General features: G+C 44.5%; 2 protein-coding genes across 4 annotated transcripts; both read left to right on the top strand.

Annotated features, from left to right (window-relative positions):
• The first annotated feature begins 12,571 nt into the window (after positions 1 to 12,571).
• KLHL36 (kelch like family member 36) lies at positions 12,572 to 23,477 on the top strand. 2 transcript variants are annotated; one of them, XR_012850621.1, is made up of 5 exons: positions 12,572 to 12,651; positions 15,111 to 16,184; positions 16,612 to 16,769; positions 20,549 to 21,574; positions 21,619 to 23,477. XR_012850621.1 is itself a non-coding variant. In XM_075838281.1 (4 exons), the coding sequence occupies exons 1-4, from the start codon at positions 12,592 to 12,594 to the stop codon at positions 21,102 to 21,104; spliced, it is 1,848 nt and encodes a 615-aa protein (XP_075694396.1). In that variant the 5' UTR covers positions 12,572 to 12,591; the 3' UTR covers positions 21,105 to 23,477. The 2 variants fall into 2 exon arrangements, 1 of the variants encoding a protein (XP_075694396.1); XM_075838281.1 differs by having other exon boundaries at positions 20,549 to 23,477.
• A 12,466-nt stretch (positions 23,478 to 35,943) lies between these two features.
• USP10 (ubiquitin specific peptidase 10) lies at positions 35,944 to 91,002 on the top strand. Of its 2 annotated transcripts, none has more exons than XM_075838283.1 (14): positions 35,944 to 36,073; positions 56,036 to 56,104; positions 58,497 to 58,557; positions 58,806 to 59,804; positions 65,490 to 65,581; positions 66,403 to 66,512; positions 67,166 to 67,221; positions 68,645 to 68,754; positions 70,216 to 70,315; positions 72,022 to 72,205; positions 74,887 to 75,052; positions 87,753 to 87,897; positions 88,484 to 88,549; positions 89,510 to 91,002. In XM_075838283.1, the coding sequence occupies exons 1-14, from the start codon at positions 36,053 to 36,055 to the stop codon at positions 89,695 to 89,697; spliced, it is 2,367 nt and encodes a 788-aa protein (XP_075694398.1). In that variant the 5' UTR covers positions 35,944 to 36,052; the 3' UTR covers positions 89,698 to 91,002. The 2 variants fall into 2 exon arrangements, with proteins under 2 accessions (XP_075694398.1, XP_075694397.1); XM_075838282.1 differs by having other exon boundaries at positions 35,945 to 36,073; positions 68,639 to 68,754.
• Positions 91,003 to 114,324: the final 23,322 nt, after the last annotated feature.

The following is a 114,324-nucleotide window of genomic DNA, read 5'->3' on the forward strand; positions in this document are numbered from 1 at the left end:
AGCATGCTCCATATCACTATATACAAGAAGATGTATAACTTATACCAGCTGTACATATATAATTATATACAGAAGATACCCAGGTTATACCAGCATGATCCATATCACTGTATACAAGAAGATGTATAACTAATGCCAGCTGTACATATATAATTATATACAGAAGATACCCAGGTTATACCAGCATGCCCCATATCACTATATACAAGAAGATGTATAACTTATACCAGCTGTACATATATAATTATATACAGAAGATACCCAGGTTATACCAGCATGCTCCATATCACTATATACAAGAAGATGTATAACTTATACCAGCTGTACATATATAATTATATACAGAAGATACCCAGGTTATACCAGCATGATCCATATCACTGTATACAAGAAGATGTATAACTAATGCCAGCTGTACATATATAATTATATACAGAAGATACCCAGGTTATACCAGCATGCTCCATATCACTATATACAAGAAGATGTATAACTTATACCAGCTGTACATATATAATTATATACAGAAGATACCCAGGTTATACCAGCATGCTCCATATCACTATATACAAGAAGATGTATAACTTATACCAGCTGTACATATATAATTATATACAGAAGATACCCAGGTTATACCAGCATGCTCCATATCTCTATATACAAGAAGATGTATAACTTATACCAGCTGTACATATATAATTATATACAGAAGATACCCAGGTTATACCAGCATGCTCCATATCACTATATACAAGAAGATGTATAACTTATACCAGCTGTACATATATAATTATATACAGAAGATACCCAGGTTATACCAGCATGCTCCATATCACTATATACAAGAAGATATATAACTTATACCAGCTGTACATATATAATTATATACAGAAGATACCCAGGTTATACCAGCATGCTCGATATCACTATATACAAGAAGATGTATATCTTATACCAGCTGTACATATATAATTATATACAGAAGATACCCAGGTTATACCAGCATGCTCCATATCACTATATACAGGAAGATGTATAACTTATACCAGCTGTACATATATAATTATATACAGAAGATACCCAGGTTATACCAGCATGCTCCATATCACTATATACAGGAAGATGTATAACTTATACCAGATGTACATATATAATTATACACAGAAGATACCCAGGTTATACCAGCATGCTCCATATCACTATATACAAGATGTATAACTTATACCAGCTGTACATATATAATTATATACAGAAGATACCCAGGTTATACCAGCATGCTCCATATCACTATATACAGAAGATGTATAACTTATACCAGCCGTACATATATAATTATATACAGAAGATACCCAGGTTATACCAGCATGCTCCATATCACTATATACAGGAAGATGTATAACTTATACCAGCTGTACATATATAATTATATACAGAAGATACCCAGGTTATACCAGCATGCTCCATATCACTATATACAGGAAGATGTATAACTTATACCAGCTGTACATATATAATTATATATAGAAGATACCCAGGTTATACCAGCATGCTCAATATCACTATATACAAGAAGATGTATAACTTATACCAGCTGTACATATATAATTATATACAGAAGATACCCAGGTTATATCAGCATGCTCCATATCACTATATACAAGAAGATGTATAACTTATACCAGCTGCACATATATAATTATATACAGAAGATACCCAGGTTATACCGGCATGTTCCATATCACTGTATACAGGAAGATGTATAACTTATACCAGCTGTACATATATAATTATATACAGAAGATACCCAGGTTATACCGGCATGTTCCATATCACTGTATACAGGAAGATGTATAACTTATACCAGCTGTACATATATAATTATATACAGAAGATACCCGGGTTATACCAGCATGCTCTATATCACTATATACAAGAAGATGTATATCTTATACCAGCTGTACATATATAATTATATACAGAAGATACCCAGGTTATACCAGCATGCTCCATATCACTATATACAGGAAGATGTATAACTTATACCAGCTGTACATATATAATTATATACAGAAGATACCCAGGTTATACCAGCATGCTCCATATCACTATATACAGGAAGATGTATAACTTATACCAGATGTACATATATAATTATACACAGAAGATACCCAGGTTATACCAGCATGCTCCATATCACTATATACAAGATGTATAACTTATACCAGCTGTACATATATAATTATATACAGAAGATACCCAGGTTATACCAGCATGCTCCATATCACTATATACAGAAGATGTATAACTTATACCAGCCGTACATATATAATTATATACAGAAGATACCCAGGTTATACCAGCATGCTCCATATCACTATATACAGGAAGATGTATAACTTATACCAGCTGTACATATATAATTATATACAGAAGATACCCAGGTTATACCAGCATGCTCCATATCACTATATACAGGAAGATGTATAACTTATACCAGCTGTACATATATAATTATATATAGAAGATACCCAGGTTATACCAGCATGCTCAATATCACTATATACAAGAAGATGTATAACTTATACCAGCTGTACATATATAATTATATACAGAAGATACCCAGGTTATATCAGCATGCTCCATATCACTATATACAAGAAGATGTATAACTTATACCAGCTGCACATATATAATTATATACAGAAGATACCCAGGTTATACCGGCATGTTCCATATCACTGTATACAGGAAGATGTATAACTTATACCAGCTGTACATATATAATTATATACAGAAGATACCCAGGTTATACCGGCATGTTCCATATCACTGTATACAGGAAGATGTATAACTTATACCAGCTGTACATATATAATTATATACAGAAGATACCCAGGTTATACCGGCATGTTCCATATCACTGTATACAGGAAGATGTATAACTTATACCAGCTGTACATATATAATTATATACAGAAGATACCCGGGTTATACCAGCATGCTCTATATCACTATATACAAGAAGATGTATAACTTATACCAGCTGCACATATATAATTATATACAGAAGATACCCAGGTTATACCGGCATGTTCCATATCACTGTATACAGGAAGATGTATAACTTATACCAGCTGTACATATATAATTATATACAGAAGATACCCAGGTTATATCAGCATGCTCCATATCACTATATACAAGAAGATGTATAACTTATACCAGCTGCACATATATAATTATATACAGAAGATACCCAGGTTATACCGGCATGTTCCATATCACTGTATACAGGAAGATGTATAACTTATACCAGCTGTACATATATAATTATATACAGAAGATACCCAGGTTATACCGGCATGTTCCATATCACTGTATACAGGAAGATGTATAACTTATACCAGCTGTACATATATAATTATATACAGAAGATACCCGGGTTATACCAGCATGCTCTATATCACTATATACAAGAAGATGTATATCTTATACCAGCTGTACATATATAATTATATACAGAAGATACCCAGGTTATACCAGCATGCTCCATATCACTATATACAGGAAGATGTATAACTTATACCAGCTGTACATATATAATTATATACAGAAGATACCCAGGTTATACCAGCATGCTCCATATCACTATATACAGGAAGATGTATAACTTATACCAGATGTACATATATAATTATACACAGAAGATACCCAGGTTATACCAGCATGCTCCATATCACTATATACAAGATGTATAACTTATACCAGCTGTACATATATAATTATATACAGAAGATACCCAGGTTATACCAGCATGCTCCATATCACTATATACAGAAGATGTATAACTTATACCAGCCGTACATATATAATTATATACAGAAGATACCCAGGTTATACCAGCATGCTCCATATCACTATATACAGGAAGATGTATAACTTATACCAGCTGTACATATATAATTATATACAGAAGATACCCAGGTTATACCAGCATGCTCCATATCACTATATACAGGAAGATGTATAACTTATACCAGCTGTACATATATAATTATATATAGAAGATACCCAGGTTATACCAGCATGCTCAATATCACTATATACAAGAAGATGTATAACTTATACCAGCTGTACATATATAATTATATACAGAAGATACCCAGGTTATATCAGCATGCTCCATATCACTATATACAAGAAGATGTATAACTTATACCAGCTGCACATATATAATTATATACAGAAGATACCCAGGTTATACCGGCATGTTCCATATCACTGTATACAGGAAGATGTATAACTTATACCAGCTGTACATATATAATTATATACAGAAGATACCCAGGTTATACCGGCATGTTCCATATCACTGTATACAGGAAGATGTATAACTTATACCAGCTGTACATATATAATTATATACAGAAGATACCCGGGTTATACCAGCATGCTCTATATCACTATATACAAGAAGATGTATAACTTATACCAGCTGTACATATATAATTATATACAGAAGATACCCAGGTTATACCAGCATGCTCCATATCACCATATATAAGAAGATGTATAACTTATACCAGCTGTACATATATAATTATATACAGAAGATACCCAGGTTATACCAACATGGTCTATATCACTATATACAAGAAGATGTATAACTTATACCAGCTGTACATATATAATTATATACAGAAGATACCCAGGTTATACCAGCATGCTCCATATCACTATATATAAGAAGATGTATAACTTATACCAGCTGTACATATATAATTATATACAGAAGATACCCAGGTTATACCAACATGGTCTATATCACTATATACAGGAAGATGTATAACTTATACCAGCTGTACATATATAATTATATACAGAGGATGCCCAGGTTATACCAGCATGCTCCATATCACTATACACAAGAAGATGTATAACTTATACCAGCTGTGTATATATAATTATATACAGAAGATACCCAGGTTATACCAGCATGCTCCATATCACTATATACAGGAAGATTTATAACTTATACCAGCTGTACATATATAATTATATACAGAAGATACCCAGGTTATACCAGCATGCTCCATATCACTATATACAAGAAGATGTATAACTTATACCAGCTGTACATATATAATTATATACAGAAGATACCCAGGTTATACCAGCATGCTCCATATCACTATATACAGGAAGATTTATAACTTATACCAGCTGTACATATATAATTATATACAGAAGATACCCAGGTTATACCAGCATGCTCCATATCACTATATACAGGAAGATGTATAACTTATACCAGCTGTACATATATAATCATATACAGGAGATACCCAGGTTATACCAGCATGCTCCATATCACTATATACAAGAAGATGTATAACTTATTCCAGCTGTACATATATAATTATATACAGGAGATACCCAGGTTATACCAGCATGCTCCATATTACTATATACAAGAAGATGTATAACTTATACCAGCTGTACATATATAATTATATACAGAGGATACCCAGGTTATACCAGCATGCCTCATATCACTATATACAAGAAGATGTATAACTTATACCAGCTGTACATATATAATTATATACAGGAGATACCCAGGTTATACCAGCATGCTCCATATTACTATATACAAGAAGATGTATAACTTATACCAGCTGTACATATATAATTATATACAGAAGATACCCAGGTTATACCAGCATGCTCCATATCACTATATACAAGAAGATGTATAACTTATACCAGCGGTACATATATAATTATATACAGAAGATACCCAGGTTATACCAGCATGCTCCATATCACTATATACAAGAAGATGTATAACTTATACCAGCTGTACATATATAATTATATACAGAAGATACCCAGGTTATACCAGCATGCTCCATATCACTATATACAAGAAGATGTATAACTTATACCAGCTGTACATATATAATTATATACAGAAGATACCCAGGTTATACCAGCATGCTCCATATCACTATATACAAGAAGATGTATAACTTATACCAGCTGTACATATATAATTATATACAGGAGATACCCAGGTTATACCAGCATGCTCCATATCACTATATACAGGAAGATGTATAACTTATACCAGCTGTACATATATAATTATATACAGAAGATACCTAGGTTATACCAGCATGCTCCATATCACTATATACAGGAAGATGTATAACTTATACCAGCTGTACATATATAATTATATACAGAAGATACCTAGGTTATACCAGCATGCTCCATATCACTATATACAAGAAGATGTGTAACTTATACCAGCTGTACATATATAATTATATACAGAAGATACCCAGGTTATACCAGCATGCTCCATATCACTATATACAAGAAGATGTATAACTTATACCAGCTGTACATATATAATTATATACAGAAGATACCCAGGTTATACCAGCGTACTCCATATCACTATATACAAGATGTATAACTTATACCAGCTGTACATATATAATTATATACAGAAGATACCCAGGTTATACCAGCATGCTCCATATCACTATATACAAGAAGATGTATAACTTATACCAGCTGTACATATATAATTATATACAGAAGATACCCAGGTTATACCAGTATGCTCCATATCACTATATACAAGAAGATGTATAACTTATACCAGCTGTACATATAGAATTATATACAGAAGATACCCAGGTTATACCAGCATGCTCCATATCACTATATACAAGAAGATGTATAACTTATACCAGCCGTACATATATAATTATATACAGAAGATACCCAGGTTATACCAGCATGCTCCATATCACTATATACAAGAAGATGTATAACTTATACCAGCTGTACATATATAATTATATACAGAAGATACCCAGGTTATACCAGCATGCTCCATATCACTATATACAAGAAGATGTATAACTTATACCAGCTGTACATATATAATTATATACAGAAGATACCCAGGTTATACCAGCATGCTCCATATCACTCTATACAGGAAGATGTATAACTTATACCAGCTGTACATATATAATTATATACAGAAGATACCCAGGTTATACCAGCATGCTCCATATCACTATATACAAGAAGATGTATAACTTATACCAGCTGTACATATATAATTATATACAGAATATACCCAGGTTATACCAGCATGCTCCATATCACTATATACAGGAAGATGTATAACTTATACCAGCTGTACATATATAATTATATACAGAAGATACCCAGGTTATACCAGCATGCTCCATATCACTATATACAGGAAGATGTGTAACTTATACCAGCTGCACATATATAATTATATACAGAAGATACCCAGGTTATACCAGCATGCTCCATATCACTATATACAGGAAGATGTATAACTTATACCAGCTGTACATATATAATTATATACAGGAGATACCCAGGTTATACCAGCATGCTCCATATCACTATATACAGGAAGATGTATAACTTATACCACCTGTACATATATAATTATATACAGAAGATACCCAGGTTATACCAGCATGCTCCATATCACTATATACAAGAAGATGTATAACTTATACCAGCTGTGTATATATATAATTATATACAGAGGATACCCAGGTTATACCAGCATTCTCCATATCACTATATACAGGAAGATGTATAACTTATACCAGCTGTACATATATAATTATATACAGAAGATACCCAGGTTATACCAGCATGCTCCATATCACTATATACAAGAAGATGTATAACTTATACCAGCTGTACATATATAATTATATACAGAAGATACCCAGGTTATACCAGCATGCTCCATATCACTATATGCAAGAAGATGTATAACTTATACCAGCTGTACATATATAATTATATACAGAAGATACCCAGGTTATACCAGCATGCTCCATATCACTATATACAAGAAGATGTATAACTTATACCAGCTGTACATATATAATTATATACAGAAGATACCCAGGTTATACCAGCATGCTCCATATCACTATATACAGGAAGATGTGTAACTTATACCAGCTGCACATATATAATTATATACAGAAGATACCCAGGTTATACCAGCATGCTCCATATCACTATATACAGGAAGATGTGTAACTTATACCAGCTGTACATATATAATTATATACAGAAGATACCCAGGTTATACCAGCATGCTCCATATCACTATATACAGGAAGATGTGTAACTTATACCAGCTGCACATATATAATTATATACAGAAGATACCCAGGTTATACCAGCATGCTCCATATCACTATATACAGGAAGATGTATAACTTATACCAGCTGTACATATATAATTATATACAGGAGATACCCAGGTTATACCAGCATGCTCCATATCACTATATACAGGAAGATGTATAACTTATACCAGCTGTACATATATAATTATATACAGAAGATACCCAGGTTATACCAGCGTACTCCATATCACTATATACAAGATGTATAACTTATACCAGCTGTACATATATAATTATATACAGAAGATACCCAGGTTATACCAGCATGCTCCATATCACTATATACAAGAAGATGTATAACTTATACCAGCTGTACATATATAATTATATACAGAAGATACCCAGGTTATACCAGTATGCTCCATATCACTATATACAAGAAGATGTATAACTTATACCAGCTGTACATATAGAATTATATACAGAAGATACCCAGGTTATACCAGCATGCTCCATATCACTATATACAAGAAGATGTATAACTTATACCAGCCGTACATATATAATTATATACAGAAGATACCCAGGTTATACCAGCATGCTCCATATCACTATATACAAGAAGATGTATAACTTATACCAGCTGTACATATATAATTATATACAGAAGATACCCAGGTTATACCAGCATGCTCCATATCACTATATACAAGAAGATGTATAACTTATACCAGCTGTACATATATAATTATATACAGAAGATACCCAGGTTATACCAGCATGCTCCATATCACTCTATACAGGAAGATGTATAACTTATACCAGCTGTACATATATAATTATATACAGGAGATACCCAGGTTATACCAGCATGCTCCATATCACTATATACAGGAAGATGTATAACTTATACCACCTGTACATATATAATTATATACAGAAGATACCCAGGTTATACCAGCATGCTCCATATCACTATATACAAGAAGATGTATAACTTATACCAGCTGTGTATATATATAATTATATACAGAGGATACCCAGGTTATACCAGCATTCTCCATATCACTATATACAGGAAGATGTATAACTTATACCAGCTGTACATATATAATTATATACAGAAGATACCCAGGTTATACCAGCATGCTCCATATCACTATATACAAGAAGATGTATAACTTATACCAGCTGTACATATATAATTATATACAGAAGATACCCAGGTTATACCAGCATGCTCCATATCACTATATGCAAGAAGATGTATAACTTATACCAGCTGTACATATATAATTATATACAGAAGATACCCAGGTTATACCAGCATGCTCCATATCACTATATACAAGAAGATGTATAACTTATACCAGCTGTACATATATAATTATATACAGAAGATACCCAGGTTATACCAGCATGCTCCATATCACTATATACAGGAAGATGTGTAACTTATACCAGCTGCACATATATAATTATATACAGAAGATACCCAGGTTATACCAGCATGCTCCATATCACTATATACAGGAAGATGTATAACTTATACCAGCTGCACATATATAATTATATACAGAAGATACCCAGGTTATACCAGCATGCTCCATATCACTATATACAAGAAGATGTATAACTTATACCAGCTGTACATATATAATTATATACAGAAGATACCCAGGTTATACCAGCATGCTCCATATCACTATATACAGGAAGATGTGTAACTTATACCAGCTGTACATATATAATTATATACAGAAGATACCCAGGTTATACCAGCATGCTCCATATCACTATATACAAGAAGATGTATAACTTATACCAGCTGTGTATATATATAATTATATACAGAGGATACCCAGGTTATACCAGCATTCTCCATATCACTATATACAGGAAGATGTATAACTTATACCAGCTGTACATATATAATTATATACAGAAGATACCCAGGTTATACCAGCATGCTCCATATCACTATATACACGAAGATGTATAACTTATACCAGCTGTACATATATAATTATATACAGAAGATACCCAGGTTATACCAGCATGCTCCATATCACTATATACAAGAAGATGTATAACTTATACCAGCTGTACATATATAATTATATACAGAAGATACCCAGGTTATACCAGCATGCTCCATATCACTATATACAGGAAGATGTATAACTTATACCAGCTGTACATATATAATTATATACAGAGGATGCCCAGGTTATACCAGCATGCCCCATATCACTATATACAAGAAGATGTATAACTTATACCAGCTGTACATATATAATTATATACAGAAGATACCCAGGTTATACCAGCATGCTCCATATCACTATATACAGGAAGATGTATAACTTATACCAGCTGTACATATATAATTATATACAGAGGATGCCCAGGTTATACCAGCATGCTCCATATAACTATATACAAGAAGATGTATAACTTATACCAGCTGTACATATATAATTATATACAGAAGATACCCAGGTTATACCAGCATGCTCCATATCACTATATACAAGAAGATGTATAACTTATACCAGCTGTACATATATAATTATATACAGAAGATACCCAGGTTATACCAGCATGCTCCATATCACTATATACAAGAAGATGTATAACTTATACCAGCTGTACATATATAATTATATACAGAAGATACCCAGGTTATACCAGATGTACATATTTGATAGTGATCCTATGTCTATATTCAGCATAACAGTTACCGCAGAGGTTTGTGTGATAAATCTGCCTCATCAGGATAAGAGGCAACGCTCACCTTCTACCTGAATGAAATAATACCAGCATTATCTATGCGGTGTAATAATGATTTGCTGCCTAATGGTATGTCGCCACCATGTGTAGAGTTTAATGTACTACAAGACTTCAAAGACAAATCTGCAAGCTATTCATAATACTGATCATACTTATTAACCCTAAGTAACATTTATGGACGATTGGATATGTCATAAATGTTTGATAAATGGGGGTCCGACCGACAATCCCACATAGAGTTTTCCTCTGCAAATAGGGTCCTATATTCTCTGAATCAGTAATTGAAGCAGTGGTGAGCACAGACAGCAGAGACCACCGTTCAAGAACAGTACAGAGTACTGATCCTAAGTTACAGCTTATATGTACACTGTCACTCTACTGGCAGAATAGTGAGTGCAGCTCTGGAGTATAATACAGGATGTAACTCAGGATCAGTACAGGATAAGTAATGTAATGTATGTACACAGTGACTCCACCAGCAGCAGAATAGTGAGTGCAGCTCTGGAGTATAATACAGGATATAACTCAGGATCAGTACAGGATAAGTAATGTAATGTATGTACACAGTGACTTCACCAGCAGAATAGTGAGTGCAGCTCTGGAGTATAATACAGAATGTAACTCAGGATCAGTACAGGATAAGTAATGTAATGTATGTACACAGTGACTCCACCAGCAGAATAGTGAGTGCAGCTCTGGAGTATAATACAGGATGTAACTCAGGATCAGTACAGGATAAGTAATGTAATGTATGTACACAGTGACTCCACCAGCAGAATAGTGAGCGCAGCTCTGGAGTATAATACAGGATGTATCTCAGGATCACTATAGGATAAGTAATGTTATGTATGTACACAGTGACTCCACCAGCAGAATAGTGAGTGCAGCTCTGGAGTATAATACAGGATGTAACTCAGGATCAGTACAGGATAAGTAATGTATTGTATGTACACAGTGACTCCACCAGCAGAATAGTGAGTGCAGCTCTGGAGTATAATACAGAATATAACTCAGGATCAGTACAGGATAAGTAATGTAATGTATGTACACAGTGACTCCACCAGCAGAATAGTGAGTGCAGCTCTGGAGTATAATACAGGGTGTAACTCAGGATCAGTACAGGATAAGTAATGTAATGTATGTACACAGTGACCCCACCAGCAGAATAGTGAGTGCAGCTCTGGAGTATAATACAGGATGTAACTCAGGGGATCAGTAAAAATGTGTTGTTTTCATTCTGTAATCCACCGTGGTAATAATGCAGTGAAATTAAGCTCAGTCACTACAAGATGATACAGAACTCGTTTGTTACTGTTTATTGCTCATTCTGGCTTTTTATACCCCGAAAACATACCAATAGGGAATTTAGATTGTGAGCCCCAATGGGGACAGTTAAAGAGGACCTCTGTACAGTGACTCAGATACAGTATGTTGCTATCCTCCCTGCTCAGCATTTGTTGTAAATTTCATAAAGAACAGGTTTTTTTTGTATTTTTTTACTTTTATAACTGAACTCCTTATATTACCTGGAGACTCTACTGACTTTGCCTTATTCTCCTTAAAGGAAACCATCTAAGTAGAAATGGAAGGCTCAAAGCAAACCAGAGTTTCTCGGCCACACAAGATCAGCGAGTCTTCAAAGGTACGGATAATTATACAGCAGGTCATCAGCCAGTATCTGTGTATGACAGATATAATGTGCATTAGGGTGCAAGGTATGTGGGGGGTACTGCTGAATGTAGGGGTCAGGTTCTGATGGAGGGTTAAAGGAAAGGAATCAGATTAGGGAATGTTATAGGCCGGTCTAAAAAGATTTGTTTTCGAGGTACTTTTATAACTGTGGATGTTGGGAATTATTCTGATTGTCTGGGGTAGCGCATTCCAGAGGACGGTGCAGCACGAGAAAAGTTTTAGAGACGGGAGTGGGAGGTTCGGATTATGGAGGATGTTAATCTTAGATCATTGGCAGAACATAGAGCACGGGTCGGGTAATAGACAGAGATGATTGAGGAGATGTAAGGAGGTGCAGCACTGGGGAGAGCGTCGTGGGTGAGATCAATAAGTGTAATATGTATTCTAAAGCGGATGGCACCCAGTGTAGTGACTGGCACAGGGTAGAGGCATTGGTGTAGTGGTCCTGTGTAGTGACTGGCACAGGGTAGAGGCATTGGTGTAGTGGTCCTGTGTAGTGACTGGCACAGGGTAGAGGCATTGGTGTAGTGGTCCTGTGTAGTGACTGGCACAGGGTAGAGGCATTGGTGTAGCGGTCCAGTGTAGTGACTAGCACAGGGTAGAGGCATTGGTGTAGTGGTCCTGTGTAGTGACTGGCACAGTGTAGAGGCATTGGTGTAGTGGTCCTGTGTGGTGACTGGCACAGGGTAGAGGCATTGGTGTAGCGGTCCAGTGTAGTGACTAGCACAGGGTAAAAGCATTGGTGTAGCGGTCCAGTGTAGTGACTAGCACAGGGTAGAGGCATTGGTGTAGCGGTCCAGTGTAGTGACTAGCACAGGGTAGAGGCATTGGTGTAGTGGTCCTGTGTAGTGACTGGCACAGGGTAAAAGCATTGGTGTAGCGGTCCAGTGTAGTGACTAGCACAGGGTAGAGGCATTGGTGTAGTGGTCCTGTGTAGTGACTGGCACAGGGTAGAGGCATTGGTGTAGTGGTCCTGTGTGGTGACTGGCACAGGGTAGAGGCATTGGTGTAGTGACTGGCATAGGGTAGAGGCATTGATGAAGTGGTGTAGTGACTGGCACAGGGTAGAGGCATTGGTGTAGTGGTGTGGTGACTGGCACAGGGTAGAGGCTTTGGTGTAGTGGTTCAGTGTAGTGACTGGCACAGGGTAGAGGCATTAGTGTAGTGGTGCAGTGACTGGCACAGGGTAGAGGTGTAGTGACTGGCACAGTGTAGAGGCATTGGTGTAATGGTGCAGTGACTGGTACCAGGTAGAGGTATTGGTGTAGTGACTGGCACAGGGTAGAGGTGGTGGTGTAGCGGTGTAGTGACGGGCACAGAGTAGAGGTTTGAAATAGATTTGGTTGTGCTGCTGACTTCTCAAATTCTACCATTTGGCACATGGTGGAGGTATTGGTATAGTGACTGGTACCCGGTAGAGGCATTGGTGTAGTCACTACACCAGCGGGCATGCTACACTGTAGTGGTATAGTAACTGGCACAGGGGAACGACATTGATGTAATGTTGTAGTGGTGCAGCGTAGTGACTGGTACAGGGTAGAGGCAGTGGTGTAGTGGTTGGTCAGATAGATGAGCCTGGCTGCTATATTCAGGATAGATTGGAGAGGGGAGAGTTCAGTGAGGAGAAGACGATTAGTAATGAGTTACAAGAGACAAGACGAGAGAATCAGAGCGACAATGAGAGATTTGGCTGTTTCCACAGTAAGAAAATGGCGGATTCTGGAGATTTTTTTGAGGTGAAGGTGACAGGAGCGTGAAAGTGATTGTATGTGAGGAGTAAAGGAAAGATTAAACATAACCCCAAGACAGCGGGCATGCTGCCCAGGAGTGATGGTAGTGATAGACAGCGGGCATGCTGCCCAGGAGTGATGGTAGTGATAGACAGCGGGCATGCTGCCCAGGAGTGATGGTAGTGATAGACAGCGGGCATGCTGCCCAGGAGTGATGGTAGTGATAGACAGCGGGCGTGCTGCCCAGGAGTGATGGTAGTGATAGACAGCGGGCATGCTGCCCAGGAGTGATGGTAGTGATAGAGACAGCGGGCGTGCTGCCCAGGAGTGATGGTAGTGATAGAGACAGCGGGCGTGCTGCCCAGGAGTGATGGTAGTGATAGAGACAGCGGGCGTGCTGCCCAGGAGTGATGGTAGTGCCACACACTGACATTAAGACATTAGGTTTAGCGAGGTTAGTAGATGGTGGACAAGGAGCTCAGTGCTAGGAGGGAACTACTTAGAATAAAAAGGTTGCAGTGCTTAACTAGTATTCTAAGAATGGGTGGAAGTCCGGGCATTTTGATACATCCTCCCAGCTACATGCCATCACTTACTATAGTGGGAAAACTTCTTTAATATACATAAATGCTGGGATTGTCACCTCCTATAGATAGTAACGCTTCCTTTGCTCCCTCAGTTGTATCGATGGACCGAACTCTCTTGCCTTGTTGTTCAGGGACTCAACGAGCAGAGGCAGAAGGGGCATTTCTGTGATGTTATACTGGTGGCCGATGATCAGAGAGTGTCAGCTCATAGGAACTTCCTGTCGGCCTGCAGTGACTACTTCAACTCTATGTTCACCATCGGCATGAAAGAGGCGCACCAGAAGGAGGTGGAGCTGGTTGGTGCTTCGTTCATAGGCCTCAAGGCCGTTATCGACTTCCTGTACACCGGTGACCTGGCGCTGGACGGTGGAAATATTGATTACGTCCTGGAAACCGCCCACCTTCTACAGATCTGGAAAGTGGTGGACTTCTGCTGTGAGTATCTGGAGAATGAGGTCAACGAGGAGAATTATCTGTACCTTCAGGAATTGGCCTCTATCTTCAGCCTGGAACGTCTGGGCAGTTTCATTGACTCATTCATCCTGCACAGCTACAGCACCCTGTGCTTCACCAACACTTTCCTGCAGAATATTCCTCTGCAGAAACTCTGCCTGTATCTGATGAGCAGTAAAGTGCAGCACGTCAGCGAGCACGACCTCCTGCAATCCGCGCTACAATGGTTGACTCACTGTCCGCAGCGGGAGAGCCAGGCTTATCAGGTTCTGCAAAACATCCGGTTCCAGCTGATCTCAAAGAGCGACCTATTGCATCAGGTCAAGCCGGCCGTATGTTCTCTTCTCCCGAAAGAGTCGAACTGTGAGAGTCTGGTGGATGAAGCCATCTTTTACCACAGTAACATGGCGGTTCAGCCTCTGCTTCAGAACATCCGTAGCACTATACGTACAGGGGCAGAGCACCTTCTCTTCGTGGGCGGAGAGGTTTCTGGACAATGCCTGGAGTTGAGCGATGACGTTTACAGTTTGAACATTCAGAAGGAGCAGTGGACGTCGGAGACGCAGCTCCCCGCACGGAGGAGTCACCACTGTGTCACTTCTCTAGGAAACTTTATCTTTGTGGCCGGAGGAAGCTTCTCAAGGGACAATGGTGGGGATGCTGCGTCCAATCTGCTCTACAGGTACGATCCCCGCTGGAGTCAGTGGATCCAGGTGAGACGGCCTTGCAAAAAACAAATCGTGTCGATGTAGCAGAGCTGCGCCATGCTCTGCTGCTCACAATACGCATCACCCAGTGCAAGTAGTGGAATTTTTTTTCTTTTATATTCAATAAAGGTTTATTTTACAAGGCAGTTATTACGCAGGTTGGTAAAGCCCCAAGTAGCTTTGTGATAGTTGTGGGTTTCTATTATTTGGAATGGTAACAAACCCTCAGCTGTGAGAATGATTAGGTCTATACAGTTCTTTAGCCTCTGGATATAAATAAGGTATTTAAATCACTGACCGCAAGCAGAGGTTTTGATAATGGTGAGGAATTGCAGAGCTTTTCATTTTACATTGGTTAAGCTTTATCTACATAAGTCTGGACTGCGCCTTTATCTGAGCTGCTTTACCTGAATATTATATCTGCTGTTCGCAGGTGGCCTCCATGAATCAGCATCGTGTGGATTTTTATTTAGCGGCTGTGACTGATAAACTTGTCGCAGTTGGCGGGAGGAATGAAAATGGTGCCCTGTCTTTGGTGGAAGTCTACTGCCCTCAGCTCGATACTTGGACCTACGTATCTGAACTGCCAAGGTGAATCTGACGTTGATTTCTTTCAGAGTTTGGTGGCGCCTGGTCTCAGTGAAATACAGAAATGTAAGCAAAGCTTAAAGAGGCTCTGTCACCAGATTTTGCACCCCTATCTGCTATTGCCTGTGATCGGCGCTGCAATGTAGATTACAGTAACGTTTTTATTTTTAAAAAACGAGCATTTTTGGCCAAGTTATGACCATTTTTGTATTTATGCAAATGAGGTTTGCAAAAGTCCAAGTGGGCGTGTTTAAAAGTAAAAGTCCAAGTGGGCGTGTATTATGTGCGTACATCGGGGCGTGTATTATGTGCGTACATCGGGGCGTGTATTATGTGTGTACATCGGGGCGTGTATTATGTGTGTACATCGGGGCGTGTATTATGTGTGTACATCGGGGCGTGTATTGTGTGCGTACATCGGGGCGTGTATTATGTGCGTACATCGGCACCAGAGGCTACAGATGATTCTGCAGCAGCATCGGCGTTAGCAGGTAAGTAGCTACATCGACTGCAGAATCAACTGTAGCCTCTGGTGCCGATGTGTCCTCGCTCGTCTGACACGATGCAGGACCTGTGAGTGACGTCACAGCGTGATCTGCCAGAAGCTGGACGTTGTGAAGAGAAGTGGATGATACTTCTATACACAACGCCCAGCTAGTAAAAGTAGTAAAAACGCCCCGATGTGCGCACATAATACACGCCCCGATGTACACACATAATACACGCCCCGATGTACACACATAATACACGCCCCGATGTACGCACATAATACACGCCCCGATGTACACACATAATACACGCCCCGATGTACACACATAATACACGCCCCGATGTACACACATAAAACACGCCCCGATGTACGCACATAATACACGCCCAGATGTACACACATAATACACGCCCCGATGTACACACATAATACACGCCCCGATGTACACACATAATACACGCCCCGATGTACACACATAATACACGCCCCGATGTACACACATAATACACGCCCCGATGTACGCACATAATACACGCCCAGTTGTTCATTAAGAAACTTATTAGCATAAATCTAAAATAGGTCATAACTCCGTCAAAAATGATCGTTTTTCTAAATAAAAAACACTGCTGTTCTCTACATTACAGCGCCGATCATACTATGTAGAAGATATATAATGTGGTGACAGCCTCTTTAAGATCAGGCCTCGTGCACATTGTGCATTACATTCGTATTGTGCATCTTTTTTTAAGCTAAAGGGAGCAAATACAAAAAAAAAAAGATGTGTAAGTGTTTCCATTATATTTTTCCTGTGTTTAGGATCCACTTAGGCCTCCGGTTAATACAGCATGGGGGCAATTCTTACTTTATTTTATGTTCATTTCTGACACGTGTGCTGGGTGACCACCAATAATGGCCGCTGTTTTCCTTCCAGATTTGCGGTTGGAAAACGCGCAGGAATACAGTAGCAGGCAAGTGGGTGAGATTTTAACAAATCTCATCCACATGCAGCTGATATTTTCCTTTTTTTTTTTAAGTTTTAATTTCTATGTTTTTACAATGGAAGTCAATGGCACATTTATCCCTCTGTATAGGATTACAATATCATACGTCTGCAGTATACTTGCTACAAATTCTGCAACTTCCCAAAAGACATATCAAAACTGGTGCAAAGGAAAAGTGGAGTAGTCGCCAATGGCTACCAATCAGGTTGCAGCTTTCATTTTCCAAAAGGCCTCTGAAAAATGAGGTGGAATCTGATTGGTTGCCATCGGCAACCACTTCACCTTTCCTTTGCACTAGTTTTTATATAATTCCTCCATTGCGTTTCAATTCCCTGCCATTTTTAAGATATTGCTGCCAGTTAATTTAAACATTCTTGTTTATAATCCGAGGACGAAAACCCGTCTTGACCTAATACTGCTCACAGCTGGGAGTTTGTTACAGTGTATCCAGTCTAGGCAATCATAAACTAAACAGATCAGCAGCAGAAATCACTCTCCAGTCCTGACCGTTTACTACAATGTATCAGTGCAGGTAAAATGTATCAGTCTGAAGTCCAGATTATTTAGCTCACAGAGGATTATTTACATTGACACATTGTAGAAAACCCATTGTAACTAGGTCAGGGCAGGTTGTCAGCCTCTTAATGTAAACAATAATGTTTCCATTCACTGACAGCAGGAAGATATGTTGAAAATTTAGAGGAATTTAAACACAGTTTATTAGGAAGTTGCAGAACTTTTCATTTTAAAGGGATTAAAGGCTATCTAAACCTTTTGAAGCCATTTTTGTATGTGTTTTGTCATCCGAAAAGTTTTTCTAATATACATTCATTGAAAACTGTAATTGGTTTTATTGCTGCAGCTTTGTATCTGCTATACATAGAAGCTGCAAAATGCCGCTGTAAGCCAAATCCGTCAGTTAGCTGGACAGACGGCTCCGCAGACAGGGGCTCCCGTGTGTCTCTGACACAATATAATTCTACTATCGATCAAAAGATTTGCAGCTGCAGCACTAAAATGATATCATTTTTTATAGATGTGTATTAGAAAAGTGCTTAGGATGCCAAAACACACTAGAAAAATACATATGAAAAAAAGGTTTACATAGACTGTAAATGGGTATTCTTAGAATAGTCAATCACCTCTCCAAAGGACCCGAACCCCCGTTTCTCCTCACTGCAAGCGCTCGGCTGTTTCCGTCATTCTCATAGACATTGCATAGAATGTTCGACGCATGATCGACCGTCGCTCCATTCAAACTCCTCCTCCCGGGGGTTCGGGGATCGGTGATAAATGTCCATTCTGGGAATACCCCTTTTAGCTTTATTTATATAAAACAGGAAACCCCCTTTCCACATGTGAAGTGCCAGTTGTTTCATACCCAGCACTTTTATGATGCAAGAGACATGTAATATAAAGTGTTTACGCTGGCTCATTTATCATACTCCTGGGATCAGCAGTGAGGAGGCATCTTTAGCCTTTCTACACCCTGAACAGCCACAAGAATGATCATGGGTTAAAGATCGAGGGTGCCTTATATCGTGCCCCATTCTTATCTGAAAAGTTCTAAAGATAAACTGAATCCTACATAATACACAGTCCCTTTATTCTTTCATGTCTATTGGTGTATCTCTGGGTTCAGACTATGACAGCGGCCATAAAGCAGCTAATTACAAATCAGGCGGTGGTAAAAAATTATTCTGAGGATATTACCATCACAATACAAGGCAATCTGAGATTGTGGACTGACGGGCACAGTGGTGAGAAGTAGCACAGTCAGTCTAAGATTTGGATTGAGAATCACTGCGCCACCTTGAGGCCTTTATCAGAAGTAGCACTGCCAGTTTGAGGTGGTTGGCAGTCAGAATGCCATATTGATGCTGTTAGCAGATGTAGCAGAGCCTGTCTGTTTTTTGACTGACACTTAGGGTATGTTCACACGGCTTATTTTCGGCCGTTTTCAAGCAGTAACGGCCGGAAAATCAGAAGCAGAACATCTCCAAACATCTGCCCATTGATTTCAATGGGAAAAACAGCTCCGTATTTTCGGACTTTTTTGCTAAGCGTGTGAACATACCTTAACAGAGCAATGTAGTAACGTGTTTAATTTATACATTTCTAAGATAATTAAAAAGTATTTATAAAGTTACTCATAATGTGTCCAGGGGAGACAAAATACTCTAGACTTTAGTAGCCAATAGAAAACAACTGGAAAAGTAAGGCACCTGGAGAGGATTGAAAGGCAGGATCCTGGGATTTTTAGATATTATGATGCTGCTTCTGTGTTTCAGATTCACTTATGGACATGCTGGGTCCGTGCACAAAGACTATGTCTATATCTCTGGAGGACACGATTATCAGATCGGACCCTATCGGAAAAACCTGCTGTGCTATGACCCTCGAGCTGACGCCTGGGAGGAGAGGAGGCCCATGACCATTGCCCGAGGCTGGCACAGTATGTGTACTCTTGATGACAGTATATATGCTGTAGGAGGGAGCGATGACAACCTGGAGTCCATGGAACGATTTGATATCCTGGCCGTGGAGTGCTACAGCCCCCAGTGTGATCAGTGGACACAGGTCGCTCCATTACTTCAGCCTAACAGTGAATCTGGGGTGGCTGTTCTAGACAATAAGATTTATATCCTGGGCGGATACAGCTGGGAGAACACGGCCTTCTCAAGGACTGTACAAATATACGATAAAGAAAGGAAGAAGTGGATGAAAGGGACGGACTTGCCCAAGACAGTCGCTGGGGTGTCCGCCTGTGGGTGCGTGCTCAAATACCGGAGTTACGACAAAGCTAAAAAAACGAAAACAAAGAGACCGGCAGACCGAGGCCGATGATGGTCTGACCAAATGCAGAGCCCAAATGTAACACTGAATATCCCATGACACCTAACTGGTGCCTGAGGCTTTAAGGGGTTGTCCATCATTGCTGCCTCTGGACACACAGCGGAATTAAATGGTACTTCCTAAGATACATCCTATGCTGGTCCATAGGACAAACTGTGTATCCAAAAGCAGCAATAGTAAAGAACCAGGGGCAAAATATAGAAACGTGTCATAATGGAGGTCATAATGAAGGTCTCAAGCAAATTGAAAACAAGTTCTTGCACATAAAAAATGGAGCATATTTTTTTCTAGGGAACAAAACAAAATGACAAGTTATAAAATAGGCATATGTATCGCTAAAAATTACCCAAAACGTTGCAGTCTGGTGATTTTCCCCAACTTCTTCATTACGGGAATGAATTTCACCGAAGTTTAGAGGTGACATCACTGTGTGGTTCAGGTGACATCACTGTGTGGTTCAGGTGACATCACTGTGTGGTTCAGGTGACATCACTGCGTGGTTCAGGTGACATCACTGTGTGGTTCAGGTGACATCACTGTGTGGTTCTATGTTGGGGCTGACTCATCAGTGAAGCATAAAACCATCACGGCTACTATCAGGTTTTGCGCGCTCCTTATTCTGCTTATTTTTATTCCACTTCTGAACAGGATTTCGCGGGTTAAGTGTACTTGTAATGCGCTGTAAGTTTGTAGATCCTTTGCTTTAATGATCCTGAGCTACATCACAATGCACTGCTCTCTGGTGACAGGAAATATGAAGAATTGTGACTGCAGCTCTGGGTGTGATTGGAGTAAAATACAGGACTAGTACAAGATAAGTAAAGGATTTACACTGTGATTCAACACTCATTGACTTTCTAACCCCCCTCCAGGCATTCGAGATTACTGTTATATTTTAACGTTTGTTGCAACAAAGTTATAAGTGTTATATGTCGTGTACTGTTCTGTTAGGACTGGATCGCCGCTTGTCGTGCTTTAGGTCGGACCGATACCTGTGACCTCCAATGGGAATCTACAATGAATGCCACTTAATATGGCGTGTGCCCTGAATTTATTCAACAATACTTTTAAAAGAGAAGGTGAATAAGGAGCGTGGATAACCTGGAGCAATTGAAGTGCCAGATTGTAACCTCCATCTCCTGGTGCACCATATTGGGGAAGATCAACTACATTCTGACAAAACGACTGAAGCCCAAGGGAGCCACTTTTCTAGTGCCGCTGCTCCTTGTTCTAGTGATCACTGGGGTCCCACCAGTCAGACCACCGCCAATTATTAATAGCATATCCCAGTGAAATGCCATAACTTATATGGTATGGAGAGTAACTGGGCGTGCCCCGCCACATCTCTTCCTATTCTGGGGGCCAGGCACACACCACTATCCAGTTAATATGGTGTAATGGGATACAATGGTTTATAATGATTATTTGTTACATTTGGTCCAATGTTTTAACTTTTCCAAATTCCTGAAGGGTAAATCTCTTTTGTCACACCCTGTTCTCATATTGCTGCATATCTAGGCAGATAGGCCCTTCAGGCGTCTAGGAAAGCTGAGTGATGACAACTACTCTGGAAGCTGTAATGGCTCTGTTCATTGGCACCCAGCTTTCCTAGAGACAGATCTCTTCAGTCAAATAATTCACAATGTATTTTCAGCCAGTTAGAACGACTCCATGTATTATATGTATTGGGAAGTTTTGGGTTTTAGAAGTCAATTCTTGGAAATCCGTGTGAAGTCATCCTCCCATTGTTTCCAATCAGAAATCTGCATGGCTCTCCAAACAGCAAAGGAATTTTCAGACACATTTGAAATCCGCGTCAACAGGTGACATATCATTTATTGATGCGGAAAACTCTGGATTTACACATGCGGATTAGCCCTATTAAATGAGCCTAATCCAAGTGCAGATATGTGGCACGTAAATGTAAATCCGCATAAAAAAATCTGTGAGCAACGTGCCAGATTTACCTTTATATCTGCATCCGATTTTTTTCACCTCCTGAATCTGTCCTTCGAATTTTCTAAACTTTGCTAAGAGTTGCTTTCTGGTTGTAATGGGTGATGACGACCATTGAATCATTTGCCCATAGGTCATGTGAAAAGCTGAATTTTTTTTAGTGCTGGCCTCTGATTGGTTATCCATGTTTAGAAACCTGCACCGTACCGCCAGCTTGTAACCATATTATATTGGTGACTTCCAGTTACTTTTGCCTGGGGAGTGTCTGTTCGTGTGTTTATTTGTAGGCTTCCTACTTTTATTAGCAGATAAACACTGGATTTCATAATACAATGTTGTTGTTCTTTTAAATATTTTATGGTTAAGAGATAAAAACACTGAAACCCCGAAAAGGGTCACCGTCTGTTCTTGGCCATTTCTTGCAGATTCAGCTGTTATTTGGGAATGGGTTGGTGGTTGTGAATGGCTTTAAAAGCAGCTGCTCAATAGATTTACAGGATGGAGCATCTGATAATAAAACCAGGATTCATATCCCCTGCAGCCGTCAGCGGACACTGGATGTTTTATAATGTCTTCTCAGACTGAATAAGGACCACCACAAAACGACAGCCTGCACTCTGCTGATAGATTCATAGGGCAATGGCAGGACATTTGTGTTCCTGCATTCCCTGTGAAGTTATATTTGCGAACTCCTGCTTCTAAAACAAGCATTTTCTATAATAGCAAATTCATATTTATGCAATTTGTGAATACTTTACTGCAGTTGCATAAGATTACCATAACCGTGTTAAACTTTTTTTCATTAGTCCCCCTAGAGGACTTGAACCAGCGATTCTTGGATCGCTTGCACGATATACTGCAATACTAATGTATTGCAGTATATCAGGAGACTGGCTTAATTCTCCTATTAAACCCTGCCAGAGCTTAATAGGAGTACAAAGATGGCAGACCCCCGGGCTGCCATGCTAACCATCAGCACCGATGGAATGTTAGAGCGGGCCTCCCCCACGTTTCTAACCGCTTAGAAGCAGCGGTCGCTATTGACCGCGGAATCTAAGGGGTTAAATGAGCGGGATCCCGCTCATTACACTGAATTGTCGGCTGTCACATACAGCCAACACGCTCGTTCTATGGATCGAGCCCGCTCTATACTACCCTACCCGACAACCACCGTATATATATATAGACACAGCGGATGTCGGGAAAGGGTTAATGTCCCAGGACATATAGGGCCACCAGTAATAACGGGATACAAGATCAAATGAGAGAACAAAGTCCAGAAAGTTCCAAAAAAATAATAATTCTAGGCTTTATTCACCCATGGTACATGAAAAATTCAACGTTTCAACCCCACTATGCAGTCATTCTCAAGCTTGAGAATAACTCCATTGCGGGGTTGAAATGTTGCATTTTTCATGTACCATGGGTGAATAAAATTTAAAACCATTTTTTGGGATCTTTCTGGAGTTCCGCTTCCTTTTCTCGTTTCCATATTGAATTGGATTGGACTCAACCCTTGGAAGCTGAGCACCCAATTTGGGAGTATAACTACAGTTTCATTCACAGTGCTGCCTTACTTTTTGTTTGCAAGATCAAATGTTTTCCTGACTCCTGGATGTTCGGAGAACTTGGACAAATTACCCTAATAGAGAACTTGCCTTCATAGACTGAGGGGAACAAAATTCTTTCCAGAAGGAACGTTGATAGCTTCTGCAGGTGCCACAGACAAAATACGACTAGGATCGACGATTTAGGTTGGATTTGGACGATGTGCCAACTGCAAATACAAGTTCTTATGGGCCGTATAAATGGTGATGGGATGATGTGCTCCTTGCAGTAAATGTCTCCACTCCCCTAGAGCCAACAGTTTGCAGTCACCAATTCTATAATTTATTTTTGGGGGGCAAAAGATAAGGCCTTGGAGAAGAATCCGCAGGGCAAAGTATTCCCATTATCTGTTTTCTGGGATAAGGAATTGTGCCTACTCCTACAGACAAAGCATCCAATTCTAAGATAAATGGTTTACTTGGATCCGGTCTTTGTGAGTTTAAGAAATGCTGATTCAGCTTCCAGTGTCCACTTTTTTGCATTGACCCTGTTTTTGGTGAGGACAGAGATTGGTGCTACTAAGGAAGAGAAATGTGGTATGAACTGTCGTTAGTAGTTGGCAAATCCCAGAAAACGTTGAACAGCTTTGAGTCCCTGAGGACGTGGCCGCAACTTAACAGAATCCATTTGGATTCCCTGATCAAAGAATATGTATCCTAGCAAAGGCAGTCTGGACCTCTCGAAGAGGCATTTTTCAAGCTTGGCATAGAGGGGATTCTCTCTTAGGTGTCAGAACCAGACGTACTTGCTTGCGAAAGGTATAAAGATCTGGGAAAAACAGGTATATCATCCAGATAAACAACAACACAGCTGTATAAAAGGGTCATGAAAGATATTAACAAATTCTTGCAAGACCGCAGGAGCATTACTAAGGCCAAAGGCCGTAACCAGATACTCAAAATGACCATTTATTGTGTTGAATGGGGTTTTCTACTCATCATCCTCATGAATACGAAATCGGGTTGTATGCACCCTGTAAGTCTTACTTAGTAAAAAATTTAGCTCCTTGTAAAAAGGTCAAAGAGTTCTAAAATCAATGGCAGTGGATATTTTTTTTTACCGTGACTTCATTTAGGCCGCGATAATCAATACAAGGCCTTCGAGTCCCGTCTTTTTTTCTCAACAACGAAAAACTAAGCTCTAGTTGGTGAAGATTTGTGGATGAAACCCTTCTCCAGATTTCTCAAAGGGGTTTTCCAGCCACTAAAAATGTATGGTCTATCCTCAGGATAGGCCATCAATAGCTGATGGGCCAGGGTCCAACTTTCGGGACCCCCGCCGATCAGCTGCTTTGAAGGGGCCACAGCGCTTGTACGAATGCTGCTTCCCTTTCATTTCTTCTTGCTCACTGTGAATCGTCGACACACACTTAGCGGCGACTCACAGGTATTGCGGCCTTTTCTCCCATTCACTTCAATGGGAGAAAAGGCTGCAATACCTGTGAATCGCAGCTAAATGTGTGTTGACTATTCACAGTGAGCAAGAAGAAAAGAAGTGGAAGCAGCATTCGTACAAGCTGCGGCCCCTTCAAAGCAGCTGATTGGCGGGGGTCCCGAAATTTGGACCCCAACCCATCAGCTATTGATGGCCTATCCTGAGGATAGGCCATCAATTTTTAGTGGTTGGAAAACCCCTTTAATGTATTAAGACTCAGTTTTTTTCCTAGGAACAGACACGGGGTATACCCTTCCCCGAGGACGAGTAGAATTGGGTATAAATTCAATAGTACAGTCATATGATCTATGAGGGTCTCTGCTCGACGTTTGCAAAATACATCTTCGTAGCTGGCATAAGGTTTTGGTAACCCCTCTAAAAAGGTTTCATAACTCGAGGCGTTAAAGGATTAATGGCTGGCAGACATTGTGAATGACAGGAGACACCCCAACGGGTGATCTAAGCTGTAGTCCAATCAATAAGGAAAATGTTTTTGAAGCCAGGGTAGACTCCGGAGTAAAGGACTGCTAGAACGTTTGAGCACATAAAACTAAATCGTCTCACGGTGGAGTGCTCCTACTTGCATGACAATAGGTTCACTGAATTGGTGGACAACCTCAGATATTAACTTCCCATCCACCAAAGAGATAGAAAGTGGCCTGTCCAATTGAAATAGTGGTATCTTATAGCGAGAAACCAGGGATGGGAAGAGAGAATTTCCTGCAGAGCCAGAAATACTGGTACAGTGAACCAAATTCCAACAGTAGACAAACTGACAGGTATCGTCATCTTCTGAGAGCATTCAGACAAGACCAGATGTTCTGTAATAGCTGGTATAGCGGATCGTGGTGAACTCGTTGCCTGGAAACTTCCTGAGCCAGGTCTGAGACTTCTGGCAGGGTCACGTCAACAGGGGACCATGGCCAAAGTAAACTGTAACTTCAGCTCTAGGATAGGGCAGTAATTATGTCAGCAGGGGGCAGTGTGAACACTCCTTGTCACCAAGGGATTTGACTTGGGACTACTGTGGGGGGGGGGGGTGTCTAAGGGAACCCCCGGTCTTAAACCCTTTTAATCCCTGTACACGGATGTGGATTTGCTGCAGGGGAACCCCAGGTCGCTACCCCCGGAGTAGTCTCCCTAGGTTACGGCTGACATTGGAGAAGTCAGAGTGGTAAACGTAACCATAGGTCGCAGCCGACAGAGGTTCAACATGGTTACCGTAGCAATAGGTCTCGGCAGGCGGAAGAGGTTCAACACGATAGACGTAGCAATAGATCATGGCAGGCATGGATGGCCAACAACAGGCATAGGGTCGGTACACAGGGTTTCAGCAAATACAACAGCAGGATAACTATAAAATCTAAAAACCAAATTGCTCAAGCGATGTGCTCCAGAGCAGGAGCTTATATAGCAAAACAGGTGATCATTTTGAATGTGGCTGGAGCAGTCACAAAGACGCAGAACTGAGAATGAAGAGGACAGGGCTGGGAAGCGGTAAGCACAGACATCACATGTACAGTACTGTGCAAAAGTTTTAGGCAGTTGTAGAAAAACGCTGCAAAGTAAGGATGCTATCAAAAATAGAAGTGTTAATAGTTGTTTTTTTTTTATCAATTAACAAAATGTGAAGTGAATGAACATTAGAGAAATCTAAATAAAAATTTGGTGTGACCACCCTTTGCTTTCAAAACAGCATCATTTCTTCTAGGTACACTTGCACACAGTTTTTGAAGGAACTCAGCCGGGAGGTTGTTCCAAACATCTTGGAGAACTAATCTCAGAACTTCTATGGATGTCGCTTCCTCAAATCCTCCTGTCTCTTCATGCAATTCCAGACAGACTCCATGATGTTGGTCAGGGCATTGTGGGGGCCATATCATCACTTCCAGGGCTCCTTCTTTACGCTGAAGACCATACTTAATGACATTGGCTGTATGTTTGGGGTCCTCCTGCTGCAGAATAAATTTGGAGCCACTCAGACGCCTTCCTGATGGTATTGCAAGATGAAAAAGTATCTGCCTATATTTCTCAGCATTGAGGACACCATTCTGATCCTGATCAAATCCCATTTGATGAAATGCAGTCCCAAACTTGCAAGAACCCTCCACCATACTTCACTGCTGACACGCATTATTGTACTTCTCACCAGCCCTTCGGTGAACAAACTGCCTTTTGTCATAGCCAAATATTCACATTTTGACTGCTCAGTCCAGAGCACCTGCTATCATTTTTCTGCAGTTCCTATGTTTTCGGGCATAGTTGAGTCGCTTGGCCATGTTTCCACGTAGAATACACTGTATGGCTTTTTGGCCGCAATTCTTCCATGAAGGCCACTTCTGGCCAGACTTCTACAAACAGTAGATGGGTCCCACTGGTTTCTACCAGTTCTGAGCTGATGGCACTGCTGGACATCTTCCGATTTTGAAGGGAAACATGATATGTCTTTGATCTGCTGCAATAAGCTTCCTTAGCCGACCACTGCGTCTACGGTCCGTTTCTTTGCACTTTTTCACAAGAACTTGAACAGCACATCTTAAATCCCAAGTCTGCTTTAGGGAGAGACCTTGCTGATTCAACATAACTACCTTGTGCCTTGTTGCTGTGCTCCGTCTTGCCATGGTGGACCTGTGACATTAAACTGTCTTCCAAAACCTCATCTTTGTAGCAGAGTTTGAATGTTCCTCACCCAGTTTTAAGCCTCCTAAGCAGATATTTCTGTTAGTTAATGACTGTTTCAACCTACATATCAAAATGATGATCAGGTTTGGTATAACTGGTTAATCATACACCTGACTATAAGCCTACAAAATCCATTACTTTACGCAAGTGTATCTAGAAGAATTGATGATGTTTAGAGGCAAAGGGTGGTCACACCAAACATTGATTTAGATTTCTCTTCCGTTCATTCACTTTGTGTTACTTCTATTTTGGAAGCATTCTTACTTTGCAGCATTTTTCCACAACTGCCTCAAGTTTTTGCACTGTACTGTATGTTAAATGAATATTATAATGGCCTATGTGTGACGTATGCCTTAGTCTATGTTCACATCACGTTCCCTGACTACGTTTAGTGTATATATTGGGAGGGCAGGGCGACTACCCCAGCATCTCTTTGTGAGGACAGGTCAGGATTACAGTGGTATAACGAGATCTGATCGCTGGATTCTTACTGTGAAATATACCACAAGCCTGGCCGACATCAAACAGGTGACAACGAAAGCGAGATTTTAGGGAGTATAGACCAGTGCCTGTACAGACTATAGCGCTAAATAATTACAGTGTACTGGGACCAATCATAACCAAGATCCAACACAACCACACGGACATCTAGACTACATCTGGCCAGCTCTCCTATAACTTGCCCAAGAAGTTTTTTCTTTTATCCCATGGTGATTCTTGCTCTTTCCTCACCTCCAGTCTCTTGTGGCCTCCTGATTCTAACCGTCTTTATCTCTCCTCTGTCTCTTTCCTCTGTGTTTTCTGTCTCTTTCCTCTCAGGTTATCTCTGTCTCTTTCCTTAGGTTCTCTGTCTCTTTCCTCTGTGTTTTCTGTCTCTTTCCTCTCAGTTTCTCTGTCTCTTTCCTCTCAGGTTCTAGGTCTCTTTCCTCTGTATTCTGTCTCTTTCCTCCCAGGTTCTCGGTCTCTTTCCTCTCAGGTTCTCTTTTTCCTCTCAGGTTCTCTCTTTCCTCTGTATTCTGTCTCTTTCCTCTCAGGTTATCTATGTCTCTTTCCTTAGGTTCTCTGTCTCTTTCCTCTGTTTTCTGTCTCTTTCCTTAGATTCTCTGCCTCTTTCCTCACCGGTGTTCTCTTACTCTTTTCTCTTGTGTTCTTTGTCTCTTCCCTCAGGTCCTCTCTTTCCACTCGGGCTCTCTCTGTCTCTTTCCTCACCGGTTCTCTCTTACACTTTCTTCTTGGATTCTCAGTCTCTTCCCTCTGGTTTTCTGTCCCTTTCCTCTGTGTTCGGTCTCTTTCCTCTCAGGTTCTCTCTTTCCTCTGTGTTCGGTCTCTTTCCTCTCGGGTTCTAGGTCTTTCCTCTGTGTTCTGTCTCTTTCCTCTGTGTTGTCTCTTTCCTCTCAGGTTCTAGGTCTCTTTCCTCTCAGGTTCTAGGTCTCTTTCCTCTCAGGTTCTAGGTCTCTTTCCTCTCAGGTTCTCGCTCTCTTTCCTCTCAGGTTCTAGGTCTCTTTCCTCTCAGGTTCTCGCTCTCTTTCCTCTCAGGTTCTCTCTTTCCTTGGTCTCTTTCCTCTCAGGTTCTAGGTCTCTTTCCTCTGTATTCTGTCTCTTTCCTCCCAGGTTCTCAGTCTCTTTCCTCTCAGGTTCTCTCTTTCCTCTGTGTTCTGTCTCTTTCCTCCCAGGTTCTCTCTTTCCTCGGTCTCTTTCCTCTCAGGTTCTCTGTCTCTTTCCTCTCAGGTTCTCTGTCTCTTTCCTCTCAGGTTCTCGCTCTCTTTCCTCTCAGGTTCTCGCTCTCTTTCCTCTCAGGTTCTCGCTCTCTTTCCTCTCAGGTTCTCGCTCTCTTTCCTCTCAGGTTCTCTCTTTCCTTGGTCTCTTTCCTCTCAGGTTCTCTGTCTCTTTCCTCTCAGGTTCTAGGTCTCTTTCCTCTCAGGTTCTAGGTCTCTTTCCTCTGTATTCTGTCTCTTTCCTCCCAGGTTCTCAGTCTCTTTCCTCTCAGGTTCTCTCTTTCCTCTGTGTTCTGTCTCTTTCCTCCCAGGTTCTCTCTTTCCTCGGTCTCTTTCCTCTCAGGTTCTCTGTCTCTTTCCTCTCAGGTTCTAGGTCTCTTTCCGCTCAGGTTCTAGGTCTCTTTCCGCTCAGGTTCTAGGTCTCTTTCCGCCCAGGTTCTAGGTCTCTTTCCTCTCAGGTTCTAGGTCTCTTTCCTCTCAGGTTCTAGGTCTCTTTCCTCTCAGGTTCTAGGTCTCTTTCCTCACCGGTTCTCTCTTACACTTTCTTCTTGGATTCTCAGTCTCTTCCCTCTGGTTTTCTATCTCCTTTCCTCTCAGGTTCTCTCTTTCCTCTGTGTTCTGTCTCTTTCCTCTCAGGTTCTCTGTCTTTCCTCTATGTTCTGTCTCTTTCCTCTCAGGTTCTAGGTCTCTTTCCTCTCAGGTTCTAGGTCTCTTTCCTCTCAGGTTCTAGGTCTCTTTCCTCTCAGGTTCTCGCTCTCTTTCCTCTCAGGTTCTCTCTTTCCTTGGTCTCTTTCCTCTCACATTCTCTGTCTCTTTCCTCTCAGTTTCTCTGTCTCTTTCCTCTCAGGTTCTAGGTCTCTTTCCTCTGTATTCTGTCTCTTTCCTCCCAGGTTCTCGGTCTCTTTCCTCTCAGGTTCTCTCTTTCCTCTGTATTCTGTCTCTTTCCTCTCAGGTTATCTCTGTCTCTTTCCTTAGGTTCTCTGTCTCTTTCCTCTGTGTTTTCTGTCTCTTTCCTTAGATTCTCTGCCTCTTTCCTCACGGGTGTTCTCTTACTCTTTTCTCTTGTGTTCTTTGTCTCTTCCCTCAGGTCCTCTCTTTCCTCTATGGTCCTATCTTTCCACTTGGGCGCTCTCTGTCTCTTTCCTCACCGGTTCTCTCTTACACTTTCTTCTTGGATTCTCAGTCTCTTCCCTCTGGTTTTCTGTCCCTTTCCTCTGTGTTCGGTCTCTTTCCTCTCAGGTTCGGTCTCTTTCCTCTCGGGTTCTAGGTCTTTCCTCTGTGTTCTGTCTCTTTCCTCTCAGGTTCTCTCTTTCCTCTGTGTTCTGTCTCTTTCCTCTCAGGTTCGAGGTCTCTTTCCTCTCAGGTTCTAGGTCTCTTTCCTCTCAGGTTCTAGGTCTCTTTCCTCTCAGGTTCTCGCTCTCTTTCCTCTCAGGTTCTAGGTCTCTTTCCTCTCAGGTTTTCGCTCTCTTTCCTCTCAGGTTCTCGCTCTCTTTCCTCTCAGGTTCTTGCTCTCTTTCCTCTCAGGTTCTCGCTCTCTTTCCTCTCAGGTTCTCTCTTTCCTTGGTCTCTTTCCTCTCAGATTCTAGGTCTCTTTCCTCTGTATTCTGTCTCTTTCCTCCCAGGTTCTCAGTCTCTTTCCTCTCAGGTTCTCTCTTTCCTCTGTGTTCTGTCTCTTTCCTCTCAGGTTCTCTCTTTCCTCGGTCTCTTTCCTCTCAGGTTCTCTGTCTCTTTCCTCTAAGGTTCTAGGTCTCTTTCCTCTCAGGTTCTAGGTCTCTTTCCGCTCAGGTTCTAGGTCTCTTTCCGCTCAGGTTCTAGGTCTCTTTCCTCTCAGGTTCTAGGTCTCTTTCCTCACCGGTTCTCTCTTACACTTTCTTCTTGGATTCTCAGTCTCTTCCCTCTGGTTTTCTATCTCCTTTCCTCTCAGGTTCTCTCTTTCCTCTGTGTTCTGTCTCTTTCCTCTCAGGTTCTCTGTCTTTCCTCTATGTTCTGTCTCTTTCCTCTCAGGTTCTAGGTCTCTTTCCTCTCAGGTTCTAGGTCTCTTTCCTCTCAGGTTCTAGGTCTCTTTCCTCTCAGGTTCTAGGTCTCTTTCCGCTCAGGTTCTAGGTCTCTTTCCGCTCAGGTTCTAGGTCTCTTTCCGCTCAGGTTCTAGGTCTCTTTCCTCTCAGGTTCTAGGTCTCTTTCCTCTCAGGTTCTAGGTCTCTTTCCTCTCAGGTTCTAGGTCTCTTTCCTCACCGGTTCTCTCTTACACTTTCTTCTTGGATTCTCAGTCTCTTCCCTCTGGTTTTCTATCGCCTTTCCTCTCAGGTTCTCTCTTTCCTCTGTGTTCTGTCTCTTTCCTCTCAGGTTCTCTGTCTTTCCTCTATGTTCTGTCTCTTTCCTCTCAGGTTCTAGGTCTCTTTCCTCTCAGGTTCTAGGTCTCTTTCCTCTCAGGTTCTCTGTCTTTCCTCTCAGGTTCTCGCTCTCTTTCCTCTCAGGTTCTCGCTCTCTTTCCTCTCAGGTTCTCTCTTTCCTTGGTCTCTTTCCTCTCACGTTCTCTGTCTCTTTCCTCTCAGTTTCTCTGTCTCTTTCCTCTCAGGTTCTAGGTCTCTTTCCTCTGTATTCTGTCTCTTTCCTCCCAGGTTCTCGGTCTCTTTCCTCTCAGGTTCTCTCTTTCCTCTGTATTCTGTCTCTTTCCTCTCAGGTTATCTCTGTCTCTTTCCTTAGGTTCTCTGTCTCTTTCCTCTGTGTTTTCTGTCTCTTTCCTTAGATTCTCTGCCTCTTTCCTCACCGGTGTTCTCTTACTCTTTTCTCTTGTGTTCTTTGTCTCTTCCCTCAGGTCCTCTCTTTCCTCTATGGTCCTCTCTTTCCACTCGGGCTCTCTCTGTCTCTTTCCTCACCGGTTCTCTCTTACACTTTCTTCTTGGATTCTCAGTCTCTTCCCTCTGGTTTTCTGTCCCTTTCCTCTGTGTTTGGTCTCTTTCCTCTCAGGTTCTCTCTTTCCTCTGTGTTCGGTCTCTTTCCTCTCGGGTTCTAGGTCTTTCCTCTGTGTTCTGTCTCTTTCCTCTGTGTTGTCTCTTTCCTCTCAGGTTCTAGGTCTCTTTCCTCTCAGGTTCTAGGTCTCTTTCCTCTCAGGTTCTAGGTCTCTTTCCGCTCAGGTTCTAGGTCTCTTTCCGCTCAGGTTCTAGGTCTCTTTCCTCTCAGGTTCTAGGTCTCTTTCCTCTCAGGTTCTAGGTCTCTTTCCTCTCAGGTTCTAGGTCTCTTTCCTCTCAGGTTCTAGGTCTCTTTCCTCACCGGTTCTCTCTTACACTTTCTTCTTGGATTCTCAGTCTCTTCCCTCTGGTTTTCTATCTCCTTTCCTCTCAGGTTCTCTCTTTCCTCTGTGTTCTGTCTCTTTCCTCTCAGGTTCTCTGTCTTTCCTCTATGTTCTGTCTCTTTCCTCTCAGGTTCTAGGTCTCTTTCCTCTCAGGTTCTAGGTCTCTTTCCTCTCAGGTTCTAGGTCTCTTTCCTCTGTATTCTGCCTCTTTCCTCCCAGGTTCTCGGTCTCTTTCCTCTCAGGTTCTCTCTTTCCTCTCAGGTTCTCTCTTTCCTCTCAGGTTCTCTCTTTCCTCTGTATTCTGTCTCTTTCCTCTCAGGTTCTCGGTCTCTTTCCTCTCTGGTTCTCTGTCTCTTTCCTCTCAGGTTCTCGGTCTCTTTCCTCTCAGGTTCTCTCTTTCCTCTCAGGTTTTCTCTTTCCTCTCAGGTTTTCTCTTTCCTCTCAGGTTCTCTCTGTCCTCTCTGGTTCTCTCTTTCCTCTCTGGTTCTCTCTTTCCTCTCTGGTTCTCTGTCTCTTTCCTCTCAGGTTTTCTCTTTCCTCTCAGGTTTTCTTTTTCCTCTCAGGTTTTCTCTTTCCTCTCAGGTTTTCTCTTTCCTCTCAGGTTTTCTCTTTCCTCTGTGTTCGGTCTCTTTCCTCACAGGTTCTCCCTTTCCTCTGTGTTCGGTCTCTTTCCTCTCAGGTTCTCTCTTTCCTCTGTGTTCTGTCTCTTTCCTCTCAGGTTCTCTCTTTTCCATGTGTTCTGTCTCTTTCATCTCAGGTTCTCTCTTTTCCATGTGTTCTGTCTCTTTCCTCTCAGGTTCTCTCTTTTCCATGTGTTCTGTCTCTTTCATCTCAGGTTCTCTCTTTTCCATGTGTTCTGTCTCTTTCCTCTCAGGTTCTCTCTTTTCCATGTGTTCTGTCTCTTTCCTCTCAGGTTCTCTCTTTTCCATGTGTTCTGTCTCTTTCCTCTCAGGTTCGAGGTCTCTTTCCTCTCAGGTTCTAGGTCTCTTTCCTCTGTATTCTGTCTCTTTCCTCCCAGGTTCTCGGTCTCTTTCCTCTCAGGTTCTCTCTTTCCTCTCAGGTTCTCTCTTTCCTCTGTATTCTGTCTCTTTCATCTCAGGTTATCTCTGTCTCTTTCCTTAGGTTCTCTGTCTCTTTCCTCTGTTTTCTGTCTCTTTCCTTAGATTCTCTGCCTCTTTCCTTACCGGTGTTCTCTTACTCTTTTCTCTTGTGTTCTTTGTCTCTTCCCTCAGGTCCTCTCTTTCCTCTATGGTCCTCTCTTTCCACTCGGGCTCTCTCTGTCTCTTTCCTCACCGGTTCTCTCTTACACTTTCTTCTTGGATTCTCAGTCTCTTCCCTCTGGTTTTCTGTCCCTTTCCTCTGTGTTCGGTCTCTTTCCTCTCAGGTTCTCTCTTTCCTCTGTGTTTGTTTGGTCTCTTTCCTCTGTGTTCGGTCTCTTTCCTCTCAGGTTCTCTCTTTCCTCTCAGGTTTTCTCTTTCCTCTCAGGTTTTCTCTTAGGTTCTCCCTTTCCTCTCAGGTTCTCTCTTTCCTCTCAGGTTCTCTCTTTCCTCTCAGGTTCTCTCTTTCCTCTCAGGTTCTCTCTTTCCTCTGTATTCTGTCTCTTTCCTCTCAGGTTCTCGGTCTCTTTCCTCTCAGGTTCTCTCTTTCCTCTCAGGTTTTCTCTTTCCTCTCAGGTTCTCCCTTTCCTCTGTGTTCGGTCTCTTTCCTCTCAGGTTCTCTCTTTCCTCTGTGTTCTGTCTCTTTCCTCTCAGGTTCTCTCTTTCCTCTGTGTTCTGTCTCTTTCCTCTGTGTTCTGTCTCTTTCCTCTCAGGTTCTCGGTCTCTTTCCTCTCAGGTTCTCTCTTTTCCATGTGTTCTGTCTCTTTCCTCTCAGGTTCTCTCTTTTCCATGTGTTCTGTCTCTTTCCTCTCAGGTTCTCTCTTTTCCATGTGTTCTGTCTCTTTCCTCTCAGGTTCTCTCTTTTCCATGTGTTCTGTCTCTTTCCTCTCAGGTTCTCTGTTTCCTCCGTGTTCTGCCTTCTTCTATTCAGGCTGTGTCTGTAGTTTTCTCTCTATTTCGCCTCCCGCTCAGGAGTCACGTGGTAGACTCCGCCCCTCCCTTGCTAGGTACTGCCTTCAGCGGGGTAGCGGGAGGAGGAGAAGGGCGTGGTTGCGCCTGCGCACTCCTGCGGAGCTGGGTAGGCGCGCTGAGAGAAGATGGCGGCGGTGGCGGGGGAAGCGGCATGAGCGGCCTCACTCATTGAAAGTGTCCAGCATGGCCTCCCCGGGCGCGCAGGTACGAGAGGGGCAGCCAACGGCCCCAAAACAGTCTGGGAGTAGCCGGGGCCTCCGACACTGCTCGGCCGGAGGAGCAGGGTGGTTGTAGTGCTAGGCCTGGCCTTATTTCTGCAGCCTCATCGGGGCCCGGGGCTCCGGATCACACGTGGGGCCTGATACCGGAGGCCTAGCTATGGGGACCGTCCAGACCATGCCACTTACCGCCGGTAGTCACCATAGCCCCTGCGGAGGGTGTGATGGGTGTGTGAGGGGTGCTGTATGGAGGGTTATGGGGGTCGCTGTGGGGGAGGGGAGCAGGATGATTGGGGGTTCTGTGGTGCGTTATGGGGTGCAGATTTGGAATGATAAGACTGGGGGTGATGTCTGGAGTTCAGGGGTGCAGCATGTTTCAGCTTTATGGGGTGACTGGTTATTCTGGGGTCTCCGTGTCTTGTATGGGGCATGACCTTGTGGGGAATGTTTTGGGGTGAGCAGGGTACCCCGCTGAATGGGGTTCACATCTATAGGGCGGCATTGAGTGTTTCCTGTGACCACAACAGGTGCCCCCCGAAACATGAGCCCGGGGGTCCGGCACTTCTTGCATTGTGGCCTCAATGCTGAGGTTTCGGCGCGGGGGTCGTCGTCCTCACAGTTTGGGGGCTGCGCCCTTTTTGTTGACGTGACGTCCGCAGTTTACGCTGGATTATTTATACCGTTTTAGCTTAGTGACCGTGTGCTGTAAAGAGGCGCTGCATCAGCAATCTGTATATTCTCCACGTGCTACACCGTTCAAGCTGTTGTCAGGCCGGGGGGGAGGGGGCAGTTTATTGCTCTCTGTTATCAGCCGTGGCGGGGGGGGGGGTGACTGTATAAGGCTTCGTTCACATCAGTGTCTGGCTCCGTTCACGGGTTATGTCTGATCTTTCAGTCGGGGGATCCCGTGAACAGAACCGTGACTGAAAAACGGAAACCATGGGTTTTCCATTATTTGCACCACCGTTGATTTCATTGGTGACGGATCCGGTGCGATGGTTTCCATTTGTCTCCGTTGTGTACGGGTTCCTTCGTTTTGACCGAAGTCGACTGCGCTATTCATTCCATCAAAGTGACGGAGCCCGTACACAACGGAGACCAATGGAAACCATCGCACCGGATCGGTCACCAATGAAATCAAGGGTGATGCAAATGGAAACCCATGGTCTCCGTTTTTCAGTCAGGGTTCTGTTCACGGGATTCCCTGATGGAAAGATCAGATGGAACGTCTGCACAGATCCCCCGACGTGAACGAAGCCTGGACCTGTCCTACAGTTTACTGTTCTCTGTTATCAGACATGTCAGGCAGGATGACCGTAGGACAGGTGAATACACTCTTTTGCTCCCTGTTATCAGCCATGTCAGGATGGGCAGAATCTGACTAGTTTTCATGAATGGGTTGAGTAATGGGAAGTGTAGAAACCTCCCTGCCCCTATGACAACTACTATATGTCACATCTCCGGTGCTGAGAACCTCCAGGGACACTTACATCATGTGACTGATATCCTCCTGTTATAACGCTCCCGCACTATTAGGCTCTGTTCACACGCTTAACCAAAAACATCTGAAATTACGGAGCTGATTTCTGGCGAAAACAGCTCTTGATTTTCAGACGTTTTTTTTAACAACTCGCGTTTTTCGCTGCGTTTTTTACGGCCGTCTTTGGAGCTGTTTTTCAATGGAGTCAATGAGAAACGCCTCCAAAAACGTCCCAAGAAGTGACATGCACTTCTTTTGACGAGCTGTCATTTTACGCGCCGTCTTTTGACAGCGACGCGTAAAATAAAGGCTCGTGGAAACAGAACATCGTAAAACCCATTGCTGGCAGTGGGCAGATGTTTGTAGGCGTTTTTTCAGGTGTAATTCGAGGCGTAAAATACCCGAATTACGCATGAAAACACTGCGTGTGAACATACCCTTAGGCCCTGTTCACACTGAGTTTTTTTGCAGGAGGAAAATTCTGCCTCAAAATTCCGAGCGTTTTTCGTTCGCGCCCATTGAGTGCTATGGGCAGAAAACGCCGCAAAATACGCTTTCTCTGCCTTCCATTTCTGTCAATGAGAGGTGAGAGGCGTAAACGCCCGAAGAAAGGACATGCCGCTTCTTTTTACCGCGAACCGGTTTTTCCGCTCGCGGTAAAAAAAACGCCCCCGTCTCCCATTGAAATCAATGGGAGGCATTTTCAGCCGTTTTTTGGTTTCAACTGTGTTTTTATTGAAAATTTTTCAACAATATACATATAACTTAGAGCAGCATGAAGGGCCATGCAATTCACATAGTAAGACAGTAACTTTCAATAGACAGACAAAACATCTGGGAAAAAACACAGGGGTTTAAGGGGGTGAGGAGGGGGGGGATAGTCGGAGCTCCACCTACCACCTAATCTTGAGTTCCCTGTATCCAATACTTGTCCCACGGGTCCCACACCACTTTGAACCTGTCCAGTTCATTGTCAATAGAGGCCGTCATATGCTCCATTGTACGTATTTCCCTAATTCTAGTTACTAAGTCGATGTGGGAGGGAGGGGTTGTCTGTCTCCATTTCCATGCTATCAACGTCTTAGCGGCTGTAAGAAAGTGTCGAAAGAGTCGAGCTGGTGATTTCCCCAAAGACCTAGGGGGAACATTTAGGAGGTAATGAAGAGGGTCTAAGGGAATATCCTGCTGCAACACCGCCAATGCCAAGTTCTTAACTTCCAACCAATACTGTTGTACCAGTGAACAGCTCCAGAAAATATGGAACAGATCACCTCTCTGACCTCTACATCGCCAGCAATCCGACGGAATACCCGGATTGAAGCTATGCAGAAAGGCAGGGGTATGGTACCAAAACATAAGGATTTTATATTGGTTTTCCTTATATGCAGTGCAGATGGAGGTTTTAGCTGCTTGCGACCAAATAATCTGCCACAATGAGAGCGGGATGGATTTATTCAGTAAGGCCTCCCACTTCAACATGTATCTATGCCCAGGCGGAGGGGAACCCTCCGGGGATAGCAATAATGCATAAATGGCTGAGATAAGCCCCCTAGTGGTGGTAGCATACCGACATAACCTTTCGAAGCTTGTAGGTGCAGTAACCCGCGTGGATCTAAAAGTTTGCTGCATGTAATGTCTAACCTGAAGATAGTGAAAGAACGCAGCGGAGGGAATATTATGATGTTTTTGAAAGTATGAAAACGGGTGAAGCTCTTGCGTGTGGGGATCAACCATATCAGCCAGGTGAAATACCTCAATTCCCGTCCACAATCGGACTATTCGGGAGGTAGTGCCCCCCGGGATAGTGGGAGTGTAGAGTACCGAAGTCAAGGGCGGGCAACCCGATGCCAAATGGAAGCGGTTTTTACAGGTTTCCCACACCTCCCTTTGAAATCTCATGGGACCCAATAAAGATGCAGTCGGCATTACTAGTGGGTCACCCCATAACAGGGAGTTTGGGTGGACCGGGGCCATCCATAGCTTCTCTATTTCGGTCCATTTATTGTACGCCCTTAAAGACACCCAGCTGGGTATGCGACGGAGGTGTGCCGCCCAGTAGTACTTCACCACATCAGGGACCGATAGCCCACCCGCAGATCGACCCGATAATAAAACTGATTTCGGAATTCGATGTCTGCCGGAGTGCCATATGAACCTGAGGATAGAAGACTGCATAGCCCGCAATTCCTTCATAGGTACTGCTACCGGCAAAGTCTCAAAGTAGTACAGTAATTTAGGGAGCAAGGTCATTTTGACCGCTGCTATGCGCCCAAAAAATGACATGGGAAGAGGATCCCACCTGGCCATTAGCTGACGTAGCTCTACAAACAGAGAGGGGAAATTAGCCTTGTAAACCGACGTATAGGAGGGAGTGAGTTGAACTCCTAAATAAGTCAGGGAGGTTTCCTTCCAGTTGTAGGTGTAGTTGTGTTTGAGTAGCTGGAGCTCCTGGTGTGGAACATTAAGAGGGAGCGCTTCCGTTTTAGATGTATTAGTTTTATATCCTGACAGCCTCCCATACCTACGGAGAACTGTAGTAAGGTTAGGGAGGGAGGTATGAGGTTTAGTGATAGTCAAGAGGACGTCATCTGCAAACAGGGAAACCTTAAACTCTTTATCTTGTATCTGGACCCCCGCTATATCCCTGGATTTCCGTATTTGAGCTGCTAAAGGTTCTATGCATAGCACAAATAAAAGTGGGGATAGGGGACACCCCTGACGTGTACCATTCCAGATTTGAAACGGAGGGGAGGTGGAGTGTGGGAGTTTAATTGCCGCTGTTGGTTTGGAGTAGAGACCACGCAGTGCTGTCAAATAAGGGCCCGAAATCCCAAATGAATTTAGAGTTTCGAACATAAATGGCCATCCCAAGCGGTCAAACGCCTTCTCTGCATCTAGACTAAGAAGGATCGCCGATTCCTTTTGCTTTTGGAGGGCATCAATGAGGTCAAGGGCCCTTCGTGTGTTGTCTCCTCCTTGCCTAAGAGGCACAAAGCCCACTTGGTCTTTGTGAATCAAAGAAGGGAGCCAAACATTGAGTCTATTAGCTAGAAGACGGGTGAAAATTTTTAGATCCGAATTCAGAAGGGCTATGGGTCTGTAATTGGAGCACTCTGCGTGGTCTCTACCCGGTTTAGGGATCAGCGTGATATGAGAATGCAGGAATGTTTGAGGGATGGGAGAACCCTGTAGGAATTCATTAAATAACGAAGCCATCCGTGGAACCAAGATCTCTGCAAAGGTCTTATAATACCCATATGTAAAGCCATCTGGTCCAGGGGCCTTACCACTAGGGAGGTCCTTCAATATATCAAACAATTCCTCCGCAGAGATCGGGGCATTCAGGGATGAAAGCTCCTCATCTTTCAGTTTAGGGAGAGCACAGGAAGAGAGATATGCTTGCAGCGTTTCCCTCCGACGAGCCGGATCAGGTGGTAAGGTATTTGGCAGGTGGTATAAGGATTTATAATAGTCATGAAAAAGTGTGGCTATCGTGTCTGGGTGATGCTGGAGTATGCCCGCCTTATCCCGAACCGCCTGTGGAGTACGAACAGTCGCCTGATCCCGCAATAGTCTGGCCAGAAGCGAGTGCGCCTTATTACCTTTGTCGTAATATTTCCTTTTTGTGTATAGTAATGACTTTTCTACCCCCTTCATAGCTAAGTCCTTGAGTTGTGCTCTAGCCTCTATCAATTTCCGTAGTGTCGGGACCGCCGGTTTAATCCCCATTTCTCTCTCCAACTTAGTAATTGTCCGATGGAGAGCCACCCGCTTGGCCCGAGAGTCTCTTTTCAATCTAGATCCCATTACTATGCATTGCCCTCTCATCACCGCCTTATGCGCCTCCCAAAGAGTGGATACTGAAGGAACCGATCCCTCATTAAGTGCATAAAATTCCCGCATATGCCCGGCCAGGCTGTCCCTAAGAGAAGGGGACTTAATCAAAGTTTCGTTTAAGCGCCAATGACATACTCTCGTATTTGGTTTCCCTATCTGTAGGGACACAGAAACTGGTGCGTGATCTGACCAAGAGATGGGGTCTATATTCGCCCCCTGGAGCGCACGGAGGGCAGGGACATTACCAAAAAAGTAATCTAAGCGTGTATGAGTGCTGTGCGTATGGGAGAAGAAGGTATAGGACCTATCACCTGGGTGATCCACTCGCCACAAATCATAGAGCTGGTGCTCTCTAATTAGTTGCCTAAAACGTGTAGAAAGTCCTGTAAGGGTGGGCGTCGGAGTAGCGTGTGTAAGAGAGACCCTATCCATGGACGTGGAGAACGGGACATTAAAATCTCCTCCCACCAGCCATGCCCCCCTAGGAAGCTTCTGGAGTTTAGAAAGGAGTCTACGTAGGAATGGAATCTGTGCGGTATTAGGAGAGTAAACGTTACATAAAACGATGGGCTGTCCAAGCAAAGTCCCCTCTATTATAACATATCTGCCTTTCGGATCTAGATGTGAGGTGTGAACTTGTATGGGGCAGGAAGCTGCTATCAAAATGGCCACCCCCTCCCTTTTGCGACCTGACGAGGCAGAGTACACAGCAGGATACGCCCCTCGGGCAAATTGGAAAGTTCCGGATGAATCTAAGTGTGTTTCCTGCAGAAAAGCAACTTCCGCTCCAAGCGATTTCAACTCCCTGAGAAGCAAGCGTCTCTTCACATTGGAGTTGAGACCCTTGACATTAAGTGTGACAAATTTAACCATGGTCAAAGATGTATGAAAGAGCAAAGAATGATGTGGAAAGTGCGGATGTATACAGCTCACAGTTATGTCGGGGCCAGTCCCATGTCGGTTTCAAAGCAAGCAGTGTTCTACGGCGTCCTTCTACCTTGGAGGTTCTTGGAGGATTCACTGTCGTCTCAAGTGTTATTTCGGATGAAAGTAGGAGGGGAGGGAAAGACACTGGGGTAAAGACGTACCAGGGAGACAATACACATATCTGCAGTGAGAACAAAGAGAAATGCATGAGATCAATGAATTTCAAACACACTCAGAAAATACTACCAGGGAGAATACTATACCCTGGGGCGGGTGATATTAAAGCAAAAGAAAGCTGGTAATACAATATTACCCTTTGCAACTCTCTCTAAAAACAGAGGGAGAACTGCAAAACAAATTACCCCTATCAAAAAAGGAGGTCGGGTCTCAACAGTCGAGGAACCTAGTACAAAAGTACGTATAAATACGTACAGGCCGAGAAAAAACAAAAAGGGGGTGAAAGAGCCAAGTGTATCCCGGGCAATCGCGCCCTGCCACAATTTACGTTAACGAATTAAAGCGAAACAACATAAAATCAGAAATATAATCCTAAATGCATTTTTAGCCTAGGATAGTGCAACTGGCGAAGGGAGCAGCTGGTATGGGTGACCAGGCTCCTTCACATATATTACGGAGGTGCCGTGTATCTGCGCAGCGTCAATCAATTCAAATCAGGTCTTGGTGAACTTCGGGTAGACTGTCGTCTTGGAGAGGTCCTCCGCTTATTTCGGACCGACTGCCAGACTGGAGGTGGAGACGAAGGCGGCAAAGGAGTCTCCCAATTCTGCATCTTGGGCGTTGGTATACCAAGGGAGTCACAGAAATGAGGCAAATCCCCTGGGTACCTCAGGGTTGCAGAAACACCATCTCTTCGGGCTGTAAGGGAGAACGGAAACCCCCATCGATAAATAATATTGTGGTCCCGTAGGGCTGCGAGAAGTGGACGAAGCAGACGTCTTTTCTGTAACGTAATCCAGGAGAGATCCGGGAATAACTGAATCGGCACACCGGCATACTCCAGGTCTTTACGCTGACGGGCTTTAAGCATAATGTCCTCCTTAGTGCGGAAATCCTGGACACAGCAGATGATATCTCTGGGCTGAGATGTAATGGATTTTGGTTTCAGTGCTCTATGCGCTCTGTCAAGCGGTATCCGATTAGACGGGGGTGCACCCAAAAGGTCGTTAAAGATAGTCTCTAACACGATGGGAAGATCTTCAGACCCCGAGGGCTCCGGTATGCCCCTTATCCTTATATTATGACGGCGACCTCTGTTATCCAAATCCTCTAGATGCAGTTGCATATCTCTAATGGACGCCAGCTGGGAGGACACTGAAGACTGTATCACAGAAACATGGCGCCTAGTGGCATCGTGGTCATCTTCTAAAGCCTCCACCCTCGTAGCAATCTGCTGTATATGCTGCGACACCCCCGCCAATTCTGAACGAAAAGCTGCCTTCACTTCTTGTATCATACTCTTAAAGTCCTCTTTAGTGGGCAACTGTGAGAAACATTCCCTCCACATAGGGGGCACATCTGAAGGAAGTGAGGCTGAATCCTCCAGGTCAGAATCTGAGGCATATGCAGGGGCCTGGGCATAGGGGGTCAAAGATGGTGTATCCCCCAGATCGTCTCTCCTCCCCGGCTGCTGGATCGTGGGCCGTTGGGGTTTAGGTGCAGGCCAAATCTGTAGGGCCATTTGTGCTGAGGGCTGTGACATTGGTGGTTCAAGCAGGTGTACTGGGGCCTCTGACTGAGCTGATGCTCCTCGTGGCCTGGCCTTCAGCCGTTTTTTGGTGCAGTTTCCGCGTCAAGACTTGTAAAAAAAAAAACTGTGAACAGGGCCTTATACGCTCCGGACTATGAGGGTAGGTGGCCATACATATTAGATGAATTTTGGTAGGATCTGCAGATCATCATATGTGTATGGGGGCCTCTGAAGGCAGATGGGGAGAGCGGACAGTTGGATTTCAGCATGCCCGATCCTTTGTTCTCAGGGGAGATGAGCCACAACCAGAGCGATCTGTGATCGGCTTATTCCCCGCTCCCTTTCAGAATACATGCGTGCTCGGCTGGGCCCAGTGTTCTCGTGTATGGGGGGATCTGGAGGAATAGTTGTCAGCTGAGCGATCGTATGTGTGTGACCAGCCTTACCTCTACTCCGTGTCCTCTGCTCTGGCCGATCACGTGTCGATCTTCTCATGTCACGCGTGTGTCCCCGCAGTGTAAGGGATGGTCTTTGTATGTTGACCGCTCTGGTCTTATTCTTCAGGGGTCTAACGCCTGTGGCTCTCCAGGGGATGTGAAATACAACTCCCAGCTGTCAAAGCATGCTGGGAGTTGTAGGTATTGAGGGGTTTGTGGAAATACATGTCAGGCTGCTGATGTCTCAATACGTGATGTTTTTAAACCAGGCGCGGGTGTATATTGTGCGGATGTGACGCTGTAGTGAAGTCGAGACTATCAGAGCCGTTACATGACCTGCCGTCGTAGATTCTCTGACGTTTTTTACTTCAGGGAGAAATGTTGTCGTTTCATAGATCCGGTGCTTTACCACATATTTTCTCCATGCGCTGGTGGAGCAGCTTCCGGTGTATGAACCTGGTACACGAATAAATAAAAATGGCTGCTTTCTTCTAGAAATGTGGACCACAGGTTGTGTGTGATGGCCTCATGCCCTAAACCGGAGCTGAGCTGCAAGACCAGACACAATCCAGTCAAAATTAGGGAACCCCCTATAATCAATGGGTTTTGTCATGCGCCTTTGGTGTTTGTCATTTCACAAATCGATATGAACAGAACCTTTAAAAGAGTTATAAGGTGATGTAAAATTGTTTAATTCCACAGGATAGGCAATTAATATCTGATCGGTGGGGTCTGACTGACTCAGCGATCAGATATTGATTGCTTATCCTGAGGATAGGCCATCAACTTTACATTACCGAATAACCCCTTTAAATAACTTTCGATAGTGATGACGATCCTTTTATATGTCACCAATTTCTGATTGGTGGCAGTCTAATTCCTGGCATTCCCACCGATCAATTGATTGAAGGGGCCACGTTGACCCGGTGAGCTTTGTGTCCTCTTCATTGCTTACCCAACACAGCGCCGTGTATTCAGTAGTGGTTGCACCTGGTACTGCAGCTACTTGCAGCTCTGTTCCATTCAAGTGACTGGGTCTTCAATATTAAATTCCTGCAAAACCGCTTTAAGAAGGGAATGGGTTAAAGGGGTTGTCCGGGCTCGGGGCTGTTTTAAATACCGATGACTTATCCACAGGACCCGCGGATGACTCCGTGTGCTGGTAGCAGAAGGTACCCGCCATAGTATACGGCTGTCCTGGGTTACTGCAGCTCTGCTCCTATTCACGGCCGCTATACTGTGACTGGAGCCTTCTGCTTCCAGCACTGACCACAGCTGATCAGTGTGTGGTCCGGTTGTTGGACCCCCCATGATCATATACTGATGACCTATCCTATGGATAGGTAATCCGTATAAAAAAATAAAAACCGCTCCCCTGGTCTGGACAGCACCTTTAACTTCTCATCCAAATATAGTTTGTGCATAATTCAGGTTCCTTTAGTTCATTTTAACACCTCAATAATGTCGCTTATTTTGACAAAGGGGTTCTCATTTATCCCCAATCCACAGGACAGGTAATAACTGTATGATTCCTGCAAGTCCAACTGCTGGGGCCCCCAGTAATATGTGAACGAGGCTCCTGTGTCCCCCGTCTGAATGGAGCGTTGGACACGCGTGCGCACTACTGCTTCATTCATTCTCTATGTGACGATCTCTACTTGTTAGGCATGTGCGCCTATTCTACGCCGGAAAACTGGCGTAGAACCTATAGAAATTCCCCCGAATGTGGCTCTTTATTTATTTTTTGCCCGGCTTATAATAGCTAGTGACTAAATGTTATTTTAGCTGACCGTTCCTCCCGACTCCCCCATATACATGCTTGCTTGGCTTGGGGGATGTGTTTTTTAATAGGAGAGGGGAATAAACCGCTGCTAGACACCTCTGGCAGCGGCTTATCTCCTACGGGAACAAGGAATCGGGCATGATCTGTTTTTGGGAGGGTCAGGACTCCTCCATACACATTAGTCAGCTGGCCCACCAAAATTGGTGTGTTTTGGCGACGCTCCTCTAATGTGTATGGGGAACCTTTAGTTACATCTGTGCTGATGGTTCTCTTTTGGCTGCAGTGTTGGAGCAGGCGGCGGTAGGGATATTCCCCATATGAGGTCGCTGTATTACACTTTAATTTGAATTTATTAGAAGCTCGCGTCTCGCAGTAATCCTCCGGCGCAGTCACTCGGTCACAGAGCGGCTGATGAATATTTTGGCCGGAGGTTTTCTGCTGGTGATGACTCTTAGTCCCGGGGTGAATCTCGCAGGGATCTTTTGCTGATGGGCCCCGTCTACCCTCACTGCGGAGCTACGTGCAGAAGTCCTAACCGTATTACCAGCTGGAGCGACTGGCAGAGCCGCGAGGAGAGCGCATGTTCAGTCCGTGCCGCACATGAAACTTCTTGTTAATGGCCCAGTTACCCGAATATCCACATACGATTGTGATTTGACCACATCTGGGCAGCACATCAACTGCTTCATGTTGCGATGCCTTAAGTGTGTGTTCACATGCTGCGGTCATATCGGGTTGTTGCCGCGGTTTTCTAAAATCCTGACAATATTACCGCAATGCGTGAATATAAACACTAACTGTGTGACTTCTGTAAATGTTAGAGATGGGAGAATTGTTTAGTCACCAGCTCATATCGGATAATATAAAGAACCATTTGCAAATTGTGTCCTTAAATTCACCGAATTCGAATCTCTAGCTTAGTGATCCCAACACATTGAACGTGAGCGCGAGCTTTAAACCTAATGATCGACAAAACTGGAATTTGTGGGAAGTGTATAAGGCTCGTTCACACTGACCAATTATTGAGTGATGGTAAAAATGAGTCCGTGTAAAGGGCTCGTTTACATCTGTTCCGTCGTTCGTCGACATGCTGCGCTATTTTGTCCGCCAAAAACAATCTGTGACGGAAGCCCCTAACAGATGCAGATGTGAGCAGCCCCTAAGATATCTGATTATTATTACCTCTGAAGCCCTGTTCACACCTGCATTGGAGGTTCCGTCACCGATTCTGTTTTGTTTTTTTGCTGGAAAAAAATGACAGAAGCCGTGATGGGTTCTGTTGGGTTTGGTCATTCCGTGCATCCCGATCTTACGCTGTTCTCGTTATTCTGCTCCTATGACGGAGCAGAACGACTGAACGCAGGTGTGAACGAGCCCAAATGCGGAGTGGAAAATCTGTGTTTGATAATCTGCAGCAAATACACTAGGTGTGAACTCCGTCCAATGCTGCTCATGTCGGCAGGCAGTCGCTAGTCATTGCTAGGTATCTATGGCGCTCTGTGCCGGCAATGAGGATCATCCTGATGGAAATGACCGTCAGATCCAGGCCAGCCGTCATTCCATTTGAGGTGTCGTTCCATGTGAAGGGGCCTGTACTGTCTTTGCTGCTTCCTGTGTCTCTCGGGGTATGTTCACACAGCATGCGGGTGAGGCTGATGTCAATAGAAAGCAGCCTCTGAATCCAGGCGTTTTTGTAGCCTATTTTCAAAGTTGTTTTGTTTTTAGCTGGCGTATTTTGAGGTGTATTTTCAAAGTTGTTTTTTTTTTGTAGTATCAATGAAAAATCAGCCTAAAAAACACCAAGAAGTGACTTCTCACTACTTTTTTGAGGCGTAAGTTTTAAATTCAGTAGCGTGTGTATGTGCCATCAAGATCAATGGGAAACTGATTTCGGAGTGTATTTCGGAGTGTATTTCGGAGTGTATTTCGGAGTGTATTTCGGAGTGTATTTCGGAGTGTATTTCGGAGTGTATTTCGGAGTGTATTTCGGAGTGTATTTCGGAGTGTATTTCGGAGTGTATTTCGGAGTGTATTTCGGAGTGTATTTCGGAGTGTATTTCGGAGTGTATTTCGGAGTGTATTTCGGAGTGTATTTCGGAGTGTATTTCGGAGTGTGATGTCAGTATTTTATGCTCCAAAACATGCCTGGAAATAAGCCGTGTGAACATCCCCTCACTCGCGTTGGTCCGCGGCATTGTCCGTACGGCCCCTGTGTAATCCGCTGCTTGGTCGCTGGTGGCAGCCGCATCCTGCGCTGTGTAAACCTTTATTCATCCGTCATTACTATTCACTACAACTGCAAGTCACCGTGATTCATGCAGAATAATGGGGGGCCGGATTAATGAACTTTCTGTAAGGATTTATACCCTGCCAGGGACTGCCCATTGTTGATCTGGGGTTTAACTCCTGCACTGCTGGCGGCTCCGTACAGGCTGAACACTTCTGTTTCTTGTCGGGACTCGTTACTGGTTTGCGTTTTATGGGCGATACAAAGGAATGAGGTTTACAGGTTTCCCTGGTCACTATTATGAGATGAGTGTGGCGGCTGATAATGGCGGCCTGCTCTGCAGTCATCTTATCACTTTACATTCAGGAGGTGAATGGATCCTCCCTCTGGTGGTGGATGAGTAGTGAGTAATACTTGGGAAAAGACCTGACGTGGACTGATGGTGTTAAGTTCTGAGGGGTGTTCCAGGACGCTGGTCCTCGCGGTGACAATGTGACGACCCGTCTTGCGTGTGGTCTGTGCTGAGCTGAGGGTTCTGCATTCTATTTAAAGGGGCAGGTCCCTTCCCCCACAGAGCCCCGTTCACAAGGTAGAGGACATATATCCTGAGTATATTGCTCTCTCTCCCTGGCAGATATTAGTGACTTGCATGTGGTCAAGCGCAGCTAATAGACCCCAGACCACAGACCGGAAGGATAATGTCCAGTATACGAGGCAAATAACCCAGCAGAGCGGTCCCCCCGTCAGGTTCTCTGGAGCGGTCTCCTCCGTGCAGTGTAAGGAGTGAAAGTTGCAGCGATTTGTTGAGGTGTAAACCAAGTGTTAGGCTGGGGGGGGGGGGGGAGGGGGTGCGCTCACTAATATATTGTCCTTCTGCATGTTTCTTGTAAGGATTGGGCTGGGGGGTGCGCTCACTAATATATTGTCCTTCTGCATGTTTCTTGTAAGGATTAGGCTGGGGGGCGCACTCACTAATATATTGTCCTTCTGCATGTTTCTTGTAAGGATTAGGCTGGGGGGCGCGCTCACTAATATATTGTCCTTCTGCATGTTTCTTGTAAGGATTAGGCTGGGGGGTGCGCTCACTAATATATTGTCCTCCTGCATGTTTCTTGTAAGGATTAGGCTGAGTACCCATGGAGCTGATTTGCTGCAGATTTTGCCGGCATTTTGTAATCCAATACCAGAGTTGGTTCCAGGACTATAAGGCCTTTTCTTTATAGATTTCTTCTGTTTAGATTCCGTTCCTGGTGTTGACTTAAAAAAAAATACATGAAAAATCTGCATTGTGGGAACCCAGCATTATCCTCTGCTGGGACCTGCTCCTGGTAATGGGGCACACAGGAGGAGTGTCAGGGAACGTTACTGAGTAGTTTGAGGTTTATATAGTGAGATTCCTTTAATCTGGCCTGTATGGACCTGGTGGATTATCAGCGCAGTCATGAGACCCCCTTTTACGTGACGTGTGGCTACTGTGAGCAATCTTCATGCATTGATGGTGGGTTTTCCGGTTGTTTTTCTGTGCTCCACATTCAAATAATCAGACCACTCTTCACACCAGGACACACCTATGATCTCTCTCTGTGTGTGCGCGTGTGTGTGTGTGTTTGTTTGTGTGTGCGCGCACCAGCTCTTCTACTACAGATTCTGCCTTCCAGCTGGCAAAGACCCAACCGAACCTTTAACTCTTTACCTCCCGTTGTAGAATAGGTCTAGTTTTTTTTATAATGTTTCTATATTTATCTGGCCCTATCCTGGTGAATGCACCTCCAATACCCGGGGGAAGCAGAGCCCATCAAACATATCAGTATGTTTGGAGGGATAAGTATAGTCCCCCCCGTATTGTCCATTCCTGATGATCCTCATTGATATGACTCCTTAGGCTCCTCTTACCCAGGCAGTTATTACGATCGTTCGTTCACATACTTTTTTTCATCGTGTCGGCGGCACATCACAGGGAGGTGTCGTGCCGACTAGCGCCAATTTTTCGGGTTGCGTAAAAGATCTGAACAGCCAATAAACGAGCGTTTGCTCAATTATCGGCTGATCGCTGTCCTGTTTACACAGGGCAAGGATCAGGAACGAGCGTTTATACGATCATTGGCCCGTGAAAAGCCTTTACAGTCAAGATTTTATAAGGCCATGTTCACATGTTGAGGATTAGATAATTTAGGCACGGTTCTGCACATACTTGTTGAATCTCCTGATATTCCACATCCAATGTAAATGAACCCGTTCACCTTCTCCGAAGAAAATTAACGCAGAATAATGAACTCTTTGCTAGTTTTAAAATCTGCCAATTCCATACTGAAAAGTGGCGGATTAGCTCCATTGAACTACAGCCAAACTCATCAGAAATCAGAATTTCTACCACAGATTTTCTGCAAAATCCACACCAAATTTGCCTATGGCAAATCGGACACCTGAACATAGCCTAACAGAGCACATCAGTCACACGTATGGATGTAAAGCTCCCTGGAGGTTCTCAGCACTGGAGAGAAGTAGTAACCATAGGGTGCCTACAGTGGCTGATGGAGAACAATAGATTAGTGATGTCACACACCAGTGATAAGCCGTCATACATTAGTGATGTCAGATCCCGTGCGACATTTCAGCTCCTCAGGGCCGGCCTTAAGATGGCGCCCCATGCAAAATTATCTATAGGCACCCCACCCCCATCATAAAAATGCACCATAAAAAAATTGTGCCCCACATACAGTATAATAAATAATATATTATAACCGCTTCAAGGACTCAGTATTTTGTCCTCAAATTGTGCCCACACAGGATATTGCCCACTGTAGTGCCCCTACACAGTATGCCCCCCCTGTAGATTGTGCCATACAGACTCCCTGTAGACAGGGACATAATCCCCCACCTGCTCCTTGTAGACCGTGCCACCAAACAAAAAAAGTTATACTCACCTAGGCCCTGTTCCCACTGAGCTGCTCCACTTTGCCAACGACGGGATCCTGTAGCCTAGTACAGAATTTCCCAACCTTTTCAGACTCGAGGCACCCCTGGAAAAAAAAGCTCCCACTCACAGTAAAATGACCATCAATTCCCCCCCCCCCACTCACAGTAAAATGACCATCAACCCCCCCCCCCCCACTCACAGATGCCCCTGGTAGGTAGCGCCACACAACCCCCTTGCAGATGGCAATCCCCCCCCCCCCACTTCCTGTCGATGGCGCCACCGTAGCTCCCCAAAGGCGCTGAATCCCCCTGTGGCCAGGGATTCCGCTACTGGACGGTTGATGTCTCGGTCCATATATGGATAGTGACATCAGGGGCAACTCCTGAAGCGGATTTCCTGTCCACAGTGTTGCCGATGCTGACACTGGGGATCCCACTCCAGGAGAAGCCCATGACGTCACTGTCCATTTTTATGGACAGTGACGTAAGTGGCTTCTCCTGGAGTGGAATCCCCGGTCACAGCGTCGGCAATGCTGTGGATGGGGATTCCGCTTCAGGGGTTGCCCCTGAGGTTATTGTCCATATATGGACAGAGACCTCAAGCGCTCCGTCCAGGAACGGAATCCCCGGCAGCACAGGGATTCCGCTCCTTCAGGGAGCTACAGTGGCGCTAGTAGTTGGCAGAGCAGGGAGATACCTCCCTGCTCTGCTATAGTGTCCAATAGTATTTGCGCCCTAAGGACACAGATACTATTGAATGTGGCACCCTAATGCCCGTTGTTTCCGCTAGCAGCCGCTATGGCTGCTACAGCGGCAGCGACACCACTGAGAAAAGCAGGGGAGGTGAGCCAGCGCAGCGCCCCCTTCCACCTGCTGGAGCGCACACCCCTAAGGCCGGCCCTGCTCAGAGCCTTTCTCCAGCATGTGGAGGAGCTGAAATGTCGCATGGGTGAATAAAATCAGTTCATTTTTGGTTGTGTTGCCTGGATCTCTTGGGGACGGTTGGATCCACTCCTGTTGGGCTTCGCACTCCTATGTTTTACTAATTTATTCTGGTGCTGTTATTCCGTGTTTGATATTGAGACCCCAGTGGTAATCCGCCCTACATTCTCTCTACGATGTCGGTCGGTAAAGTTTATTATTTCCTCGCGACACCATAAGTTAAAACCCCCATAGCCGAATTTCGGCAAAAATCACAGACCGCATACTGCACCATCCATGCCTACACCAACATGGGTATGAACTCTGCGATCGGTATGTATCACTGAAATTTAGTTTTGGCATGCAATTCTATAATGGGGACCACTCCTATAGGTCCCTTCTCAGTAGTATCGTGAACTCTGCTCTAGGGATGCACGATGCATGGAAACTTCGTTACTGTTTCGATACTCTGCATCCCCAAACGGTTCGATACCGCTATTTCATGTATTTCGATACTTAGCTGTGTGGCCGCACAGCTAAGTATATATAGTAACACATGAATGTATGAGAGCGGGACTGCGGCTGTGTAATACAGCCACTGCCCCGCTCCTGAGTCCTGACAAGTGCGCGGGGTCAGGATGATGCGATGCGACCAGCGCTGCACTAATGATTGCCAGCAATGAAGACAGAAACCACCCCCATGTTCTGTCTTCAGTGCCTGAACCGCCGCTCATTAGTGCAGCGCCGGCCGCATCACCTCATACTGACCGTGCACGCACTTCCTGTCAGGAGCGTGGCAATGGCTGTATTATGCAGTCGCAGCCCCGCTGGCGGAGATCAGGGAAACCTCTCCTCTCCGCCGTTATTCCCGTGAATGCAGCGATCACGCTGACCGTGCGCGCACTTCCTGTCAGGAGCGTGGCAATGGTCGTATTACACAGCCGCAGCCCCGCTCTTTAATGGCGGAGATCAGAGAACTCTCTCATCTTTGCCGCTATTCCCCTGAATGCTGCGATCAAAGCTGACTGCAGCATTCAGGAGAAAATGAGAAGGGGGGATGCCCCTTGGATCGCATCACAGGAATCCCTGTGACACGATAGAGGGACATACCATATATGGGCAGACTGGCCAGGGTCCATTGAAGGACCCCAGGGCTGTCCTACCATATTTCCTGTTGTTAGTACACAGGCAGTTATGACATACCTAAGTATGCCCTATCAGTATATAGATATATGCCAGTACATTAAAGTTTAAAAATAAAGTAAAAACATAAAGCAATGTTAAATAAAATAAAAATACACATACACCTTTTTTAAAATAACCATTAAAATAAGTCTCAATACATAAAATATTCACACATTCAGTATTGGCGCGGCTGTAATAACCTGCACAACAATTTTTTTTTCGTCATTTATGATGTGTACGCTGTGAAAAAAATCAAATAAACACTGCTTTCTATCACCTATTGTGGGGCACGAGGTGCGATGATGAATTTAACTTCCATGTGCCTCACATTAATAGTGATTAACCCCATTATGGACTGAGAAACATGATGGGGTTAAATACTATTAATGTGAGGCACATGGAGGATCTGTCCATGTAGCCACTGCTGAGTACAGTCTTCTGTAGGGGAGGGGGAGGATCTGTCCGTCCATGCAGCCACTGCTGAGTACAGTCTTCTGTAGGGGAGGGGGAGGATCTGTCCATGCAGCCACTGCTGAGTACAGTCTTCTGTAGGGGAGGGGGAGGATCTGTCCATGCAGCCACTGCTGAGTACAGTCTTCTGTAGGGGAGGGGGAGAATCTGTCCGTCCATGCAGCCACTGCTGAGTACAGTCTTCTGTAGGGGAGGGGGAGGATCTGTCCATGCAGCCACTGGTGAGTACAGTCTTCTGTAGGGGAGGGGGAGGATCTGTCCATGCAGCCACTGCTGAGTACAGTCTTCTGTAGGGGAGGGGGAGGATCTGTCCATGCAGCCACTGCTGAGTACAGTCTTCTGTAGGGGAGGGGGAGAATCTGTCCGTCCATGCAGCCACTGCTGAGTACAGTCTTCTGTAGGGGAGGGGGAGGATTTGTCTGTCCATGCAGCCACTGCTGAGTACAGTCTTCTGTAGGGGAGGGGGAGGATCTGACCATGCAGCCACTGCTGAGTACAGTCTTCTGTAGGGGAGGGGGAGGATTTGTCTGTCCATGCAGCCACTGCTGAGTACAGTCTTCTGTAGGGGAGGGGGAGGATCTGACCATGCAGCCACTGCTGAGTACAGTCTTCTGTAGGGGAGGATCTGTCCATGCAGCCACTGCTGAGTACAGTCTCCTGTAGGGGAGGGGGAGGATCTGTCCGTCCATGCAGCCACTGCTGAGTACAGTCTTCTGTAGGGGAGGGGGAGGATCTGTCCATGCAGCCACTGCTGAGTACAGTCTTCTGTAGGGGAGGGGGAGAATCTGTCCGTCCATGCAGCCACTGCTGAGTACAGTCTTCTGTAGGGGAGGGGGAGGATTTGTCTGTCCATGCAGCCACTGCTGAGTACAGTCTTCTGTAGGGGAGGGGGAGGATCTGTCCGTCCATGCAGCCACTGGTGAGTACAGTCTTCTGTAGGGGAGGGGGAGGATCTGTCCATGCAGCCACTGCTGAGTACAGTCTTCTGTAGGTTAGGGGGAGGATCTGTCCATGCAGCCACTGCTGAGTACAGTCTTCTGTAGGGGAGGGGGAGGATCTGTCTGTCCATGCAGCCACTGCTGAGTACAGTCTTCTGTAGGGGAGGGGGGGGGGGGATCTGTCTGTCCCTGCAGCCACTGCTGAGTTCAGTCCCCTGCAAGGGGGGGGGGGGGGTCTATCCATCAATGCTGTCACTGCTGAGACCACGTTTGGGACTTTTGCTCAGTGTGAGTTCGTTTTGTCTGAGCAGATACAGTGTACAGATCCCAGAAAGGTCTGCCTGTTGTAATAAGATTTGCTGGCGCTGCGCCTGTGGATTACGGTTGCTTGTACGTGAACGCGTCTATTGCTGAAATAGCATTTATGTGACAAAGACCCTCCCGTGCTGCGGTTGCACTTTTCTCTGGATGTTTGCAGCATTCTCAGGATTAGGTCACATTGTACAGGACAAAGTTGCTTACACACACAAGCTGCGCTGGTTTCGAGATGTGAACCCGTCAGGCGGGGGTGGGGGGTGCAGGACTTTGATCTATAGTTGGAGTTTACGCCATTCACCGCTTGAATGATTACAAAACGGACACCAAATTTCTACAATCTGCTACGATCACGGAGGAGGGACGAGTTCTCGAATATAAGACCTACCGCCTTAAAGGAATAGTCCTTCTGTTTTGATACATTGTTTCAACTCTTCACAAAGATCTCTGATTGTTGTCAGTGAATGTAAACATTCCTGTTTATATCCAGAGCCTGTAAACCTATGGAGACGTAATACTTCTCACAGCTGAGGTCTTGTTACAATGTAGCAGTGTAGACAACCCTCTGCAAAAGTCTGTGAGCAATGAATATCATCTTTCACTGACCGCAAGCAGAGATTTTGAAACACATTATATTAGCAAGTAGCAGAACATTTTTTTTAAGCTGTTTACAGAACACCGGAAAAATATTAATGTGTCCCCTTAAGTGTCCATCTTCTGTAAGGGAGTCTGTGTATCCTCCATAGGTAGCTTATTATATTATTATGTCGTCTACCTCACGTCTTGCTTTCTTTTTATTTTAGTACATTTTTGGGGAGTTCAGTGATGATGAATTTCGTCAGTTCTTCATCAGTGCTCGCTGCACAGTAGAGGTAAGAGGAATATGAACCTGTCCCTCCCCAGTACGTTACATTTGGGGGTGTCCCTGCTCTTGGACACAAATAATGCTGGTGCCCGATGAATTGTTGTGGAAGAGATCCTGAACAGACGGGAACAATTTAGACTGTAAAAGCCGCGGTTGTAATGACAAGTGTGCGTGAGATCCTGGCATCGCGGCCGCCATCATCCCTACAGTTTGTAGCTTAAATGTAAAATTCCTTTAGGCCGGGGCTACTCATACACTTTCTGTTGCGCGCATACTCCACTTGTTCAGCTTTTCGAGGAAAGACAACCAGAAACAAAGCGGCACAGCACTCACCCGAGCACATCTTTGGGGGTCTCGGTGCTCGGACCTCCACCGATCAAAAGTTCTGAAATGTCTCTGACATTTCAAATGTTTTTGGGAAGTTCAGTTACCCTTTAACATTTTTCATGTAACAAGTTCTGGAGACTAGAGATGAGCGAATTTCCTGAAATTTGTTTAGACTAAATTGGCCATCCAATTCGTTCCGAATATATTCACCACGGATCGAGAGTGCCCTAAAAACTTGTCTGACTGATGTCTTCTAGGGCTGTGTCCAAGTAAAATCCATAAAATCCAACCAAGTTCTTTAACCCCTTAGTGACCACTAATACGCCTTTTTACGTGATTCACTACTGGGCTTTAGGCTAGGCTGACGCCTTTTCACGTCAGCCTAGTCTAAGTCCTGCACGGGTCTCCCGTGCAGGCAGGAGCCAGGGCCCTGCTGTCTGATGACAGCTGAGCTCCTGCTCCAACGCCCGCGATCGAAGTTTACTTCGATCGCGTCCGTTTAACCCGTTAAATGCCGCCGTCAATAGCGACCGCAGCATTTAACTTTGTTTACAGAGGGAGTGCGCTCCCTCTGTCACCCATCGGCGGCCCGCGAATGCAATCGCGGGTCTCCGATGGGGTGTCATGGCAGCCGGGGGACTGATAAAAGCCCCCAGGTCTGCCCTGGACATATGCCTGTTAGGACGCGCCGGAGGCAGATTTACACTGACAGGCAATAATGCTCTGGTATACGAAGTACACCAGAGCATTATAGCAGCGATCGGAACATCGCACAGTAAAGTCCCCGAGTGGGACTAATAAAATCAGTCATCAAAGTGAAATAAAGATTATTAATAAAAAGTACAGTAAAAAAATAAATCCATTTTTTCCCATAAAAAGTGGTTTTATTTAGTAAAAGTGTAAAAAAAAAAGTACACATATGTGGTATCGCCGCGACCGTAATGACTCCATTAATAAAGTTAATATGTAATTTAAAACGCAAAGTGAACACCGTAAAAAAAAAAACACAAAAAACTGGCGAAATTGCAATTTTTTTCCATTGCCCCCCAAAAAAGTCATAATAAAAATGAATCAATAAGTCCCATGTACCCCAAAACAGTACCATTCAAAACTACGTCTTGTCCCGCAGAAAACAAGCCCAAAAAATCACTACATTGATGGAAAAATAAAAAAATTACAGCTCTTGGAAAGAGACGATGCAAAAACAAATAATTTTAGTTCAAAAGTGTTTTTATTGTGCAAAAGTCGTAAAACATAAAAAAAACCTCTACATATGTGGTATCGCCGTAATCGTACCGACCCATAGAATAAAGGTAACATGTTATTTACGTCGCATAGTGAACGGCGTCAATTTAAAAACGCATAGAACAATGGCGGAATTTCAGTTTTTTTTTATAATCCCCCCCCCAAAAAGGTTAATAAAAGTTAATATAAAAATTATATGTACCCAAAAATGGTGCCATTAAAAAGCACAACTAATCCCGCAAAAAACAAGTCCTCATACAGCTATGTAGACGAAAAAATAAAAACGTTATAGCTCTTTGAATGCGACTATAGAAAAACGAATAAAATAGTTTGGTCATTAAGGCCTAAAATGGGCTGGTCACTAAGGGGTTAAATTTAATGTCAAACTGACCGCAATGTCTATGGGTAGCGGGAGGGATAACCACAGTGCATTTTGGGAAGGCTGCCCAAGGTCATGTGATCATTTTTCTAACCTGTAAAATGTTGGCCGGCATTTGCTGATGGCCATGATTCGTGCGCCGCCAACTCCAACCGTTTCGAAAATTCGCCAAACCCGACGCTTTTGGGAGACTTGGACCGAATTACATTAGAATCTATTCACTCATCTCTACTACAGACCCTTCATAGGATGTACTGGGGGGCAGAGTGCGGAGATTCTGATCCGGTACATGAACCCTGTTTGTGTCTTGTGGTTATTAACCCTGTAGGGAGACCCTTACTCCACTTCATGTGACTGGGAATCTCACGTTATGTTTTGTCTCTTTAATTTATGATGTTGGATTTTGACTTGAAATGAAAAAGACTGAAAAACCTTGTTCTCCCTGCAGTTGCCTCCTTTTAATGAAAGCGTTTTATGTGGACCCCATTCTTCAAGTGATCTTCATGATGGTAAGTGCCTCATATCCTTGTATGTGCAGGTACCAGGCGTATACCCTTCACCTGCTGTTTGCATGCAGTATAAGATTTCTGCTAATAAGCAATATAGAATAGGTGAAAAGGTAAACAAAACTCCTTTTGCTTTTAAAATAGAAGCGTGTGGGGGAGTCCACACATATTGGTTCTATGGCGGCTTTGTGGTTGTACCCTGACTTTGTATATTGCTATTACCTTATTGATTTTGTTTTTTCTTATTTAAGGTGACGAGTATATGCGAATCGAGTTTGGGGTCAGTGAAGTGATTGACCCGGATGCTACTCTATTCAGTAACTCGGATTACAGTATTTCCAGCACCCTAAATCCCCAGGCTCCGGAGTTCATCCTCTCCTGCAGCCCAACCCAGAAAACCCCCGACGACCTCCTCCATGCAAACAACTTTGACGACATAGACTGTCAATACCAAGAAGCTGCTGTTCCAGACAGCAGCGGCAACGCAGACAGTGATGGTACATCCGGGCAAAAAGAGCGGAAAAAAAAGAAAAAAAGGCCCCCGGGGTATTACAGTTACTTAGAGGATGTTGGTGATGGCAGTGCCCCTGCAGAGACCCTTGTGAATGGGCACGCCACCTCTGCAGGACTTGACAGTATAAGCACAGATGAGCCTGAGCTTGCAGAAGATGTTCGTGCATTTTCAGCCTCTCCTAGGACTTGCTACAGCCCAGCGCCCTCTGTGGACTCCAGTAATGAGGCTGTCACTGACGACAGCACTTTACCTAATGCACTAGACGATACCAGGACTGCTGGTCAGTTTGAGGAGTGCAGTGTTACCGCTTCCCCAGCACCTTGCATGGCCTCAGACACTGGGCGGGAGAGCCCGCTAAGGACAGCTGAGGAGCAGCCAATGGCTGTCTCTGATACTACTGAAAAGCTTGGGGTAACCAACGGACAGGCGCTTGAAGCCACAGAGGATGCTGCCACCTCCAATGGGGTGGATATATATCCTGAGGCTGAGCAAGTAAAGCCAGAGGATACTTCCATGTCTCAGGCTGTGAACCAGGTTTCTTCATTGTCCCCTGGGAATCCACCAGCTAAGTCTTGGGCTAGTCTTTTTCACAATTCCAAGCCCTCAGCAACCCCATTGGTGGCTTATGTTGAAACTAAGCCTGCCACTCCTGCATCCCCCCAGGCTGAGAAAGAGATTGAAGTTAAGGAGGGCCCCGTTCCGGTATCAGAGGACCCAGTAGCCATAAAGATTGCAGGTATATTCTGTTCAGTGGCAAAGTCTGCTGTGGCTATGAAGCATTTACCTGATAGTTCGTCTTGAGCTGATGTCTTCAAAGCCGTATACTCCGTAGTTCATGGTTTACCACAAGGTGGCGCTCCAGATGCCGGAGTCCTAAGCGATAATTCCATTCTGTCCAGGTCTTGGTGACTGGTAATAGAGGTGAAAGGCGTTCACCCCGTTATACAGTAACCAGTATTCGCCCTGATGGTTAGATATGTGTGCTTAGTTGTAATTGCTGGTGGATTTATGTTTCCTATGGGTTCAGTGTCTTACCCCCGGCTCTTGGCTTAAAGGGAATGTGTCGCTAGAATTTTTTTTTTTTTTTTTTAGTTAAACAATTATTATTTGAGTGATCACACATTGTTTTAATTTTTTCACAAGTCAGGAAATATTATAAATTAGATTCGAATTTATAACATTTCCATGTGCTGGCCACTAGAGGGAGCAGTTCCCAAAATTGCAGCATGGTCAATGTGGTAAAGCAACCTTCTTGCTTTATGCTGCAAATTTGGGGTAGACACACTCTCTCTAGTGTCCTCACACAATCCCCCCTCCCTTATTCTGGCTAGTGCCAGGAGGAGCGGTTTGAATATCTTCAAACCTCCTACACTGTGTGCTGCCATTTTTTGAGCGACTGCACAGTGTAGGAGGATTAGATACAGTGCTCAGCAGACAGTATAACACGAACATAATACACACATCGTACACGAACATAATACACACATCACATATATGAACATAAATTACCTGCCGCCTCCGCTCCTATTCCTTGCGTCTTCGCTTCCGGCCGCGGCTTGCGCCCATATGTTCAAGGAAGTCGTCATCTGACTGTCCGGCAGCGGCTTCCGGTCCACATGAAAATGGCGCCGGATGTCGCTCTGTGAACGAGCTTTGTTTTGGTCTGTGTGGGAGCGGCGCATGCGCCATTCCCACACAGACGGCGTGCTTTGCAGTGAATGGAACGGCTCCCGTTCGCATTCTCTATGGGGATGTATGTGCCGTATTCCATCTCTGTATGTGTCGTTAATCGACACATACAGAGATGAAAAAAAAATGGCAGCCCCCATAGAGAAGAAAAAAGTAGAACATGAGAACACAAATAAATACAATTTGTTAATATACTAAAAGCAGTATAATTAAAAATAAATAAAATAAAATCATGACACCTTCCCTTTAAACGGATGTGTTCTGTGCAGAGCCTTGTATTGATGCCCTCTGCTGACCTGTCAAGACTTTATCTTGTTTTTCAGAAATGCGAGGCTATACAGTCTCCAGGCCAGCTTCACCGACTCGAAGTTTCATAATTTTTTAATAGAACCAATAAAAAAAAAAAAACCTGCTTCCTGTGCAGCGGCCGAGGGTCCGAACTGTAAAACCGAGGTGACCTGAGGCGGGGAGCGCTGCACCTACCTCTGCCAGCATGTAACCGTTTAACTAGAGAGATTATCAGAAAGTAGAACGTAGTCCAGTCACACATGAGCAAAGGGCATTTACTTCTAAAACAAAAAAACAAAATGATCATGGTCTTTTATCAGTTTTGCTTCAAAATTGCACAATAGATTGTATGTCCCTGAAGACGCTGCAGATGCAGTAAAATGACCTGCCATTACCTGCAGCTAGCACTCCACGCTGCTGATTGTAGACACCATACTGTAACCGTGACTGCAGGGGGCGCAATGCCTCTACTGTGCAGGGAAGGAGCTCATACATTACCTGGGACGTTTTATTCTGGTCTGCAGTATGTCTTTAGTTTGTTTTTACTTTTTGGCCACCAGGGGGCGCTCAGTGTCTGCAGTACAAAGACAGAAGTTTCTATTTAAACGGCCCTTGTTCTAGTGCAATGATCTTATGTGAATATAACTGACGTCCATGTGCAAGTCTTACTATAGACAGGACAAATGTCACCAGCAGGGTTTCCTGAGCTTTCATGTCTCCAGGTTGCAGCTCTACTTTAAATGCTTTTTACTCCACTTTACTCTACTTTAAGTACTTTCTGCTAAGTGGAAATATTTCCAGGTGACGACCGAGGGTGTAAATGTGGGAAATTCAGCTGCACGTTCCTCTACACAAATCCACAAAGCAAGAAAATCTTGCAGGCACCTCTTGATTTTTTTTCGCTTTTCTTCCACTGTATATAGCAGAGGCTTTTTGTGGTTTTGTGCTGTAATAAGCAAGTAAATAATTTCTGTGGTCCAGGTCACTTGTTTGCTTCAATATCATTAGACCACTAAATACTGCAGCTGCCACCGAGCACCTCTGAACCCCCTTATACAGGTCACCATAAACAGCGGCGTCACTGTAGATACATTACTGATCCCGAGTTACATCCTGTATTATACTCCAGAGCTGCACTCACTATTCTGCTGGTGGAGTCACTGTGTACATACATTACATTACTTATCCTGTACTGATCCCGAGTTACATCCTGTATTATACTCCAGAGCTGCACTCACTATTCTGCTGGTGGAGTCACTGTGTACATACATTACATTACTTATCCTGCACTGATCCTGAGTTACATCCTGTATTATACTCCAGAGCTGCACTCACTATTCTGCTGGTGGAGTCACTGTGTACATACATTACATTACTTATCCTGTACTGATCCTGAGTTACATCCTGTATTTTACTCCAGAGCTGCACTCACTATTCTGCTGGTGGAGTCACTGTGTACATACATTACTTATCCTGTACTGATCCTGAGTTATATCCTGTATTATACTCCAGAGCTGCACTCACTATTCTGCTGGTGGAGTCACTGTGTACATACATTACATCACTTATCCTGTACTGATCCTGAGTTACATCCTGTATTATACTCCAGAGCTGCACTCACTATTCTGCTGGTGGAGTCACTGTGTACATACATTACATCACTTATCCTGTACTGATCCTGAGTTACATCCTGTATTATACTCCAGAGCTGCACTCACTATTCTGCTGGTGGCGTCACTGTGTACATACATTACATTACTTATCCTGTACTGATCCTGAGTTATATCCTGTATTATACTCCAGAGCTGAACTCACTATTCTGCTGGTGGAGTCACTGTGTACATACATTACTTATCCTGTACTGATCCTGAGTTACATCCTGTATTATACTCCAGAGCTGCACTCACTATTCTGCTGGTGGAGTTACTGTGTACATACATTACATTACTTATCCTGTACTGATCCTGAGTTATATCCTGTATTATACTCCAGAGCTGCACTCGCTATTCTGCTGGTGGAGTCACTGTGTACATACATTACATTACTTATCCTGTACTGATCCTGAGTTATATCCTGTATTATACTCCAGAGCTGCACTCACTATTCTGCTGGTGGAGTCACTGTGTACATACATTACATTACTTATCCTGTACTGATCCTGAGTTATATCCTGTATTATACTCCAGAGCTGCACTCACTATTCTGCTGGTGGAGTCACTGTGTACATACATTACATTACTTATCCTGTACTGATCCTGAACTACATCCTGTATTCTACTCCAGAGCTGCACTCACTATTCACTATACACTATCCAAAACGATTCTTTTGCCAGCAATAATAATAATAAATGTGAGGCACGAGGTATTATGAATTTTGAGCTTCCATGTGCCTTGCATTAGGGCCCCATGCACACGACCGTGTTCGGTCCGTGATATACGGTCCGCATTTCCCGGACTGAACACCGTGCAGGGAGCCGGGCTCCTAGCATTATACTTCTCTACGACGCTAGGTGTCACTGCCTGTCCACAGAACTACTGTCCTGTACTGAAAACATGATTACAATACGAGACCGTTGTCCTGCAGCGAGGCAGGGACTCCTAGCGTCATGGATAAGTATGATGCTAGGAGCCCGACTCTCTGAACTGTTTGTTTTGGCACATGCGGACCGTATATCACGGACCGAACACGGTCGTGTGCATGGGGCCTAATAGTAATTAACCCCATCATGTTCCTCAGTCATAATGGCCAACATTGTGTTAATGTGAGGTACATGATGGGGTTAATTACTATTAATGTGCGGCACATGGAGGTTCAAAATGCATCATCATCATCATCACACCTCGTGCCTCACATTAATAAGTGAAAGAAAGCCGTTTTTATTTTCTAACAGCAGAAACATCACAAATGACGCTATAAATTTTTTAGGATCGTGACGATACCGAAGACGTGTATATCTTATTTTAATGTTTATTGTAAAAAAATTGCGTTTTTTAGATTTAACATTACTTTAAAGTTTAAAATATGCCAGTACATTACTTTTTTTTTAATCTATACACTGACAGTACACAGGCAGTTGTTAGGACAGACCTCAGTATGCCCTCACAGGAAAGATGGTCAGACAGCCCTGGGGTTCGTCAATGGACCTTGGGCTGTCTGCCCATATATGGTATGTCCCTCGTTTTGTGTAACAGGGATTCCCCATGACTTGATCCAAAGGGGCATCTCCCATCTGATTTTCCCCCTTGAATGCTGCGGCGGTGGTCAGCTTTGATTCACGGGAATATCGGCGGAGATGAGGTTTCTTTGATCTCCGCTGTTAGAGCGCGTCTGACAATACGTGTGTGCTCGCGGTCAGCATGATGTGATGCAGACAGCGCTGCACTAATGATCTGCAGTGCCGGCACAGAAGACCGAACGTGGGGGTGTTTTGCAGTGCGCCAGTTATGTTCCGTCTTCAGTGCCGGCAGTCATTAGTGCAGCGCTGGTCGTATCGCATCGTGCTGACAGCAGATTAGTGAGTGCAGCTCTGGAGTATAATACAGGATATAACTGAGGATCAGTACAGGATAAGTAATGTATGTACACAGTGACTCCACCAGCAGAATAGTGAGTGCAGCTCTGGAGTATAATATGGGAAATAACTCAGGATCAGTACAGGATAAGTAATGTAATGTATGTACACAGTGACTCCACCAGCAGAATAGTGAGTGCAGCTCTGGAGTATAATACCGGATATAACTCAGGATCAGTACAGGATAAGTAATGTAATGTATGTACACAGTGACTCCTCCAGCAGAATAGTGAGTGCAGCTCCGGAGTATAATACAGGATGTAACTCAGGATCAGTACAGGATAAGTAATGTATGTCCACAATCTGGTGTATTGTCAATGTAAGCTGTATAATGGGGTTCAGAGGTGACCGGGGCTTGAAGAGGATAACCTGTTTCCTGATTCTGGGATCTGTCGTGACTGGGGGATGAGCACTGATTCTCATGTTCGTGTTTTGAAATTTAAAGTATTATGAGGGACCAACTGTGTAATATTCACACACACCTAGTCCTGAGCAAGAGTCGCTCCGCCCTATTGAGGAGTTTACTCCAAATTCCTCAAATACTGTAAATGCTGGTGATGGAGGCATCTGAATGTAAATTATAACCTGCACCTCCTTGTGCAGATGTGTCCTCAGAAGTGATGAGCATTGTACTGTGTAGGTGAAATCTGCAGCGGCCTCCACATGCTAAACCTCCACAGAACACGGCCTAATGGGCGGCCAGGGACACATTTGGGGAAGAACCTTTGGCAGCCATGTTTTGCTGGTGTTGGGAGCCTGTTTAATGCTGATCCTTCTAGTGATTCCTGAACAGTGTCATGTGATATTCACCGCGCTCCTGCAGGCGGTCCGGTCCGCCTTGTGTCTCATTGATATTTTCATCCTGTTTGCAGAAATCCTGGACGGTGTCAAGCTCAACCATAAACCTGTGTCGTTACAGCCCCGAGGACTCGTCAACAAAGGAAACTGGTGCTATATTAATGCTGTATCCTTCATAGCGGCCGGGCAGCAGCAAATAAAGCCCATGTCTGGTTGATGAGAATATATATATGTACTGTTAAGAGAATATGAGTTAATGTAACGGCTCCCCCATTCAGGACCCTCTAACGGCTCCCCCATTCAGGACCCTCTAACGGCTCCCCCATTCAGGACTCTATCAGCCAGAGCGTGTTTCTATCTCTGGAGGACCTGGCACGTCCTTACATTACACAGACCATTGATTTCAATGAGAACTGTGTAATGATTATTTTCCCCTGTGATGGCGCTGCAGGACCGTTGAATGCTTCCAATTGGGGTTCCCCTCTGATTACGGCTGGCCATTGCGGAGGGGTTGGCGACATTGTGATTATCTTATAGTTGGAAAACCCTCAACAAATAATGGAATTCTACAAACAGACAATCCCTTTACCAGTTTACATTGAACATTTCTGTAACAATTTTGTTTTAATTCCTCACTGTTATCAAGATCTCTGCTTGCTTTACTAAATGAGAACATTCTGGTTTACATACAGAGGCAGAAAAATTGCTCTGACCTAATACAGCTGAGTGTTTGTTACCGTTGTATCTGGTCTAGACCTTTCTCTGAGTTAAACGGCCTGGACTCCAGCTGTGAAAAGTATTAGGTTTATAGAGGACTTTTACCTCTATGTAAGCAAGAACGACTCCATTCAGTGACATGAGGCTGAATTCTTAAATTGTATAACTATATCCGAACGTTGTAGAGCTTCCCGTTAGACAACGTTTAAGCTTCATTTACAGAAAACATGACTGCATCGGATCTGTTTTATTCCTTAACCCGTCCTGCAGACCCTACAAGCTCTGGTGGCCTGTCCGCCTATGTATCATCTAATGAAGTGCATTCCAGTGTACACGAAACTCCAGAGAGTGTGTACATCAACTCCAATGATTGACAGCTTGTAAGTACACCGCTTGTGATGAGACGTCTGTCTAAAGAGTGCCGCCATCTACTGCACTGCTGCTATTGTAATAGTGTGTGGAGGCCACAAGAGGGCGCTCCAGTGTGGAGTACGTAATATACCCTGCAATGCTTCTAGTTCTTAATGGTTCGGATCACACTCGGCAGTTGTGTCCTGGAGAAGCGGTGGCTGGTCCTTCTCTCGGCCGCAGTGCAGTAGTGTTACACGGTGACCATGAAATCAATGTCGCTGGAGTAAAGCACGGACCGCCCTGTAGCTAAGAGGAGGGTCCCATGTGTTTTCTACACCACTTTCCAGTGGTTGTCCAGAGTTACATTTTAACATACATTTTCAGCTTTTCACCATTTTCAAGATGACTTCTTGCTGTCAGTGAATAGAATGATTATTTTTTATATACATCCAAAGCGTGAAATCTTTTCTGCCACTTTACACGCCGGATAGACTTGTTAGTGATTTAGTGTAGGCAGCCGTGTGTGAGCTTAACAGCAGCAACAGAAATCTCTCCTGCTTTGTAATCCAGGCTATTCGCTCTTATCTACACTGATACATTGTGACAAATTCTGTTGTGAAACGTTTTAGCCTCTGGATGTGAAGAATATTGCCATTCACGGTCTACTATTTCTTTCTTTCAGTGTTCGTCTGATGTATGAATTCACAAACATGCCCGTTATTCCTAAGGCGAAGCAAGGTGAGGGCTTTAAAGGGAATGTGTCGTTTTTTTTTTTTTTTTTTGTGTTAAACAGTTATTATATACATGATTAGACATTGTTCTAATTTTTTTTAATTTTTTCACAAGTCAGGAAATATTATAAATTAGATTCTAATTTATAACATTTCCCTGTGCTGGTCACTAGAGGGAGCAAGTCCCAAAATTGCAGCATTGGCATGTGGTAAAGCAACCTCATTGCTTTATGCTGCAAAATGTGAGAACAAACACTCGCTCTAGTGAGCTCTCAGAATCCCCTGTTCAAACCTCCTACATTGTGTGCCGCCATTTTTTGAGCGAATACAGTGTAGTTGGCTTACATACAGTGGTAATCACACACTAAAACACAAACATAACTTACCTGCTCCAGCCGCCGCTCCGTCCGCTCCTAGTGCTTCTAATTACATGTCCGTAAGCCGCGACCGGAAGTAGTAATCTTACTTTCCGGCCGCGGCTTCCGGTCCACAAGAAAATGGCGCCGGATGTCGCTCGGCCGAAGACCACACAGACGGCGTACACTGCAGAGAATGGAACGGCTCCCGTTCGCATTCTCTATGGGGATGTATGTGCCGTATTCCATCTCTTTATGTGTTGTTAATCGACACATACAGAGATGAAAAAAAAAATGGCAGCCCCCATAGAGAAGAAAAAAGTTAGAAAAGAAAAAGTAAAACACAAATAAATAAAATTAATTTTAATAAAACACTTTTTTTTCCGCGACACCCGTCCTTTAAAGGGAACCTGTCACCAGCATTTCACCTGTTGAACTTTACTTATCCCTCACTGGCCGCTGCTATCAAAAGTTCATTGCCGTTCTCCCCTCTCCTAAACGCCTCCTCCGACTGTAAATAACGGTCCGCAAACTCTTTGCGCCTTTTATCGTAATAATCCGGCGTCCCGTTGTACGCACACATCAGGAGAGGGGATCAATGCACAAGCACTGGATTTTGTGTGCTGGGGGAAGGCGAGGAGCTGTCAATCAAAAGTAAGGAGGCCGGAAAGACTTGAGGAATGAAGATCTGACTCTTCTGCTCATTAGCAGACGGTGCGGGAACACTAAAGAACTGAATACTAAAGCTACAGAGAGACTAAGATAATTCTAGGTTATATAGAAATGATTTTTCACCCTCTACCACCGGGTATTGCTGGTCTAATAGGTGAAACGCTGGTGACAGGTCCCTTTAATGAGGGTCGTGGTCTCTATGCTACGTTTCTGGTTTTCACCTCTCAGGAATCCAAGGATGTGCAGATGTCGCTGACCTGCAGTGTGACCTCTACCTGTCTTTTCTTTTCTTTAAGATGGTTTTGGTGATAAGATTTGGTGGCTGATTTTTCAGTGTAAAACCATGAGATAAGTGCAATAATGATGTTGACGCTGATGTTCTTGTCTGTTATGCAGCAGCAGCGGCGGCGGCTGGTGACAAGGTTGTTCGCGACATTCGCCCCGGACCAGCGTTTGAGCCCACATACATCTACCGATTGCTGACCGTTTCCAAATCAAGTCTCTCAGAGAAGGTATACAGTGATGGAGGATGTAAGGGAGCCCGGGGCCTAATGTGGGGGAGCCCACGGGGCCTAATGTGGGGGAGCCCACGGGGCCTAATGTGGGGGAGCAGACAGGGGAGCCCGGGGCCTGATGTGGGGGAGCAGACAGGGGAGCCCGGGGCCTAATGTGGGGGAGCTCGGGGCCTATTGTGGGGGAGCAGACAGGGGAGCCCAGGGCCCAATGTGGGGGAGCAGACAGGGGAGCCCGGGGCCTGATGTGGGGGAGCAGACAGGGGAGCCCGTGGCCTAATGTGGGGGAGCTCGGGGCCTATTGTGGGGGAGCAGACAGGGGAGCCCAGGGCCTAATGTGGGGGAGCCCGGGGCCCAATGTGGGGGAGCAGACGGGAGCCCGGGGCCTAATGTGGGGGAGCAGACGGGAGCCCGGGGCCTAATGTGGGGGAGCAGACGGGAGCCCGGGGCCTAATGTGGGTGAGCAGACGGGAGCCCGGGGCCTAATGTGGGGGAGCCCGGGGCCTAATGTGGGGGAGCCCGGGGCCTAATGTGGGGGAGCCCGGGGCCTAATGTGGGGGAGCCCGGGGCCTAATGTGGGGGAGCCCGGGGCCTAATGTGGGGGAGCAGACTCATGTTCCTCCTTTAGTTATATTTCTCCCCCCCCCCCCCCCCCCCACTATTATTCTGTGATTGGCTGTGAGAATAATAAAGTCATTCTCATTGTTAAAGGGAAATTCATAGTTTGTCATGTGAATTCTCACCTGTGATGATGTTGGATTCCGTTGCTTTCTGGTGGTTTCCCGGGTAATACAATATCAGGCAGACGCCAGGAATACACTGGGTGACCACTGCGGCCCCGTGTGTTCTGCAGTTACTGAATCTCCTCCAGACTTCCTCCTCTTTTCTTGAATGAAATGAATCCTTTTCCTTGTACAATGAAGAGTTGTGTAACGGTTTAACACTTTGTTTCAATTCCTCACAGTTTTCAAGATCTCTGGATGTACAGCAAGCAGAGTTTTAAAAATTGTAAGAAATGGAAACAAAGTGGCATAACTTTTCACCTAAGTTTTGGCATGTATTACATTTTTCGGTAGCTGGGAACTAGAGGGTGCAGTACAAGGTACTGTAAATGTTTTTTCTGGGACTTTAATATTGATGGTTTATTAGGACATGCTCTCAGATTAGTGGGAGTCGGACTGCCGGCACCACTGATGATCTGCTGACTGTAGTGTCTACGATGCTCCAGCGAGCGTTGCGTCCCTTTTATCCTTTACGTGGCACAGCGCCTGAGTAGTGGCTCTGCCTGATACTGCAGCTCCGTCCCATCCACTTGAATAGAACAGGCCTCTAATAACAGAACATCCTGATTGGCTGTGAGTCATTACCCTTTTGGCACCCTAGTGCTGTCTCGTCAGTCGTGTATGTTGTATATAAATGCCCAGGCACGGCTGTTTACATCTACGACTTGTGTATCCACAGGGGCGGCAGGAGGACGCTGAGGAATACCTGGGCTTTGTGCTGAATGGATTACATGAAGAAATGTTATCTCTGAAGAAGCTCCTGTACCCACAGAACGACAGTACGATCATGTTCCTCTTGTGTTTTGCGCAGGTTTAGTCCCAGCCTTAGCTGAGCAGAGACGTTAGGGCGGCCTTGGCATTATTTATCGACCGCGATTTTCGTAATTCCTGATTGCAGGATTGTAATGCACTGCGTCCTCTGCTGTATGTTCTGGGGTCACTCACCCGTTTTATAAGGGAAAACTAGACTGAAATGCAGCAGCTCGGTTTTCAGAGCAAAGACGTCTGTGGGAACGCGTGTCGCCCATTGTTCTGACGCCTCCTCTCTTTTAGGGATAACTATTCTAAATTTTTTTGTCACTACTGTGTGTGCTGGGATGTGCTAACCGGTGACAATCCCCAGACAAGCCTGTGCTGCATGACCTTCCAATTATACTACTTGCATTTGTACAATTGTCTGAATACCTTTACAGACCTAATACTTTTCACAGTTGATGGTCTTGTTACAATGTGTCAGTGTAGACAGTACCCTTAGGCTGGATTCACACGAGCAAATGACGTCCGTAATGGACGGACGTATTTCGGCCGCAATTCCCAGAGCGAACACACTGCAGGGAGCCGGGCTCCTAGCATCATACTTATGTACGACGCTAGGAGTCCCTGCCTCTCCGTGGAACTGCTGTCCCGTACTGAAAACATGATTACAGTACGGGACAGTTGTCCTGCAGCGAGGCAGGGACTCCTAGCGTTGTACATAACTATGATGCGAGGAGCCCGGCTCCCTGTACTGTGTTCGGTCCGGGACTTGCAGCTGAAATACGTTCCGTCCATTACAGATGTAACCTGCTCGTGTGAACCCAGCCTTACTGTTAGTCCACAGAGGATTTCTCAGATTGGACACATGGGCGATGTAGCAAACCCTCAGCTGTGAGAAATATATATTTTTAATTGTTTTTAAGCTTTTGGATACTAAGAATGTTCTTGTTTACTGACAAGGAGCAGAGGTCTTGAAAATGGTGAGGAATAGAAACAAAGTCTAATAGAAAGTTGTAGAATGTTTTATTCTACAACGATGAAGCTTTATTTACATGATGCTTTTTGTAAGAAGAGGCCCCTGATGTCTGTCTGATTGCTGGGCACAAGTGTCTGGTGGGTTCCTAGTTACCATACAGTGACCCGTCCATGTGTTCGGCGTACACCCTAATAGGGCACATGGAAAGTGGACGTCTTAAGCAGCTCTGGGAAGAGTAAATCGTTTTCTTTCTGAATAAACTTTCTGCAGGCTGCTGGTAGGTTTTGTCCCCCGGCTTGTTTTCTTTCAGCCTGACGGCTCTATTTCTGTCCAGTGTTTCTCTCGCCCTGTCATTGTGGGATTCTGGTATAGCGGTGGTTGATGTTGTTTTCCCAGTTCCGGCTCTTTATGGTGTTCGCTGCTAGTGACCGACCAGGAAGCCACGGGCCTACTCCACATACCAGCAGACTTCCTGAGCAAACCGGCCCACGCTGAGTAATTAAAATAAGGGAAGATTAAACACAAATATCAATACCTGTGCCTAACCCACAGTCTGACCCATTTCTGTGCCCTTGAATCTGGGTAAGATCAGACCCTCCCGCTATTGAGAAACTACAATTCCCAGCGTGCACTCAGCCGCTGATTGTCGGGGTATGCTGGGGGTTGGTTTTGCCACAGCTGAAGAGCCACAAGTTACAAACCATTGTTCTAAAGCTTCATCTAACACTGTTCATTTTCTGTCTCACCATAAAGAAATCTCAAATGGGCCTGAAACTCCGCCGGTGAATGACGAAGAAGACACCAACCAACGTGGAGACCAAGGGGAGGGCAGCGACGAGGAGTGGGAGCAGGTGGGACCCAAAAACAAGTCCTCAGTCACTCGGCAGGCAGACTTTGTGAAGACTCCTATTACGGATATCTTTGGAGGACACATGAGGTAGGAGTCTTTATTATTGCTCTTCAGTTTCATGGTATAAAACAACGTTTAAAGAGGCTCTGTCACCAGATTTTGCACCCCTATCTGCTATTGCCTGTGATCGGCGCTGCAATGTAGATTACAGTAACGTTTTTATTTTTAAAAAACGAGCATTTTTGGCCAAGTTATGACCATTTTTGTATTTATGCAAATGAGGCTTGCAAAAGTCCAAGTGGGCGTGTTTAAAGTAAAAGTCCAACTGGGCGTGTATTATGTGCGTACATCGGGGCGTTTTTACTAGCTGGGCGTTCTGACGAGAAGTATCATCCACTTCTCTTCAGAACGCCCAGCTTCTGGCAGTGCAGACACAGCCGTGTTCTCGAGAGATCCCGCTGTGTCGTCACTCACTTCCTGCCCCAGGTCCTGCATCGTGTCAGACGAGCGAGGACACATCGGCACCAGAGGCTACAGTTGATTCTGCAGCAGCATCGGTGTTTGCAGGTAAGTAGCTACATCGATTTACCTGCAAACGCTGATGCTGCTGCAGAATCATCTGTAGCCTCTGGTGCCGATGTGTCCTCGCTCGTCTGACACGATGCAGGACCTGTGAGTGACGTCACAGCGTGATCTCTCGAGAACACGGCTGTGTCTGCACTGCCAGAAGCTGGGCGTTCTGAAGAGAAGTGGATGATACTTCTATACACAACGCCCAGCTAGTAAACACGCCCCGATGTACGCACATAATACACGCCCACTTGGACTTTTACTTTTAAACACGCCCAGTTGTACTTTTGCAAGCCTCATTTGCATAAATACAAAAATGGTCATAACTTGGCCAAAAATGCTCGTTTTTTAAAAATAAAAACGTTACTGTAATCTACATTGCAGTGCCGATCACAGGCAATAGCAGATAGGGCTGCAAAATCTGGTGACAGAGCCTCTTTAAGAGACTCAAACACAAGTACACCGAAGCAGAGCACATTATGCAAGAGCCCATCACCGCTTATTAGAGGTCATTGTAACTATCCAAATCTACTCATCCAAGCTAATCACTGGTGACATCACTAATAATGCAGCCTATCCATTCACTAGAGAGCAGCGGTGACATCACTGAGAATGCAGCCTATCCATTCACTAGAGAGCAGCGGTGACATCACTGAGAATGCAGCCTATCCATTCACTAGAGAGCAGCGGTGACATCACTAATAATGCAGCCTATCCATTCACTAGAGAGCAGCGGTGACATCACAGAGAATGCAGCCTATCCATTCACTAGAGGGCAGCGGTGACATCACTGAGAATGCAGCCTATCCATTCACTAGAGAGCAGCGGTGACATCACTGAGAATGCAGCCTATCCATTCACTAGAGAGCGGCAGTGACATCACTGAGAATGCAGTCTATCCATTCACTAGAGAGCAGCGGTGACATCACTGAGAATGCAGTCTATCCATTCACTAGAGAGCAGCGGTGACATCACTGAGAATGCAGCCTATCCATTCACTAGAGAGCAGCGGTGACATCACTGAGAATGCAGCCTATCCATTCACTCAAGAGCAGCGGTGACATCACTGAGAATGCAGCCTATCCATTCACTAGAGAGCAACGGTGACATCACTGAGAATACAGCCTATCCACTCACTAGAGAGCAGCAGTGACATCACTGAGAATGTAGCCTATCCATTCACTCAAGAGCAGCGGTGACATCACTGAGAATGCAGCCTATCCATTCACTAGAGAGCAGCGGTGACATCACTGAGAATGCAGCCTATCCATTCATTAGAGAGCAGCGGTGACATCACTGAGAATGCAGCCTATCCATTCACTAGAGAGCAGCGGTGACATCCCAGAGAATGCAGCCTATCCATTCATTAGAGAGCAGCGGTGACATCACTGAGAACACAGCCTATCCATTCACTAGAGAGCAGCGGTGACATCACGGATAATGCAGCCATACTTAAACAACTGAGGATTAGTTTCTGGTCATACTTTCACTGCAGTATTTGAATATTAGAAGTCCCTGTTCCATCATGGAGGTTCTCTGTAGCTCCGTGGCGGGGCCTGGATAACAGATGATTGTGAGTTGTGGTTCTCTGCTTTTTCTCAGACTGCACAATCTGCAGGATCCTCTGTAACATCTGTTGTCTGAGGAGGATGGGTGTGGTGTGAGGATGTAATTTAACACACTTCCCCTCACCACAAGTGCTTGCACTCTATGCCATGTGGTTGACATTGACACCCTGTTCCCCGACCGTCATTAATGTGCCGCCCTCTGTTAGGTCCTGGGGTTTTGGTAAGACAGATTGTAACTTTGGGATTGTAACATGGATTGAGCCAAGATTTAGAATATACCATATTAGCAGCGCTGCAGTTAGACGTCTTACACCTTACCCTGCCCAGTCACGTGTGATAGACACCCCTGCATTTTTTGCATTTCTCCAATATAATTCCTGAACCTTAAAATATTCTATCCAGCCCATTGCTGGTTCAATCTATCTGAAACAAAGCTTTACCAATCACTATAGCTCCCCTAGATATTATCACCCAGCTTTCCTAGAGTCTTAAATTGCACCATAAAAACCTATATAACAGTATTCCTTCTAGGGTGGAGTAGCAGCTGTCGGTGTTACGTTGTGTTCTGGCAGCAGTACTGCGTTGTGTGTACGGAGTCGTCTGCTTATTACGCTGCTCTTTCTCCTGCAGATCTGTCGTTTACCAGCAAAGTTCCAAGGAGTCGGCCACCCTGCAGCCATTTTTCACCCTGCAACTGGACATTCAGTCTGAAAAAATCCGCACCGTCCAAGATGCATTGGAGAGTCTCGTGGCCAGAGAGTCTGTCCAGGGTTATACCACCAAAACGAAACAAGAGGTGAGTCCCCGTGCCGCAGCCGTCGTCCTCTTTAAAGAGATCCTTTCACCTGCAAATACGTGTGCACCATGTAATGGGCCGGGCTGCACAAACTTTTTTTTTTCTTCTATCCTCCGTTCCATAGATATCAGTGCCGTTATATTTGGTGCCTGATATTTAAATAGCGCCCTGAGTGGTCAATGGGGCGTGTAATTTGCAATGGGGCGTGTAATATCTCTCTGACACTGTCCAATCAGCTACGGACAGCGCTACAGCAGGAGTTGGAGGGAGGAGAGCGTGTGCGCCCGCACGCTCTCACTCGCCCTTCAGCTTTCGGTAGACCAGGACAAGACTGAACTCTCGCGAGCGATCAGTCTTGTCGTTCTTGTCTGCCAAGAGCTGAAGATTGAGTGAGGGCGCTGCGCGTGCGCTCTCCTATCGCCAGCTCTTGCTGTGACACTGTCCGTAGTCGATTAAACAGTGTAAGGCTGGGTTCACACGACCATGTTACGTCCGTAATGTACGGAACGTATTTCGGCCGGAAGACCCGGACCAAACACAGTGCAGGGAGCCGGGCTCCTAGCATCACAGGGATGTATGACGCTAGGAGTCCCTGCCTCTGCGTGGAACTACTGTCCTGTACTGTAATCATGATTACAGTAAGGGACAGTTGTCCTGCAGAGAGGCAGGGACTCCTAGCGTCGTACATCCCTGTGATGCTAGGAGCCCGGCTCCCTGCACTGTGTTCGGTCCGGGTCTTCCGGCCGAAATACGTTCCGTACATTACGGACGTAACATGGTCGTGTGAACCCAGCCTCACAGCGATGTTACATGCCCCATTGACCGTTCAGAGGGTTATTTATATATCGGTTGCCAAGTATAACGGCACCGATATCTAAATAACGGAGGACAGGAAAAAAAAATGTGACGTGCCCCAGGGTTTGTGCAGCCCCCCCATTACACACTGCACTCAGCTGCACGTGTATGGGCAGGTGAAAGGTTCTCTTTAAGACGGTTACTGCTCCGTAGTAGTTTAGTAGCTCTGCATGCTGTCATTATGGGGCCCTAATGCAGCGTTCCTGTTCTTTGCTGCATCTCTTCCATTACCGGGGTTGCTGCAGTAAAACATTTCTCACACCTATCCTAGACCTCTGCAGCAAGAGCAATGTGTCTGATAGAAATGGGAAACCAGAAGAATTGTGAGTGGGGTATAAGACATGAAGTCCTCAGTCTTGCATAAGTAAAGCTAAGAGCCTGTTCACATCACCGTTCATTTCCGTTCCGGGGTTCCGTCGGATGAACCCCGCAACGGAAAGTGACAGCACAGCTTCCGTTTCAGTCACCATTGATCTCAATGGTGACGGAAACATCGCTAATGGTTTCCGTTCGTCACCATTCCGACAGGTTTACGGTTTTCCGACGGAATCAATAGCGCAGTCGACTCCGCTATTGATTCCGTCAGAAAACCTCCGACTGAACCCCGGAACAGAAATGAACGGTGATGTGAACAGGCCCTTAATTGCTGTATCGTGAATAAATCTGTAACTTTCTAATATACTTTGTTTTCATTTTTCATCAATTTGCAACATTTCGTCTACTGTACATTGATCAATCAGTCTGCTGGGTTTAAAGAGGCTCTGTCACCAGATTTTGCACCCCTATCTGCTATTGCCTGTGATCGGCGCTGCAATGTAGATTACAGTAACGTTTTTATTTTTAAAAAACGAGCATTTTTGGCCAAGTTATGACCATTTTCGTATTTATGCAAATGAGGCTTGCAAAAGTACAACTGGGCGTGTTTACAGTAAAAGTACAACTGGGCGTGTATTGTGTGCGTACATCGGGGCGTGTATTATGTGTGTACATCGGGGCGTGTATTATGTGCGTACATCGGGGCGTGTTTACTACTTTTACTAGCTGGCCGTTCTGATGAGAAGTATCATCCACTTCTCTTCACAACGCCCAGCTTCTGGCAGTGCAGGTCTGTGACGTCACTCACAGGTCCTGCATCGTGTCGGCCACATCGGCACCAGAGGCTACAGTTGATTCTGCAGCAGCATCAGCATTTGCAGGTAAGTAGCTACATCGACTTACCTGCAAACGCCGATGCTGCTGCAGAATCATCTGTAGCCTCTGGTGCCGACACGATGCAGGACCTGTGAGTGACGTCACAGCGTGATCTCTGGAGAACACGCTGTGTCTGCACTGCCAGAAGCTGGGCGTTGTGAAGAGAAGTGGATGACACTTCTATACACAACGCCCAGCTAGTAAAAGTAGTAAACACGCCCCGATGTAACACACATAATACACGCCCCGATGTACACACATAATACACGCCCCGATGTACGCACATAATACACGCCCAGTTGTACTTTTACTTTTCAACACGCCCAGTTGGACTTTTGCAAGCCTCATTTGCATAAATACGAAAATGGTCATAACTTGGCCAAAAATGCTCGTTTTTAAAAAATAAAAACGTTACTGTAATCTACATTGCAGCGCCGATCTGTTGCAATAGCAGATAGGGGCTGCAAAATCTGGTGACAGAGCCTCTTTAATTTTTTTGCCAAATACATTTTCTTGTCTACTAATGAATCTGCAAAGTAGGCTAAATCCTTTTACTAGTTTCTAATGGACAATTGAGTAAAAAATACCTTTTAATAGTAACTTGTTAAAAACAGGGGTAACACACCACTGTGACATAAGCCCCACCGTGATTATTAAAAAATGTATTAAACAAAAAACACTGAGTCATTATGATGCATATATCTCGGTGTTTGTAACGATATTTGTCTGGAATCAGCATATATCCAGGGCACACCAGTAGTACAATCCCCAAATAAAGCACAGGTGTCCGAATAAATCGGATCTCCTAGTGCTGGGTGTAACACAATATGACTGTCCCCAATGCAAACATTCCATAAACAATAAACGACCCTACGCGTTTCAGATACTCATCCTCAGGGGTCCGTATCTTGGTAACTCTGGCCTCTTCACCAGCGATAGTGATATTCAACAGCAGATATTCTGCTGTGCGTCACGGCAAGATGCACGTATCGATGTCAACGGCATACTTCATTGCAGGCGCTAGGTTACTATAAACGCTAAAACTCCACCCCTCGTATTAGGCGGCAACACATGAACTGACCAATCCCAGCACCCTCTCGATTCGTGACACCTGCCCATGTGACCCCCCGCCGTCAGCTGACAACCAGGGGTCATCGGCCGCATCAACCCGAACGCGCAGGCGCAGTAGAAGCCAAGGACAAGTCGCCCGGACTGCCAAACACGAGGAGGTAAGCGCTACACGATAATGTATTATAAGTATATCTTGCGGGACAGTTAAACACCGCAAGTGGACTACCTCACAGAGCAACTCAAAAGTAAATAAACACATGTAAGGTGGACAAGAATACTAGATCCCTCATGTCAGGAGGGACTGAAGGCGATCTCCAAATGTATCGGCTGACCCATATGGCCATCTCAAAACTTAGTATATTAGGCAAATATGAACTCACCCACCCTATAGGCAACCCAGTGGAGATAGGCCACCCAAAGGGGAATGGTAAGGCATGTTAGATAAAACATGTGTAATTAGTCTGCTCATTTAAACCTGCTGGTTGTATACATTCCAGTCTATGGATCCATTGTGCTTCTTTGCGTAAAATCAGGTTGTCCCAGTCCCCTCCTCTTTTAGGGGGTCTAACAAGTTCAATTGCTTGAAACTTTAAGCATGCTGCCTGACCTTGGTGTTTAGCATGCACATGTTTAGATATTGGGGTGTCCCTAACATGGATAATGTCTCCAACATGCTCCCTAATACGGCGACGAAATTGTCGTGCTGTTTTACCCACATAATTAAGGGGGCATGGACATGTGATTAGGTAGACCACTCCCGCTGTCTTGCAATTGACATAATCCCGAATATTGTATTGTTTCTGTGTAACGACACTAGTGAAGCTATTCCCTTTAAAAATGAATTCACAGGCTTTACAGCTACCACATCTAAAGGTGCCCGGTATTTGTCTATCCAGCCACGTACCCCTAGGTGAGATGGGGTCAAAACAGCTATGCATGACTCTGTCCCTTATGTTTTTCCCTCTCCGATACGTGACAGACGGCCTCTGTGTGATCTGATCTACTAAATCTACATCAGAACTGAGAATACGCCAATACCTATTCAGTATCTGCATGATATCATTTTGTTTGGAATCATAGGTGCCTATGAGTCTCGTGACCTGTTCTTCTTTCCGTTTTTTTAGGGACCAGGAGACATTGCCTATCAGCATCCCTTGCTCCCTCATAGGCCTTCCTAATAACACTCTTGGGGAAGCCTCTGTCCTTCAATCTTGTTTTGAGTTCCTGGGCCTGGCACTCAAAATCACCCATAGAGCTACAATTCCTGCGTACTCTCATAAATTGGCCTTTCGGAATGCCACGTTTGAGGGAATAAGGATGACAGCTATTCCATTGCAGAAAACTATTAGTTGCTGTTTCTTTCCGATGTACCTTGGTGCGGATTGTGCCTTCTTCTGTTTTTGTGATTTTCAAGTCTAAAAAGGACAATTCTTTCTCACTGATCTCACATGTGAATTTTAGTCCTACATCATTATTGTTGAGGGCTGCTACAAAACTATGGAACTCATCCGCTGTAGAGTTCCAGAGAATCAGCACGTCATCAATATATCTAATCCATAATCCAACGGATGAAGTCCATTTGACAAATTTGTCCCCAAAGACAATTGTCTCCTCCCACCAGCCAAGAAATAAATTTGCATAGGTGGGAGCAGCAGGACTCCCCATTGCAGTACCACATTGCTGATGAAAGATTTTGTCTTCAAAAATAAATATATTTTTTTCAAGAACAAACTGTAATAACTGCAAAACAAATTGGTTATGAGCTGCACTGAGTACCTCTAGATCCCAGATAATACTCGACCGCTTTATAACCACATTTGTGAGGTATGGATGAATACAACGCCTCAACATCCAGACTAGCCAGGATCGTATCTTTCTCCAGAGAAATACCGTCAATCTGTTTCAAGACATCCATAGTGTCACGTACATATGATGTGAGACTCAAGACAAAGGGGCGCAACACCTGATCAACATATGTACTCACATTTTGAGTTAAATTATTGATGCCTGAAACAATGGGTCTGCCACGTAAGGGAGGATACCCTTTATGGATTTTGGGCAGGCTATAAAAACACGCCATAACAGGAAATTGTGGGTACAGGAACCCGAACTCACCTGCACTAATCAAAGATCTGCTCTTTGCATCATTCAAGATGCTCAGCAGCTCTTTCTTGAATAATGCCGTAGGGTTATCCTTTAAAATGGTGTAGCAGTCATGGTTAAATAAAATGTCCTCACACATTTTCTTATAATCATCCCTGCTCATGACCACAATGTTCCCACCTTTATCAGATGCCTTTAGAACAATGTTCTGTTTTTTCTCTAAAGTGGTCAGAGCTAATCGTTCAGACCAAGACAAGTTGTTATCCATGCCCCTACTGTCCTGACTAAGACTTTTGATCTCATCTCCTACCATATCCACAAATAAATCCACATTGGTAAAGTCTCCTATAGGTGGCAGCTTCCTACTCTTCATTTTTAGGTTGGTGAAGGGACCTATACCTGGAGCTCTTCCAGATTCCTCTAGTAACCCCTCTAGGGCTGAAAGGCCTTCCATATCAGACTCCTCTAACCCTAATTCCATACATTTTTTCCTATTATGGTGTTTAAAATTTTTTATCCATCCTCCCTTACGTGGCAGACCCATTGTTTCAGGCATCAATAATTTAACTCAAAATGTGAGTACATATGTTGATCAGGTGTTGCGCCCCTTTGTCTTGAGTCTCACATCATATGTACGTGACACTATGGATGTCTTGAAACAGATTGACGGTATTTCTCTGGAGAAAGATACGATCCTGGCTAGTCTGGATGTTGAGGCGTTGTATTCATCCATACCTCACAAATGTGGTTATAAAGCGGTCGAGTATTATCTGGGATCTAGAGGTACTCAGTTTGCAGCTCATAACCAATTTGTTTTGCAGTTATTACAGTTTGTTCTTGAAAAAAATATATTTATTTTTGAAGACAAAATCTTTCATCAGCAATGTGGCACTGCAATGGGGAGTCCTGCTGCTCCCACCTATGCAAATTTATTTCTTGGCTGGTGGGAGGAGACAATTGTCTTTGGGGACAAATTTGTCAAATGGACTTCATCCGTTGGATTATGGATTAGATATATTGATGACGTGCTGATTCTCTGGAACTCTACAGCGGATGAGTTCCATAGTTTTGTAGCAGCCCTCAACAATAATGATGTAGGACTAAAATTCACATGTGAGATCAGTGAGAAAGAATTGTCCTTTTTAGACTTGAAAATCACAAAAACAGAAGAAGGCACAATCCGCACCAAGGTACATCGGAAAGAAACAGCAACTAATAGTTTTCTGCAATGGAATAGCTGTCATCCTTATTCCCTCAAACGTGGCATTCCGAAAGGCCAATTTATGAGAGTACGTAGGAATTGTAGCTCTATGGGTGATTTTGAGTGCCAGGCCCAGGAACTCAAAACAAGATTGAAGGACAGAGGTTTCCCCAAGAGTGTTATTAGGAAGGCCTATGAGGGAGCAAGGGATGCTGATAGGCAATGTCTCCTGGTCCCTAAAAAAACGGAAAGAAGAACAGGTCACGAGACTCATAGGCACCTATGATTCCAAACAAAATGATATCATGCAGATACTGAATAGGTATTGGCGTATTCTCAGTTCTGATGTAGATTTAGTAGATCAGATCACACAGAGGCCGTCTGTCACGTATCGGAGAGGGAAAAACATAAGGGACAGAGTCATGCATAGCTGTTTTGACCCCATCTCACCTAGGGGTACGTGGCTGGATAGACAAATACCGGGCACCTTTAGATGTGGTAGCTGTAAAGCCTGTGAATTCATTTTTAAAGGGAATAGCTTCACTAGTGTCGTTACACAGAAACAATACAATATTCGGGATTATGTCAATTGCAAGACAGCGGGAGTGGTCTACCTAATCACATGTCCATGCCCCCTTAATTATGTGGGTAAAACAGCACGACAATTTCGTCGCCGTATTAGGGAGCATGTTGGAGACATTATCCATGTTAGGGACACCCCAATATCTAAGCATGTGCATGCTAAACACCAAGGTCAGGCAGCATGCTTAAAGTTTCAAGCAATTGAACTTGTTAGACCCCCTAAAAGAGGAGGGGACTGGGACAACCTGATTTTACGCAAAGAAGCACAATGGATCCATAGACTGGAATGTATACAACCAGCAGGTTTAAATGAGCAGACTAATTACACATGTTTTATCTAACATGCCTTACCATTCCCCTTTGGGTGGCCTATCTCCACTGGGTTGCCTATAGGGTGGGTGAGTTCATATTTGCCTAATATACTAAGTTTTGAGATGGCCATATGGGTCAGCCGATACATTTGGAGATCGCCTTCAGTCCCTCCTGACATGAGGGATCTAGTATTCTTGTCCACCTTACATGTGTTTATTTACTTTTGAGTTGCTCTGTGAGGTAGTCCACTTGCGGTGTTTAACTGTCCCGCAAGATATACTTATAATACATTATCGTGTAGCGCTTACCTCCTCGTGTTTGGCAGTCCGGGCGACTTGTCCTTGGCTTCTACTGCGCCTGCGCGTTCGGGTTGATGCGGCCGATGACCCCTGGTTGTCAGCTGACGGCGGGGGGTCACATGGGCAGGTGTCACGAATCGAGAGGGTGCTGGGATTGGTCAGTTCATGTGTTGCCGCCTAATACGAGGGGTGGAGTTTTAGCGTTTATAGTAACCTAGCGCCTGCAATGAAGTATGCCGTTGACATCGATACGTGCATCTTGCCGTGACGCACAGCAGAATATCTGCTGTTGAATATCACTATCGCTGGTGAAGAGGCCAGAGTTACCAAGATACGGACCCCTGAGGATGAGTATCTGAAACGCGTAGGGTCGTTTATTGTTTATGGAATGTTTGCATTGGGGACAGTCATATTGTGTTACACCCAGCACTAGGAAGATCCGATTTATTCGGACACCTGTGCTTTATTTGGGGATTGTACTACTGGTGTGCCTTGGATATATGCTGATTCCAGACAAAATATCGTTACAAACACCGAGATATATGCATCATAATGACTCAGTGTTTTTTGTTTAATACATTTTTTAATAATCACGGTGGGGCTTATGTCACAGTGGTGTGTTACCCCTGTTTTTAACAAGTTACTATTAAAAGGTATTTTTTACTCAATTGTTACTTCAGTGAACCTTATAATTTCTTTCATATTGTGGGAGCACAATTAAATTTTTATCAAACTATACAGTGAAATTACTTTTAGTTTCTAATGGACCTAAAATGTCCCAGTAGACAGCAAGCAGAGATCTTGAAAATGAGGAATTGAAACACACCGTAAATTAGAAAGTTGCATAACTTCATTATACGATGCTTAATCTTCTATTACCGGAGACGCAGGAGTCCACAGTTGTGTACGGTCATTGTATTGCTCGGGTTTGTAGCTCCATAAAGAATTGTATGTGTAACCCATAAGGTCCACGGTCACAAGTTCAAGATTTGATGAAGGTTTAGGTGTGGTCCATGCCTTAGTCCTCACCATATCTGCTGATCTGCAACCAATGTAAGTTAATGGAGTATTTGTAACCTCATTGACGTGCAGCGGAGGGATAATGAATGCGCTGTGGATTTAACCCCTTAATGACCAGCCTATTTTGGACCTTAATGACCAGGCCATTTTTTAAGTTTTTCCATCGTCGCATTCCAAGAGCTATAATCTTTTTATTTTTGTGCGACATCGCTGTATAAGGTCTTGTTTTTTGCGGGACAAGTTGTATTTTTTAATAGCACCATTTTGGGGGACATATTTATTGATTAACTTTTATTTGGGGGGAAATAGAAAAAAACCTGAAATTTCGCAACTCTTTTTCGCGTCTTAAATCTACGCCGTTTACCGTGTGGTATAAATAACACAATAACTTTATTCAGCGGGTTGTTACGATTGCAGCGATACCAAATTTGTATAGTTTTTGTATGTTTTCTACTTCTACACAGTAAAAACACTTTTTTTTCTAAATGATTTGTTTTTGTGTCTCCATGTTTGAAGAGCCGTAACGTTTTTATTTTTTTGCCGATGCGGTTGTATGAGGGGCTTTTTTTTGCGGGACGACTTGTAGTTTTTATTGGTACCATTTTGGAGTAGATGCGACTTTTTGATCACTTTTTATCACCTTTTTTTAAAGTCAGTATTCACAGAAAACAGCAATTTTTCCATAGTTTTTTTTTTTTTTTTACGGCGTTCACCGTGCGGGTTAAATAATGTAATAGCTTTATAGTCGGGGTCGTTCCGGACGCGGCGATACCAAATATGTGTAACTTTTTAACTTTATTTGTTTTTTTTAATAGTAAAGCATTTTGTAAGGGGAAAAGCTGGGGTTTTCATTTTTTTTCACATTTTTTTTCACATTTTTTTTCACATTTTTTTTAAAATTAACTTTATTAAACTTTTTTTTTCATTTTTTTTACTAGTCCCATTAGGGGACTATAATATGCGATTCTGCGATCGCATTTATAATACACTGCAATACTTCTGTATATAGTGTATTACTGCCTGTCCGTTTAACACGGACAGGCATCTGCTAGGCCTCCGGCATGATCTAGCAGGCATTCATGACAGGCAGACCTGGGGGCCTTTATTAGGCCCCCGGCTGCCATTAGAGACACAGACACTCGGCGATCGTATCGCCGGGTGTCGGGATGAGAGGAGCTCCCTCCCTCTCTCCAAAACCACTCGGATGTGGTGCACGCTATTGCGCACCGCATCTGAGGGGTTAAACGGGTGAGATCGATACTAATATCGATCTCACCCGGCAGAGCAGGGACGTCCCCAGCCCTCAGCTGCCTCTAGCAGCCGAGAGCAGGGAGATTTGACGCTCCCTGCTCTGTAAACTTATTCCGATGCCGCGACGTAAAAAGTCTATGGCATCGGAATAAGGCCCGTTAGTGACCAACGTAAAAAGACGATGGGCCGGTCACTAACGGGTTAAGAATCTGTAGTATGTTCATTATTTGTTTATATTCCCCACAAAAAAAGCCCAGATTAGCCCAATGAATTACAATCGAGCTAATCTGCGTGCGGTAGAAATTGGTGTCGGCCTCGGATTTCTGCCACAGATTCTTTGCAATTCCCCTTCACCGATGGCAGATCCTGAATGTGTGAACGTAGCCTTAATGCGTGTGACAAGCTGGGCAGTGCAGGGGTTAAGCAGTACTCGCTCTTCAAGCTCCGCCGCGGTCTACGTTGCCCAGCCATTTGAAGGTCGTTGATGTGGGAGTAGCGCTCAGCGCCAAGTGACTTGTGATTTTAGCTTGTAAGGTTTCGGTGGGTAACCTGTCATTTCTGGTGTTGACAGAGCGACCACTGTTCAATTAAGGGTTTAGGAGAAATGGGTGTTCAGTTTACATTCTGGTGGCTCCGTCTGGTTTTTATTTTGATGTCTGGGCTGGAAATAAAATTCATGAATGATAATTAGCTCGAGCCGGAGCGAAGCCGCGCAGAAGCCGCTCTCATGACATTTAGACAGACGGTCACTTTCTAAAGGGGGGTTTTCCAAGTAGCGCAGGCCTGAGGTGTGGATACGTCGACATAAAGCGGGGGCTAGTTTAATGGTTTGTTTCCCACAGCTTTGCATACGCCGCATTGTGTGGGAAAATAGCCGTCATTTACATTTCTGTATTGGCTGGAAAATATTAACCCCCCCCCCCCCCCCCCCCCCCCCCGGCTCCTCAGCCATCACATTATATGGAGCCGGAATTTACAGCCGAGCTTTCATGTTATTGACCCAGAGCTTATTCTGAGCAAATATCTCAACGTATCACTACCCAGAATATACTTCACACCTGCGTACAGTGAGATGACTTACATCTGCCATTAATGGGACCCGGTACACGCCGGATTATCAGACATTGCAGATTATTGGATGCGCAAAGGCTCAATTTGTTATATTGATTCGGAGGCTGGAAACCCATACAGAGTAAATACTTCACACTATTATTCGTAAAAATGTATCAATCTGTAGCTTCGCTCGCAGAGCGTTGTCTAGACTGTTTATATTGTAGCAAACCCCCAGCTGGGAGAAGTATTGGGTCTGGACAAGTTTTCAGCCTCTGGATTTAAACTAGAATGTTTCTATGCACTGACCGCAAGCAGAGATCTATTCAATGGTGAAGATTTGAAGGACGGTCTTAGAAAGTGACAGAACTTTTCATTATACACTCAAAATATCACTGATTTCAGTGTGACCGTGGCCGACGTTGCCACAGCATTTGGAGTTTCCAGAGCTAAAACCCAAAAGACTTCCACAGACCCTTTTTCATTGCAGTGATTAGTGGGGGTGGGGTACCAGGTCATGCACCCTTCACCAGTGACGACATCCGAGATATCTGTAGGGCTGTGGAAGTGAAGCCTGGACGTTTTCTCTAATTACGGAGGACGAGCAGCAGATAAGCCTCTTATTAACGGCTCATGCAGTCCTATAAACAAACACTCTGTGCTGCTGTGTGCAGATTATTTGAGGCGTGTTACGCCTCTGCTGAGCGGCGGCTGGCACAATGAAAACAATGATAACCCGATACTGAACAACCAAGCCGCACATACATTCTGTCCTTACCTACGTGAGAACGCGGCCGTCCTGTGCAGCATCCAAGTAAAGCAAATCGTTCTCATCTGCCACAAAACTTGTTGCAAGTTTTCCACTTTTATACTAGACTGTTTCAATTTATCACTATTTTCAAGATATCTGCTTGCTGTCAGTAAATCAGAACATTCAGTGGCTGAAAACCTATGCTGACCTAACACTTCTCCCCGCTGAGGGTTTGTAATAGTGTTTCAGCAGACAATCGTGTAAGGTAAAGGCCGCAGCACAAGTCGTCCTCCAGGCTGATGGCTCTTACCTGCGCTGATCCGCTTATATAGAACAGATCTTGTATTTTATATCCTGTTCCGCTCTCCGTATCCCTGGCTCTGACGGTGCGGATGATTGGTTATTATAATGTGATGGGCTCAGTGATCAACGTTGTATCAGATATTTCACGGCTCTATAAGGCTGGGAATACACAGTGATTTACGGTCACTCACAATGCTACAACCACCACTCTCCCCTATTGGAGAACTGATGGTTGGAGAGGTGCGTGTTGACCAGTGTTACGTTCAGGATCCTAAGCTGCTCCACTCCACATATTCATTGTCTTGCTATTGTAGCAAAAAGACTTGGCGCCCGTCCTCGCTTCTGCTTCCAGGTCCGCACATTCCTAGCGTCTGCGGCCAGCGCAGCAGCCCTGGGATCAGCAGAGTGCAGGTTGCTGCTGAGTGTAGTCTATAATTTTCACATAATGGCAAGACCTCGGAGAAGCAATAAAACTTTAATATTTAACCATTTTCAGCGTCATTGAGAGTGAAACTATAACTCATTCCTGGGAACATTTACTGATAGAACATCTGCTTCTGGAGACCGGGCCGGGTTACTGATAGTGCCGTCCAGGCGATGTCTTCATCTCGGCAGGGCCGGTGTTGTGATCAGTGCATGACTTGGCGCTATGACCGGTGAGCAGTATTTGGGTTGTTCTGTTCCTTGCTGATCTTGCTGCTCTTCTTCTAGGTGGAGGTCAGCCGCAGAGTGACGCTGGAGGAGCTGCCGCCTGTCCTCGTGCTGCACCTCAAACGATTCGTGTTTGAAAAGACCGGCGGCTGTCAGAAGCTGGTGAAGAATATAGAGTACCCTGTGGACCTTGAAATCAGCAAAGGTGAGAGGAGGCCTCTGTGTGTGGGAGATATTGGTATAAAAACAGATGTAAAAGTAAGGCTATGTTCACACGCTTATCAAAAAATGGCTGTAAAATATGGAGCTGTTTTCAAGGGAAAGCCGCCTCTGATTTACAGCCGTTTTTGGAGCTGTTTTTCTATTGACTATGAAAAACTGCTCAAGAAGTGACATTATTTTACAAACGGCACGTAAAAAAACTCCCCATTGGAACGAAACGCCGTCTTTCCCATTGAAATCAATAGGCAGATGTTTGGAGGCGTTCCACTACCGTATTAGGTGTTTTTCAGGGGCGTTTATGGCCCGAACGGCTGAAAATAGGCCGTGTGAACATACCCGGACACCAAGCCCCTGATGCTGCTCTCCTAGTGATATTCGGGGATGGCAAGAAATAAGGGGTTCACCTACAAAGCACCCAGTCCACAGGGTGTTCGATGGGGAAGAGGGGTCGGCACACCCCATGCTGCGTGTAGTCCATCCTGCGGACCCAGCGATGGTTCAGTAATCGTCTCTAGCTGTCGTCCGAGCAGATTCCTGACCCCTGTAACTCTTCTTTTATTCTCCTGCAGATTTGCTTTCTCCCGGTGTGAAAAGTAAGAATTTTAAAGGCCAAAGAACCTACCGGCTCTTTGCAGGTAAATGTTTCTTTGTATTAGGGGAGCAGACCCTGTCCCTGCTGCTTGATGTCACATTTGGGAGTCCAGGATTTGCTGTTGTGGAGTCTCCCGACTGTATTGTACAGCTTTGTTAGAAGAGTTCTCCATTTCTGGGGTCACTGGCCCCGTGGAGGTTTCCTCTAAGATGAAGCTGAACACGACTGACACATTTTTCGGATTTGAGCTTCATCGTTGTGCAATGTAAAGTTCTGCAACTTTCCAATAGACTTTGGGGGGCATTTATTGATTGATTTTGCGCCTGTGATTTGGTTTAAAAAATAAAGAGACGCAAGTCATGACGCAGGCCATATTTGCACGAAAATTGGCGACTTTTCTCGCCACTCACCAGTTTTAAAAGTGAGTCGGGTTTACCGGGAGTGGGCTTATTCTCCACCTTTCAAACAGATTAATACTAAAACCAGAAATTTTGGCGCAAATCTCCATACACAATTCTGTTTTCAATTCCTCACCATTTCAAGAGCTCCTCTTGCTGTCAGTGAAAAGAAACATTTGTGTATTCTTTTAACTGCTGAAAAACTGGTCCGGCTCACACAGCTGATGTGTTCGCTTCAATGTATCACTGTAGGTAAGAGCTACCAGCCAGAACAGGAGAGATTCATGCTGCAATGAACGCTCTCAAAGGGATGATCTTTACCGATACATCGGAACTAACCCTTAGCTGTGAGGAGTATTAGGTCAGGACAAGATTTCAACCTCAGGATGTAAACAATTAGTGTTTCTATTCACTGACTGCAAGCAGTGCTCCTGGAAATTGGGAGGAATTGGAACAATGAATTAGAAAGTTGAAGACTTTGCATTATACATTGCGCCGGCCCTTTGTGTTGTGTGATTACGGCTTTATTCAGGTCTGTGTTACAGCTCTGAGTATCTGATTTGTGGCCGCCTTCCATTCATTTGTTTTCGTCTTCTCTCCGTCAGTGGTCTATCACCATGGTAACAGCGCGACGGGCGGACACTACACTACAGACGTCTTCCAGATCGGTCTCAATGGCTGGTTACGCATCGACGACCAGACTGTGAAAGTGATCAATCAGTATCAGGTGGTGAAACAGACTGTAGAGCGCACGGCCTACCTCCTGTATTACCGCCGCGTGGACCTGCTGTGAAGCGCGCCGTGCTGTGTGTGCTTGTCCGCAAGATTCCGGCTTTATAGGACACATCACCAGTTTCCACTTTCTTTTAATCCTCAACTTATTTTTTTTCTTTCTCGAGTGAACCTGCTTTTTGCTCCCCCATTTGCATTTTTAGATTAGATTAGGAAGATATGTTTAAAAGCAATTTCACTTTGCTTTAGAGACCCACTAGCCCCCGAACCGCCAATGGGGGGTGATTGGGGTCAGGAGTAGCCAAGATTGCTGCTCCCCATTTTGGGATGCGGACCTTTCTAAGCATACCTTGTGACTTGCAGAAATGAAATGCTCAGTGAATGAGACGATGTTGTAAGCAGCTTAGCAAGATGTTTAATATATTACTGATATTTCATCCTTTTGCGGCTAGGAGCGCCCCCATCTGGCGGCAAAAGGATCAAAAGATAAAACCACCTCTGGGTAGATCGGTTCAGTCGGCTGCAGCAGTTCAAGAGAAACTGTGGCATCCGACTGGCCGTGAACCCAGAGAGCCGAGGCTTAACCAGTCGAGGGGACGGTTCTTAATACACAGAATAGATTTTTATTTTTTTAGCGTCTGGGGTAGAAGTAGCTGCGTCGCCTCTCTTGGGCACTCACGCACTTCGCCAAAGACTCAACGCACCAGCATTAATCTGTACACGTGAGGACAGTACGGCCTGTAAGGTTTCAGCCCCTTCCTGCAAGCCTTCACCCCTTACAAAAAACCTGCCACTCTCCTTTGCTTTCTGGATCACTAGATCAACCGTAAAAGAGAAAAAATTAAGTAAAAAATAAAATAATTGTACCGGGCTGCAGTCCGCGCTAGGATTTCTCGCAGAAATCAATTTAAAAAAAAAAATGGAAAAAAATTATTATAAAAAAAAAAAAAAAAGATTGCAGAAGGCTTTTTTCAGAGTTGCTGGGTGCCTCGTAGAAGTAACCCGAAGTATTAGAACGTTTTAACCCCTTTCCTGCTGGAGAAGTGCAAGAGATCTCCACTCCGGCAGCCGAAGGCTTTAAAACTCATTGCAGAGAAAAGACGTATAAATAAGTGAACCCTTGACTGTGGGAGGTTTCAGTCTGTTTAGAGGACTGCGATTGTAATGACACGTGAACAATGATCTGTGCACAGCGAAGGTCAGGACGCAAACAGAACCAGTGCCGGTTGGGATTCCAGGCCGTCTGCTTCGATTAATTTTTGCCGTCTCGCTCTCCTCTAACGTTCAGTTCCTAATTGTACACAGTTTAGTGATATCTAGGAGTATAAAGTCTTCGCCCATCAATAAAGTCACAACGTTGGTTTAAGATGTGATGTCCCGAAGTCTTTTCATTGTGTATTATTGGGTAAAGCTGCTGCATGACATATAATTCTGTACAACCCTCTAGTGGTTTCTGCCATTTTAGCCTTGACCACCAATGGTAATCTTTCCCCTATGGGGGTAGGTAAGTATTTTCTTTTCATTAGGCATTTTCAGGGCTGGACATGAGACTGTGTGGGGGGCAGTATTGGGTATATTATATACAGGAGTGTACGGCAGTTTTGGATATATTTTCAATAGCGTGGCAATGTTTATTAATTGAGGTAAGTTCATCGTGATTTTGATTTGTCATAATCGCCCAGTCCTAGTTTTGACCATGGATTGTTTTCATTCAATTTTGTGAAAGGTACAAGGAAAGTTGTCCCGACCCCCCCAACTTCTGGTCTAATCCTGAACTTGTTTCCGGCTGCGCTCTGACCAGACTTCCATGCGGTGCCAGGGACTATTCAACAAAATGTAAACTTAAACTGTAAGATGGACGGAGGTTGGAGTCATTTGTTGGCATAGTCGCCAGCGGTTATGTTCATCACTAAACCTAACCGGAGGAGTCCGCTATTTAAGAGTCAGACTTACGGCTTGTCTGCTGCAAACTAGTGTGAGATCCGTAGAGAAGATCCAGAACATGAAACGGTTCGCAAGATGTAAAGGCAGAAGGATGTAGATGTGGGAAAGCAGACTGAGATTGTGATTAGTATTAGGAAACTGAGCATTAGGCAAGCCATTCACTAGAGAGCAGTGGTGACATCACTAAGTATACAGCCTATCCATCCACTAGAGAGCAACGGTGTCATCACTGAGAATACAGCCTATCCATTCACTAGGGAGCAGCGGTGACATCACTGATAATGCAGCCTATCCATTCACTAGGGAGCAGCGGTGACATCACTGAGAACACAGCCCATCCATACACTAGAGAGCAGCGGTGACATCACTGAGAATACAGCCTATCCATTCACTAGAGAGCAGCGTTGACATCACTGAGAATGCAGCCTATCCAGTCAGTAGAGAGCAGCGGTGACATCACTGAGAATACAGCCTATCCATTCACTAGAGAGCAGCGTGACATCACTGAGAATGCAGCCTATCCATTCACTAGAGAGCAGCGGTGACATCACTGAGAATGCAGCCTATCCATTCACTAGAGAGCAGCGGTGACATCACTGAGAATGCAGCCTATCCATTCACTAGAGAGCAGCGGTGACATCACTGAGAATGCAGCCTATCCATTCACTAGAGAGCAGCGGTGACATCACTGAGAATACAGCCTATCCCTTCACTAGAGAGCAGCGGTGACATCACTGAGAATGCAGCCTATCCATTCACTAGGGAGCAGCGGTGACATCACTGAGAACGCAGCCCATCCATACACTAGAGAGCAGCGGTGACATCACTGAGAATACAGCCTATCCATTCACTAGAGAGCAGCGTTGACATCACTGAGAATGCAGCCTATCCAGTCAGTAGAGAGCAGCGGTGACATCACTGAGAATACAGCCTATCCATTCATTAGAGAGCAGCGGTGACATCACTGAGTATACAGACTATCCATCCACTAGAGAGCAGCGGTGACATCACTGAGACTGCAGCCTATCCATTCACTAGAGAGCAGCGGTGACATCACTGAGAATGCCGCCTATCCCTTCACTAGAGAGCAGCGGTGACATCACTGAGAATACAGCCTATCCATTCACTGGAGAGCAGCGGTGACATCACTGAGAATGCAGCCTATCCATTCACTGGAGAGCAGCGGTGACATCACTGAGAATGCAGCCTATCCATTCACTAGAGAGCAGAGGTGACATCACTGAGAATACAGCCTATCCATACACTAGAGAGCAGCGGTGACATCACTGAGAATACAGCCTATCCATTCATTAGAGAGCAGCGGTGACATCACTGAGTATACAGCCTATCCATCCACTAGAGAGCAGCGGTGACATCACTGAGAATACAGCCTATCCATCCACTAGAGAGCAGCGGTGACATCACTGAGACTGCAGCCTATCCATTCACTAGAGAGCAGCGGTGACATCACTGAGAATGCCGCCTATCCCTTCACTAGAGAGCAGCGGTGACATCACTGAGAATACAGCCTATCCATTCACTAGGGAGCAGCGGTGACATCACTGAGAATACAGCCTATCCATTCACTAGAGAGCAGCGGTGACATCACTGAGAATACAGCCTATCCATTCACTGGAGAGCAGCGGTGACATCACTGAGAATGCAGCCTATCCATTCACTAGAGAGCAGCGGTGACATCACTGAGAATACAGCCTATCCATTCATTAGAGAGCAGCGGTGACATCACTGAGTATACAGCCTATCCATCCACTAGAGAGCAGCGGTGACATCACTGAGTATACAGCCTATCCATCCACTAGAGAGCAGCGGTGACATCACTGAGAATACAGCCTGTCCATTCACTAGAGAGCAGCGGTGACATCACTGAGAATGCCGCCTATCCAGTCACTAGAGAGCAGCGGTGACATCACTGATAATGCAGCCTATCCATTCACTAGAGAGCAGCGGTGACATCACTGAGAATGCCGCCTATCCAGTCACTAGAGAGCAGCGGTGACATCACTGATAATGCAGCCTATCCATTCACTAGAGAGCAGCGGTGACATCACTGAGAATGCCGCCTATCCAGTCACTAGAGAGCAGCGGTGACATCACTGAGAATGCAGCCTATCCATTCACTAGAGAGCAGAGGTGACATCACTGAGAATGCCGCCTATCCAGTCACTAGAGAGCAGCGGTGACATCACTGATAATGCAGCCTATCCATTCACTAGAGAGCAGCGGTGACATCACTGAGAATGCCGCCTATCCAGTCACTAGAGAGCAGCGGTGACATCACTGATAATGCAGCCTATCCATTCACTAGAGAGCAGCGGTGACATCACTGAGAATGCCGCCTATCCAGTCACTAGAGAGCAGCGGTGACATCACTGTATAGAGTCCATCCATCTTTCATATTCTCCTGCTTGTGCCTTTTCTCCGCTCGGCGGTCGTTGCTGATCATTCTCTTCAGAGATGTTGTCATTTTCCTGCGGTTTGGTTTATTTCCAGTGGACATTATTCTAGTTAATCGGGAACACAATCCCACCACGTGGCTCAGGTTATTTTAGTGCAGGGTTGTTGTGTAACTTGCTGTCGTTGCTTTGGAGCTTGCACTCCGAGTGGACGGCGCCGTTTATCATCCCAGTCACCTCTGATCTCTCTGTTTTGGACGCTGCTGTGATTTCTACATCTGATCATAGAGGTGACTGAGCAGAAAAACACTGGATGGAGGGACAGACGAGATGGACGCACCCGGCCTCAGCGCTGCCGTTACTAGATTTACCGCGTGTTGTCCTGTGATGTGTGTGGAATTGTAGAGCAGGACCCGCTATCATACCGAAAGGACTTACACCGAAACTAGTCCGCCTAAAATGGCTGATAACAGGGAGCAATAGATTGCATTCACCTCTCCTGCACTTATGCCTCTATGGCATGTTCTAGATGGCCTGAGATACAAAACTGCGTTCTCCCTGAAGTCTGAGGATTCATGGTCAATTCTGACTCGCCAGTATCCATTGAAGGATATTGCCTGACGTATGTCCTCTCTCCTGTAGAGTGTAAGCTCTTATGATCAGCAGTGTCCTCTCTCCTGTAGAGTGTAAACTCTTATGGTCAGCGGGGTCCTCTCTCCTGTAGAGTGTAAGCTCTTATGGTCAGCAGTGTCCTCTCTCCTGTAGAGTGTAAGCTCTTATGGTCAGCAGGGTCCTCTCTCCTGTAGAGTGTAAACTCTTATGGTCAGCAGTGTCCTCTCTCCTGTAGAGTGTAAGCTCTTATGGTCAGCAGTGTCCTCTCTCCTGTAGAGTGTAAGCTCTTATGATCAGCGGGGTCCTCTCTCCTGTAGAGTGTAAGCTCTTATGGTCAGCGGGGTCCTCTCTCCTGTAGAGTGTAAGCTCTTATGGTCAGCGGGGTCCTCTCTCCTGTAGAGTGTAAGCTCTTATGGTCAGCAGTGTCTCTCCTGTAGAGTGTAAGCTCTTATGATCAGCAGTGTCCTCTCTCCTGTAGAGTGTAAGCTCTTATGATCAGCAGTGTCCTCTCTCCTGTAGAGTGTATGCTCTTATGGTCAGCAGTGTCTCTCCTGTAGAGTGTAAGCTCTTATGATCAGCAGGGTCCTCTCTCCTGTAGAGTGTAAGCTCTTATGGTCAGCAGTGTCCTCTCTCCTGTAGAGTGTAAGCTCTTATGGTCAGCAGTGTCCTCTCTCCTGTAGAGTGTAAGCTCTTATGGTCAGCAGTGTCTCTCCTGTAGAGTGTAAGCTCTTATGGTCAGCGGGGTCCTCTCTCCTGTAGAGTGTAAGCTCTTATGGTCAGCAGTGTCCTCTCTCCTGTAGAGTGTAAGCTCTTATGGTCAGCGGGGTCCTCTCTCCTGTAGAGTGTAAGCTCTTATGGTCAGCAGTGTCCTCTCTCCTGTAGAGTGTAAGCTCTTATGGTCAGCAGGGTCCTCTCTCCTGTAGAGTGTAAGCTCTTATGGTCAGCAGTGTCCTCTCTCCTGTAGAGTGTAAGCTCTTATGGTCAGCAGTGTCCTCTCTCCTGTAGAGTGTAAGCTCTTATGATCAGCAGGGTCCTCCCTCCTGTAGAGTGTAAGCTCTTATGGTCAGCGGGGTCCTCTCTCCTGCAGAGTGTAAGCTCTTATGGTCAGCAGTGTCCTCTCTCCTGTATAGTGTAAGCTCTTATGGTCAGCAGTGTCCTCTCTCCTATAGAGTGTAAGCTCTTATGGTCAGCGGGGTCCTCTCTCCTGCAGAGTGTAAGCTCTTATGATCAGCAGTGTCCTCTCTCCTGTAGAGTGTAAGCTCTTATGGTCAGCAGTGTCCTCTCTCCTGTAGAGTGTAAGCTCTTATGATCAGCAGGGTCCTCTCTCCTGTAGAGTGTAAGATCTTATGGTCAGCAGTGTCCTCTCTCCTGTAGAGTGTAAGCTCTTATGATCAGCAGGGTCCTCTCTCCTGTAGAGTGTAAGCTCTTATGATCAGCAGGGTCCTCTCTCTTGTAGAGTGTAAGCTCTTATGGTCAGCAGTGTCCTCTCTCCTGTAGAGTGTAAGCTCTTATGATCAGCAGGGTCCTCTCTCCTGTAGAGTGTAAGCTCTTATGGTCAGCAGTGTCCTCTCTCCTGTAGAGTGTAAGCTCTTATGATCAGCAGTGTCCTCTCTCCTGTAGAGTGTAAGATCTTATGGTCAGCAGTGTCCTCTCTCCTGTAGAGTGTAAGCTCTTATGGTCAGCAGGGTCCTTTCTCCTGTAGAGTGTAAACTCTTATGGTCAGCAGTGTCCTCTCTCCTGTAGAGTGTAAGCTCTTATGATCAGCGGAGTCCTCTCTCCTGTAGAGTGTAAGCTCTTATGGTCAGCGGGGTCCTCTCTCCTGTAGAGTGTAAGCTCTTATGGTCAGCAGTGTCCTCTCTCCTGTAGAGTGTAAGCTCTTATGGTCAGCGGGGTCCTCTCTCCTGTAGAGTGTAAGCTCTTATGGTCAGCAGTGTCCTCTCTCCTGTAGAGTGTAAGCTCTTATGGTCAGCAGGGTCCTCTCTCCTGTAGAGTGTAAGCTCTTATGATCAGCGGAGTCCTCTCTCCTGTAGAGTGTAAGCTCTTATGGTCAGCGGGGTCCTCTCTCCTGTAGAGTGTAAGCTCTTATGATCAGCAGGGTCCTCTCTCCTGTAGAGTGTAAGCTCTTATGGTCAGCGGGGTCCTCTCTCCTGTAGAGTGTAAGCTCTTATGGTCAGCAGTGTCCTCTCTCCTGTAGAGTGTAAGCTCTTATGATCAGCGGAGTCCTCTCTCCTGTAGAGTGTAAGCTCTTATGGTCAGCAGTGTCCTCTCTCCTGTAGAGTGTAAGCTCTTATGGTCAGCGGGGTCCTCTCTCCTGTACAGTGTAAGCTCTTATTGTCAGCAGTGTCCTCTCTCCTGTAGAGTGTAAGCTCTTATGATCAGCGGGGTCCTCTCTCCTGTAGAGTGTAAGCTCTTATGGTCAGATGTGTCCTCTCTCCTGTAGAGTGTAAGCTCTTATGGTCAGCAGGGTCCTCTCTCCTGTAGAGTGTAAGCTCTTATGGTCAGCAGTGTCCTCTCTCCTGTAGAGTGTAAGCTCTTATGATCAGCGGAGTCCTCTCTCCTGTAGAGTGTAAGCTCTTATGGTCAGCAGTGTCCTCTCTCCTGTAGAGTGTAAGCTCTTATGGTCAGCAGTGTCCTCTCTCCTGTAGAGTGTAAGCTCTTATGGTCAGCAGGGTCCTTTCTCCTGTAGAGTGTAAACTCTTATGGTCAGCAGTGTCCTCTCTCCTGTAGAGTGTAAGCTCTTATGATCAGCGGAGTCCTCTCTCCTGTAGAGTGTAAGCTCTTATGGTCAGCGGGGTCCTCTCTCCTGTAGAGTGTAAGCTCTTATGATCAGCAGGGTCCTCTCTCCTGTAGAGTGTAAGCTCTTATGGTCAGCAGGGTCCTCTCTCCTGTAGAGTGTAAGCTCTTATGATCAGCGGAGTCCTCTCTCCTGTAGAGTGTAAGCTCTTATGGTCAGCAGTGTCCTCTCTCCTGTAGAGTGTAAGCTCTTATGGTCAGCAGTGTCCTCTCTCCTGTAGAGTGTAAGCTCTTATGGTCAGCAGGGTCCTTTCTCCTGTAGAGTGTAAACTCTTATGGTCAGCAGTGTCCTCTCTCCTGTAGAGTGTAAGCTCTTATGATCAGCGGAGTCCTCTCTCCTGTAGAGTGTAAGCTCTTATGGTCAGCGGGGTCCTCTCTCCTGTAGAGTGTAAGCTCTTATGATCAGCAGGGTCCTCTCTCCTGTAGAGTGTAAGCTCTTATGGTCAGCAGGGTCCTCTCTCCTGTAGAGTGTAAGCTCTTATGGTCAGCAGTGTCCTCTCTCCTGTAGAGTGTAAGCTCTTATGATCAGCGGAGTCCTCTCTCCTGTAGAGTGTAAGCTCTTATGGTCAGCAGGGTCCTCTCTCCTGTAGAGTGTAAGCTCTTATGGTCAGCAGTGTCCTCTCTCCTGTAGAGTGTAAGCTCTTATGGTCAGCAGTGTCCTCTCTCCTGTAGAGTGTAAGCTCTTATGGTCAGCAGTGTCCTCTCTCCTGTAGAGTGTAAGCTCTTATGGTCAGCAGTGTCCTCTCTCCTGTATAGTGTAAGCTCTTATGGTCAGCAGTGTCCTCTCTCCTATAGAGTGTAAGCTCTTATGGTCAGCGGGGTCCTCTCTCCTGCAGAGTGTAAGCTCTTATGATCAGCAGTGTCCTCTCTCCTGTAGAGTGTAAGCTCTTATGGTCAGCAGTGTCCTCTCTCCTGTAGAGTGTAAGCTCTTATGGTCAGCAGTGTCCTCTCTCCTGTAGAGTGTAAGCTCTTATGGTCAGCAGGGTCCTTTCTCCTGTAGAGTGTAAACTCTTATGGTCAGCAGTGTCCTCTCTCCTGTAGAGTGTAAGCTCTTATGATCAGCGGAGTCCTCTCTCCTGTAGAGTGTAAGCTCTTATGATCAGCAGTGTCCTCTCTCCTGTAGAGTGTAAGCTCTTATGGTCAGCAGTGTCCTCTCTCCTGTAGAGTGTAAGCTCTTATGGTCAGCGGGGTCCTTTCTCCTGTAGAGTGTAAACTCTTATGGTCAGCAGGGTCCTCTCTCCTGTAGAGTGTAAGCTCTTATGATCAGCGGAGTCCTCTCTCCTGTAGAGTGTAAGCTCTTATGGTCAGCGGGGTCCTCTCTCCTGTAGAGTGTAAGCTCTTATGATCAGCAGGGTCCTCTCTCCTGTAGAGTGTAAGCTCTTATGGTCAGCGGGGTCCTCTCTCCTGTAGAGTGTAAGCTCTTATGGTCAGCAGTGTCCTCTCTCCTGTAGAGTGTAAGCTCTTATGATCAGCGGAGTCCTCTCTCCTGTAGAGTGTAAGCTCTTATGGTCAGCAGTGTCCTCTCTCCTGTAGAGTGTAAGCTCTTATGGTCAGCGGGGTCCTCTCTCCTGTACAGTGTAAGCTCTTATTGTCAGCAGTGTCCTCTCTCCTGTAGAGTGTAAGCTCTTATGATCAGCGGGGTCCTCTCTCCTGTAGAGTGTAAGCTCTTATGGTCAGATGTGTCCTCTCTCCTGTAGAGTGTAAGCTCTTATGGTCAGCAGGGTCCTCTCTCCTGTAGAGTGTAAGCTCTTATGGTCAGTGGGGTCCTCTCTCCTGTAGAGTGTAAGCTCTTATGGTCAGCAGTGTCCTCTCTCCTGTAGAGTGTAAGCTCTTATGGTCAGCAGTGTCCTCTCTCCTGTAGAGTGTAAGCTCTTATGGTCAGCGGGGTCCTCTCTCCTGTAGAGTGTAAGCTCTTATGGTCAGCGGGGTCCTCTCTCCTGTAGAGTGTAAGCTCTTATGGTCAGCGGGGTCCTCTCTCCTGTAGAGTGTAAGCTCTTATGGTCAGCGGGGTCCTCTCTCCTGTAGAGTGTAAGCTCTTATGGTCAGCGGTGTCCTCTCTCCTGTAGAGTGTAAGCTCTTATGGTCAGCAGTGTCCTCTCTCCTGTATAGTGTAAGCTCTTATGATCAGCAGTGTCCTCTCTCCTGTAGAGTGTAAGCTCTTATGGTCAGCAGTGTCCTCTCCTGTAGAGTGTAAGCTCTTATGGTCAGCGGGGTCCTCTCTCCTGTAGAGTGTAAGCGCTTATGGTCAGCGGGGTCCTCCCTCCTGTAGAGTGTAAACTCTTATGATCAGCAGTGTCCTCTCTCCTATAGAGTTTAAGCTCTTATGGTCAGCGGGGTCCTCTCTCCTGCAGAGTGTAAGCTCTTATGATCAGCAGTGTCCTCTCTCCTGTAGAGTGTAAGCTCTTATGGTCAGCAGTGTCCTCTCTCCTGTAGAGTGTAAGCTCTTATGGTCAGCAGGGTCCTTTCTCCTGTAGAGTGTAAGCTCTTATGATCAGCAGTGTCCTCTCTCCTGTAGAGTGTAAACTCTTATGGTCAGCAGGGTCCTCTCTCCTGTAGAGTGTAAGCTCTTATGATCAGCGGAATCCTCTCTCCGGTAGAGTGTAAGCTCTTATGGTCAGCAGTGTCCTCTCTCCTGTAGAGTGTAAGCTCTTATGGTCAGCAGGGTCCTTTCTCCTGTAGAGTGTAAACTCTTATGATCAGCAGGGTCCTCTCTCCTGTAGAGTGTAAGCTCTTATGATCAGCGGAGTCCTCTCTCCTGTAGAGTGTAAGCTCTTATGGTCAGCGGGGTCCTCTCTCCTGTAGAGTGTAAGCTCTTATGATCAGCAGGGTCCTCTCTCCTGTAGAGTGTAAGCTCTTATGGTCAGCGGGGTCCTCTCTCCTGTAGAGTGTAAGCTCTTATGGTCAGCAGTGTCCTCTCTCCTGTAGAGTGTAAGCTCTTATGATCAGCGGAGTCCTCTCTCCTGTAGAGTGTAAGCTCTTATGGTCAGCAGTGTCCTCTCTCCTGTAGAGTGTAAGCTCTTATGGTCAGCGGGGTCCTCTCTCCTGTACAGTGTAAGCTCTTATTGTCAGCAGTGTCTCTCCTGTAGAGTGTAAGCTCTTATGGTCAGATGTGTCCTCTCTCCTGTAGAGTGTAAGCTCTTATGGTCAGCAGGGTCCTCTCCTGTAGAGTGTAAGCTCTTATGGTCAGCAGTGTCCTCTCTCCTGTATAGTGTAAGCTCTTATGGTCAGCAGTGTCTCTCCTGTAGAGTGTAAGCTCTTATGGTCAGCGGGGTCCTCTCTCCTGTAGAGTGTAAGCTCTTATGGTCAGCAGGGTCCTCTCTCCTGTAGAGTGTAAGCTCTTATGGTCAGCAGTGTCCTCTCTCCTGTAGAGTGTAAGCTCTTATGATCAGCAGTGTCCTCTCTCCTGTAGAGTGTAAGCTCTTATGGTCAGCGGGGTCCTCTCTCCTGTAGAGTGTAAGCTCTTATCGTCAGCGGGGTCCTCTCTCCTGTAGAGTGTAAGCTCTTATGGTCAGCAGGGTCCTCTCTCCTGTAGAGTGTAAGCTCTTATGGTCAGCAGGGTCCTCTCTCCTGTAGAGTGTAAGCTCTTATGGTCAGCGGGGTCCTCTCTCCTGTAGAGTGTAAGCTCTTATGGTCAGCAGTGTCCTCTCTCCTGTAGAGTGTAAGCTCTTATGGTCAGCAGGGTCCTCTCTCCTGTAGAGTGTAAGCTCTTATGGTCAGCGGGGTCCTCTCTCCTGTAGAGTGTAAGCTCTTATGGTCAGCAGTGTCCTCTCTCCTGTAGAGTGTAAGCTCTTATGGTCAGCAGGGTCCTCTCTCCTGTAGAGTGTAAGCTCTTATGGTCAGCGGGGTCCTCTCTCCTGTAGAGTGTAAGCTCTTATGGTCAGCAGTGTCCTCTCTCCTGTAGAGTGTAAGCTCTTATGATCAGCGGGGTCCTCTCCTGTAGAGTGTAAGCTCTTATGGTCAGCAGGGTCCTCTCTCCTGTAGAGTGTAAGCTCTTATGGTCAGCGGGGTCCTCTCCTGTAGAGTGTAAGCTCTTATGGTCAGCAGTGTCCTCTCTCCTGTAGAGTGTAAGCTCTTATGGTCAGCGGGGTCCTTTCCTGTAGAGTGGGAGTGGTGGGGAGCACACGGTTCTGTACTGGGTCTTTTGAATCTTTATTATTGGGTTCTTAGGACCTCACAATTTGCTTTGTCACCGTCAGACAGATTTTGGGTTCAGCAAATGCTCCTGAGCTTCCCTGATTACAAAGTCTCAACCTTTCCCAGAATATTGCCCCATGATCCGGGTCACTGCCCTCGGGTGGTCGGGAACACAATGGACATTACTCAATTCTGAGTGAAGCCGCTCTTTAATAAAGCCGCCCAGACACAGTCACTACTACTCCCAGCAGAGCTCCATTAGTGACTCATGGGTTTCCTTTGGTTTGTCTCCATTACCGCCTCGGCCTCCTGTTAGTTATTAAAGATCTGAGGGATCGCTCCGCTTAATGATCAGATTGAGGCCTCCACCGTTCATGGTACGCAGCCCCGTGTATGAAGATTTATGTGTCGTCTCTCTGATCCTCCGCTCTTTGTCTTTCATCTTGATCGGAGACGATGCTGTAGACGTCTGTGGTCGTCAGGAAGAGGCCGGCGGTAATGATCGGGAATGATGCAGATGGAAGAGACCGCCACATAAATCTCACCCAACATGGCAGGATGCGTGAGCACATTCAATATCCCCCTCATGTGGTTGTTACTAGTCAGGAGAACTCCGAGAATCCACACGACCCAAGAGGTTCATAAACACTGCACAGAGTCCACGGCCGGACCCCGGGGCCCAAGAGTCATGTTATATTTCTCCAACAATGAGTGACACTCAGGAGCCACTCTGAGCCGGGGGCCACATCTACATAGACTGAATCAGAGGCAAAACCTGGAACCCCACCTGCCACGTGCCATACTGGTGACGACAGGTCTTGGTGCCCCCCAGGATTGAATGCTACCTCTGCACCCCTATAGTTGCCCCCCTGTGCCTGTGTGTTTCCGAGGGGTACTCCGATTATCTTCCACAAACCAAAACCATTCAGATTGACCCGTAGGTTTCCCATGAGAATAACCTCAGTGTGTGAGAGGGGGAGATGACCCGGCTGCTTCCAATATGTGGCATCACTTACCACTTGTCTATATTTCCCTCTACTAGTCACTATGTCTAATACAAAGCGTTGCATCCCAAAATATCAGTACACCTATTTCCTGAAACCTCTGCAGAACTGCTCCTTCACTCTGTGCTGCTGTGGATCACTGCTCTGTCACTTTGTGACATCCCACTTCTCTATTCCTCTAACATCATCTTACATGTAGCCCTGTCATCACTTACATGACCAGACAGGTCATCCAAAACGATCAGCACAGTCCTGTTCTGAAATACTCTGTGCTGCTGTGAAACACAGCTCCTTCAGTCTCTGATCACCCACTTGTCTTCATTCCACACCTCACATGCAGCCCAGTCCTCTGCCTTCAAAAGTATTAGCACTGTGATCTCCTAAAATACTCTGTGCTGCTTTGTGTCCCTACTACTTCCATTATCAGTCTAAGACATCTCACCTGTCGCCATGCCTCTCTTAAGGGATATAGTGTGTGTGTGTGTGTGTGTGTGTGTGTGTGAGAGAGAGAGAGAGATACGGAATATAGATTGTCAGCTTTTGGGGTCAGGGATGATGAGACTGATACATTGTGTATGAGATGGAGAGAGTATATTGTGAGCTCCTGGAATACACAATGATGGGAGTGATATACTGCATTCTGCCTACAGCGCTACAGACTATGTCACCTCCATCTACATATATAAATGAGAAATCATTATTAATAAGGTTATTGCCTCTAAGGGGAGCTCTAGATGTGACTGGAGTATAAGAGATGATGTAATAGCAGAATTGTGCCTGCAGCTTGGGATGTGACTGGAGTATATGACATGATGTAACAGTAAAATTGTGCCTGCAGATCTTGATGTTTCTTTATTTCCTTGGGACCGTCACTTCTCATAGCAACGCCATCGATTTTTAAGTAGACCGGACGCTGGAACCAATCGTATTACTTCTTCCTCTGAAACCTGAATGTTTGCTCTGGGTAACTGCTCCAGTTTTGATAAATCTCCCCCAGGATTGGTGTGCGGGCGCAGTCTGGGAACGCTAGAGATTCCTGGATTCTTGTAGCGTCCATTATTTATCCCGCTGAGAAGACCTGAGACTGCGCAACAGCGTTACGATGGCGTCACTGCCGCTGAGTCACAGACGGACTCCCAAAATAACCGTCAAATCTATGACCTGAACAGTCCCTGACCCCATATACAGCAGAGGATCTATAGGCGTCTCTGGCCACTGAATCCACCGGCCACCAAGAATTCCCAGAATTAAGCAGGAATTACTGATCTGCCAGACTATAGAATATATATGTGATCAGCATCTCAGAATGGGGAGGCGACAGTGAGACAGGTCCATGCAATCTATTGTTCCCTGTTATCAGCCATTTCAGGATTCTGACTGCAGTGGGGATCAGAGACCGGAAGTGAATAGAAAACTTCTGCTCCCTCCTTGATCGACACTGAGAACCTCCATAAATGCGACTGATATCAGCCGCTCCTCTTATATCACTCCAGTGCTATTATATCCTCCAGAGACATTACATCACATGTGTGACTGATATCAGCCGCTCCTCTTATATCACTCCAGTACTATTATATCCTCCAGAGACATTACATCATATGTGACTGATATCAGCCGCTCCTCTTATAACACTCCAGCACTATTATATCCTCCAGAGACATTACATCATATGTGTGACTGATATCAGCCGCTCCTCTTATATCACTCCAGCTCTATTATATCCTCCAGAGACATTACATCATATGTGTGACTGATATCAGCCGCTCCTCTTATAACCCTCCAGCACTATTATATCCTCCAGAGACATTACATCATATGTGACTGATATCAGCAGCTCCTCTTATAACACTCCAGCACTATTATATCCTCCAGAGACATTACATCATATATGTGACTGATATCAGCCGCTCCTCTTATATCACTCCAGTACTATTATATCCTCCAGAGACATTACATCACATGTGTGACTGATATCAGCCGCTCCTCTTATATCACTCCAGTACTATTATATCCTCCAGAGACATTACATCATATGTGTGACTGATATCAGCCGCTTCTCTTATATAACACTCCAGTACTATTATATCCTCCAGAGACATTACATCATATGTGACTGATATCAGCCGCTCCTCTTATATCACTCCAGCACTATTATATCCTCCAGAGACATTACATCATATGTGTGACTGATATCAGCCGCTCCTCTTATATCACTCCAGCACTATTATATCCTCCAGAGACATTACATCATATGTGTGACTGATATCAGCCGATCCTCTTATATCACTCCAGTACTATTATATCCTCCAGAGACATTACATCATATATGTGACTGATATCAGCCGCTCCTCTTATAACACTCCAGTACTATTATATCCTCCAGAGACATTACATCATATATGTGACTGATATCAGCCGCTCCTCTTATATCACTCCAGTACTATTATATCCTCCAGAGACATTACATCATATGTGACTGATATCAGCCGCTCCTCTTATATCACTCCAGTACTATTATATCCTCCAGAGACATTACATCATATGTGTGACTGATATCAGCCGCTCCTCTTATATCACTCCAGTACTATTATATCCTCCAGAGACATTACATCATATGTGACTGATATCAGCAGCTCCTCTTATATCACTCCAGTACTATTATATCCTCCAGAGACATTACATCATATGTGTGACTGATATCAGCCGCTCCTCTTATATCACTCCAGCACTATTATATCCTCCAGAGACATTACATCATATGTGTGACTGATATCAGCCGCTCCTCTTATATCACTCCAGTACAATTATATCCTCCAGAGACATAACATCATATGTGACTGATATCAGCCTCTCCTCTTATATCACTCCAGTACTATTATATCCTCCAGAGACATTACATCATATATGACTGATATCAGCCTCTCCTCTTATATCACTCCAGTACTATTATATCCTCCAGACATTACATCATATGTGTGACTGATATCAGCCGCTCCTCTTATAACACTCCAGCACTATTATATCCTCCATATACATAACATCATATGTGACTGATATCAGCCGCTCCTCTTATATCACTCCAGTACTATTATATCCTCCAGAGACATTACATCATATGTGTGACTGATATCAGCCGCTCCTCTTATATCACTCCAGTACTATTATATCCTCCAGAGACATTACATCATATGTGACTGATATCAGCCGCTCCTCTTATAACACTCCAGTACTATTATATCCTCCAGAGACATTACATCATATGTGACTGATATCAGCCGCTCCTCTTATATCACTCCAGTACTATTATATCCTCCAGAGACATTACATTATATGTGTGACTGATATCAGCCGCTCCTCTTATATCACTCCAGCACTATTATATCCTCCAGAGACATTACATCATGTGTGACTGATATCAGCCGCTCCTCTTATATCACTCCAGTACTATTATATCCTCCAGAGACATTACATCATATGTGACTGATATCAGCCGCTCCTCTTATAACACTCCAGTACTATTATATCCTCCAGAGACATTACATCATATGTGTGACTGATATCAGCCGCTCCTCTTATATCACTCCAGTACTATAATATCCTCCAGAGACATTACATCATGTGTGACTGATATCAGCCGCTCCTCTTATATCACTCCAGTACTATTATATCCTCCAGAGACATTACATCATATGTGTGACTGATATCAGCCGCTCCTCTTATATCACTCCAGTACTATTATATCCTCCAGAGACATTACATCATGTGTGACTGATATCAGCCGCTCCTCTTATATCACTCCAGTACTATTATATCCTCCAGACATTACATCATATGTGTGACTGATATCAGCCGCTCCTCTTATAACACTCCAGCACTATTATATCCTCCAGAGACATTACATCATATGTGACTGATATCAGCCGCTCCTCTTATATCACTCCAGTACTATTATATCCTCCAGAGACATTACATCATATGTGACTGATATCAGCCGCTCCTCTTATATCACTCCTGTACTATTATATCCTCCAGAGACATTACATCATATGTGTGACTGATATCAGCCGCTCCTCTTATATCACTCCAGCACTATTATATCCTCCAGAGACATTACATCATATGTGTGACTGATATCAGCCGCTCCTCTTATATCACTCCAGTACTATTATATCCTCCAGAGACATTACATCATATGTGACTGATATCAGCCGCTCCTCTTATATCACTCCTGTACTATTATATCCTCCAGAGACATTACATCATATGTGTGACTGATATCAGCCGCTCCTCTTATATCACTCCAGTACTATTATATCCTCCAGAGACATTACATCATATGTGACTGATATCAGCCGCTCCTCTTATAACACTCCAGGACTATTATATCCTCCAGAGACATTACATCATATGTGTGACTGATATCAGCCGCTCCTCTTATAACACTCCAGCACTATTATATCCTCCAGAGACATTACATCATATATGTGACTGATATCAGCCGCTCCCCTTATAATACTCCATTGCTATTATATCCTCCAGAGACATTACATCATGTGTGTGACTGATATCAGCCGCTCCTCTTATATCACTCCAGCACTATTATATCCTCCAGAGACATTACATCATGTGTGACTGATATCAGCCGCTCCTCTTATATCACTCCAGTACTATTATATCCTCCAGAGACATTACATCATGTGTGACTGATATCAGCCGCTCCTCTTATATCACTCCAGTACTATTATATCCTCCAGAGACATTACATCATATGTGTGACTGATATTAGCCGCTCCTCTTATATCACTCCAGCACTATTATATCCTCCAGAGACATTACATCATATGTGTGACTGATATTAGCCGCTGCTCTTATATCACTCCAGTACTATTATATCCTCCAGAGACATTACATCATATGTGACTGATATCAGCCGCTCCTATTATAACACTCCAGCACTATTATATCCTCCAGAGACATTACATCATATGTGTGACTGATATCAGCCGCTCCTCTTATATCACTCCAGTACTATTATATCCTCCAGAGACATTACATCATATGTGTGACTGATATCAGCCGCTCCTCTTATATCACTCCAGCACTATTATATCCTCCAGAGACATTACATCATATGTGTGACTGATATCAGCCGCTCCTCTTATATCATTCCAGCACTATTATATCCTCCAGAGACATTACATCATATGTGACCGATATCAGCCGCTCCTCTTATATCACTCCAGCACTATTATATCCTCCAGATACATTACATCATATGTGACATATCAGCCGCTCCTCTTATATAACTCCAGCACTATTATATCCTCCAGAGACATTACATCATATGTGTGACTGATATCAGCCGCTCCTCTTATATCACTCCAGCACTATTATATCCTCCAGATACATTACATCATATGTGACTGATATCAGCCGCTCCTCTTATATCACTCCAGCACTATTATATCCTCCAGAGACATTACATCATATGTGACTGATATCAGCCGCTCCTCTTATAACACTCCAGCACTATTATATCCTCCAGAGACATTACATCATATGTGTGACTGATATCAGCCGCTCCTCTTATAACACTCCAGTACTATTATATCCTCCAGAGACATTACATCATATGTGTGACTGATATCAGCCGCTCCTCTTATATCACTCCAGTACTATTATCTCCTCTAGAGACATTACATCATATGTGTGACTGATATCAGCCGCTCCTCTTATATCACTCCAGCACTATTATATCCTCCAGAGACATTACATCATATGTGTGACTGATATCAGCCGCTCCTCTTATATAACTCCAGTACTATTATATCCTCCAGAGATATTACATCATATGTGTGACTGATATCAGCCGCTCCTCTTATATCACTCCAGTACTATTATATCCTCCAGAGATATTACATCATATGTGACTGATATCAGCCGCTCCTCTTATAACACTCCAGCACTATTATATCCTCCAGAGACATGACATCATATGTGACTGATATCAGCCGCTCCTCTTATAACACTCCAGTACTATTATATCCTCCAGAGACATTACATCATATGTGTGACTGTTATCAGCCGCTCCTCTTATATCACTCCAGTACTATTATATCCTCCAGAGACATTACATCATATGTGTGACTGATATCAGCCGCTCCTCTTATATCACTCCTGTACTATTATATCCTCCAGAGACATTACATCATATGTGACTGATATCAGCCGCTCCTCTTATATCACTCCAGTACTATTATATCCTCCAGAGACATTACTTCATATGTGTGACTGATATCAGCCGCTCCTCTTATATCACTCCAGTACTATTATATCCTCCAGAGACATTACATCATATGTGACTGATATCAGCCGCTCCTCTTATATCACTCCAGTACTATTATATCCTCCAGAGACATTACATCATATGTGTGACTGATATCAGCCGCTCCTCTTATATCACTACAGTACTATTATATCCTCCAGAGACATTACATCATATGTGACTGATATCAGCCGCTCCTCTTATATCACTCCAGCACTATTATATCCTCCAGAGACATTACATCATATGTGACTGATATCAGCCGCTCCTCTTATATCACTCCAGTACTATTATATCCTCCATTGACATTACATCATATGTGTGACTGATATCAGCCGCTCCTCTTATATAACTCCAGCACTATTATAGCCTCCAGAGACATTACATCATATGTGACTGATATCAGCCGCTCCTCTTATATCACTCCAGCACTATTATATCCTCCAGAGACATTACATCATATGTGTGACTGATATCAGCCGCTCCTCTTATATCACTCCAGTACTATTATATCCTCCAGAGACATTACATCATATGTGTGACTGATATCAGCCGCTCCTCTTATAACACTCCAGTACTATTATATCCTCCAGAGACATTACATCATATATGTGACTGATATCAGCCGCTCCTCTTATAACACTCCAGCACTATTATATCCTCCAGAGACATTACATCATATGTGTGACTGATATCAGCCGCTCCTCTTATAACACTCCAGTACTATTATATCCTCCAGAGACATTACATCATATGTGTGACTGATATCAGCCGCTCCTCTTATATCACTCCAGTACTATTATATCCTCCAGAGACATGACATCATATGTGACTGATATCAGCCGCTCCTCTTATATCACTCCAGCACTATTATATCCTCCAGACATGACATCATATGTGACTGATATCAGCCGCTCCTCTTATATCACTCCAGCACTATTATATCCTCCAGACACATTACATCATATATGTGACTGATATCAGACGCTCCTCTTATAACACTCCAGCACTATTATATCCTCCAGAGACATTACATCATATGTGACTGATATCAGCCGCTCCTCTTATATCACTCCAGCACTATTATATCCTCCAGAGACATTACATCATATATGTGACTGATATCAGCCGCTCCTCTTATAACACTCCAGCACTATTATATCCTCCAGAGACATTACATCATATGTGTGACTGATATCAGCCGCTCCTCTTATAACACTCCAGTACTATTATATCCTCCAGAGACATTACATTATATGTGTGACTGATATCAGCCGCTCCTCTTATATCACTCCAGTACTATTATCTCCTCCAGAGACATTACATCATATGTGTGACTGATATCAGCCGCTCCTCTTATATAACTCCAGTACTATTATATCCTCCAGAGATATTACATCATATGTGTGACTGATATCAGCCGCTCCTCTTATATCACTCCAGTACTATTATATCCTCCAGAGATATTACATCATATGTGACTGATATCAGCCACTCCTCTTATAACACTCCAGCACTATTATATCCTCCAGAGACATGACATCATATGTGACTGATATCAGCCGCTCCTCTTATAACACTCCAGTACTATTATATCCTCCAGAGACATTACATCATATGTGTGACTGTTATCAGCCGCTACTCTTATATCACTCCAGTACTATTATATCCTCCAGAGACATTACATCATATGTGACTGATATCAGCCGCTCCTCTTATATCACTCCAGTACTATTATATCCTCCAGAGACATTACTTCATATGTGTGACTGATATCAGCCGCTCCTCTTATATCACTCCAGTACTATTATATCCTCCAGAGACATTACATCATATGTGACTGATATCAGCCGCTCCTCTTATATCACTCCAGCACTATTATATCCTCCAGAGACATTACATCATATGTGTGACTGATATCAGCCGCTCCTCTTATATCACTCCAGTACTATTATATCCTCCAGAGACATTACATCATATGTGTGACTGATATCAGCCGCTCCTCTTATAACACTCCAGTACTATTATATCCTCCAGAGACATTACATCATATATGTGACTGATATCAGCCGCTCCTCTTATAACACTCCAGCACTATTATATCCTCCAGAGACATTACATCATATGTGTGACTGATATCAGCCACTCCTCTTATAACACTCCAGTACTATTATATCCTCCAGAGACATTACATCATATGTGTGACTGATATCAGCCGCTCCTCTTATATCACTCCAGTACTATTATATCCTCCAGAGACATGACATCATATGTGACTGATATCAGCCACTCCTCTTATAACACTCCAGCACTATTATATCCTCCAGAGACATGACATCATATGTGACTGATATCAGCCGCTCCTCTTATAACACTCCAGTACTATTATATCCTCCAGAGACATTACATCATATGTGTGACTGTTATCAGCCGCTCCTCTTATATCACTCCAGTACTATTATATCCTCCAGACATTACATCATATGTGACTGATATCAGCAGCTCCTCTTATAACACTCCAGTACTATTATATCCTCCAGAGACATTACATCATATGTGTGACTGATATCAGCCGCTCCTCTTATATCACTCCAGTACTATTATATCCTCCAGAGACATTACATCATATGTGACTGATATCAGCCGCTCCTCTTATATCACTCCAGTACTATTATATCCTCCAGAGACATTACTTCATATGTGTGACTGATATCAGCCGCTCCTCTTATATCACTCCAGTACTATTATATCCTCCAGAGACATTACATCATATGTGACTGATATCAGCCGCTCCTCTTATATCACTCCAGCACTATTATATCCTCCAGAGACATTACATCATATGTGTGACTGATATCAGCCGCTCCTCTTATATCACTCCAGTACTATTATATCCTCCAGAGACATTACATCATATGTGTGACTGATATCAGCCGCTCCTCTTATAACACTCCAGTACTATTATATCCTCCAGAGACATTACATCATATATGTGACTGATATCAGCCGCTCCTCTTATAACACTCCAGCACTATTATATCCTCCAGAGACATTACATCATATGTGTGACTGATATCAGCCGCTCCTCTTATAACACTCCAGTACTATTATATCCTCCAGAGACATTACATCATATGTGTGACTGATATCAGCCGCTCCTCTTATATCACTCCAGTACTATTATATCCTCCAGAGACATGACATCATATGTGACTGATATCAGCCGCTCCTCTTATATCACTCCAGCACTATTATATCCTCCAGACATTACATCATATGTGACTGATATCAGCCGCTCCTCTTATATCACTCCAGCACTATTATATCCTCCAGACACATTACATCATATATGTGACTGATATCAGACGCTCCTCTTATAACACTCCAGCACTATTATATCCTCCAGAGACATTACATCATATGTGACTGATATCAGCCGCTCCTCTTATATCACTCCAGCACTATTATATCCTCCAGAGACATTACATCATATATGTGACTGATATCAGCCGCTCCTCTTATAACACTCCAGCACTATTATATCCTCCAGAGACATTACATCATATGTGTGACTGATATCAGCCGCTCCTCTTATAACACTCCAGTACTATTATATCCTCCAGAGACATTACATCATATGTGTGACTGATATCAGCCGCTCCTCTTATATCACTCCAGTACTATTATCTCCTCCAGAGACATTACATCATATGTGTGACTGATATCAGCCGCTCCTCTTATATAACTCCAGTACTATTATATCCTCCAGAGATATTACATCATATGTGTGACTGATATCAGCCGCTCCTCTTATATCACTCCAGTACTATTATATCCTCCAGAGATATTACATCATATGTGACTGATATCAGCCACTCCTCTTATAACACTCCAGCACTATTATATCCTCCAGAGACATGACATCATATGTGACTGATATCAGCCGCTCCTCTTATAACACTCCAGTACTATTATATCCTCCAGAGACATTACATCATATGTGTGACTGTTATCAGCCGCTCCTCTTATATCACTCCAGTACTATTATATCCTCCAGACATTACATCATATGTGACTGATATCAGCAGCTCCTCTTATAACACTCCAGTACTATTATATCCTCCAGAGACATTACATCATATGTGTGACTGATATCAGCCGCTCCTCTTATATCACTCCAGTACTATTATATCCTCCAGAGACATTACATCATATGTGACTGATATCTGCCGCTCCTCTTATATCACTCCAGTACTATTATATCCTCCAGAGACATTACATCATATGTGTGACTGATATCAGCCGCTCCTCTTATATCACTCCAGTACTATTATATCCTCCAGAGACATTACATCATATGTGACTGATATCAGCCGCTCCTCTTATATCACTCCAGTACTATTATATCCTCCAGAGACATTACTTCATATGTGTGACTGATATCAGCCGCTCCTCTTATATCACTCCAGTACTATTATATCCTCCAGAGACATTACATCATATGTGACTGATATCAGCCGCTCCTCTTATATCACTCCAGCACTATTATATCCTCCAGAGACATTACATCATATGTGTGACTGATATCAGCCGCTCCTCTTATATCACTCCAGTACTATTATATCCTCCAGAGACATTACATCATATGTGTGACTGATATCAGCCGCTCCTCTTATAACACTCCAGTACTATTATATCCTCCAGAGACATTACATCATATATGTGACTGATATCAGCCGCTCCTCTTATAACACTCCAGCACTATTATATCCTCCAGAGACATTACATCATATGTGTGACTGATATCAGCCGCTCCTCTTATAACACTCCAGTACTATTATATCCTCCAGAGACATTACATCATATGTGTGACTGATATCAGCCGCTCCTCTTATATCACTCCAGTACTATTATATCCTCCAGAGACATGACATCATATGTGACTGATATCAGCCGCTCCTCTTATATCACTCCAGCACTATTATATCCTCCAGACATTACATCATATGTGACTGATATCAGCCGCTCCTCTTATATCACTCCAGCACTATTATATCCTCCAGACACATTACATCATATATGTGACTGATATCAGACGCTCCTCTTATAACACTCCAGCACTATTATATCCTCCAGAGACATTACATCATATGTGACTGATATCAGCCGCTCCTCTTATATCACTCCAGCACTATTATATCCTCCAGAGACATTACATCATATATGTGACTGATATCAGCCGCTCCTCTTATAACACTCCAGCACTATTATATCCTCCAGAGACATTACATCATATGTGTGACTGATATCAGCCGCTCCTCTTATAACACTCCAGTACTATTATATCCTCCAGAGACATTACATCATATGTGTGACTGATATCAGCCGCTCCTCTTATATCACTCCAGTACTATTATCTCCTCCAGAGACATTACATCATATGTGTGACTGATATCAGCCGC

The sequence above is a fragment of the Rhinoderma darwinii genome, chromosome 9, assembly GCF_050947455.1.
Source record: "Rhinoderma darwinii isolate aRhiDar2 chromosome 9, aRhiDar2.hap1, whole genome shotgun sequence".
In the NCBI taxonomy this organism is placed as follows: Eukaryota; Metazoa; Chordata; class Amphibia; order Anura; family Rhinodermatidae; genus Rhinoderma; species Rhinoderma darwinii.

Excerpts from the sequence above, each read along its gene's own strand:
- KLHL36 (XM_075838281.1), top strand. The coding sequence starts at position 12,592 with ATGGAAGGCTCAAAGCAAACCAGAGTTTCTCGGCCACACAAGATCAGC. Across the intron at positions 16,185-16,611 it reads GCTGGAGTCAGTGGATCCAG|GTGGCCTCCATGAATCAGCA; the intron begins GTGAGACGGCCT and ends TGCTGTTCGCAG. Across the intron at positions 16,770-20,548 it reads TACGTATCTGAACTGCCAAG|ATTCACTTATGGACATGCTG; the intron begins GTGAATCTGACG and ends TCTGTGTTTCAG.
- USP10 (XM_075838282.1), top strand. The coding sequence starts at position 36,053 with ATGGCCTCCCCGGGCGCGCAG. Across the intron at positions 67,222-68,638 it reads TATTCCTAAGGCGAAGCAAG|CAGCAGCGGCGGCGGCTGGT; the intron begins GTGAGGGCTTTA and ends TCTGTTATGCAG. Across the intron at positions 88,550-89,509 it reads AACCTACCGGCTCTTTGCAG|TGGTCTATCACCATGGTAAC; the intron begins GTAAATGTTTCT and ends TCTCTCCGTCAG.